General features: G+C 37.2%; 2 protein-coding genes across 13 annotated transcripts in view; one reads left to right on the plus strand and one right to left on the minus strand.

Annotated features, from left to right (window-relative positions):
• Nucleotides 1-1134: 1134 nt before the first annotated feature.
• CDK6 (cyclin dependent kinase 6) lies at nt 1135-117720 on the plus strand. Of its 12 annotated transcripts, none has more exons than XR_015734055.1 (10): nt 1135-2128; nt 9098-9570; nt 40549-40684; nt 49457-49624; nt 76990-77099; nt 101098-101148; nt 111050-111185; nt 113212-113416; nt 115326-115363; nt 116128-117720. XR_015734055.1 is itself a non-coding variant. In XM_087892775.1 (8 exons), exons 2-8 carry the CDS (start codon nt 9338-9340, stop codon nt 113356-113358), a joined length of 981 nt encoding a protein of 326 aa, XP_087748901.1. In that variant the 5' UTR covers nt 1135-2128; nt 9098-9337; the 3' UTR covers nt 113359-113998. The 12 variants fall into 12 exon arrangements, 5 of the variants coding, with proteins under 5 accessions (XP_087748901.1, XP_034258044.1, XP_087748903.1 ...); XR_015734056.1 differs by having other exon boundaries at nt 1520-2419; XR_015734057.1 differs by lacking the exon at nt 1135-2128 and adding an exon at nt 2886-3235.
• A 13584-nt stretch (nt 117721-131304) lies between these two features.
• LOC148114350 (uncharacterized) overlaps nt 131305-144179 on the minus strand; it is a 20028-nt gene continuing 7153 nt past the window's right edge. Inside the window, exons 4-9 of the mRNA XM_087892778.1 lie at nt 144126-144179; nt 139944-140084; nt 135061-135198; nt 132614-134651; nt 132115-132155; nt 131305-131511 (exon numbers count right to left, since the gene is read on the minus strand). The exon at nt 144126-144179 is cut by the window's right edge and continues 29 nt beyond it. Of these exons, the coding sequence (XP_087748904.1) occupies nt 131385-131511; nt 132115-132155; nt 132614-134651; nt 135061-135198; nt 139944-140084; nt 144126-144179 (2539 nt within the window). The 3' untranslated portion in view covers nt 131305-131384. The remainder of the gene's footprint in view (nt 131512-132114; nt 132156-132613; nt 134652-135060; nt 135199-139943; nt 140085-144125) is intronic.

A 144179-nucleotide genomic window follows, 5' to 3' on the forward strand; every position in this document is an offset into this window, starting at 1 on the left:
AATAAGATTTAAGTTGTGTGAGGGTGCACATGCATAAACACACATTCATTTGCTTTAGAAGTACACAACTACAAAAAACACAGATTGTAGTTGGGCTAGAACAGCATTCATTTTGAAAATTGCCTATTGTGGAGAAAATTAAATAATGATATATAAGATGTCAGAAAAAAGAGAAAGCTAAAAATGTAAGACACCTGTTACCTGGTGAAATACCAGATTTAATACAATCAACTATAATTTCACAAAAAGTAAATTATTGGAAAACCAAGGTTAAGGATACATACCCACCATGCTACACTCCAATATGGTATTAATAGTACCGTACCCCTACTTGCATTAATGTTCCTAGAACAGATTAAACCGATAATTGATCAACTATCAGTAAATACAGTACTGCAAAGCAGAATAGAAACAGAACAAAACTAATACTGTAAAAATACTTTCTGGGGAGAGTTCTTGGGTCCAACGTGGTTTATTCTAAGTATGGCAATATAATTTGATTTTAATCTCAATAGGAATATGAGCGTTCCACAGTTTGCAATTGTAGAATTATTTTCAATTGGATTTATAGGATATAGTCTAGGAGAGATTTCATCCTCTTAGACTACATTAATGCATACCTTAATGCCATATGGTATCATTTCAAATATTATAAAGAATGTTAATTTTTTAAAAGGCGTATTATTTTTTAAATAATGTTTTCCTACTATGTTTTTCCTATCCTCCATTCTGCATCCTAGCAACTTTGCTGATAGAGGCTATTTATGGATGTTTTTCTTTAATCAGCCTCATGGATATGTTATTTAGCCGGTCTCAATTGCAATATGCAAGAGAGCCCTGGAGGCTCATTTGTGGGGTAGATTATGTGTTTTGTTAAAACAAATTAAATACCATTCCTAAATCTAATGCGGATGAAAGGACTGAAAAACTCCTGCCTAAGGCTACCCAACGCGGGATGAGATTTGCACAAGAAAGTCGGATTAAAGCTATCCCGCGACTATATTATTCTTATTCATAGGCGTCATGATCAAGACGTTCGTTTCCATCATTACAGTTTTTGCTTGAAATTTATACAGCGCCGAGCACGGAAGCCTCGCAGGAGAGCGCTGTGATGCAGGCGGCGCTCCTCCCCACGTTGGGTTGTCCTTCCCGCGCCTCGCCGAGCACCCTGCGTTGCTCCTCCGGCCTCCGGGCGCCTGTTCCTTGCGCTGTGCTCGCCGATGCGACCCTTGCGGTATGCGGCTGCTTTTGGCAGAGAGCTCATGAAGGATTTCATTGAGTGTGAAGACAGAGAGCAGAGACAGAAAAGAGAAGAAGGCGGCCGCTGCCTTTGTAGTCTGGCTGGAATGCGGAAATGTTGAAGCACTATGTCAAACTTTTTTGAAACGGGGTCAAATCACATTCAGCCAGCGTGGGAAACCAAGGGGAGAAAAAAGTAGAAGCGAGGTGGGGGGAAACTCTTTTGCTCCTGCTGCTGGTCTCAAACCGAGCTCAGGAACCGAGGAGAGAGAGAGAAACTGGGACTGCGCGGAGAGGCGGCGGCGGCGGCGGCGTGCAGAGCTAACGCGGAGCCTTGCATTCGGGAGACTGTTCGTTGCAAGGCTTTGATCAGCCCCAGAAAATTTAGCAGCGCCTCTTTCACTTTTTCCTCAAAGAGGGGGAGGGGATCCTCAGCGCTTTAAGGTGTAGTCTGCCCTCCCGGCTGGCAGGAAGATGCGAATGCGGGGCAGCGATAGAGCTTCGGAGTTGCTGCTGCCACTACCTGTGTGGCCCCAGTCGCGGCTGCTGGGCTCCGCTCGTGGAAGCTCACCCTCCCCTGTCATCATGTGAACGCTTCGAATCCGGATCGATTCTGCTGAGTGTCTCATTGTCACGGGAAGCGGAATTTTTAAAAATATCTATCTATCTATCTATCTATCTATCTATCTATCTATCTATCTATCTATCTCTATCTATCTTAGAAAAGACGCTCTCCATTGTTTTTCCTGCCTCACCAGGTCTTTGCTTTTCATCTTTCTCTCTCTCTCTTTTTTTTTAAAAAAACTATTTTTTAACTCCTGTCTTGCTGGAGACCACTTAAGTGGTAACTTCCTCGGAAGAAGCCGAAGCTGCGCCTGAGCAATTCCAGGTACTTCTGAAAGTGCCCATGTGCTCTTAACAGATCAGTAGCTTAACGCTTCATTAATTTCCAGAGGTGGGTGGCTGGAATGGGGCTTTCGAGATAAAAAGTGGGGGGGGGGGACTGAAAAGTATTGTTCTAGTTTCCCACCCTCCCTCCTCTCCACGTTACTTGCATGCTGCATAGGGGAGCGCTTTGGGGTGGTCCTTGTGCGATCGGCGCAGCTTCTACAGAGAACCACGTTCCGTGTCCGCGTGGGATTTTCATGGACATGCTTGAGCCGTCTCAGCCGTGGCCAAAGTAAGAAACGGTGGGGAAGTGTTGCTGCGCAAAACGCTTACTTCATTTATTTTCTATTTTAGGAGGCTGCAGAAGGATATTAAGAGAAAAGGGAAGGGGTTCATCCGTCCTAGCCTTGCTGTTACCGACAGTCTAGTAGCACATGTAGTGCATCAAGTTGATGCATGATTTATTCACGTAACTTCTGCATGGCAAACAGTTGAACGTAATTTCTTGGAGTGGGAATTCTAACCCTAATCCTTGATAAACACCCCCCCCCTTTTCGCCCCCTAGGATGTATATTTTTATTGAAACGATAATTGCCCGTCGCCAGCAGCCACGAGCGCTCCGCATGGAGCTCCCGCATACAATCATTCCCGGGCTGCGTGCGTGGCCGTCTCCGACAGTAAAAAACGTTGCCTGAGCCCCCGCCCCTTGACGACCTCCCACATGGAGCCCAGATTCCCATCTTCCAACCTCGCACATCAGAGGCCGCCTGGACAGTGGGGGGCGACTTCCATCCCAGAGGCACTCGGCGCCTCCGCCGTCTCGTTGGTCATTCTTATTTTCTATTGGCTACTGAACCTTTAGGGAAGGGTCTATTTCTTGGGGGGGGGGTGCTTGGAATGTTCTTTTCCTGCAGTTGCAACTTGTAGTTAACTTTGGGTGGTTGTCTTTCATTTCTAACAGGAGGTTGTAGAATTGTCAAGTTTCTTTTCAAGCAGATTTTAATAATAGAGTAGCCTTGTAGAAATTATATTGGGCTAGTCAATTAGGTTTGGGGACATCTTCTGAAACACCTACAGAAGCAACTTTGAATGTTATGGTGGGAGAAAGGTGGGATCAAAATATTTTTTATAAAAGTAATTATAATGTTATGGCCAAAAGGATAACAACTTTTTAGCATGTAACAGTGCCTGCCCCTCATTCCAAAAACTATCCTTGAGCTTCAAAGCTGCTTTTCCCACTTTGGGGCCCTCTGTTTTAGCAGCACAATCTGCAGAATTTGTACTCAAAATTCCTTTAGGCATGCTAAAGTTCCCATCTTTAATTTCTGGTTTGTCCAGTTAGGACTGGCAACAATGCCTTCCAAAAGCCACAGAGAATCACTGCTGCTCTTTGTAGATTAGCTTTCTCCTATTTGGTACCAGGACAGAATTGCTAACTGAGTAAGAGAAATTGTGAAAATTAGAAGAGGAACTCATATTTATGCTTTAAATAGTTAAAATAAATGATCATATTAAACAGGTAAAGTAAATATCACATTTATTGCATAGTTAGCTATTATTTCTGGATTTGAAGAAAATTATCAGTTGTGGGTGATTTGTTTTTTGTTGAAATTGAAACTGAGGAAGGAAAAGTTACACTTATTTGCCTTCTTGCCCTCCTCGTGTTAACTTTTTTTTAAAATCCAACCTAGAATTGTTGTCTGGTTGACTCTAAGAAGTAAAATACTGTTCATATAAAATGATAAAGTATCTGTATCTTTACATGTGTTGGCTGGAAATGATGGATCCTGTAATCCAGTATATTTGGAAAATGTGAAGTGGCTGAATGGTGATGTGATTTTGTATTATGCACAAGTTGGATGGATTTTATATAAAGTGAAGGGTTCAAATGCTGCTGTCTGTCATGCCTATGGAAATTCTTTATCATCCAGGTCATGGTTGTCCCAGAGGTGCTTTTCCAAAAGGCAACTGGACTGGTACCTTGCCCTGTTACCTTTTGGAAAAGCACCTTTGGGTGCCATCTTTCATGTTCTTCTGTGTAACAGGCAGAAATAGAAACCAGAATGCAGTGCAACTCTAGATTTGTTTTATTGTATGTAAATTTAGAATTGGTTTAAAGCAAATGCTTATTTGTTAACAAATCAGGGTTAGAACTTTGTGAAAATTCTGAATGTTTATATCTGGTGCAGAAAAAATGGCTATTTTGGACAGTTATGGACTTTATTTCTTCCCAATTCCACTATTGTTAGTGGGATTCAAATTTCATACATCCTTTGATTTAGTATATTTATGGATATTATACATAATTAAGAATTATATAGCTAAGAAAGTAAGGGTATAACTTTTCCTGAACAACTGTGTTGAGAGAAAGCATTTTAATTGAAACACAAAATCTTCAGGCACTAACACCCAGACACTTTGCTGGCAATAGCAAGAAAAGTCTTTATAAAATTATATCCGAGTTCCTTATTTGGGAACTTTCCCTTACCCAACAATTTGCACATTCTAAAACATCACAGGTAGCAAATTTAAGGGGATAAACCCCAAAACATTTAAAACCATTTGAAAGACCAGTGAAGCAAAATATTTTTGAATAACCTTCCCAAAAGTAAATGAAGAACAGGCTACTCTAGAACCTAGGAAAGAAAATGTGGCAGTTTACAATTGCTGCTGCAGAAAATCCCTATATTGTGTTTCTATCAATGTGAACTTTCTAGTGATAGGAAATATAGAACTTCTTGAAACTGATCTTTAAGCAGATTCACTTTGGGGGACGTGATCTTTCAAATATGGCCCCAATTCATTTAGGAATGTGTAGGTACAGATCAGCATCTTGAATTATGTCCAGAAACAAATTGACGCCAGTTACGGTTTATGCAGCTGATTGTTAGGGCAGCTCTAGATAAAGCTATATCTAGCTATATTGATATAACCTATATATAGGTTATATCAACCTATATGAAAGGGGTTAATTCATGAAACACTATGGCCAACATTACAGTAAATCTTCTGAACCATTTGCAGATATTTTAGTTGTAACCAGGTTTCTTGCTTATTCGGTTTTTTATTCATATTTTCTTTTATTGTATGAGCAGAAAAAACTTGATAGTTGCCTTTTATCTGTGGTATTTCATGTATTACTCAAGCCATTGTCTTTCTTGCCAATGAATTGTTGCAACATTGGGCATAACACTATCAGACGTTGAGACTACTGGTCTTATCATACTATAAAATAGTGCAAAGACATGATGTAGCTTTTTTTCTGGAGATAGTAGTTATCCTTACCACAAATCAAAATGATTGCAAGATGAAAATGTGTGAATTGCCAACAGGCAACTATTATGCTGATAGCTCATAGTTTATGTATTTCTAATTTTCTTGTGCATTTATATTATTTTTCCAATTCTTAAGGTATTTCCCAGTTCCTTATTTTGAAACTTTTTGCAATACTATAATGAATCAATAACTATTGGATCATGAAAGACTGCTGCATACCATAAAAAATGAACAAAAGGTTGCTGCAGATTTATTAAAAGAAGATACGGGGCTTTTACTGATCCTATAAACATAGAATATTGTTTTACACATATGACTCCCTTCAAGTTCATTGATGCACACTACTGTAGGTGTATACTCAGAAATAAGTTGCACCATGTTAACCTGCTGAAGAGAAGGGGCGCAATGGCTCAGAGGTTAAAGAAGCTGATCTTTTCAGCTGAAAGTCTGACAGCCAGAGTACTATCTGACCAGGTGAAGTCCCAGCTCCTGCCCACCTACCAGTTTGAAAGCATGTAAATACAAGTAGATAAATAGGTACCACTTTGGTGGGATGGCAACAGTGTTCTGTGCACCTTGGCATACAGTCAAGCTGGATACATGACCAGAGAAATGTCTTTGGGCAACACTGGCTCCCTCAGATAAGAAATGGACCACTGCCCCCTAGACTAGATAGGGAAAACCTTTACCTTTTACCTGCTTAAGACAATTTTTTTTGCCAGTAAATGCAGAAGGGAAACCAGTTTTTCTGATAGTACTACTGAAAGTAGTAAGATTTCTTGCCATTTTATAAGCAAGAAACACAAAACTTCAAAAATTCTGCAAATGTGGGAATCCTGCAAGATGGAGTTTTGCTTATTTTGGGTGACATTACCTGCCCGCTATTGTTCTTGGATAGCATCTTCTTTCTTCAGTGGTCATTTAGAGAATAGTATTATTCATACTCTTCAATTGCTCAATAAATTTTCACTAGTGGAGTTCTGACAAACAGAGGTGCCTAAGTATTATGAGTACTAAAAACTCATATTGCAGTGTAGGAAAACAGACACAAAGCCTGAAAAAAAGAGAAAACTTCATAATTATTGAGTAAAATATTAGAGGTCTTTAATGTTGAAAAAGGAAGGAAAGCTTAGGAAAATGCATGGACAGGAGGGAAAATTCAATGGAAGGCTGTGAAAAGTATGGAAAGCGACAGGAAAACTACGCTATAGCAGAAATAACAAGGTTGGGATAATTAGGGAAATAAGAAAGAGAATATAGTGGGAAAAGATCTTTTAAGAAAAATCATAGTATAGTAATCACCAAAAGGCCAGCCTTGTACAATTTAGCATATTCTAGTGTATTGAACTAATGATGTCTTCCTAGCCAATCATCTTCATTGATTAGAAATTCTGAGATTAATTCACAGGTACAGACAATAGAGCTTCATGAAAAATTTGTAGTAAGTTAGCACAAATAGAGCATCTTTCTTAAGGCATTATACCATCCACACCTTTTAAAAAGCTTGTATGGCTACTTTGAGATCAGTCTTCTCCTTGAATACATATGCATGCCCAGTTTCTTTTCTTCACCATTAATCCCAGGAAATGTATTTTCAGATGGAGAGGATTTTTAACCATCTGCACAAACTTTGTAAAGAACATGAGTGCTTTAATAAAATGTACTTAGTCCACAGCGACCCACATTGCAAATAAGTTTTTGGTTTACACAGCCACAATGGCAGAAGCAGAGAATTAAGTAGGATGATGAGAAAAGGAGATGCAATAATAGAAAATATCTTTGAGATAGCTAAGCAGAATTCTAAAGTTTGGAGTACAAATTCAATTATTCTGTTGTTAATAAACTCAGCTACACCACACTCATATGAAATATAGACCTGGTTCATGCTCAAACATATGTTTGATTTAATACTTTGTTTGAGGCAGGCATAGTTTTTTCTTCAAGAAATGTGTAGTTTAAAAATTGTGGTTTACTGTTATATGAATGTACCCATTGTCTTTTCTATAGTTTACTGAATTTGTTTCCATCTTTTATCTGTAAAATACTAGCAATTACCTTAATAATCTTGAAGTTATGTTAAAGGAATCTGTTTTTTTCACAATTACTGATTTTTGGCATTTACTTACAGCAAAGTTAAAAGAGTTTTTGATTCTTAGTGATGCTTTGGTTGCTCATTAGGGATAATACAGAGAAGTTGGTGATCTGTATATAGACAGGTTTTGTAGCCCTTGTCACTCCTTATTACTTGAAGGTTGAATTTGCTGTAGCCAGTCATAATTTATCACTGATTGTAGATGACAACTATGGATATAAAGCTTACTTCTCTCAACCATGCATTGATTTTTCATTGTTGAATCATTCCCACATTGTCTTGTGAATTCTTCACATACTGGATCTTTTACGTGTCTATCTAGGAAAAGATTAGACTTATAAATATTATGGAGTTTGGATTTGATAAATTATAACATTTGTGCTTTGATTAAAAATTAACTATTATTTTTACCTATTTTACTGGTATTTACTAGATGTGAAAAAAGCACTTTTATGCTTGGTAATGTCAGTGGGACACATCTTACACATAGAAAGCATTCAACATCATTGTGCTTAGTGAGATTAACCTTGCCTTAAGATGTGGGAATCTTCTATCACCCTTTGGATGAATCCATATCTGTGTCTCTCTGTTTTTCTAAAGTAGCAGATGTCTCTTTGGACATATAAAAGAATCAGGACACTTTAAAATCCAAATATGATCAATTTTAGAAGTAATGAAAAATGCATTTCATCTACATCTTGGCTTTGTCTTGCACATTGCTAACTGTGCAGATCGAAACTGAAAAGTCTTCAGCTTTTATCCAAGTCCATTTTTTTCCTTATTTTCCCTGGCTTCAGTTTTGCTTATCTGGCTGTTGCTGTCAATTCCATAGCAGCTCTCCATTTATATTACTGATTTTCTCCCAGTTGAACTCCCTCTAGATACTCGAACTTGATTCCCAGAATTCTCAGCAACAGCAAAATTCTCAGAAAAGCAGTTCTTTGGTGAGAAATTTTAGAAGTTGAAGTTTGTAAATCTGAAGGGCATCTCAATGGATTATATTCTGACCTTGAAGATGGCTTGGAAATTTTAGCTAATAGAAATAGAATCTTTCAATTGTAAAAGATTGATTACTAGTATATTTTTGAGACTCAACTCAGTAACTGTAGTCTTGACCTACAGAGTTCAGGATGTATAGATTGTCACCTGTTCAGTGAAGAAGTTCATATAAAGAGTTGTGTTGTATTGGAACTTGTTTGGGTTAATTGTGTATCCGGTTACAACTTGATAATGTAAACATAACTGGTCAAAACTATCCTTGGTTTAGTGTAGTAGGTAATTCCAACCATTATCTCTTAGACCAACTTTTGTTGAGAAAATAAAATGAGCACTCTGAAGGAAGACAAAATTAGTAATATAGGGATTGGGATATTAATGCTAATAATGGGGATGTAGTCTGGTAATGCATTCTAAGTAGTGATATTAATGCTGTTATATTATTAAGTAAATGAACAGTTGAAAAATAAATGAAAAGATATTCTGTGATGGAGAAATAATATATTCTCTCTCTCTTTCTCTCTCACTCTCTCTTTCTCTCTCTCTCTCTCTCTCTCTCTCTCTCTCTCTCTCTCTCTCTTTCTCACACACACTTTGGTTTTATAGATTGAATTGGGTTTACACAGACATTTATTCCAAAGACCATTGACCATCTAAGTAATAGGGCAACCACGGTTTATTACTACAGTTCTTGAATGTTACGTCCTGTTGACTGGCCCATCTGTAATTGTTCTGGATACTTGTTGAAGTAGCAGAAAGCGCATTTTGGCAGCTGGAATCCAGGTCAACAGATTCAACAGTTGGAACATCAGGCAACAATTTGTGAAGAAGGAAAGCCGTGAAGTCATGGATAAGGACAACATGAGCCTAGCTGACCAGCAGTATGAATGTGTGGCGGAAATTGGTGAAGGAGCCTATGGGAAAGTGTTCAAGGCTCGAGACTTGAAGAATGGAGGGCGCTTTGTAGCACTGAAGAGGGTGCGGGTGCAGACCAGCGAGGAAGGGATGCCACTTTCCACTATACGCGAGGTGGCAGTCTTGAAGCATCTGGAAACATTTGAGCATCCCAACGTGGTCAGGTGAGGAAGTGGGGCAGAGAATGTAATCAACTATGTTTGAGATTAGTTTTGTAGATTGAATGAGAATTTTAAGCAAAGGCATTTGGATAATCTGAGCATTAGAGCAGATATATTGGAATAGTTTGTTTAAGAGAATATATTGCCAGCCTAACCCATCTGTGCTTGAGATTTGCCTCCTACGCATTCAAACATCCATCTCCAGAGGCATAGGTGTGTGACTTAAGTATTTGAGTGGATGGGCATGGTGCCACATGTATGCATTGATTTCTGGAACACAAAAAGGAAAAACAAAAAGAGTGTATTTTGTACTGGGAATTAGTTGTGCCTAAGTCAATATATATATATATATATATATATATATATATATATATATATATATATATATAAATAATTATTAAATATTGCCATTAAGGTAATGCTCATTCCATATGGTATCCAAGTTAATTTTGAAATTAGAACTTAGTTTAGAATATGTAGTCCTTTTAAACAATTCAAGAATATATTACAGAATATATTAAAATTGCATGTAAAATAGAAATTCAAAATGGGTAAATGTCTGTGGAGATTCTCAGCAATCCAGGTCATGGTTGTCTCAAATGTGCTTTTTCCAAAGGCAACTGGACTGTTTTTCCCTGAGGAAGAAGCTGTTTTGCTTCTCATCCAAGATCTATTCTAACTGAATGATGGGAGGGATGGAAAGATTGGTTATGGCAGGATGGTTGGGAGTGGGGTGGAAAGATCATATTCCTTTACAGTCATCTGGTCAATAACATTCTCTCTGAGATTTGTTGAGGCCACTTGGGAATTTATCTGTGCCCTCAGGGTCACCTGAATCGGAATGCAAGTGGTGTGGAATCTTCTTGGAGCTGCTGAAAGGACTGTCTTGTCCTTGGTGGTGTTGTATTCCTCCCCCTCTGTTGAGGGAGGGCTGTTCAGTTCTAACATATATGTCCTCTTTTACCCCTCTTTCAAACCAATGGTCTATCCAAAATGTGGATTTTACTCTCTTTAAAAGAATGACCTTTGTCTTTCAAATGCAGATGGATCCTCAATCTTGTCCTAATTGGTTTGTTCTCCTATGTTGTGCCATGTGTCTGTGAAGTGGTTGTTTTGTTTCTCCAATGTACAGATCTGCACTTATCTCATTACATTGTACAGGTAGTCCTCAACTTAACAACAGTTCATTTAGTGACCATTCAGAATAACAATAGCACTGAAAAAAATGACTTACAGTAATTTTTCACACTTATGACTGTTGCAGGTGATCAAAATTCAGGTGCTTGACAACTAACTCATATTTATGACGGATGCACTTATTTGGAGTCATGCAATCATCTTTTGCGACTTTTGTGACAAGCAAAGTGAATGGGGAAGCCAGATTCATTTAACAACCAAGTTGCTAACTTAACAACTGCAGTGATTCATTTAACAACAGTGGCAAGTAAGGTCATAAAATGGGGCAAAATTCACTTAATAAACATCTCAGCAATAGAAATTTTGGGGTCAATTATGGTCATAAGTCAAAGACTACCTGTATTGCATATGTCATACTGCTCAGTTTGTATCTGGGTGTTTTATGCATGGCATAACATCAGAGAACAAGAATAAACTAAGGCAGAAGCTTATCTACTCCAAGGATTAAATACTTTGCCTACTTGGTTAGAAGTAAGCCATTCTGAATTCAACAAAATGTAATTTCCGTTGAAGATTGTAGCCTTGGTTACATTTATATATATTACATCTCAGGTCACATGGATGCTTAATTTTTTGACAGCAATTCCTGACCTAATTTTTTATAGGTTTGAAAATATGATTTGGAATATAATTTAAAAAATAGAGGAAAGAGTTGGTATTCCCATCTATGATGGTTTTTCTTTTTGTAAGTTTTATATTTTATAAATAGTCCAGAAATAATACAAGGCCGTTCATCAGTAACAGAATATTCCTTTCGGTTCATGTCTATGATTTATGTGATGTTCTGGCTGATAATGATAGTCGTAGGGGAAGATTCATTTGCAATTTTCATGGGTGGAATCCCACTAATTCTAATCATACTGTTTCTTTAGATGAGTAATATGTCTGATATGTAATAATATGAGGTTCAAATGTACATGGTGACTAATTATTAAAAAATGCTTATTCATAACAGGTATTATGATGGAATTTGAAAGAAGCTAGATTAGAACTTTCAGTGAAATTTTCCAAAGAATTTTTGCAAGTTTATAAACAAGTAATAAATCTTCATATTTGGAACCTACTAAAATAAATTTTTTGCAATGCTATATCAACCTATTTTAGATATCTTGTTTATGCATTAATATAGTATTTCTATACCTTTCAACATAATGTGTTTAGAGAGCCTTATGTTTTGCTTTTCTAGATGTAACAGTGAATCTATCTTATGTGTAAACAGTAGGTTTTATAAAATTGTGTATTGAGCATTTATAATATATCTGAAAGATAATTAACTTAGTCTATTAGATGGGGCTGCTGATTGAAGTCTGTTTCAATAGAATTCAAGGCTAGTTAGGATCTGTTAATTTTTACTCATTGAGTGCACTTTCTGAAAGAATTTGTAAGCTTTGTCAACCTTCCCCAAACTGGTGACCTTGAGGGGTATTGTACTGCAACTTCCATTATCCCCAGACAATGTGACCAATAGCTGTGCTGATACAGATGATGAGAATCGTGCTTTCCCATTTGGAGGGTACCAGGGTGGAGAAAAGTGATCTACGTAGAAAAACCATATAGTTTAAGCCAACTACAATCTCCTTACTATGCTGGTTATTTATGTAGGTAGCTGTTTTGTTCTAAAATCCATGGAATTTGTAATAGTTTCTCATCTGGAAACTGTAACATTCATACCTTTAAATGCCTTGCATAGTGATTGCTTTGGGGTGCATTGATTGTTATTGCCTTAAGCATTTTATTTTTCTGAAATTCAATTATTGAAGGGAAAAACTGAATGAACAATAAAGTCATCTGAAAATAAACTGATTGCAAAAGGACTATGAGAAAGCAACTGGAGTCTGTAGTAAAAATCTTAGAAAATTATAGCACAAAGAAAGGAGTACAGGTCAATTCCCCACCACAATCACGCCCAAAATTTCTGTTGCTAAGTGAGACATTTGTTAAGTGAAGTTTGCCCCATTTTACTTTCTTGCCACTGTTGTTAAGTGAATTACTTCAATTGTTAGGTTAGTAACATGGTTGTTAAGTGAATTAGGTTTCCCCATTGACTTGCTTGTCAGAAGGTGGCAAAAGGTGATCACTACAAGTGTCATAAATAAAGAGTCAGTTGCCAAGTGTTTGAATTTTGATTATGTGACTATGGGGATGCTGCAATGATCTTAAGTGTGAAAAATAATCATAAGTCACTTTTTTCACTGCCATTGTAACTTCAAACTGTCACTAAACAAACTGTTGTAAATCGAGGACTACCTGTACATAGTGCTACAGTTTGAGTCATTTTCTGATAATTTTTAAGAAAAAGAAACCTATAATCTATTTTGGAATCTCTTTTTAATATATTTATAATATTTTATTTCATGTGAAAATATCTATTTGTTTATTGTGGTATGCAGTAATACGTGAATTACTGTAATTCTGTACAGTACTGTACTGTACTGTAAAAAGTAATACTTTTTCTCAAACATAGAATGGAATAATACAGTATTTTGGATTTTTCAGTTAAAGAAATAAGGACAAAAGATGATGAGGTTATAGTATTTTCTTATATTAGAAATAGTTGATGATAGAACAGATACCACAATCAGTAACAGTAACAGAGTTGGAAGGGACCTTGGAGGTCATATAGTCCAACTCTTGCTCACGCAGGAGACCTATACTAGGGATTCGAACTGCCAACCTTTCTGATCGACAAGCTCAGCATCTTAGCCACTAGTAGAATTTATTATACTAGATATAATATTTAAAACTTGATGTTGGGTGTTGACTCTTTTGCAATACTTTAAAGCACGCAATTTGTTAGTCGATAATTACCTTAAGAAGAATCCTATAAGTTCAAACCTATTTAGTCTAGAATATGTTTCCACCAAGATTTGAATATTATAGCACAACTTACGTGAGGTGCTCAATAATTGATGTTAAGTAAAATGCCCCTCCTTCTAACACTGGACATTATATATAGGCATCATAATTTAACAGCCTTATTCTCTATGGATCATTTCATTTTGGAATGAGGAACTGCGACCATAAAGGATAGAGACTTGATTCAAAAGGAATTAATTGGGTGTGGAATCAAGTCTTTGCATGCAGCTGCTTTCCATGCAATGCTACATTAAACTATACATCTAGATTTCACATAGAGTGATCTACAGTAATCTTTACTTGGCTTACATGAATATAGACCTGGTTTGATCAATAATACTGAATCCACATCTCTCACTTTTCAATTTTGCATATCAGAATAAATTATTCATAATATGAAAGAGGCCCATACTTGCTTTCTGTAAGATAATTAGTGCAAAAGTTGCCTGAGATGTTCTTTAAAATGTGTTTTAATTTTATCCTAACCTCTAAAATCACTATGTTTGAGAAGGCAAGAAGATCTATCCTCCTCTATTAAATGTTTAGGTAAACTACCATAGAAAAGAACAGTTAAAGAAAAATAAACATTCAGCTTCCTTCCTTTTTTGTTGAAATGCAGTCTTTCAAAATTCAGTGAAAAATATTTATGTAAAATAGTTTTGTTTTATTATAATATTAATCTTCTCAGCAAACCTTTTGTAATTTTGCTTCAGGGGACTACACTAATCTTCTGAATAGCCAAATAGTAACCATTGTCCATACTTGTTTTCCTTGGTCAGTGCTAGTTGATTCAATAATTATTCTGTGTAGATCTAGTATAATTTGATGGAACAAACTGATATAAAATTCTTTTAGTCAAAAGTCATTGTTGACTGATTGATAATGCTTTAACTTCTTACTTGGAAGTAGTACTATATAACGACAGCAGAACTGAGATTGAATAAAAGAACTAAGAGTTGAGATTTGCACATTCTGCTAAGCATGATTTGTTTTAACATGAATTGTACACTAAGCTTTAATTAATTGGGTTCATCCAACACACCATGGTATAGGTGATGGTGTTATAAAACAGTTTGCCTGGTTCAGAGAACATGCTAAGCCATCTTCTAACCACATTATGGTTTGATGAGAAATGCCTTGCAATCATTTGTTTCAAGTAACATCATCAGAACTTTTTTATATCACCTACAATTGAAACTAAAGAAAGAACTCTGAAATGTTACCTTTTGTATTCTATTTTATAGTCCATGTTAAGGGGCTTCAGAAGCTAATACTTACTTATTTGTAAGAGAATCTAGAATTTTAAAATGTTTGAAACTCCTTGGAAATACTTCTCTTTCACCTTTCCCCTACTAAAAAAAAAAAAAAGCCAAGGCTTATATATAAATATCTGAGCATACCATGTGCATAAGCATACTGGCATTCCAATTGCGTTTGGCAAGATAAATTCAGCGTACCCAGAGTTCAGGTTGGAAGATTAAATGTTTAATTAGTCGTTATTGTCCAGAATATATAAATTTGGCACAAATATATCTCCCGGTTATGTAAGATAACATTCACTGCTTGCAGAAAACATGAAGTATATGCAGACAAAGGATAAAGTTTGCCAGGAACAAATGACATATTGAATCCAGGAAATTCCTGTGTGTAAAATTAGGAATATTTCCTGCTGTAATGCATCTGTAAATATTCTTCTGATTCTGATTATATTTGTTGCATCCAGCACCATCTAACAGCTTGAATGTATTGGAATATGCATTTATAGAATATGAATCAGAAGTTGAGCATTTCAAGCAAAAGTATCCCATATCAAATGGATACTGGTGCGTTCATGAGTGTGTGTGTTAAAACAAAACCAAACTTTGCTTTTCATTTAATAGATATTCAGCTTTAAGTCTGCCCTTAAGCAGCTGCCCAAAACCCTGGTAGATTTAATTATTTCTACTATTGTAGAAAAGATATTGCTAATATCAACTATGGCTAATGGCAGCAATGGTTTCTAAATTCATAAAGATGCTAAGTGTGCAACATTTGAAGAAAAAGTTCTTTGTCATGCTCTTTCTATCGCCCTGTTAACTTCCAAGATACTGACTTTAGAAAACTAGTTTCAGCTCCAAAACCATAAATCAGCTGGTGCAAGATGTCATGTTGAGCTGATAAAATAATGCATTTATTTTATGTAAAACTCCTTTTCAGAACTGCATATACCTCTTTTCTATGTAAATATGCTTAGAACGGTGTGTCTCAACCTTTAAGATGTGTAGACTTTAACATGCTGACTTGTTGAAGGCCACACATCTTAAAGTTACCCAGATTGAGAAAGACAGGCTTAGATTGTAGAAAGAACATTGTTACGGTAACCTGCTGTGCGTTCTGCCTGTATGTTTTGTAGTTTGTGCACCTGAAGGTAAGTATTTATCAGTTCCATTATTGTATTATCAGGTGATTTTAAGAAATATGTACTCTATTTATATGTCAGTGAAATTCTATTTGTAGCAGCATTATAATATATTTAAGACATTTCAAAGATTTCCAATGTACTAAAACCAGAATCAAACTTGTCTGGAAGGTTATATGGAAATTGTATGGACTAAATAGTTCTTAAATTTAAGGGCAAAAAGGATGCAGGTAGAAGAAACAGACTCCCTATATATCAGGGGTGTAAAACTGGCGACCGGCGGCCCAGATACGTCACATATAGGTCACGCCCACCCCAGCTCTGCAAATGGGAAAAACGTCATGAAATATCATGTGATGGCAATGTGACGTGGCAAGTTTGACACCTGTGGTGTGTATCATTCTTTCTTCCCTACCCCTTCTCTTAGTATATTCGGGGTGGGGGGAGTTATATTTAAATATTTTATTTATTTATTTACTTGTCAAGAATGTACTAGGTAATAAGTATGGATTGGATACATAAAATAGATACAAATAGAGGGAACATTAGGACAGGGACAGTAGGCACGCTGGTGCTCTTATGTATGCCCCTTACAGACCTCTTAGGAATGGGGTGAGGTCAACAGTAGACAGTCTTAGGTTAAAATTTTGGGGGTATTGGGATGAAACCACAGAGTCAGGTAGGCATTGACCACTCTGTTGCTGAAGTCATATTTTCTGCAGTCAAGTTTGGAGCGGTTCACTTTAAGTTTGTATCTATTGTGTGGTCGTGTATTATTGTGGTTGAAGCTGAAGTAGTCATTGACACGTAGGACATTGTAGCAAATGATTTTATGAGTTATGCTTAGGTCATACAGAAGGCAGCGTAGTTCTAAATTTTCTAAGCCCAGAATTTCAGGTCTGGGGGCATAAGGTATTTTGTTGGGAGCAGAGGAGAGGGGAACTCTTCTTGTGAAATATTTCTGGACATGTTCAATTGTATTAATGTCTGATATGTAGTGCGGGTTCCAGACAGATAAACATATAAACATACAAATAAACAAATAAACATAGGTATCATTTTCAAGTGTTATTTTTTTTACCAGTAGCTATGAGGAAATGTTTTGTCATGTTTCCCTGGAATACATGCCATGTGGCTTTGTGTTTTCTTATTGTGAAAAATATCCTTTGAGCAGAAATCTTTGTACAGTTAAAACTCAGAAGCCTTTCTCCTAGTGGTCATTGCTCACAATGGCTGGCATGTTTTTCACAAAACTGCTAAAGAAGTGTATTTGACAAACTACCGCCATATAAATGCATTGTTTATAAGTGGTATTTATTGCAAAATTGGTCCTAGTAAACAATTTGCTAAAACTAAAGCGATATAATGAATTTGTGAATGTACTTACCTATACTCTATTTAAAAGCATGGCCCTTAGTGTTGGACTTGCTTTCTTTCACAGAAATAAAGGGTTGGTAGATAGCTAACTTTATAGCTATGTATTGAGAAATAAGGCAGCTTGCTTAGGATTCTTCTCCCAAGCAATCCTATGATAACTGCATGATAGCTTACCTTGAAACAAGTCGGTTTCATGGCTGAAAAGGAGTTTTAATCAGTATATCTTCTAGTATTAATCTATTCATTTGACTGCAAATTATCTATGTATCATGTTTTCACTATGCCTCTCTATATCATTTTTGGAAATGTCTGGAGTTATTTGTAAACTGAATTCTAGGTTTGGATATGCATTAACTCATTGCCGTAGGTTGGAAACCACACTTTGCTCTCTAGTGGAAATAGACTTAGTTGGAAAAGGCCCAAATCAGCAATAAAACATGCCAGAATTCCCAAATCAATTCAATCAATTAAATTCTGTTTAAAAGGATGAGATAATGAGGGAAAAACATTTGCCAGAAACCATTGGAAGATACCATCAAATGTACTGGCTTGTAATGAAACAACTTCTCAAGTTGTCTCTAATTTATTTCTTCATTCAATTTATATGGCCACCTATTTCAATAAATAATTCTCCCAGGAAGAAAGCTGCAGTGGATTTCTTATAAGCATCTGGGCATATGATAGCCACATTAATATCTTTGTATTTTTGAAATAGCATTATATGCAAGATAAGTCATCTACAAGTCAGTATAGAGTCCGGCTCCGAAAACATAGCAAATTAATCATGCATATTCACTATTAAGCAGCTTTCAGGTTATAATCAATATCTAAAAATGGTGTTTGTGGGGATATAATTTCCTAGGTATTAGGATTGTCTCAGCTAATTTGATCACTTGTGTTCTTCTCCATATGTTCTCCAATAGTTGCTATTATTCTAACAAAATTGCTATAGTGTACAGATAGTCTTTGACTTACAACCATTCATTTAGTGAGTCAACGGGGAAGACAGATTCATTTAAAAACCGTATTATCCGTGTTTTCCCAAAAATAAGACCCTGTCTTATATTTTTATGAACCCTGAAATAAGCGCTTGGCCTTATTGCCATGTGCTCAAAAGCCCAATTGGATTTAATATCAGGGCATGTCTTATTTTGGGAGAAACAGGGTCCTAATTTAATAACTGTGTCAAGAAAGGTCCTAAAATGGGGCAAAGCACATTTAACAAGTGTCTCACGTAATAACATAAATTGTATGGTTTGAGTCGAGCACTACCTGTATTGAGTTCACATAGAATCTGTCAATTAATTTGGGAAGAAGCATGACTGATGTGCAGATTATGCATGAGAATGTAATCTCAAAGTCATGCGTCTTTAAAAGGCCATTTTTCATCTTCAAAATGCAATTTGAAGTCACTGGCAGTCATTGAAGTGAGCTGAAAAATCATTTTTTTTGCAACAACAAGAAATGCAGTTGGAACATATGGTGATGTTGTTTAACAAATGTCCTATGTTTGGATATGTGTTATTAAAGAAATCTAACTTTAATTAAACCTTGTTGCAAAAGTACTGCTAAGTGAGATGTTTGGAAGACAGAAGTAGTATGTAGCAGAATGAAAAGATGCATAAGGGGATTTTGTTTTTTCTTACCACAAAGTATAGGGGCAGCCCTGATTTCTCACATATGTAGATGAAACTCTGTAAATGAAACTCAGGTAAAAATGCGAAGTATCTGTTGCTGTTTAAGGTTTCTTAGGAATTTCCCCTTTCAAAATTATCATGTCATATCCTGGAGGTGTCTGATTACTGTTTATCCACTCAGCATACTTCTCAACCATATTATGAAAGCAGTTGCTTTCCTTTCTTTCCATCTTTCAAGCCAAACCAGTAATGTTTGGGCTGGGTGTGGGAGAACATGGAGAAGGATTCTGAATCCTTCACCCCCCAGAAGCGCATGCGCACACGCACACACACACACACATACGCACCACATTTAATCTGGTAGTTTGCATACAGCTGCTGAATAGCAGTTACCTTTGAAAGGAACATTTGCTCCAATTTGAGTAGAGCAAGCCACCTCAATCATTTCTTAACTAAGAGGGCTTTCATTTTTGCTTAGCAGTGGGAGTTGGAAAGTACTGGCTGATAACGATACTGAGAGAAACAGCAAAAAGGAGCATCATTTACTGAATGGTTTGCTCTGGATTTTTTTTAAAAAAAAAACTCATAACCTAGGGTTTGAGACGGAATATTTTAACAATATGTCAAAATTAATGGAACTGATTTATGTTAGCAGATGTAATCTCTGTGGTAAACCTCACCAATTGAAATTTTGATAAACTCTGGAACATTTTTTTTTCAGATACTTCGGGATACTTTATTCCAGATTACACAGTGAAAGAAATGGAGAAAGATACAAAATTGTCCATTTATTTTATTTTTGATTAGATGACCATGTCTGTGTATCACATCCATGTCTGTAATCAATTAAGTCAAAGTTACCAGCAAGAAATTCTCTGTTTTCTATTAAAACTTTAAAGTTATGCTATATTTGTTTCATTTGGTTAAAAGATTAACAAAATAAAAAGAAGTGCAGAAATGAAAAAAAAGCCATTTTAGCTTCTACTACTTAGTATTACAAATCAAGCTATCTTGACTTTCCTTAAGCAGTAGTTTATAGCTTTTCCAATCTTCTGCAGGTATCTTTTTAATCGCATCTACCCACGTTATTTATTTTATTCTCTTTCTGCTTCCCTCAACTAAGTGACTTAATGAAGTTGCTGCCAATCTTGGAAGTTAAGTGACTTAATGAAGTTGCTGCCAATCTTGGAAGACTGTTTCAGCATGGTCTTGTCACCATAGAATCAATTCAGTTTGAGAATATAAACTTTGTCTTTTGCACTGAGAGGGCTTTAAGTAAATTGCTCACCTGCCATATACAGCCTTCCTTGATAAGTAGATACAAAACCCATCGCTTTTGGCATATTTTGACCAGAATGCAGGGGTGAAATGCTCCCAGTTTGGACCGGATTGCCTGATCCGGTAGCGATGGCAGCGGGTGATTCAAAGAACCAGTAGCAAAAATCCCTTTCCCCTCCCAGGCCCATCTGAGCTGCGGGATCATCAGAGGCTTTTTTTTTTTAACTTAAAAGCATTTTTTCGCCTGAAGAAAAAATGCTTTTAAAAGTAAAAAAAAAAAGCTTCTGATGATCCCTTCGGCTCAGCTGGGATCGTCAGAGTCTTTTAAAAGCATTTTTTTACAACCTCTTCAGCCGAAGAGGTTGTAGAAAAAATGCTTTTAAAGGAAAAAAAAAGTTGGCCACGGCCACCCAGTCACATTACCCCACCACCAAGCCACGCCCACAGAAACGGTAGTAACAAATTTTACATTTCACCATTGTCAGAATGCTACAAGTGCAGTTTTGGCTCATTTGTGCTCATGCTATTTTGTGCTGTCTAGGATCTCTAAAGACTGCTTTATAAGCCAACGTACCCTTCTTGCATCCCAGCATGTGACATAGTAACACAGATTAAATGACATTTTCTATGTCAGTATTTTAATTAAAAAAATAAAATAAAATGGAGGCACCCTTCATTCCTATTGCATTATCCAAAATATTGCTGGTGATTGGAACAATCTTCCTGAAAGTTGTATTTTAATAAAATAATGAAAACTTTTCATAGAACTTATTTTTCTAGTGAACTAATGCTGCTTTTAAATAGTTCAAACAGTTTCCTTTGCAACCAAAGTTTAATCAGAAGTTACAGTTTCAACAACCAAAATGTAATTTATGTTCTTGCACTATTTTCTTTTTTACAATAACAATGGCTACTTGAAAACTACATGGGATATAATATTCATTGATTTCAATACTTTACTGAGCCACCTGTTACATAGCTGAGTCATCCTAATAGGTATTCCAACAGCAGGCATCATTTCTAGATCTGACCTGTCATTTTTCTGCTTCATTTCAAAAGTAGTTTTATCCAGAGTACTTTTCTATTCTTTGGTACTCAAGGACTCCAATCCATTTAGACGAGAACACTTCAGTTTCCTGCAAACTAACATCAACAGCTTATTGGCTGCTTTGTAGAGAAAGAACTTCATTGTGGCAGTGTTTATCATCCACTCTAATAAAGTATATCTCTCTCTTCTTAACCAGTATTAAAGAAACAGTTATAGTGGCTAAGATCTTCAAGCAGACCACTTATAAAAAAAGACTAGGATGATGATGATGATGATGGTGGTGATTCATTGCACAGTCAGCCAGATGTTCAGATTGAGTTTGGCATTTTTGTCTACCTATTGAATCCTTACCAAGGACCTGGGCTAGGCAAATCTGGATGTTTGATGGTGTTACAGAATATCGTCGCAGGATGGAAGCTGTTCCAAGGAAAACTGCCTTTTGCAATTGATTGATGGCAAATTTGTCAATGATATTATTATTATCATCATCATCATTTTGAATAGGTAATTTACTCCTGTGATTTTTTTTTAAAGAGCCCAGGATTTTACTGTTTTTCCAGACATCTAAACTAGATTATCATAGAAGTCTTACGTCTATATTTATGGCAAACTGAGCAAACGTTTGAATAATTTTGCCAGTAGTTATATTCTGTAAAAGGGAAAGTGGAATCCTTTTTTAAAATAAGTTTTTATTTTATAACATACAAAAATTCCAATTTCAATTGAACAGTGTGTTGTCTGGGTACAAATCATTTAGGAAATAATAGTCAAAGTGTTTACAATAATATTCATTGCATTAGTATCAATAATAATAATAATAATAATAATAATAATAATAATAATAATAATAATAGTTTAATCAATTTAACATACCTTCCTTATATCACTGGTCCTTCCATATATTTCCCTGATTCTAGTTCCTGTTTTTGTCAGCTAACCATTGATAAAATAAGTCCCGTCAAAAAATATTCAGTTTTTTTCTTATCCTTAATTATAAGTGTTCTTAGCCTATCCATTTCTGCACATTCTAATATTTTTTTAAATCACCTTTTCATCTGTCAGGATATTTTCACTTTTCCATTGTTGTGCAAATACTATTCTACATGTAAAATCAAATATACATTCACTTTATTAAATTTGTCCGGTAAAATACCCAACAAAAATGTCTCTGGTTTCAAATCAACATGTTTTTGTCATTTTTCCCAGCCATATATGTATTTTGTCCAATATTTTTTTGTTTTTTGATATGTCCACCACATATGATAGTATGAACCAGGTATCTGCTGGCATTTCCAACATTTTATAGATTTGTCCTTAAACATCTTTGCTAACCTTGAGGGATGAAAGTGCCATCTATAAAACATTTTATAAAGATTTCCTTTGTATGCAGTAGACGTTTTTAATTTATAATTTCTACCGCATAGTTTCTGCTATTTATCTAACTCATTCGCCAAAAATTTTAGCCCATATTATCATTGTCTCTTTTACTTGTTCATCTTCCATCTTAATACTTAACAAGTAGCTATATGTTTTCTTTTTTTAATTTTTCATCTATCTCTGTTAATTCTCTATATAAACCATACATGTTAACATCCTTGTCATATCTAGATTGCATCTGCACATATGACCACCATGTTATCTCAATCCCTTGGTCACTCAGTTCCTGCTTAGTTTTAAATTCTCCCTTTTCATTTAAAATATCTTTATATCTGGTAACATTCTCTATATCAATAACATTTGGATAAATCAGTGCCTCCATTGTGGCTGGTATTTTCAAATAATGTTGTTCTTTAATTTTTTTCAAGACTAATAATAATGCATTCCTAATATAGTGTCTTTGGAAATAACTGTATTTTGTTTTTTTCCATATCATAAAAAAGCATGCCAACCTAGTTCATGATCATGTCCCTCCAAGATCAGTAGTCCTTTGTTCCTCAAGCCAATCCTTGAGCGCCACAAAATGGAATCTCATAAGAAAGGGCGGGGAAGAAAGGGCATATTTTTCTTCCACCCCATCAAAAATGCAATCCGGAAGGTAACCACAGCTGATAATATCAACAACTCAAAAGGAAAATAAATAATTATATTTCTCTCTATATTCTAATATAAGTTATATATTTGGCCAACCAGGGCATTTTCATAAGAAGCCAAATTGGAAAATAATGTTATCTGCTGCAGTAAAGGTTTGTTGACTTTTGGTGCTAATCAAACATTGGCATTAGAAGAGAATAAAAATAGAATATTTCAGATAAGTTTTCTGAACAAGGAGGAGGAAGAACACCCATATTCCCTTCTATATTCAGAGGTTAGCCTGGAAGTTGTGTGGCTACAGAAATAAACTATTAGTAATGCATTGCTATATGCAAAAGCTTTTTGGGTTCAAAGGAAATAGAAAGGATCAAGAGAAATGGGGAGGAAAGCAAGGGATGTAATCAGAAATGTATTAAGAATCTGGCAGTGATAATGTATTCACTGATGATGAATTTTGTATTGCTTTCATTTCTATAGTCCTCGAATCTATCTAAAAATACATTTAATATATGAACCAGATATTCAGACACTGGGGTTTTTTTTTTAGTTCTTTGAAAAGGTAGAAAGTAGCTTTTTGGATTTTCTGAATGCTTGCAAATCTGATATTTAGTCACTGAATATTACAATGTCATCTACATTATACTGATACACAGTAAGGGAGTTGAACAAATGACAGGGCTTGTTGTCACTGACTTCATAAAGTCATTCAACATGCTGTACGCTAATGTGAAATAGTAATTATGCCCATCTACCTGGTCAGTTCAAATAAGGACATGCCTAGGGCCAGTAGTACGAGAAACTGATTTAATCATGAGTTTCAAATTTCATTAGTTTATCAAAATATACAAAGGAAAATAAAAATAATGAGAAACCAGGGGAAGGAAAAAGGAAGCGGGAAAGAAAATGTAAGGGAAAAAGAAAAAAAAAAGGCATTGACTTCCAACTTTTTTTTTAGCATAGGAGAAGTTAGCAATATTACAACCTCAACCTTTTACTTTTACACATTAATATATTCTAGCCATTTCTATAACAAAAAAATCTATATAATTGGCAAAATGTACTAGATTCAAAATCCAGAAACGATTTCCAAATAAAAAACATAATTAAATATATTCTTTTTTGAATAAAGCAATCAATTTAACCATCTCTGCTTTTTCTTCTTCGCAGAAATAATATATATTTCTGTTTGCACTTAATAGTGTTTATAAACTATCACCATTTATATTAACAAAATTCACTATATTCTTTCAGATTCTTTAACGTTAAACACATTTTCCATATATTTTAAAACACTAAACTTTTCTTTAAAAGCATTTCTAAAATCAGTAAGTTTCAACACGTCTTTTTACTTCCTTTTAATATACATACATTAAAATTCATTTTCAATAATATTTTACAAGCTTTCCAAAATTGCAATTTTCATTGTTAGATACTTGTGAAATTGCCTTAGTGGTTTGGTAGCTTTCCGCGCATAATTGCATATATGAAGAGTTTGAGTAGTTTTTTTTAAACATCTCTGGAACATAGCTCACCTATAAACTAGTAAGTTTTATTTAAATTTTTTTAAAATACATATGTAATAATTTGTTCCTCCCATCTTCTTAACTCTCTTTAGCTAAAGAGTATTTTTTTTTGCAGATCACTTAAAAATTACTGTTCAATCAGGATTCATATAAATCAGAGAGTTTTAACTACCTACAGACCAAGTTACAAATTACTTAAGAATAGTAAACTAAAACCACAACTTTCTATCTTATATTTCTCCATCAAAGTTGAAAAAAAATGCCATACTTCCTTATTTTAGCTTACCTTCAACAACCCTCTTCCTTGTTTAACAATAAAGAAATCCCCAAAATGGCACAGATCTTCAAAAAGGAATAACAAGCTGTGGCTAAAGAGAGCTTCTCTTAGTTTAATAAAGATTAATAGTTCTTAAAAGTGATTAAGAAATGAAAGCAACAACTTATTGTCTGTTTGAAAAATAAATTCGAAAACAGCTGTTTTTTCCAACAACAAAGTGATTGAAGTCCCGACCCCTGCCAGCTTATCACTCACTCCGAAGCACAGTTCCTGAAGTTACTTGCAGATCTTTGCTGTGTGGAGGATTTTGTGTGATGATTCTAGGACTCTCCATATCCAAGAGAGTCGTATAAACTAAAGAAATGCTGGCTCCTTCTGTTACTAAGTTGAAAAAGCGACAGTCTGGAGAAAAACATTTCAGATCTCTCCATAGTCACGTCATAAGTTGACCATTTTCACCGGAAACCGCTGATTTGACAATCCGAGTGGACTGTTACAAACTTTGCCTGTCTTCATTACAGTGAAGCAGTTACCACCAGTTTTTAGATATTTGTTTTACCCTGAAGCCTTTAAAAATAATTTTTGATGCTTAACTATATTGAAAATATTACAGCACAAAATTATTTCTCAAACATTTCCAGTGATCCCCAAGGACATACTCCTTAAATAAAAAAGATCAGGAATATTAGTGAATGTTCTCAAGACTGACTGACTTTACAAAATCACTACACCAATTCAAGGATCTTCCAGCCTCTTTTTGCTAAAGTCAATGTTTTGACTTACCATCAAAAATATAGTAGGCATTCTGTAAAATAATGTACCAGTGATAACTACTAGCCATTTCTATAGCATTAGATAAACCTTCAAAGACGTATAAGAGTGTTTCAAATATTTGTTAGAAATGCAAGTGTACTTTTTATCATATATGGTGGACATACGATAAGGTAGCGGATACAGATCCATGATTTAATTTAGAAAATTTTGAAATTTTATGATAGAGATCAGAAAATTTATGTTAGGACTATACTATTAGAAAAAGAAATAGGTGGGGGGGAGGGAGAATGGAATTCTGTATACCCAGAAATTGAAAGAAGCATTAACTTCTACAATGGAGGAATGGGTTGAAAAGATAATAGAACTGATGGAGATGATGAAGTTGACTGCACTAATTAAGAAACAAGAATGTAAATTATTTTATAATTACTTGGAAACTGCTTTTGGACTTTCCAGAAAGAGAGGAAAAGGGGCGTTGGTCCTACCATGAATGCCGTTTCTCCAAAGCTGCAGAGTGGATCAGGAATGGGTTGATACAGTGGATCTGCCTGGAGAGTGAGTCATAATTTTGATGGCCACGCCTCCATATGTCTCCATCAACTCCAGTTTGTTTGACGAAGATAGGCCTGAAAGAGAAGCTCTGCCATAACATTAGTAAGGAGTCAGTTCCAGACCACCAAGGTAGGTGGGGCTGACCCACTCTGCAGCCTTGGAGAAATGGCGTTCATGGTAGGACCAACGCCCCTTTTCCCAATAGGCTGCAGAGTGGGTCAGAAATGGGACATACCAAAGCTTGGCAGTCCTAAGGGTGGGCAGCCCATGGATCTGGAACCGTTGAAGCCAGGTGCACCTGCTATAAGACTCTCCTGCCAAAGGACGCCTCTGTGGAAGCGAATACATCCAGCCTATAATGCCTGATGAAAGGTGAAGGAGTAGTCCAGGTAACTGCCCTGCAAATTTCCTTGAGGGAGGCTTGTGCGGCCCAAGCAGCGGTGGTAGCTGCACTGCGTGTCGAGTGCACTGTAATGTGCCTCGGTACTGGCAATGTCCAGGCTATACACGCCCGGATCCAACGGCCAACAGTAGCAGAAGAGAATTTTGGAGCCTAACAAGGTTGGTTGAAAGGACATAAAGAGAGCCTCAGATTTTCTGGAGGGCGCAGTTTGAGAAATGTAAATTTTGAGGGCTCTACGGACATCCAAGATATGCCAGTTGCGTTCCATGTCATGGGAAGGCCGTGGGCAGAAGTTAGGAAAAATAACCTCCTGAGTCCTATGGAAACAGGAGTTGACCTAAGGAATGAAAGAGGGGTCTAACCTGAGGACCACTCTGTCTGGATGGATAATGCAGAGATCAGCCCTGATCAATAGAGCTGCAAGGTCCTATATGCGCTGTGCTGATGTAACAGCTACCAGAAAGGCCACTTTAAGAGTGAGGTATCTGAGGCTCGTGGTCCATAAAGGTTCAAAGGGGGGTTCAGTGAGCGCCCGCAGGACATGGGGCAAATCCCAAGTGGGATAACGATGGAAAAGTGGGACGGAGGTTACGTGCGCCACTCAGAAATCTGCAGATGACGTGGTGACGAGCCAGCGGTTCCCTGTCCCTGGGCGACAAGACGGTAGAAAGGACTGCAACATGGCACTTAATGTGTTGTGGGCCAGTCCCTTGTCGAGTCCAGCCTGTAGGAAGTCAAGGACCTGCGGAACAGAAGCTGAGACAGGGTTAATGCCATGCATATTGCATCAGGATATAAATACCTTCCAGGTAGAGTTGTAAAGCCGGATGGTAGACTGCTTCCTGTCCGCCTGTATGGTGTGAATGACCTTCTCGGAATAGCACCCTTCTCTCAGGAGGAGCCCCTCAAGTGCCAAGCAGTCAGGTGGAGCACTGGGGCTCCGGATGGCTGATGACTCCCTGGCTGAGGGATATCCTCCCTGGAGGGATTCTCCAAGGACATGATGTGGAAAGAGTGATCAGGTCCGAAAACCATGGTCTTCGCGCCCAATGAGGGGCGATCAGAATGACTTCTGCACCCTCTGAGACAATCTTGCGAGTCACCCCCAGAGTCAAGGGAAGAGGGGGGAACGCATATAGAAGGCCGGGAGGCCAGTCGCAGCAGAGGCCATTCGTCCCTTCCGCTCTCTGCGTCAGGTATCGTGTGAAGAATCGAGAGAGGTGCGCATTCTGATGAGATGCAAACAGGTCTACCAGTGGTTGTCCGAAGTGGTTGCATATGTTGCGAAATAGGTCAGGGTGGAGGCGCCACTCGGAAGCGTCCAATGTGGTCCTGCTCATGAAGTCCGCCTGTGTTCGACGTGCCGGAAATGTGCTCGCCTTGAGGGAGAGATGTTCATTTCCACCCACCTCCCCAGGCAAACGGCTTCCTGCATTAGACGTTTGGACCATGTCCTGCCCTGTTGGTTCACATGGGCTTTTGCCGCAACGTTGTCTGTGAGTATAAGGACATGATGTCCCTGTACTGCAAGATGGAAATGTCAGACGGCTAGATGGAATACTCGTAATTCCAAGAAGTTGATGTTGTTGCAGGCTTCCGCCAGAGACCAACGACCTTGTGCCACTTGGGAGTCGAGGTGGGTTCCCCAGCTCCCCAGCTGGCATCTTTCGTGATCGTGACCTTTTGGGTGTCTGCAAAGACATACCCCTTGTCTAGGGCCGGAGATGTCCACCAGTGTAGGGAACGGCAAACGGGCAGGGAAGTCCTGATTTTGGTGAGGTAATTGGAAGTCCTAGCCCACTGATACGGCAAGAGGAACCATTAGAGTCCCCGGAGGCAGGCCCAAGGCACTATGTTTATGCATGATGCCATTTTCCTGAGCACCCTCAACAAGGTGACCAGGGGTACCTTTGGCTCCCGGAGGATTTGGTGGATCAGGAGTCTGATATTTTCCCTTCTCGCCTGGGAGAGGAACACTTTTCCCAATCTGGTGTCGATAATGGCACCCAGGTAGGTTAGCCTAGTTTCGGGAGTCAGCTGGATTTTTGGGAAGTTGACTAGAAACCCGTGGGCTTGCAAGGTTTGCAGCAAGTCACCTCATGACTTCTGGAGGGAGGGAGCCTGGATCAAGATGTTGCCCAGGTAAGCTTGCAGCCTTACCGAGATGGACCGTAGGTGGGTGATGAGAGCTGCTAGAATTTTTGTGAAGCTGTGCAGGGCCGATGCCAGCCCGAATGGCAAGGCACGGTATTGAAAATGGCGACCCAGGTAGCTGAACCAGAGGTACTTCCGATGGGCCGGCCAAATGGGAATGTGAAGATAGGCCTCGGAGAGGTCTATGGAGTCCAGAAAGTCCCCGGGACGAATTCCCTTCAAGATGGATCTAGGAGAATTCATCTTGAACCTCCTGTAGACCAGGTGGGCATTGAGGACTTTGAAATCTAGGATCGCCTTCCAGCCCCCAGAGCACTCGGAGAGCCTGTTTCCATTGGTCCAGAGGAATCTCCTCTATGGCCCTGATTTCCAAGAGGTGCTGGATAGCATGCTCCATGAGACTCCGCTTGCAGTAAGCTTTGGAGACAAGGCATGGGACTAAGTGTGTCGGAGGGCTGGAGAGGAACTCCAGGGAGAGCCCAAATTCGATAGTGTGAAGAATCCAACTGTCGGTCGTTATGAGAGCCCACCCATCTACAAAGAGGCTCAATCGGCCTCCTATGGGAGAATTCTGGGGTGAGTCATTTCTGATGATGGAACTGGGGATTGCCCGTTACGCGAAATGGCTGATTTTGGGGTCCAAATGGTTTGGGTCTGTCCCGAAAGGAACTCCTATCTTGCGGACGAAATTGACCTTGCGGGTAAGGGCATTGGTGAGAAGTGCCGTCCTGTGCATTGAAGCAGGGGTCTGCCTACAGGGCCCTTCTATCAACCCTCCTAGCCGAGGAAGGTAAGACCTTCCTCCGTTTTTTATCCTCAATAAGCAGTGGTTCGAAAGAGTCACCAAACAACTTCATTCCTGTATATGGGGCTACAGCTAGTCGCCACTTAGCTCGAAGATCAGCGGGCCACTGACGTAGCCACAACAGTCGCCGTGAGGTGACCGATGAGGCCAGGGCCCTGGAGGCATATTTGGCAGCATTGAGTGTTACAACCACCGAGAACTGGGCCTCGGCTATAATCTTCTTGAGGTCCTGGTGTAAACAGATCTCATGGGATGGCAGCCGTGCCTGAAGTTGTTGTAGCCACAATAAGGAGGAGCGGTTGAAGAATGAGGCTGCAGTTGCAGCCTGAATAGCCCAGGCGGAGGCCTGGTGAGCCTTCTTAAAGGACAGATCAAATTTCCTGTCCTCTGGCCGTAGACCTTCGGAGGAGTCCCCTGGGAGGTATGGTGAAGGGGATGAGAGGGCAGCCACAGGACTGTCAACCATATGTAACTGCAGGAGTTGTGCTAGCGTCAGATCCAAATTGTAGTTCTGTTGATCTGTCCCGCTGGGAGTGGGAAAAGGAGCCGGGTTGGCCCACTGCTTCCGGACGATGTCTATGAAAAGCTTGGGATCTGGGATGAATAGTTGCTCCATCACCGTTTTTGAAAAGAGACCGTGGCTGGTCCCCTGCACTGGAATCGAAGTGTCCTGAACCGGTCCGGGTTCTTGTAGGGCCTCAGTGATCGTGGCCTTATACAATAAGGACTTGAAAAGCCTGTGAGGAAAAAGCCCCATGAAAGCCGAGGTATCAGAAAGAATGCCTTCGTCATCAGAGAAGTCGGGTTCTTTCCAGGCCTCTTCCTTCAGAAATAATTCAGCCCTGTCCTTTGAATGGGAGGGTGAATGCTGTGGGGATCCCATCAAACTGGCAGATGGTGACACATTTCGCTGCCATGAAAGACGATCCGAGGCCAGGGAAGCTGAGCGGTGTTCCTGGATACCAATAGCAATGCCTTTGGTAATCGTCCTGGTGATCAGGGATTGGATTGCCTCAGGTAACTCACTCAGCTCTAGATCAGCTGGGTCTTGAACGGGTTGAGGATGAGGATCCCGAGTAGTACTGGAGCAAGCAAAGGGATCCTTCCTTGGACGAAGTTCCTAGCAGTGGTGGGTTGCCCCCAGTTCTATAGAACTGGTAGTAAAACCAGCGGGAGACCAGCCCACTGATCCTGATGTCATGAAAATGCTTCTGCGCATGCGTGCGTGGCCCCATTGCGAACCGTAGTAAAGGTAAGTAGAACCCACCCCTGGTCCCTAGCTGTTGAAGGCATAACATTCAGGGAGAGCTGGCCAGTACTCTCGGGTGACAATGCCCTGGGCAGGCATCGGGGAGCAGACTGTTTCCGGCAGATGGGACATGGACCTATTGCTGGTCAAGGATTGAGCATCAAGGAGGGCCTGCTTTTTCTCCACCTGGGAGACCTGCCATTCTAAGGCTTTCTGCCTCCTTTCCAGGTCTTTGAGCTCCGCTTTGGAGGGCTGCTGGGCCTTGCGGCCTTTTGCAAATTTGAAGGAAGCCTTCCTGTCTTGATCAGCCATCTTAGACCTGGATGGAAAGGTTGGCGTGATGGTGGCGGCTGTACCGGAGTTCAGGCTAGCCAGCGCACGAGGCAAGAAGCAAGCAAAAGGGCGGCTTAGCCAGGGCAAACCTGGGAATTGCCAGCTCCCGGAGACCCCTCCCCCCGGCACTGAACTGTAGTGAACTCAAAGGCCTCACAGGACACTGGGCTGTCTCAAATGGTCATTAAGCCGCTGCCTCAAATGGCCGTTATGTCACTGCAAATGGCTGATGGAAATGCGGCTATTGTACTCCTTTAATGGTAGCCCATGCGGCTCTTGAATGAGCGCAGTGAAGGCACTCCACTCGTGTGGCTAGGAAAGAGGGTGGTGCTGGCGCTGGTCCATGTGGCTCCACCTGACGGCCCAGGCGACAGCTGCAGTTGATTAAGGGAGCCACAGGTGATGACAGCGGCCCACGCAGCCCGATTAGTTCGCAATGGTTGCGGTTGGTGTCGCAGGTAATGGCAGCGGCTAGCAGTGGCCCACGCTGCTCACTTATTCAGCAATGGCCGTGATGAAGGGCGGCAGCTGACTCTGCAGAGCGGCACACAACACGGTGGTTTAAAACCACTTCCCAGCTGATAAGCGCCATTTTAAACTGTGCGTGGGGGGTGAGCGTTTCCAGCCGAAGCTGAAGTGGCCAGCATGCAATGACAAGCAACCAAATAGAAAGAAAACCTGAATTCCAGATTCCAGATGGTCAGGGATGAGTTGAAGAGAAAAACTGCCAATATGTCTCATCAGATCGATTGAATCAAAAAAAGTGGAGTCGATGGAGGCATATGGAGGCGTGACCATCAAAATTATGACTCAGTCTCCAGGCAGATCCACTGTATCAACCCATTCCTGACCCGCTCTGCAGCCTATTGGAAGAAAAATGAAGTTTTGACTTTGGGTTTTGACAACTAGAAATGGCTAGTTGTTACTATTTCGTATAATTAAATAATTGATATTTCATTTATTTTATTTTTATTTTTATATAGCTGCCTATTCACTATATAGCTGCCTACTCGCTCACAGCAACTCAAGGTGGATTACAGATAATAAAAAAACAATGTAAAAAAAATAAAAAGAATAAAAAATGAAATAATAATAAAATAACAACTCCGCCACCCCCTCGGTGACAACACACATTTAAATCAATCATTTATAGGGCTCCATTCCACTCTAGGTTCCCCAGGCCTGCTGGCAAAACTACATCTTCAGGGCCTTATGAAAGAATGTCAGAAAGGGGGCCAGTCTAATTTCTGGAGGGATAATGTTCCAGAGGAAGGGAGCCACTATGGAGAAGGCTCCTCTTCTGGGTCCCACTAAATGTATCTCCTTAGGGGTTGGGACCCACAACATTCCTTGCCTCCTCACTCTAGTGAGTCAGGTGGATGTGACCAGCAAGAGATAGTCCCTCAGATAACCTGGTCCCAAGCCATGAAGGGATTTAAATGTGACAACCAACACCTTGAATTGCATCTGGAAGAAAATTGGCAACCAATGCAGCTCCCTCAGGAGAGGTGACATATTATAATTTCATTGTGTATCTTAACTGAACTGAAAAAAGTCGTAAGCCACTGACATTTTAAAATATTTCTTCCCCCTTCTATCTCCTCTATACCCTTTTTTTCCATGGTCTTTATATCTATATGTATTTTATATTTTTTAAAAAAAACTTCTAATAAAAATATATTAAAAAAAAGAAAAGTAGGAAAATGTAATTAATGGAGTCTAGCAAGGAAGAAGCCATCGCTCTTTAAGAAAAGTATTATCAATCTTTGTCCAGGTTGACTAAAAGGTAGCAGGATAACGTTCCAGATTTCTTGAGGAATGTTCTATGGGGAGATGAGTGAAAAATAGAAGGAATCTGCAACATAGTTATCAAGTGGTTTTTCCGTTTTATTTCCTTCTATGCCTTGTAATTGTTAGGAGTTTGGGCCTTGCTGGTTAACATAGAAGAAGGTGAACTTTGTCTTTATTCAGCCATCTTAGGGGAGGAAGCAGAGTCTTCTTAAGGTAGCAGACATGTTCTTAAACTAAGGGAGTACTTACAACTCTGTGAGACTCCCACTACCAGCTTCTCTGTCATAAAAGTGAATCCTCAGCTCTGCAGTTTCCCTCTCCCCCTTTTTCCTTCCTTTTCTTATCCCTTCCTCCAAGAAGTGGACCAAGAGAACTTCCTTGACAGCTTCATACAAGCAAATTAAGTGGTGAAACTATAAAGAAAATTTAAAAAAACAAGTCATGTGAGGTCCTCACTTAATGACCCACAGTGATTCAGTTACTGGTAATCAGGGATTGTCAAAACTATTATTGTTAAGTAGCTGACATTGCACTTATGATCACATTGCTTAGTGAAAGAAATTCTGGTTCCAATTATTACCATTAAGCTAGGACTACATTTATAGAAACCTTAATTTGCCTATCTTTCAACTTTACTAATAAGATATACAGAAAACAGCCCCACTACCATTCTCAGTAGCTGCTCACAACCACTTCCATCTGTTCATCTGTTTCACTTAATATGTTTTCAAAACCTTGGGAATAATGTTGCTGGGAACATAGAAAAAATTGATCAGGGCAGGCTTTTTGTGTATCATTCAGCTAATAAAAAGCTATGAAGAGATAGATAGCCACAAACTAATTTTATAAACATATTTTTCTAATAGGTCTTATCATATTTAAAAAGGAAAAACAAAAAATAAAGAAGCAAAAAATTAATTGATGTAGAAATGTATTATTTTTAAGCAGACAAAAAAATTACCAAGACTAATACTCATTGTATCATTGATTGGAAATTAACTATAGAAAACATGAAGTTACATTTAAGTACATTAAATTGTTTTAACAATGTAAGTAAGAATTAAATATCTGAGCTTCCAAAATTCCAAAATTTTCACTATTTGGTGTTTAAAAATACAAAAATGAAAAAGAGGAAAAAAACCCGCTAAACATTATATATAAATATTGTTCTAATTTCTTCTTTATTGTTCTCCAACTCATGCACAATACTTCTAAATTTCCCTAGAACACTTACAAAATTGTGTGTTTTTTATTTTAATTAGTCATTCCCCCCCTCCATTTTAAAAACTTGTCCATGTGTTTTAATGGCAGCCACTCTGGAGTACATGCTAACAAAAGCTAATGTATTTTACAAGTTGTAAAATTAGTTGTGTTATATTTTCAACAGAAACAACCAACTCCCCAATCCTGCATCCTAGATTTTAATTGCTTTAATGCAGCAAAAACAAAAGAATAAAATATAAAAGGAAAAACCATGCTCATGAATTAGAACAGTTATATGCATATATAAAGAAATACAGCTCAATTCTTTAACAGCAAATTAAACTTGGCTATATTACATATTATATAAGGGACGCGATGGCTCAGTGGCTAAGAGGCTGAACTTGTCAATTGAAAGGTCAGCAGTTTGAATCCCTGGTGCCGTGTAATGGGGTGAGCTCCTGTTACTTAACCCAGCTTCTGCCAACCTAGCAGTTCGAAAGCATGTAAAAAATACAAGTAGAAAAATAGGGACCACCTTTGGTGGGACAGTAATAGTGTTCCGTGTGCCTTTGGCTTTTAGTCATGTTGGCCACATGAGCACAGAGACATTCTGCTGGCTCTTCGGCCTTGAAATGGAGATGAGCACCGCCCCCTAGAGTCGGGAACGACTAAGACATATGTGCGAGGGGAACCTTTACCTTTACCTTTACATTACTATATTACCCAGTATTTCTATTCTGCTGATAAAGAACTAAATCAGAGACTGAGAAGGGTTATTTCATCTAGCGGTCAGTCTTTTGTATCTATATGTAACTGGTATTTTTCTGTTGAAATCTGTAAGATGAACAAATCAATCTACATTGATACATGAGATATATTTTCAAGGAAGTATACGTGGAATTGTACCTTAAATCTTGTAAAAACAAGCATTTGATTTTTGACAGTTATAGAATTGTCTGTGGCCTACTTGAGGGTCTTTTGGATGTCTTTCTTAGGAATAGTTAGGGTTAAATTTCTCTTGTTATGCATTCTTGAGCCCTGGAGAGAAGAACACTTCAGGATTATGAATTACATTTGTTATGTAGGCCCAGTTTAGACTTGCTGCTTTAGTTTTCCTTCCTTTTAACACTGTAGTCACTATTGAAAATGCTTTCTTGTGTACATATTACATGCATATGCATATACATAATTTGGTCCGTGCTTTTTTAAAGTTCATAGTTTATAAAAAACTTCAGCTGTAACCCCTGGTCCCTGGAACAACATAGCCCCTGAATAATTTAGGTCAGGTCAGCCCCCACCCTAAACATCATTTATTTAGTAAATAGGGTTCTTTTCTAGCAAATGTTTGGTTAAGAAAATTGTAATTTAAGAGCAATAAATGTCATATTTTCCCTTGATCTTTTTATTATTATTTGATATTTAATGTGTTTATTGCATGCTGCTAGAGTTGCTTGAGTAGGTGGCATATACATTTTCTGTAGATAATGATTGCCAGAATATGGTGACTTGAAAATGAATATAGATAGTTCTTAACTTGCAACCGATTACTTAAAGATTGTTTGAAGTTATGACAGACCCCGAAAATAGGCTTATGACCTGGATTTCAACTTCTGATGTCCAGGCCTTCCCTGTGGTCACATGTGGTCACCATTTGAGTGCTTGGCAACCAACATTTATAACCGTTTGCAGTATCTCACAGTCATGTTACTATGATTTATGATGCTTTTGCTGGAAACCAGCATTTACTATCAGTTTCTATACCATTGAGAACAATGGGCTTGCTTAACAACTGCAGTGTTTCCTTTATGACTGCCATTTTTTTGTGACTATCACATTTATAACAACTGCCACAAAAAAGAAATGGTAAAATCATGACTGTCATGATTTATGAGTGACATTGTGGGCTCAATTACAGTCATAAGTCTAGGATTACCAGTAGTTTATATTTATTAACCTAATTCCTGAGTCAAAAGTTCTATATTCTTTGTGATCTTAAACAATAAAAAAACAAATATCCAAATGCAAGCTTGATTTTGGAACATAAATTACCTCAGTTGGTCTTTGAGATGACCTGAAGTACAATCTTTCTCTTGTAGAGAAACAAATGAAGTAAAATTCTTTAGGTTTTCTGGATCTCACCAGTTTCTTCTAGATCAGGAGTGTCAAACTCTATTTCATTGAGGGCCGCATCAGGGTTGTGTTTGACATCGGAGGGCTGGGGGTGGGCGTGGTGGGCATGACATGGGACATGGCCATGGTGGGCATGACATGGGACTCATCTCGGGGGGATGCACCTGTGGTGGCTAAGTGCTAAGGCAGGATTTCTCTGAGACCCTCCCTCACTCTCATTATACAGGTAATCCTCGAATTACAAATGTAATAGAGTCTGCCAATTACATTCATATCGAAAGGATTCATTTGATTGAATCATGTTAAATGAACGTGATCACTCCCTGCTTTCCCCAATGCATTTGTTAATCGAATGTGCAATTAATTAAATTATTAATTGCATTAAACAAACATAAGGTATCTCAGAGTGGGGAAGAACATGCGGAGCCTAGTGCTGGAACAGGCAATCCAAGGCCTCCCCCAATCCACTGAGATACCTCATGCTCCCCTGGGGTCCCCACAATTGCTTTTCCTCCATCCTGCCCCGCCAGGTCTCCACAGACTGGGCCTGCTTTGCTAGCATCCCAGATTTCACTTACTCCTCCCAACTCCATTTCCCATGGATTACTTACTTTTTGAAGCTCTCCAGAGCTCCAGAAGAGGCTGACCCACTGGCAGAGAAGTCAAAGTGATGATGATGATGATGATGATGATGATGATGATGATGATGATGGCGGCAAAGCTGTAACAATGTGAAATCTAAGGAAAACTTTTTCGCCAGGGGCCTCTGGTAGAAAAGGCCCCCAGCTTCAGGGATTGAGGCAGCAGCAGCAGCCAATCAACAAGGAGCTTGCTTCCTTTGTTTCATCGGGCTGAACTATAAGCCCCTCGTTGTTTGGCTGCCATGCTCCAATCCCTGAAGCTTCTTATTCGAATTAGCCAGTCAGCAGCAAGCAGGAGGCTGCTCCTCTCTGGCCAGTGTTGTGACCCCGACTCCCAAGCCTGTCCTAACAGAGGAAGAGGACTCCGAAGGTGATGGGGAGGAATTGATAAGGCCTCCCTCTCCAGGACCCTCCTCTCTGGTAATGCCTCAGGTTCCATCTGAAGGCCAAGAAGAACAGCCTGGGATATGCCAGGAGGAAAGCATATTGGAACAACAACAGATAGGGAGCGAGGATGATGAATCCTGGCTTGATCCCAGGCAGCATCGGAGGGAGAAGCGTGCGCAGCAACGAAAGAGGCGTGAGAAGGACAAAGATTGAGCTGAATCACTGAGCCACACCCCACAAGGAATAAAAGTGGGTGTGATTGCTCTTCAGGCTTTGTGACAGTCAAAGTTAAAAACCTGAGAGTCACATTGTGTTACCTGAAATCTGGCTTGTGCATATTTGGATTGGATCTTGCGAACTATTGCTTCGTGGATTACTTTTTGCTACTGAATCAGACTGAGGATAAACTCTCTCTTGCTTACTGTGAGTGAAAACTGACTTGGAAAGCATTTCGCAGTTTACTGCCAAAACTCTTATCTGCAAGGGTTTCTAGTCTGATTGCTTCATAAAATCTTGGCAGGTGTGCCTGGTTGTGTGTTTGCCTGTGTGGGGAAGGGGGACAGAACATCCAGACAGGGCCCAAACTAAGTCTCCAGACCCTCATAACAGAGAAACCAGTCTTTTATGCAGATGGGGAAAGCTGTTTTCCTTACATCTCACATTCTTACAGTTTCATGGGCTTCTGAATAAAAGACTGCGGCTTCTCTGCCACATGGGTCAGCCTGTTCTGGAGCTACAGTAAAGCCCACGGAGGCTCCATTTGGCCTGTAACAGGCTAGGGAAAGCCCGTGGAGAGCCGAATGGAGTCTCAGAGGGCCGGATTTGGCCCACTGACGCTCCATTTCAGCTAGTGACGGGTCGGGGGAGGCCTCTGGAGGCCCAAACACACAGGCCCACACGCACCCCATTTTCACTAGTAGAGGCACCCCAGGTCAGTTCTTTGCTATTTCCATGCCAGTCCATGGGCCTTGAGTTTGACACCCCTGTTCTAGATAAATTTAATTGGATGGTAGTGATTTCTCCTGGATGGCCATTTCCAGAAGGTTCTAAAGGGGATTATTGTTATGCTGAGGCTGTTTATATTATGAGGTGATTCAGTGCTCCTGCTTTTCAATATATTTTTATAAAAGTACTGCCCAATTAGGTGCACCCAGGAAGCCATCTATGGAACACCAGTCATATTTTCCAAAAGACAATGTTTTTGAGTTGTATTATTATTTCTACTAGAAGTCATGATCCTCATGACTAACCTTACTTAAAAGATACCATTAAATTAGTGTATTAACATTTTAAGAAAGAAATTCAAGAACACAATCCTCACTTTGAAGAAAATGTCAGAACAAGTTGTAATCTAGAGTTAAAAAGTAAAAACCTTTCTGTTAAAAGCTTGTTATAAGCTTGTCATTGCTGTTTAAGAACATGAAGAATGTTGATAGTATTTATGTCCTTCACGGTGGATTCTTTCTAAGAATCTTGCATGAGCCAAAAGAATATCTTTGACACTTTATTAATACTTGGTTTAAAAAAGGTGTTTAAAAATTAAATAAGCATTGTTAAACAGAAACATTCATCTGGAAATATTTTCCAATGTTTATATTGGGTTTCTTATCTTCCTATCTCTCTATGTTTCTGTGTACTGAAGAAAATGACCTCCATAAAAACATTGCAAATGATTAAACTCCTTTAAGATGTCAGATATTTAACTTTAATTAGAGACTTTAATGTAAAGTGGTCTGGCTATGCAGAACCTATACACCTTTAAATTCCTTCTCCCAAAAAGTTAAGAATGTTGAATTTTTACAATGTATTCTTACAATGAACAGAAAGTTGGATCCTTATCTTTTGGCCTGCAAAAGGCTTCCACTGCTTGAAAGTCTATAAATGATTCAGAAGATGTGAGAGAGAAAATTGTTTCAAAACTGTCAATATTCTATGGAAATTGAATTGTACAGTTTAGGATATAGATTTGTATAATATCAAATGGCATAATTGTTAATCTTTCAATTGGTAAGTTTCATCTTTATATTGGTCATCACCAGTGTGTTTCTAAGGGATGTTTAAGACATTGGAGAATTAAAACACACACATGAAATTGCAATAATCTGCTTTATTCCTTTATATCATCTGTAATGACAGATCTACTTTCACAGTTTTTATGGAGGTCATAGTTTCTAGGGTCAGATAATTTGTAATTCAGACTTTATATGAACAGATGATCTAATGATTTAGGACTAATTTAAATGAGCAGTTTGGTTCATCTAAATCATAGATCAGAGGTGCTCAATTTTGGCAACTTTAAAACTTGTGCACTTCAGCTCCCAGAAATCCCCAGGCAACATGGCTGGCTGAGTTATTCTGCAAGTTGAAGTCCATGGGCTTAAAGTTACCAAGGTTAGACACTCCTGTCATAGATTATTTTTTCTTTTCTATGATTCTTCCCCTTCCCCCTTTAACAGAGTACTATATCCAAAAGCTTGTATTTTAACTAAAAGTATAATAGTCCAGTTACTCTAATATTCAGACAAGTCAATATAATTTCTCTTTGCTATAAATTCTTGTTTAAAAATATATACCTTGGTATGTTGGTACTGAACTGCTTTGAAATTCATCAAATTAGGTACTCAACATATTTTGACATGAAAATTCTGTCCTAGTATTCATTGTTTGTTTGATACTCAACTCAGAAGCTAGAACAATTCATTGTTGGCTGCCTTTATTCCTTGTGTGGAAAAATGTACAATAAAAATACAATACAATAAAAATTCAGTTATGATCTAGAGAAGTTTGGCTATATGGATCCCTTGTTATATGTTCTGTTTTGTATTGAATTCAATACAGTTTCTTTTTCTTTATAAGTTTCATTTTTAGTAAAAAGATATATTGTTCTACTAATGATTTCTACCCATTTTACTTAGCATTTTTGTTTTTCATCATTAGGTTATTTGATGTATGCACAGTATCCCGAACTGAACGAGAGACGAAATTAACACTGGTGTTTGAACATGTTGATCAAGACTTGACCACTTACTTGAATAAAGTTCCAGAGCCTGGTGTTCCTAGTGAAACTATAAAGGTATAAAAAGGGGAGGGGGGAAGAAGAATTTGTACAATTTGTACATTTTTATTAAATGTATAAAATTGTTGAAACATACGTTTAATAAAAAACATTTTTGAGGAAATATGTATCAAGTTAAATGTATCTATAGTTTCATAGATTGTCTAAGAAGAAATTTAATCAAACTACAATTCATGTTGTTGACAGGTTGGGATTTCTCACCAAGCACGGTTGGTAGTGCATAGATTTTATCCATCAGTTATGAAAGACAAGGAACCAGAGGAGAAGATTGCCATAACATTTGTGCTTACGCTTAAAAAACAGTTCTTTTTATAATTGAAAGGCCAGAGTGTTTATTATTAGCTGTTAAAAGGAAGGAACTACAGCTCAATGGTAAAGATCATGTTTTGCATGAAGATTCCAGGTTTTGAAGGCATTTCCTTCTATAGCTTAAAACGCTTGCTGCTACTTGTAGTAAAATGAAAATGCTGAGTCAGATGAAGCAGTGGAGACAGTAAAAGTAACTGCCACATGATTTTGATATGATGATCTATAATTTTGTTATCTCTTACTTGATATATTTTTTCCTACATTAGTTATACTTCTAGGTAAGGATGATAAAATCACAACTGTCTGCAAAATATTCTGGACTTGTCAAGTAACAGAGTCCCCTGGGATTGTATTGATAAATGTTAGAGACAAAGTTATGATTTTTATTTTTATTTTTGTGGCATGACTTTTCCCAACTTATCCTGATTCAAAAAGGAAATGGTGATTTGGAGCACACATTGATGTACACATCATGTTTGTCAGCAACTTCTTAAAGGAAGCTTTGTCTTTTTCGTCCAGACCATTGCTTCTTTGAGTAGTTGGCTGCAGGCATGATGTGCACATCAGTATGTGCTCCAAATAATCTTTTCCCTTTTGAATCCAGATGTTATAGAGCCCTAATAAGCCCTTGTATATTAAGAGTGTATTTAAAGGCAAGAATATTTAGCAGCTCTATGGCTTAGATGTTATCTTAGAGACTTGTTATAATTTTATGTTATTTAACCTAGTTTCCATGCTGTACATTGTTTTAGTAGATGTTCAAGAATCATATTGCACATGCATGTGAAATTGTGAAATGTGGTGTTCCCAAGGACATATGTATGTATATATTTGGGTATTCAGATATCCATGCAAATTGTTCCAGAAATCTTTGAAAATATGTTAAAAAAAGTGGAAGTTCTTTTCTAAGCATCTACATAGTGATTAATCCTATGACTGACTCCTGAGGATGACCTCAATGGGGGGAAAATCCAAACAAATTCTCTTAGGTTTGTTTCTTCCCAAATTTATGAAAAATGTGTATTTTTCCCTTTTTTTTCTTGCTATGTTCTATAATCACCATGTTATTCCAGTTTCTGGTTCTTTAAGTTTCAAATCTGTTCAGATAGAACTTCCTTCATTTTGAGAATGATTTTATCTTCTAAGGGAAGCCCAGACAAAGGCACACATTATTAGAGTTAAAATATAGCTGACTGCAAACAAAAAATAATGCATGGAAACATAAATGAAATACAGAGCTGTACTGTTTGGGTGATTAATCCTTTAGACATTTCGGCGATTAAAATATTTTCACTTCAATAAAGTGGGCCTAATATTGCAGAACCTAAAAGATCATGCAGTTAAGGAAAAAAAGGCACCCAGTTAAAATTCTTCTAAACTGGCATTTCTTCAGAATGGAAAAATTCTGTCCACTTCTCTCTCTTTCTTTGGGGAGTGGGTGTATTTTTGGTTTTTCCTTTACTTTTTACCCTATCAGTATGTATGCAGAATAAGATCTGAGGGAAAAAAAATCTCATATTATTTTTAATATGGTAAAGCATTCAAAGATTTACTTAACTGCACATGCATACTAAAGACATACAATAATTTCAGCAGAGAAATATCACTCTATTATTTTTAGATATTTATCAGCTTTGAAATTTTTTGGTGTCATATGTTAAACCATATTTTAGTGTTATGTAATCAGATTTTCTGCTTGTCTGTCATTGGTCATGTGAAAGTGTTCATAATATTTCCTTCTGTTTTCAAATAACTTCTGTTTCTTGTTTAAGCAAGCCAACTGCATAACCCACAGTTTTACGTTGGCTTGTTTTCAACAAATAGTGGTGAACATTAACCAGAATTTGATGGTTAAAGTTGTTGGTAAGCAAAATCATCTAAAGTGCTTACAGCTGCATCAGAGAAGAAAAAACAAAGAACAAAAGTTAAAAACAAAATTTTTTTATCATGATGCCTGGACTCAACTAACATATCAAGTACATTTTGTTTTCAAGGGTTTTTGATTGTTGCTGTGACTACAGATAGCTAGGAAACAGTCTTGTACTTGACTTCAGAAATAATATGTCTTGACTGTATAGGAACTTTTGCAAGTCCATAGAAGACTCTAATGTAGAAGAATATAATTGTGGAAGAACAATAGTTAGCATGTTTGAAATACAGGTGTCAAAACTGAAGGCATAGGTCACTTTAAGCTCTAAGTATGAAAAAAGCAACTTTCTGTAGAAGATTGAGGATTGAATAATGGTCAGATACAGAACTAGGTTGCAGAAACAGAACAACATTGTAGAAACAACAATTATAGTAATTAGTAATGATTTGAAAGTACGATTTGATTTTTCAAAAATGACTTATAGCTAGTCCTCCCACTCATGACTATCACAGCATCCTCACAGTCATATGATCATAATCCAAGCAATTGGTCATATTTATAATAATTTCAGTGTCCTGGGATTATGTGATTGCCATTTACAACTTTCCCAGCTGGCTGCCAACAAGCAAAATCAGTGGGAAAACTGGCAGGGAAGGTTGAAAATTGTGGTCTTGCATCTTATTTAACAACCACAGTGATTGTCTTAACAAAAATGGCAAAAAAGAGTGTAAAATTGGGTGCAATCATGTGATGCCACACTTAACATTTTTTTTTAATTTGATTTATATGCCGCCCTTCTCCGGAGACTCAGGGTGGCTTACAATGCGTTAAACAATAGCCTTCATACTTTTGTATATTCATACAAAGTCAGCTTATTGCCCCCACAAACTGGGTCCTCGTTTAACCTACCTTAGAAAGGATGGAAGGCTGAGTCAACCTTGAGCCTGGTAAGATTCGAACCTGCAGTAATTGCAGGCAGCTGTGTTAATAACAGGGTGCTTTAGACCACTGTACTACCAAGGCCCTTTGCACCATTTAATAATGGAGTTTCCGATATCAACTATGGTTGTAAATTAATGGGAAGTGCTTCAGACCATGGTCTATCACTGGTCTATCCAGCTTAGTATTATTGCTACAGCTGTCGGTGGAAAATCAGAGAATGACCCTGGATCTCACACTGTGTGCTCTACCATTGAATTATGTCCCTTTCTGGATGATTAAGCATTAGCAGTTATGCTGACCAAATTGTTAATCTGCCAGTGAAAGTAGAACAGAATATTTACAAGTCAAACAAAATGCTTATAATCTAAGTACGTATCTTCTGTGTCATGATAATATCCATATAACACTAAGCCCGCTATCAGCGATACTGGACTAATACAGCAGAGCATTTCCATACTGTAAACTATAATGAGATCATGATTTGGTAGATATGATTTAATTAAACAAAGCATATAGTCCACTATTTGGTTGAAATGGAATCTCATTTACACTATGTTTCTTCCCCCCCCCCAAATATCTCCCCAAAATAAACATGACTGTGGCCCACATTTTCTACTTATTTGTCCTTCAAATTCTTTTTAAGTACTTTTAATTACATTTTTCTGCACTCTTTCTTGCATCTAAAGCATCCTTGGTGTTCTCTGAGCTTAGTTGTTTTCTTGCAGATGTTTCATTACCCAAACAAGGTAACATCATTTTTGCTACTATCCTCTGGACACTAACACTGATGATGTTAACTAGTTTGGGTAAACATCTGCAAGAAAACAACCAAGCTCAGAGAGCACCAAGCACTTATTTCAATCCTGAGCCACAAATATTCTCTTTTATTGGTTTCTTTTATCTCTTTGACTCTTGACAGGTCTACCTGATTTTTATTCAATTCTCAATCTCCACACAACATTGTTATTCTCATATTTAGGGCTTTTAACTAATTTATACCTTTCAGCAGCTGGACTTCAAGCATTCTAATCATGATTGTTCTCTCTCAATTATAATTCTTACAGATTCCTAGATTAGAGGCTTCTATATGCTATAGGTGCAAAGGTTTTATACTTGTATATAAAATAGGTTATCTTGAAGTTAGCTTTAATAAATATCTCTGTTGGATAAGTGGAACAAGAATGTAAGAGAGAGAGGAGGATGAATTCTGATTGTACTACTCCCAAATCTGTATCCTACAGTTTAACCAAACCAGTTCTAAAAGAATGCATAGGATGTTATACATATGAAAAGACTCTAATGAAAGGGTATACAGATGTCTTTCATGCATTTAAATTGAAAAAACTAATTTTGAAGCTAAAAGGCAAACAACATTGTGCTAGGAGCCAGATGCTTCATATTACCGAAGTATTTCATGCACAGGTCTGTCACTCAATGAGAAACAACACAGACTGAAACAGAGGAGATCTTGAAAAAAATGACTTGTGGGAAATCAATCCATCCCTAAATATGTGTTTTATTATCTTTGGGTGTTCTTTTCTCAGTTACCACCATCATGAATCCAGTTCCCAGCATCCATGAAAAAGGCTCCCCCTCAAAACACATATCAAGATGCAGAGCACTGTGACTACAGACAAGTTGGGCGAGAGGAATGGAAGCAGATGCAAATATTGTTCTGCAGCCAGTAGTCTTGTTTCCATTAAAGGAGCTCGTATTGATGCCTGAACTCATGCTTCTTACAGATGCAAGATTTCCATAAAGCCAGAGTTGGGCACATGGCTATGGAATAAGCAGAAACTGAGTTATAATTCCCCACTAGTTTCCATTCAGTGCTAAACTGAAGAGAGTATCATATAAGAATTGTAAATTAAAAAAATAAAAGATCAAAAGGCAATTGCGAGCCAGCCTAGGATTAGTTCATATGTGACTAGATAAAATGGTTACTCTTGTGCTACTTTGTAGTTTATCTACTGATAAAAGCCCTTGTCATATAGTACATGTTTTCCATATATGAAGTTAACCAGGGAAGATTTTATTCAGCTTTTTGCATTTTCTAGACATTTTTCCCAATGGTCCTCCAAACCTCTATGTCATTCTTATCTCTCTCTTAAATGTTTGATTACAGCTAATCCATATTGATTCATATTACATATTTAATTTGCCTTTGCGTATATAATAAGTAATACTCCCTCTCAGTATGTTTTGATATTTTTATGCTTGTAAGAGATGACTAGAATCCTTGAGGAAATATTTATATATTAAACATTATTGAGCTAGCTGGATCAACACTTAGTTAAAGACATTTTCCTCATTTAAAAATTAATACAAATTTTTAAATATAATGTTCCATAAGTGTCTACTGAATACTGCCTGAATTTTGAAATGTTGACAGATCAATCCTTGTCCATCTTTTATTTTTTTCAGGACTGTATTTTCTAAAATGTAATTGTGTCCAAGCACATGTCCACTCCCCCCATCCTTTCTTTAAAAAAAATGTTATCATAACTTTTCTCTTTGAAAACACCTTGAAATTATACCTGTTTCCTACTTATCTATATGTAGCAGTCATTTGTAGAGATAGTTTAGGTTCGCTCTTCCTCAAGGAACAGAAAATTGCTTCAAAAGAAGAAGAAGAATGCAAAACCAGATTGATGAATCTTACTTGGCAAATTGAACCCTATAACACAGAATGAAAATAGGACTTCTTACAGAAAAATCTATAGAACAGTCTTCAACCAGAGAGTCATAATTGGATTAATTTTCCAGCTGTATATGGTATAACATGTCAGGGATGTATTTAAAAAGCAAAGAAGTCTAGGAAGTGGTTTAGCTTGGGGTTCAAGATATTAATGGATGAAAGGAATACCTTGAGCCTTTCAAATACCTATTTTGCCCTTTAAAATTCCCCAACACTATTCTCACCCAAGAAAGGCTTTAGGGGCAGCAGAAAGAAACTGCATGTGGCCTGTTCTTTTCACTCCTGCCTTAAGTCTTAGGCTTTTTTGTTGTTGTTGTTCATTTTTGCTGTTGCAAATGTGCTGACGATAACCTTAATGTAGTTAGTGAAGTCATACTGCATTGTGAATTGCAAAATCAAAAACAGTTCTCTAGTATAGATAACAAAGACCTACCCTTGAGTGATTGATGAGAACATTATATGAGTGCAATGGGCTGGAAAGTCATCATCTTGTCTTTTCCTTAGCCACAGGAAAGACATACTAGAGAGACCTCTTTTCTTCAGGCTATGCATAAGAAGGGTTTACATGGCATGGAAATGTGTTACACCAAGCAGAAGCTCATGAGTTTGCAGGGCACACAGTAAATCTGTTTAGTATCTGAGGCACAAAAGAGAACAGCACTCTTTTGATAGTGATGCCTGGCCCCTTTCATTTGCTTTTCTAAATATACCATTTGCTTCCAATTCATTGAGTGGCATTTTGCAACAGTGCATACTTTTCATGTGGTAGACTCTCTGATTGGTGGGTGGTGGTTTTTATTCTTAATTGGCATGAGTAAATGAAAGGTTACTTAGGCTCTGATGTAGTAGAGGTACTTCAGTCTGTTTAAAGCTGTTTGCCAAACTACAGCATCTGTTTTAACCTTCCATATTTCCCACTGAGTAATTTGTAGAGGGTTAATACCCTAACCTCTCACCAATTGCAACTATTCCTTGATTTGCTAGTATGTTTTTCATGTTTTAATAACCACGACTGGCTACTGTTAGTCAATGCAAACAAGGAAAACAGAATTCTGGTCTTGTAATTAGATATAGCTATATAGATAAACAAGACTAAGTGTGCGTCCACCACTCTTTGAGAAGGATGGAAGGAGAGTCCTTTTCATTTCTTTCACTGTGATGTCTCTTTTTTTATATTTTCCAAGAAAAAGATCCATGAGAGGGAAAGGGCTTGGTGTTTGTTTCCTAGCTTAATTTATTACCTATTGGTATTAAACAGAGAAAAAGAACAGGCACTTATCCATTTATTAGAAGACATTGGAAGAATATTAGGGCAGAAAAATCCTCACAAAGTATATGTGGATAAAAGGTAACTCCTTGTACTCTGTGAAGGGATGTTTGTCTTGGGCTAAGGAGCTAGGCATAATTTCAAAGTGCAGAGGCTATGCTGCCAGTCAGTATTAGAGTGTCCTATTTAGGCACCCTTGAGACCAAAGTGTTATATTCAATTTCTTTGCAATTTTATTTTCTTAATTCAAAGGTTCTGGTCAATTTTTTGTTTGACTTGTCTTAAGAAATTGAGATTTTTAAGGGTGACAGTTTTTGTTTACCTTGTTACAATTTTATCAGACTGATCTGCTAAGAACTTGTTCCTTTCTGAGATTCAAGTCACCCTTAATCTAGGGGGGTGATGCAAATTCTCTATTTGAGCAAAATTGAGTCCCTCAGCCTGAAGCTGCTTGCAAAAGCATGTTCCCCTTTGGAGCATTATCTCAGCTTCCTAATCACTGACCAGCTGTCTTGTTAGTGAATAGAACTGTGGGCCTCATGCCATGTTTCATGTGAGGTCTTGGCTGGGTGGCCAAGCAGGCAGCCTGCAGCCACCATCAAAGCAATTTGAGAGATATTGGCACAGCATTGCCTCCATTAATATCTGTTGTCACATGCTGTCATGCAACTTAAACCAGAGAGGAAATGACCACTGGAGACAGAGGAAGTGTGCTGGTAGCGTTTAGTGTCTTTAGACATTGTCTTTGAGGTTAAACAAGTAGATGCATTTATGTGATGTCCATAAACAGCTGTTAGGAAGCAAAACCTGATTTTTGGCCCTATCGCCATGTGTTTCTCTTCCAATAGGAAAAATGCTTTCAGCACATGCCATTTCTTAAATGTTAACAATAATTAACAAAACAATTCGACAAATGCATTTTCAGATATAAACTTAACTTCATTTAGTAAACATTATAGCTTGGGGAGATTATCAAGGAATGGATCCTCTTGAGCTGTAACATTAAATCAGCCAATGTTATTTTATGTTAATAAATTACCAATATACAATAGAATGAGATACAATTCCATGTTTCATTCATATAATTTTGCATTTTCTCCATTAATCTTCAGTTAAGGTTCTTCTAATATTTAGAAGACACACCAGCTTCATACATAATGCTAAGTTATTTGTAAAATAACATATATAAGTAAAATAACATATATAAGTAATCGGTAATTTTCTAACCAAATTATGAAAAAAATTTGATGGGTAATCTGGCAACATTAACTAGAAGATACTAGAATATATTATCAATATATTGTAATGCATAAATTTCATATTTATTTTCAACATAGAACGAAAATAATGCAAAATGTCTTTTATCTTGCCAAATGATTAGTAAATGTAATTTAATAAAAGCAACAGAAGAAATAACTATTAAGCATTACATGACCATTATTAAAGAATTTTTCACCAAACCATGAAATAAAATGAAATATGGAAATTGGGCCTGAACATTAATTTATCTTCACACAGGTATATGGATTTGTTAATGGTTAATAGTTCTTTTTCTATGTGAGCCCTTTGAAAAATTAATGTATGGGTGGATATAATATGCCAGTTAATTCCATTGCTTTGAAATAGGCTCACTTTATGATAGGTGGTATCCAAAATCTAACATTTTTGCTTCTTTTCTCCTAGGATATGATGTTTCAGCTGCTGCGAGGCCTTGATTTTCTACATTCACACAGAGTGGTCCACCGTGATTTAAAGCCCCAAAATATTCTAGTTACCAGCAGTGGACAAATAAAATTAGCTGACTTTGGTCTTGCACGAATCTACAGTTTTCAGATGGCTCTTACTTCTGTGGTAAGTTTCAATATATTTTGCTTATTTTAAAATCTAATTCCAAGATTAGGTTTTGTATAGATGCAATTTCATCAGTATGAAAAAATATCTGAGAAAACTGATAAATCAGGATTCCTATCTGTCAGTCTTTCAACATAGTCCAACAAAGTCCAGACAAGAAATCAATACTGTGTGAAACAATATGACCTTTATTGTAAGTTATAGTAACAAAATCTTGCAAATCTGAAAGCATTTCCTTCTTCCCTACCTTTACGTTCCACAGAACTAGGGAAGATTTTTTCACATACATTCTATATTGCCATTCCTTCTGTGGGCTGAAATATAACTTATCTGACCATTGTCCTGGCTGTGGCTTCTCCTTCTGTTCTCAAGGATATTCTCACAGACCATGACACTATCCCAATGCTCTCTAACTATGTTGGGCTTCCTTGATTTCCAGACATGGATAACATGGAGCAAAACTGGGAATTAGTGTCCACTGCATTAGTGATACCTAATGATGGAAACTTGATCCAAATATTAAAAATCGTAATTTGTTCGAAGCAGTTCTATACCTGGGAGGGGAAGAATTACATTTGCCAGTTATTGGGAGTTACAGCAATAGGGGTATCTTACTAAAACCAGCAACATTATATTTCTCCCCTCCCCCAGTCTCACAGGAAACACAGGTAGAATCATTTTGACAAACCAATGCTCTGTGCAAAAGTGGATTATTTTTTTTTGCATATTATCCATTTTCATATTCCCTTTTTTAAAAAAAAGTTTTTCAGTTTTATTTCTTATACACATAATATAAAATGTATGTTTTCTTATACATAATTAATCATACATATACATGTTTTCCTTAAAGAAAGCATTAAAATAAGGCATTTTAATTACATTCGGAGTTGCTCTTCTACCCTTTCTTCCCTCATTTCGCAACAAACCTTCTTCTTCTCCTCCTCTTTCCCTTTCCTCCCTCCTCTCCTCTCCTACTTTCTCCTTCCTCCTCTCCTACCTCATCCTACTTCCCCTTCTTTTCCCCCTTCTCACCTTCTCTCCTACTCCTGTCCCCTACCCTTCCTTCCTCTCCTTTTCCCTTTCTTCCATTCCTCTCCCTCCCTCTCCTCTTTCTACCCTCTACTCCTCTCTCCTGTCTATCTTCTTTGCTGTGGAATAGTCTCCTTATTTGGTATCCGAGCAACTCCTATATTCTAATAGTATATACTTTCTTTCAATTTATTTTCAGATTTATTCTATCTATCAAGATTATCATCATAATTGTACATTTATTCTTATTATCTTCTTTTTTTTCCTCCCTCCCACCCCCCTTTTTCATTTACTCTGGTGTCATCTGGGTTTCTATTTCTTTTTTATCCACTCCTTCATTTAACTTTCTATTTAAATTATTTATCTATCCTCTTATCTTCATATTATCTTATCTTCATATTTCTTTTCTAACCATATGTAAAATCTTCCTCATGTCTTGAAATACAGATTCCCCTTTATCTCTTATTTTATTCATTTCCACACAGTCTAAAATCTTTTTTATTACTTCACCTTCTGATGGTATTTTTTCTTCCAATTTTGTGCAAATACAATTCTTGCTGCTGTTGTTATATATATAGTTAAATACACATCTTTTTCATATTCCCTGATGGAAGCATCTACATGCACCATTGGTAGTTAATATATTTAGCTATGTGTATAGTAATTATTGAGGGGATATTAAATTTTTGGATGAATTCATATAATTTTTTTCTCTTTTGGTTTGTCATACATAGGAGCCCAGTTATAGTTTATGAATTTGATTTATGTGTATCAATCTGACTCATGTAGCTTGTTCAGAAAACATTATTTAAAGAAGAAGTCATGGCTTGAACCCCTAAAGGGATAACATTTAGAAAGAGATCTGCAACTATTTTAAAGCATGTAGCAGTTAAAAAAAAAAACATTAGCACAGAAAATACAGACATAAAATACATGAGTTTATGTATTTATCTGAAGAAAGAAAAATGGAAAAAGAAAAATAGAATGATAAGAAATGGTCTCACAGTAATCTTTAGGTGAGCATACTAATAAGAAATGCATTTTTAAAAGTATAAATGCACTTCAGTGTACTTTCCCAATTGGTGGGCAACTCTCCTCTTGGCATACTTATTGCTGAAGAGTTGTATACCATCAGTTAGATAGTATATATGAAGAATTAGAGAGCTGAGGCAGAATAGTAGTTGGAATAAGTGGTGGAATAGGAACAGGGGACCTAGGTTCTAATCCTCCCTTAGACAAGAAGAAGTTCAAAAACATGAAAATTAGAACATAGTTACATTAATACAAACTATGTATTAAAAGTAAATAAAAATAATTTGTAACAGGGTTCAGAGATAATTGATATGGAATAAAGATTGTTGAAAGACATGAAAGCTTCCAGATGAGGTCTTGCATATTGGTTGTAAATAATGAAAGCATTCCTAATTATAGTTAGGCTTCTTCAGAATCAGATCCAGGAACTGTGTAACATATCACTTGCTGAAATTATCCCAAAATATACTGCAACATTCTGCTACATTAATTTTGCATTTTGGTTCTAAATTGATAAACATTTATAAATATTGCAGAGATTTGGGTCAGTGTAAAGTCTCCTGATTCTGATATTCAGATCTATACCTTGTAACCCATAGAACTGGACAACTAATAATATATCAGATAAATTTATCTACTAAAATTACATATCCTACATACGAACTTTTAAAGTTATGGTTTCTCCATAACCCTTTCCAAATATTTCCTGAAAATTTTAAAAATAGAGATTATCAGTGCTTCCCAAAATAAGTTATTTAATGCTAACTTTAAGAATGAAGACATTCTCCTCCAAAATGTCTATGGAGATGCTCAGTCATCCAGATCATAGTTGTTCCAAAGGTGCTTTTTCAAAGGGCAACTGGATTTTCTTCATTTTCCCTTAAGGGCATTTCACTTCTCATCCAAGAAGCTTCTTCAGTTCTGACTTCTGAAGAAGTTTCTTGGATGAGAAGCAAAATGTCTTCAAGGAAAAACAAAAAAAGTTCACTTGCCTTTTGAAAAAGTACCTTTGGGTTCTCCTCCAAAAATTAACTTAGTCTCATCTCAATTTGAAATAATTGCTTTAACATGGAAGAAGAAATAAAACATTGTGAGTTTCTCAAGATAAATTGTTGTACAAGAATGCATACACAATGATGGTATAAAAAGACTCTTGGGAGGCCTTTTGCTATGACTAAATGAAATGTGAACTCCATGTTATTCCTCGTGGAAAACAGAAATGCAGTTAGAGAAGCTCTAAGAATTATTTACTGATGTATCAGCCAGTTCCCAAGATAATATTCATCCTTATTCTGTTTTAAGAAAAGCATTCCTCTAAGGGAATAAAATGAAAAATTAATATAATCTGATGTAAAAACACTGGCCTAACCCTACTGGGAAGCTTCAAACAAATAATTTCAAGTCATTTAATTTCTAATATTTATTTCCCCAGTAATAAAACATTATTTAGGTAGATAGGCCACTTAGGCATATGGCTGTCATTTGCATTCCCCTGCCCAATAGAATCAGTGCTCAAAATACATAGAGAGATGTTTATGGAAGTAGTAATAGTTATAAAGCACTTCAATAGCAATAGCAAAGTCTTCAATAGCAAAGAAAAAAGACAGAAACATGCCTCATCTCTAAAGGTTTATCGAGATTCTCAGTCATCCAGATCATGGTTGTCTCAAATGTGCTGTTTCAAGAGGCAACTGGACTCCCTGGTTTTTCTTTGAAGACGTTTCACTTCTCATCCAAGTAGCTTCTTCAGCTCAAGAGTTGAAGACCTGAAGAAGTTTTCTGGATGAGAAGCGAAACGTCTTCAAAGAAAAATCAGAAAGTCCAGTTGCCTCTATAAAAAGCACCTTTGGGACTCATCTCTAAAGCCAGAAACAAAAATATTTTGAAGACTTTTTTCTCTTTACATGAACCTGCCCAACTCATTAGACATGTTTTTTTGAGTTGCTCTATTCCTATATTTAAAATGGCCCCAATAGGGTCATTATATTTGATTGCACCCAGCTTTATACATTTGTTCCTTTAGAAGTTACATATTTTGTCATTTAGATGGTTATCAGTTAGATAGCATATGTGAACAATGAGAGCCAGGACAGTGTAGAGGTTGGACTAGATGCTGGAATAGGAACAAGGAGACCTTTTAAACAGACAGTTAAAATCATTTGTAACTGCATGATACAAGGTATCCATATTTTAAATGTTGTCTAGCAAAATAGGAATGTCTTATCCATTTGCACAAACTCTGAAAAAGAGTGAATTCCATATATCTGGCATCACCGCCTAGAAGACTTTGTCTTAACTAGCTATACCTGGACAAAGAAGATGATAGTTGTAATAGTTGGGGTGATCTCCTTAAGAGAAACTGATCTTCAAATAGCTGGCCTTAAATCATTTATGGTTTTATGGATAATCAACTATTTCTTTATTTCTGATTAATATTTAATCAAAAACTGAGGTAGTTTATGCAATACTAAAGTTACATGCTTCGTGAATCAGATTCTTGTAAACATCCTCATTGCCACATTTTGTAATGCTGACCCTGATATTTGTGAACATGATTTTAAAAGTAGCTTGGAGCAAAGGTCTTGCAGAAGACCTGGGGATTTTAAAAAAGTATTTTCATCTGGCATATGGTTTTGTGCTTCATTCAGGGACATTTTTTGTTTCTTTGCTGGTTTCTTTGTTAAACTTGTATGCCACCAAATCTAGGTAAAGACTAGGCTTTGACTATCAGTACTTGGCATCATTCATTTAATAATTCAAAGTTACAATGACTTTGAAAAAAGTGCTCTACTTGCATTTATATCCAATGCATCACCCCTGGGGTCTCATGATTGCAATTTGAGTGCTTGGCAGTTGTGGGGTCCTTGATTGTTTTCTTGCAGATATTTCATTACCCAACTGGGAATCATCAGTGTGTAACATTAATATAAGTATTCATGAAAATGAATACATCTGCCCCAAAATACTAACCATTTTCAAGAGGCACACAAGGCTGGCTAATTTCTTTGGGGATATGGGAGACGCAGGAAAATTAGATGGGAATGCTGCTTGTATATTGCTGTACTTAAAGTGTTTTCGTTTACGGTACTTTTGAACCTTCCTAATTTTTTGTAAGTTTTCTGTTGACTGAGATCAGTGAAGTTCTCGTGGTAGCAATTCCAGAAATTATCTGGAAAAATCAATGCCAAACTTCCTGAAATTTTGACAAATGAAATGGCCTAAGAAGTAATTATGTAAGTCACACTTTCAGTAACTGTATGGCAGTTTGTGAATTATGAATATAACACAAGGACATGATAAATATATTTTCACACTGGATTAGAAATATGATTAGAAAAATATTACATGTTATGTTAATCAATGAACAATATACTAGGTGAGTGGAAAATTTTTAAATTCACATAATAGAATAGAATTCTTTATTGGCCAAGTGTGATTGGACACTCAAGGAATTTGTCTTGGTGCATACGCTCTTAGTGTACATAAAAGAAAAGATACATTCGTCAAGAATCACAAGATACAACACTCAGTGATAGTCATAGGGAACAGATAAGCAATCAAACCTTAACTGAACTAAGGCAGATGTATTGCTACTCTTTGATTCATTATGAGTGACATTATGTTTTCAGTAAGAAGACATTGGATCCCTATCTTCAACTCGCCACTTAGCTTGCAAATTATCCTCAACTAGATCTCAATACCCCAGAATAGTAGGGCTAATCAATATGAGATCCATTTTTTAAAAAAAGACTCAGGATATTCAAAAAATTATAGGACTGTTCTGGACAAATGTGTTCTGGACAAATTAGTAGAAGCGGTAATCAAAGAAAACTTAGCTAGGCACATAAAGAAACACACCTTTCTGAAGAAAAATAAACATGGATTTTGAAAGGGAAATCCTGTTTTAGCAACCTTCTTTTTTTTTTTTTAAAGAATGCTAGCAGGCATGTAGCTAGAAATGACCTCTCAACATGGTCTGTTTGGATTTTCAAACAGCCTTTGACAGAATTCTTCAGCAAAAATTCTTGCATAAACCTAACACTTACAAGATAATTGTACCTGCCCTCATACAGATTGCCAAATCGTAAGCAAAGAGCATGAATTTATAGACAACATTTTTAGTGAAGATGAGGAAGTAGTGGAGACCCTCAAGGATATATGGAAGAAAATATATTCAACTATTGTGAATTCTTGGTGTTCTCTCAGCTTGGTTGTTCACTTACAAACATTTCATTATCCAACTAGATAATATCATGAATGTATTTTGTTATTACATCCTTGAATAGGTATTCTCCTTGAGTAGGTATCCAGATTTCTAGGGATGCATTAACTTGGGTAGGGAAAAAGAGAAATAGGTAAGTAAATAAAGAAGTGTTCATGGCAAGGAGGTTAGTAACATTTTTAATATAATTTAATTTTGCCTTAGGAGAAGAAAAGTAACCAGGTAGGAAAGCAGTACTGTTTCATAAAGTCCAACAGTCTGTTTTCACAATGGCCAAATCACTGCACAAGGAAGCCCAGAAATCGCCCAGCAGAGAGTCTTCAGAGTGACTACATTGCCATCAAAGCTCATAGCTATTCAGTTCATTTTTGAAAGCTGAGTTATTGTTTGCTTTACAATGCCACTTCAAAAGAAATTAATGCGTCTAATTGATATGAGCTCAATATGCAATGCAGTGGCAAAAATACTGGTTTAATAAAAATATATTGCTATAAAATATGTTCAGATTGTTTATGGTAGAGATAATTTAAAGATTGCCTCCTCCTATGGCTGACTTTTTATCCTTGCTTTGGCCTTGCTATGGGCTTCTATCATATAGCATATTTATGTAGACATATTTATTTGGATAAGAATTGGAAAAAAATAAGTGGGAAAAAATAAGTGAATAACTTTTCTTATATTGGTTTACCCATTTACATTAAAACTTTCAAATGCAAAGCACCTTAAACATTGAAAAGGCAGTATAATTAAAATATATCTAACAGAGCATTAGTAGGCAATCTTATATTGCTGAATGGCATACATGCTGCAGTGTGTAAATATGCAGTTTATTTGCATTTTAGTGTTTTCTTTTATTGAAGATACACCATTTGTTGTGTAGGCATTCCATTGCATTCACTAAGGAATACACAATTTCTAAAACTTCATGCAGCAGAGGCATGGATACTTTCAGCTATTTGTGACAATACATGTTTTCTCTACCTTATGCCACTGAAGCAGCAGAAATTTTAAAAGAGTAAAGGCCTCCCTATCGTATCAGTTCTTGTGGGAAAATATGCTTCAGTGACTTACTGGCGCTGCCTGTGGAATGTGGCATTTCAAAGTACCTTTTTACAGTGGGAAAGAATTTGGTCAAGAATAAACAGTCTGACCTTGTTAAATGGACCAAAGTCCGTACATATCCCAGTTCCAGAAAGCTAGTTTTTACTAGACTGTGAAAGAAAGCTCAGTTTTCAATTACTGCTATTTGAATTTGGGATAAGGAGCAGAAACTTTACAGAATCCTTGCATGCATTATAATTTTAAATTTTCTCTTTGAGACAATATGGCATATTAGTATTATATTTAGAACAAGATAATTTTGTCTAAAAATACCTCTATACAGTGCTAATAATAATTAATGTTTAATGTTAACGTAAGTGTTAATGAAAATGAATAATCTCATCCCACGATAATAGCCATTCTCAAGAATCACACCAACTTGGTTAATTTGTTTGGGGACTTTGGAGACCCCAAAAGAGAATTAGATAGGAGAAAGAATAGACCAAGTAATCTCTGTGAACACTAATTAATTTATCCCCGTCTTTCCCCCTCTCCCCATTCTTACTCAGTTTGGAGTGAGGGGAGGTTGCTAAATAGTGATCATAAATAGTTTTCTGTACCCCAGTGTATTCCAAATTTCTGCCTTCTATAATTTGATGTGATCCTGAAATGTTGGGATTTCTTTACAATTTACCAATCTGCAGCCAGCATTGCAGATGTTGTAGTAGGCACTCGGGAAAGTATAGTCCTAACATTTCTGAACAGCAGCAACTGGAAGGAGACTATAATAATTTATTTAAAAATTGTAATTGTTTAAATAATTTTTGATAATGTATTTTTTATAACTTATTTTATAATTTAAAATGTATTTAAATACAGTATAATAGCAATAGCATTAGACATATATATTGCTTCATAGTGCTTTACAGCACTCTCTAAGCGATTTACAATGTTGGCATATTGCCCCCAACAATCTCAATCTTCAATTTACTGATCTTGGAAGGATGGAAGGCTGAGTCAACTTTGAGCCTGTCAGGATTGAGCACCAGCCTCTGGGGCAGAGTTAGCCTTCAATACTGCATTTTAACCACTGCGCCATGACACCTATAATGAGCTAATACATCTAATAAGGAATTTTCCCCATGTATACTAATCACAGTACACATTTAAAATACATTTTAGGTCGCACTAACCGTTGCCAAATAATAAAAGTATTACATGTGTATTTTGAAGGCCCAATTGCATTCCGATATGGAACCCCAAAACATCCCAAGACCACTGAGTATAAGATACTATCCAGAAGCTTGCAGAAATCAGCTGTATTAAATAATTATCCTGAAGGAAATTCCATAAGCTAAGCAATTGGAATGTGAAACATAAGAAAGGTATATTGAGCAGTTTGATAAGTAATTATATATAAAATCCATTTTACATATATTAAAAAATTAGTTAATATCCAACAGAAAAACTGGGCATTGAAATAAAATGGTGAAAGAGAAAAGGTTTAAATAAAGATTTATAAGAATGTAAAGAAGAATTAAAAGATACCTATTATTAATGTATGAACTCCTTCCTAATTTTATAAACAGAGTAAACATCTTTTTTGAGTCTTGTGAATTATCTTTATTTTGTAAACTGCTGCTAACTGGAAATTCTGAGTACCACTTATCTGAAGAGCACCAGATTAAGAGGGCTGTTTTACAAAACAACAGTACATCTCTTGTTGATAAGCTAATTAAAAATATAAAAAGCAAAGTTTTGTGTGCTGAATAGTTTATAGCAGGTTATATAATAATACAAACTTGATAACAATATAGAAGACAAGAAATCTATTGATATGCTTATACTTGATTTCTTTAGTTTCTTCTAAATTAGGTCAGGAATGGTGGAAAACAAAAACAATGGTTTGTGAAGAGGGTGCTTAGACTAAATCCAAGGAACAGACTCTTCCTTCCCAGTTAATTAGTAGTTTGCTTACAATGCAATAGCTTTATACTATGTTCCAGTGTCTGTTGTTGAACTAGAATATTTCAGGTGTATTATTTTCTTGATTAAATTAACTATTATGTAAATATTAGTTTACATTTAAAGTTAAAATTAGTTTACTATTATCAGGCCTGTCCCAGCTTGGGCATTTAGGAAAGAAAGATCTCTACTCCATTTGTAGCAAAAGGTTTGGTTTTACTAAAGCCAGGTGGTTACAGTGTAAGCAAAGCCAGATATGAATATTCCCATGTAAACCCAGTGCTTTCCCCTTCTCCCTCTCCCGACCCTCTTGGTCCTTTCGTAAATGTCCAATAGTATTCAGACTAGGTGTTTTAGTAACAGTCCTAAAATTTGATACCTTTTTGGTGAGGGTTTGCATTCCGTTCTCATGCTTGTGTCCTTGGATCTGCCAGCCTATGTTCTGGACTGGCATCTCCGGCTCCTGTCATCCTGGTATCCCCCCTCTCTATCTCCCCTTACTCCTCCCTGCCATCGAAGCAAACCAGGACTGAAGCAATGTGATGGCAGATCTGATAGTAAAATTCTTTTTCTAATCAGGGAAAGAACTGATGGATTCGCATATAATTATTTAATGATACCATCTTTGGTGCTGGATGAAGTTTTATGATCCAAGATAGCACTGGTGCAGAATCTGGGGGTGCTCCTAGCCTCATGACTTTTATTTAAGAGAGCAGGTGGCCATCATTACTAAGAAGGACTTTACATAGCTTTGTGCTGTGCATGAGTTGCACTCATTCCTGGAATAAGGGACTCTGTACAGTCAGTCTTGGCTTAGTCACCTCGTGTTTGGATTGCTGTAATGCACTGAACATGGGGCTACCCTTGAAGAGTATCGGGAAGTTTCAGTTGGTGAAAATTCAGCAGCATAATTATGTGTGCTTCTATAATATATTATACCTCTGTTCCATGAGATGCATTGGCTGGCAGTCTGTTTCCAGATCCAGTTCAGGATGCTGGTTTCTACCTTTAAGCCCTTCATGGCATGGAACCAAGTTATTTTTAGAGATAATCTCTTCTAAGTCACATCTGCCCATTCCATCCTGTCTGACAAGAGAGACATGCTACAAGTCCCGTTTGTCAGGGAACTACATTGGGCCTTCTCTTCCATGGCGCATGCTTTATGGAATATTCTTCTTCCCTGCCCCGAAATGAGGTGATTTCCATCCCTACTTACTTTCCAGAAATCCCTCAGAACCTGGCCAATTCATCTGACTTAGAGATCTCAAAGGACCGATGAAATCTTTGAGGTGGCTCCCTTGTTGATTTAATCTTAGTATTTTATGCCTTTTTAAATTATTTTTTTAAATTTAAAAATTAGTCTGCTTTTGACATGTTTATTGTTTTTATAGATTTGCTCTACGCCATCCAGAGTCACGTTTTGTGACATGGGCAGCCATATAAATTTGATAAATAATAAGTAATAAATAAAAGAATAATCAATAACTAAATAAACAATGGCAATTAATTAATTAAATCACTAGAATGTGCATTCAGATACTCTCATTGTGAGCTCTGGCAATATAAAAAATTTATTTGAATCAAGCTTGACTCCTGTTTTTTTATTTAATTTTATTTTCTTTCCTAAATTAGTTTTTCAGCCATGTATTTTCCTGGTTTTTGTTCATTCCTTCCATTGCTTAGTTTTTCTGAGATCTGGCAAGATTGACTTGTCACTTTGTTATTATAGTGTCTTCTAAATGTTTTAGGCTAAAATATCTGTTCTTCTCAGGCCAGCGTAACTATAATATTGAGTTGATAAGAAATAATTCAATATTTTGTAGAATGTTGGTGCAACATTTCAGTGTTTGTACATAATATTCCAGTACCACTTTGCAGGGCAAAATTCATTTCTCTTTTGTCTGTTAAGAGTTCACCATCTTGAAAGAAAAGGAAAATTAAAATTCTTGTTAAAACAAAATTGAGTAATAACTGGCATGAGTATTGTTGAGGCATTGTCTTAGCTTAGATATGGGAGATGGGATTTTAAAAAATTATTAATATTCTAAATGTTCATAAAGTTCCCAATTTTTTTAGATCTCTAATGCTTGTTGTTCTGCATAGTTGAAATTCTTTCCAGTGAATATGTGAAATATAATAGCTCAGATTAACAATTAATGACACAGATGATGTACTTTGTTCTAAAAGGTGGGTGTCCAACAAGGAAACTTTCCATTTTAATGAAACATTTTTAAACCCAGTTACAAAACATTCTTAATAGTTAGAAACAAGTGGGAACTTGTGGGGGAGAAAAAAATGGTATGTGTATTTTGTCCATACCTTTTGCTGTTGCATCCCACCCTTTTTCTGCAGTGTGTATGTGTACATGACAAGGGGAGGAATGAAAAGTCTTTCTTTAGATTAATTATTCTAATAATAGAAATTATTCTAATAATACAAATTTGTTCATTTTTTATTTAGAAATTTATATCCACCCAATCTCATAATACCCCTGGGCAGCTTATTAAAAATAACACGATGTAATAGATATGGATTGTAATAAAAAGGAATTTGTTTCAACTCTTGTTTCTGATGTTTTTAAAAGACGTTGAGTTTTTATAGGTTGACACTTAGAATTATCTTCAAAATATGAATTGTTCTATTGTGATTCACTGTTCCCTGTATTCTAAAACAATGTGCTACATGCTCAGGTGGAGCTTTAACGTTTATTAGACAACCCGTGGCCCATTGTGTCAAGTTTAGGAGAGGTTTTCTTACCTAACAAAACTGAATGATCATGGGTGGGCAAAAAAATAGTGACACAGGAGGGGCTTCCAACTTCTGTCCAACTTCTCCATTGAGTTTTCTGTTAGGAAGCTGTCAGGGAGCATCAAAAACCTCCCTTTGGTCTTTCCTCCCTCCCTTCCATACTGTTCCTCCCCCTCCCTCTCTCATCTTCTAGAAATTTTTTTTAGATTTTTTCTAAAATTCTGCCTTTATTATTTTTATAAATAACTCAAGGTATGAGCTAATAATTTCTCTGTCCTATTTTTCCCACAACAATAACCCAGTGATATGATTTGGACTGAGAGAGAATGACTGGCCCAAAGCCTCCTAGCCAGTTTACTAGATTAAAGTAGGACTAGAACTCATAGTCTCCAGATTTGTAACTATTAAACCATTTAACCAGTAAACCAAACTGACTCTTTTTGGCTCTCTCTACTGCTGAAGTAGAGAGTAATTTAGTGAAGGGGATTGGAAGATTTTTTTTTTATTTTTTTTTGCTACATTTTGTAAGTTACTGCCATCATTACAATATCATCTTCCTATTATTAAATGGAAAAACATTTACTTATTGAAAAATAATTAATACTTTTTGGCTATTGCACACATTGAGTAGCAAACTGAGGCAGGAGATCTTCAAAGCCATGTGATTGAATAGATGTTGCAAAACTATAAATTATTATTGTTGTGTTTCTCATATTTTCTAACATATAGATCAGTAAATGTTTGTTTGAACATTTGGGAAAGAGGCCTTGTGACCTTGCAAATTAAGATGAAAAATATAATTTGTGCTCTTCTTTAATGTTGGCCATATTCCATTGCTCAACAGTAGAGACCCTAAAAATGACTTCAGTTGCTCAAGTGCAGAGATTGTCATGCTAACTGATTTAGATATTGGCCAGAGATTGCTTCCAAGAGGGTTAATAGCAAGTCTCTTGCATTTTTGAATCTGAAAGAATAGCTGAATGCAGCTATTGATTCATCAGTTGATTAAGATGAGGAAGTATATTTGTTGTAATGGCATCTTGATGAAAAGAATTTTAATCTCCTATTGCTATTATATTTGAGGCATGACAAAAAGAAGCAAGAGGGACAATCTATTTAAAATACCAGACTAATTAATACATTCAGGTGAATGCCATAGACATAGTTCTAAGGCTTGGAATTCACCCCACTGTTCAGCTCTTTGCACAACCATGTATAATAGTCATCTTGGTAGCTTCCACAACCCCAAGAGCAAGCAAATGGGACAGCAAGAGGGAAGGGAAGAGAGGAGGGGGAGAGCTTTTTTGGGGGGAGTGTCTTTTGCTACTTGGGCTTTTCCTGTGGCTTTTTATATGAGGACCTCCATCATTAAAGGGGTAAAGGTAAATTAATGACATGAATATTAAAAGGTTACTCACCCGTTTTAACATTTGGTTACTAGCTGGGTAATGAAAAGGAACCCTGGCCTACCACGCCTCTTTCTTTAGTGGGGCCACACATGCTCCACTGAAGGATTGTGCATGATAGATCCTGCAAACAATGAGTCTGCGCGCAGCTCGTCCAGACCGACTGTGTCTTGATGAATTACACCAATAGCAGGGTGGCCTACAGGCAAACAAAATAGTTAAACAATACATAATAAAGTTTTTATTTGGTATTTCCTGTGAGGCTGTGCCAGTTGCCAGGGAGTGTTCTCTATTTTCTTCACCCTCCTTTGGTTGTATTAATTTTTGATCACAGCTGGCAAAGAACCAAAGAAGCAGCGACAGATAAGGAAAGGGTGAGAAGAGAAGGGGAATGGCATCTGGAGGAGGGGGGAGCTCAAAAATTACAGCATATATCTGGAATTTTCCAGCTAATGATGTGCGGATGTGGTAGTGCGAGAGAAAAAGAGCCAAACTGAGCCTGCTTTGTTCAGTAAGAGAGAGGCCCCCTGTAACATTCCTTTTAGCTGTGTATATTTTGGCTCCAGTTATACAATGTTAACTATATGGAGAGGATGAGGATCAGTATGTGTACATATGTGTGTGTGTGTTGATTTTGTTGTAATATATAAAATGGTACAATGCATGCAAAATTGGGTAAAGTGATATTTGATGTTGCTTTTGCTGCTTTATAGTTGCATAATATTAAGGAAGAAAAATGCAAAAAATGCAAGACTTCCCAGCAACAGCTGCCTTTAGGGGATTCTCAGATGAAATGAATGCTGCTTTTTAAAAAAAAACCTCATCAATGAAGCAAAATAATTTAGAGTTTGCTGATGTAATGAAAAGGCTGTGATGGTGATATGGTTGCTTGGGGTATAAATAGGAAATACTATAATCGAGAAGCTCTGATACAGTTCTGCTGTTCTGTCCATTCTTAATGCTTAAGCAATTGAAGCTTCGTTAAATGAAAGTTTTATAGTATGCTGAGTGATTGTTAACACATGTGCACGTACAAGAACACAATCATGCACCCTGTAGCAAACACAAAAATCAAGGCTAATATCATTTCCTAATGTGGAAGGACAGGCTCATAAAGCATCACAGAACAAATCTGAAATACTGCATAGTTATTAAACTGCAAACTTAGATGAAGAAGAACAAAACTGATAGTTCAATCTGGATTGGATTACCACTAAAATGGTGAAGATTTAACAAGCCCTTGCTTGAAGTACATGTAAGATTGCCAACTTCAAGCATCCAGGAATATATGGCTTCTTAATAATAAGATGACCCTAGGAGTAAAGAGATACATTAGACTAGTTGTTATGAACTCAACAAATTTATGATATATGGACTTCAGCTTCCAGAATTTCCCAGCAAGTGTGGGAGTTAAAATTAAGACATTTTAAAAGTTGCTAAGTTTGAGAAACACTGTTCTAAATCAATGTTGATCGTAAAAAGAGAATTAAAGATCATATCTCAGTGAATCAGTAGCTACTCAGCTGTGGGGAAAGTTTGAATGTTCCAGTTTTAATCCTCAATACTTTCAGAAGACCTGAGAAGATTGTGTTTGACTCACTAGAGCAGCCATTCTCATTTTTTTAATGCCTTTAAGTTAGATTTGATTTCTGGCAACTGCCTGGGCAAGTTCCTACTGTTTTCTTGGCAAATCTTTTTGGACATGGTTTACCACTGCCTGCTTCCTACCCTGTTTTTCCCCAAAATAAGACATCCCCTGATAATAAGTCCAGTCGGGCTTTTGAGCACATGGCAATAAGGCCAAGCGCTTATTTCAAAGTTCAAGAAAATATAAGACAGGGTCTTATTTTCGGGGAAACATAGTAGTGCTGAGAAGAGGAACTAACCCAATGTCACCCAGCTGGCTTTCATGCCTAAAGTGGGACTAGAACTCACAACCTTAAAACATTACACACACTCTCCCTCCTCTCCCTCTCTCCCTCCCTCCCCCCCCTCTCTCTCTCCCTCTCCCTCCCTCCCTCCCTCCCTCCCTCTCTCTCTCTCTCTCTCTCTCTCTCTCTCTCTCTCTCTTTTTACCCTGGAGGTAATTTTCAGATTTCTTTCAGAAAACCCATCCCTACTTAATTTCTAATTTACACAATCTGTGTTTTACAATTTTTACAGTAACAGCAAAGCCAAAAGCTCAACTGCAGTATATAAAACATCCCATCACTGCTAGTGCTTACATCATATAATGTGCAAAATTTGACAACAATACCTTTTCAGTCAGAATATGTCAAAAATTCCCTTGGAATGTTAGAATCCTGTGAGACCTCATTTCAGAAAGGTAACTTTGGAGAGTTGTTCCCATTCTCTAGAATAGGAGAGAGAACCTGCAAAATAGGAAAAAAGATCATGTAAATTTAAGGGAATATGCAATTCCTGCAACCCTTCCAAAATTTGCAGTCAGATGTAATTTTCAATGAGACAGAAGCAGAAACGTTGCTTTAGATGACCAGTTAAACACCTGTATTTAAGTAGTTTAAAGCAAACTACTTAATTTGATTTAAATTAAATCTAATTAAATGTATCGACTCTTCGGAATAACTCTCTGCTTATACTTCTAGAGACCAACTGTTGTCCATAATGGTGACACTGCCCTAATGTAAGTAGTGTTGCATTTGATAGAACAGTTTAATTATGGTGATCAAAGGTAGAAATTAACATTTTGTATGATATTTGTCAATAGTATTTGCTTGATTCAGTGGAATTTGAGGTACCTAATCCCAGAGGTTCAGAACAATGCACTGTCTTATATGGAGATGCAGATTTGCAAATGCTGAAATGTAGGCCTCTCTGTATACCTCATTTATTTATAATATTTCTGTGTTATCTTGATCAAAAACAAAATCATGTGACTAGCAAAAAAAAAAAAGATTAGCTTTGAAATACGATAAGTATTGTTGAAATTTTGTAGAGAAAGCATGGTAGAAGAAGGAACCAGGCAGGTTGACAACATTTTCTGATACAAGTCCATTTATCTTTAACAGCAGTGCATTTCATAAGTGTAGTTTCAGCTGGCATAATTAAATAATGAATTATTCATTAAAAGATAATGTGGCAGGTAGCTTTTAAGGTACAAGAATTTCATGGAGATGAGTGGAGCTGGGTGGAGACCAAAGTAGCATGTAGGAATTAAATTAATGTGGAAGAACTTTCCTTTTGGAAAAGCCATGGAAAACATGACAAATCTATTTTTGAATACACATTTCTTGAAATTTGGAAAAGATATCGAAAACTAACAAAGTAACAGTTCTCTGAAAAGAAAAGAAACTGAAAATCTTCGAGGTATAGCTAAGTTTACTGGGCACTGAACATATCCTCTTGATGCCAGCCAGTCTGATTCTTTTGATGAGAATATACCAGGAGGAGAAATCATAGCTCTCAACTCAAAACAATGCTGATTGGGTAGCCAGGAGAAAAAAAATGTTTTCTTCCTATATGAAGTGAGTTTTTTTTTTTGTCTGCAGACTCAGTTTACCACTTCGTAGTCCTTGCAAATTAAAGTCCATTGTTACTTTAGTACTTTGCAGCATATCTAGTGAGATGCTGACTTCTAGATAAATGAGCTTTTGGGGACAAGAGAGAGCTCTTTGCAGTGACCTTGCAGAGGATTTAACAGTGTATTCTAAGCTCAGCATTCGCTCTCTGTCACAATCTCACAGGTTGTGCCTGGAAAGGGACAACTAGGTTTCCAAAGAAAAGTATTTCCTCCTTCAGTTCCTTGTGCCAATACTTTCGAAGGGGTTAACTGGAGAATTGCTTTGAAACTGAGGTAGAAGGTCGCTGGCGGCAACAGCAAAGGCTTGCAGGGCCTCCATTAAGAGCCTTTTACCCTGCATTTCCCACCAAGGGGATTGTAAACATTGGCTCCCAGCCATAGTCTTCTACAAAACTTCTCTGTCCTGCCAAAATACAAGGATACATGTTTTAACGTAAACAGCTATAAGCCCACAAGTTACTTTCTGGATTCCTAAGATCATTTCTGTTATAGTAAAAGAGGTGGAGGGAGAAAAATTGTCATCCCAATGAAGGAATTTGAAAATACAAATTTGTTTGTATTTGTTTCATGGAAATTCATATGTAGCTACTTTTTTCAGCCAAAACTTCCTTGACTTTGAAAAATATATAGAATGTTGTCACTTAATTGATAGCATAAAAGTTATTTTATCTGATACTTATTAGTAAGTTTGCATTCATCTTTGACTTTCAACTTTAAAATGAAGGAAGTTTTCAGAAATCAGTTATAATCAGTCTCAATCAGACATTAATGGACTCTTGTTTATTTCAGAAGCAGCAGCTGAACTCTTAAAAGTTCTAGAGCAACAAAACAAGAATTGCCGTATTTTTCAGTGTATAAGACGCATCGGAGTATAAGACACACCTTAATTTTGGGGGAGGAAAACAAGGAAAAAAGTATTTTACCTCTACCTATCAGCATTTAAGGTGGCACCGCCCTCCTGTTCCTCCTGCAAGCAAGAGGTGCAGGGACTACTCGCTTTCCCCCAAAGAGACTCCTAGCATGCTCTGGGGGGAGGGACAGAGCACAACCTGAGGAACAACCCTCCCTCTTCGGGGCAGTGGGGGGGAGAGAATCTGCCCAGCAGCTTTGGGGAACAAGGCGGGTGCCACGATTTGTGGTCTGCCGCCCGAACCAGCGATCCCCTTCCTGATTCCAAACATGGGTGTGTGCAGAGACAAAAAAAAGTGTACCGTGTTTCAGGCAGCGGATCTGGCCTGGAGGAAAGAGAAGAGTCTGCTGAGAAGGAGGACGGGGGCACGCGGCTCTGCAATGTGCAGAAAAACACTTTTAGGCGTCAGCGCTACAATCTCCTCCCTGAATCCAAAGCACTTCCCAGTTCCCCGCTGCACATTGCAGGGGAACTGGCTGCCACCTGAAGCGTGACTCTTGAGGTTTGCATTTTGGAATCCGGGCAGCAATGGCTGGAAAGGAGGAACATTTCCCTTTAGGGGCTCCTATTCAGCTCAGCTTGGCTCCTGGGCGCAGAGAGGGTTAGGCAGCGGCGGCGGCGGCTCCTCACATTGCTGGAGAGTGAAGTCAGCACGGCCAGAGGGGTGACCAGCTGCAAATCGTGGCACCCGCCTTGTTCCCCAAAGCTGCTGGGCAGATTCCCTCCTCCCACTGACCCGAAGAGGGAGGATTGTTCCTCAGGCTGTGCCCCGACCCAGATCCTTGCCGCCTGGAACTGGCCGAAAATAGCCGAAGGGTGGGGGCCAGCGGGTGGGCGGGGCTACATTCAGCATATAAGACGCACCCAGATTTTCACCCCCTTTTTGGGGGTAAAAAGACGTGTCTTATACACCGAAAAATACGGTATATAGAAGGTGTTTCAGAAAAGCTATTTCCTTGGATTTGAGTTATAATAAAGTTTGCTGCATCCTGTTTCATGCAACATGTTAAAATCAAATAAACCATATTATGATTTAGTCATAGTATGAATCTTAATTACCTTATATGGGAGAATCATAATTTGGCTAAAACCAAGGTTTGAGGTAGGATTGTAACCTATCTTTAATTTGAGACATTCTTGTATAAATGTGCCTTCTTTTGCAAAGTATAATGTTATAAGAGCAATTTCATACATAATTCTTAACATACTGAACATACCATATTCAGAAACAATTTCAAGAAATATAAATTTTGAAATAATTAATCTTTCCTTTTTATCAAGATCTCTCGTTTCTCCAATGTAACTGAATTTATTTGTTTAACCTGCTCCGTCTCTGACCTGGTTCACCCCTCCTTAGGCAACCTGGTGGCCCTCAGCTCCCTGGAGATCACCATATTGATGCCAAACTTTAGTGCGGACACCCGATCGGCATAATCCACTGCAGCCCAGAACTCCTGAGCTCAAGCGATCCGCAAGCCTCAGCCTCCGGAGTAGCTTGATTACAGGCTCGACCACTGTGCCCGGCTATTTGTTTAATGTAAAAATAACTCTTACTTTGTGGCATTAAGTCTATTGTTAATAGCCATACTGCAGTTGATCTGATAACAAGTCTAAGCTAGTGAATTATTTGCATTAACTAAAACCAGTATGAATATTAAGGCCTACAGCAAAATATTAACATCTTCTAACAACTGTTTTGAAAAACCGCTAGCATATTTTTTTTGCCATCTTAAGGTGGGAGAGAAATGCTCCAAATTATCTGAAATAATCTAGAGAGAGGCATCCAGATTTCCTGAAAACTAAATAAAGTACAAAACAAAAACAAAAAATTCAAATCCTGAATAGATGGTTCTGCCATTGGAAAGAGTGAGTCTACCCACTGATTGTATGATTGAATCTCTCTTGAAATGTTAACTGGAATCAACTAAAAGGATACCCCATTATTAATTTAGAAGACATGCTAACATTGCTTGATTAATTAAGACCAGGGTCTGGTCCTGGCAGGTTTCAGCTTGCCAGTATCCTAATACATCAGGAGGATGTAAAGGTCTATACTGTGGATTGCCCAGTTCATCTTTTGATTTGATTAGAAACTGTAGAGCTCCTGCACTGTCAAATAATAGCTGCATACACATGTTCAGTGCATGAGACTTTATTAAAAAACAACTATGTATGTGTGTGTGGAAAGAAAAAGCTAGAACGGATATATCTATAAATACTCTGAACTACACTAGCGTTCTAAGAAAGTTAGATTTCCTAGAAGTATAACACAGGATTCTGATTAGTGTTTTGGTTTGCCCATCAAAGGAAATGAATAGGTTTCTGTTTTAACTCTTTTATATAATCTTTTTTTTCAAGGCACATATGTTTTTGGAAGAATGAAGAATGAAACTAAGCCTTAATGGATATGTTATGGAGACTCTATATGTAGAGAAACTTGAAGTAGTCTTAAACAGCTTTGAAATTCCCCTTGGAAGCCTAAATGAGCTTAAGTTATTCATGTGGTTATTTGTTGTTTCCTATTCTTTTTTTAATGCTTTCTGTGTGTTGTGAGTCATCCAGAGTTATTTGGAGTTAGGTGACAACATTCAGATAAATATTTATGCCACATTGAATATTTGGCACATAGTTGGACAGCTATAGTATTTTAGTTTCAGATACTGGTTAGAAGAAAGGGTTTCAGAATTCAGTTCCTTTTAGAGATCAATCTAAAAAGTTTTTGTTGTTGTTGTTTTTGTCCACAAAAAATTGTCTAAAATATTAAAATTCTGTTTATTCAGTAAGGTGCCTTATTATAATAATTTGAATCAATTAAATTTTAATGAAATTTAAAATGTTATTTAATTTAAAAATGAATTTGATGTAAGCCACTATGCACTCTGGTGATTTATTAACTTAAGCCATTAGGTGTTTTGACTAAGATATTAACTACTATTCCACATATAAGAGAGATTTTTTAGGAATTACTAAGTTTCTCTGCTAATATATTTTCTTCTTATTTAAAGGTATTGGAAAATAATCAATATTGGACTTTTTTAAAAGACTAATACAATATGAATTTGAATGTCTTCTTGTAAAATTAATAGGAAATTGTTTTCAGCATCTCAGTCTTCTTTGATCTTGAAGTAAAGCTAATACACCAGCTATATTTGTTTTTTATTGTTCACAGAAAAGAATGTTTAGTAAATGTTGGCTGTAAATGCCTTCCAACACAGGAGTTGGAATATTGATTGACATTGCCTGGCTTGTTCTATAATCGCCAAATTTAGGAATGACAACAGGATTGTTCATATTACTTAAAACTTTTCATTGCATTTCAAAGACGCATATCTTGGCTATATCCCTTGGGGTTGGAATATCAAGAGATCAGGAATTGAAAACACTTCATACCTAAGGGATAGGCATAAAAAATTAAAACACTGGAAGGATAAATCTGCATCTGATTTATAGCAATGTTAATATGTATTGGTATTAAGTATTTGAGTTTTTAGAAAAACACATGAAAAAGAACTTTCAAGCAATACGGTCACACTTTTATGCAATCATGTGCAGACAAACCCTTTTTATTTTTTGTTATTTAGTTTGACATACTAAGATACTTGGTTTTAAAATTTTAAAAGTATCATGAAGTACTTTGTGTATTTCATATATTCATATATTGCTATCGCATAAAAAATATTGAGCAAAAAGATCCAGTATATTAAATCTGACCTTATTTGTGAAAATTCAAAGGATTTCAGAAAAAAAACATAAACATAAATAAAATTAAATTAAATTTGTTTTCCACGGACAACCTAAGGTTGGATTGTTTTAGTATAAATAATAAAGATGAAATGTTTAAGAATATTGCTTAAAAGTTAATAAGTTCAAAAACAGGTTTTGATCAATTTAAACAATGTATTAATAGTTTTAACTTATTTCAGGATTACAGTTAATAACTATTGGTAAGAGCTATACTTAAGACTTTTGAATAATAAAATAAGTCAATAAAATAAGATGGTTTTCAGTATGGAAAGTAACAATCCAATTTGTTTAAAATAACAAAATTGTGGTGGATAAATGAAATCTTACAGAGCAAGTCAGTGATACTTCTTCCTAGTAAGCACTTGTTTCAGATTGCTCACATTTTACAGTGAAGGCAAACATTACCAGCTTTGCCTGGAGAAAAGGGAAAGAAAGGGATGAGACTTTCGTAGCCATGTTAAAATTATCTCCAGACTCTATGGACAGCTAGTTTTCCTGGCAGGTGGATAAGGAGTGGAGGTACGGATGGGTTGGGTAAAAGACCTTAGTTCTAATTGTATTGAAAATACTGGAATTTAAATGTATTTAAATCCATTTTTAATTTTATTTTATTTTGGTATTTAAATTAAATTTAAATACAAAGAATTAGCTTTAATTGATTTCTTTTTAATAAAAATGTGTCTTTTATGTATCAAAATGTATGCCAATACATTATATACGTATCTATTTAATTTGGTAGGAGTCTGGGCACAAAATTGTACAGGTAGTCCTCAATGTACAACCACAATTGACCCCAAAATTTATGTTGCTAAGTGAGAAATTTTTAAAGTGAACTTTCTCCCATTTTACAACTTTTCTTCCCACATTTGTTAAGTGAACCACTGCAGTTGTTAAATTAGTAACATGGCTGTTACGTGAATCTGGTTTCCCAATTGATTTTGCTTGTCAGACAGTCACAAAAGATGGTCACATGAATCCATGCAACTGTCATAAATATGAGTCAGTTGTCAAACATCTGAATATAAATCACATGGGGATGCTGCCATTGTAACTTTGAACAGTCACTAAGTGAACTGTTATAATTCAAGGACTACATGTATTATAGTAACACATTTTCAAGCAGTAAGTATGGGCATTAAGTTTAGGACGTAGTAACTCTTTAACTGTAGTAAAGTAAAGTAAATTGTTTTAGCATATCAGCAATATTAAAAAAGATGGTACAAGAGTAAGCATTTTATTGAATATATGTTGTCCTCAACTTACAACAGTTTAGTGACCGTTCAAAGTTACTGTGGCACTGAAAAATGTGACTTATGACTGTTTTTAACACCTTTGCAGCATCTTCATGATCATGTAAACAAAATTCATATGCTTGGCATCTGGTTTATATTTATGACCATTGCTATGGTCATAAATGCAAAACGTTATGTGATCATCTTTTGTGACCTTCTCACAAGCAAAATCAGTGGGGAAGCTAGATTCACTTAACAGTCAGACTACTAATTTATCAATTGTAGTGGTTCACTTAACAATGGCAAGGTCATAAAATGAGGCAAAATTCACTTAACATATGTCTCACTTAACAGCATAATTTTTGGGCTCAATTGTGGTCATAAGTTGAGGACTACCTGTAATTGCCATATCAAAACACTATAAAAACAATACAGAAAGAACAGTGGGACATATTCATAATAAATTGTCATCCCTGCAGTTAACTCCAACCTGTTCTAATTAACCTAGAGTCAGCAAAATGATATTTGATATAAAAATTATATCTTGCTAGTAATACTCAGGTTGTTCCCTGCAAGAAGTTCCCTCTTGAAATGTGAGAACCAGGAACCTGTTTCTGTATAAGCAGTTTGTACTTTGGCATTAACCTGAAAAAACACACACGGTTGCCAGGTTTTGCATGGTGGCATGCAAAATCAGGCAAAGAATAATTAAGAACAATTGAATTTTCCTGAGTATGGATAGCCAAAAAGGGCTCAGGCTCACTATTAACCTTTGCTTTTAGAGGAACATTCTATGCCAGCTATTGTACTACATTTTTCTCAGGTTTGACAAGCTTCTGTAAGAGAAGTATATAATTCTTAAATTCCTTTTGATTAATTTTATTGCTTTATTTATGTATATCTGTGTGTTTGGAGGTGCTTATATCTATGTGTCTATGTACAGTATTTACATAGTATTTTTATTATATTATCCAGATTGGTAATTTTAATTTTTTTCTTGTTGTATATGTATAGCCTGAGCAAGCCTTTTAGGATATTTTGATGGGTCTTGTAATAAGGAGATTACCTGATCTGATGTAATCTCGTTATCACAAGACCCACTGATGACTCACAGCTGACCCATCACAAGATCTTCACTTGACACACCCACACCTGAAGCCCCATAAACAGAAGAACACTGACATTGACATTCCCTAAACTCCACTGAAGATGTTACCTAGCCTGATAACGAAATTTTCAGAAACCAACCCACAAGCTTGGAGAATGAACTTTCACCTCATAGTCTGCATTCAACAGGAGTTTATCTCTTTGCAAACCTTCATAAAAAATACCATCACCAGCTTGCCCCTTTCAGTCCAAATTGTATCCTTAATTTAATTTAATTAATTGTCCTTAATCAGATATCTCGTTGCTCAGCTTATCCCTGTGTTATTTGGGGGGTGGGTAGAAATTGAGCCTTTCCTTTATCAAAAAGTACTTTCATTTAAGTAAAATATGTAATCAAAATCATTCAGAAGAGGAAGTTCTATGGTAACTGTTGAATTCACCATATCCTGCCTTATGCATCATTTTCATTTCTGCTTCTCTGTAACTGAATGGAATATCCATAAATTTTTGTTTGGTTTGGGGATGAGACAGAGGGAAATGTTCTTAATGAATCACGCATATTCATTGCATAACTGTGGGGAGGGGGGATTTCCCCCCAAGAGAACATTCTTAGTAGCAAGAACATTTATCTGTGGTTATTCTTTGCAATCAAGTTCCTTGAATTTAAGCAGGCAATTTTGCTCATCTTGAACATCAAAAGTATTTATATATACTGAGATAATTGCATTCATTAAAAATGATCAGCTTTCCTCAGTTTGGTGCCCTCTGAATACACCTAGCCACTCTAGACAGAAGGTTAATTAATTAATGCAGTTTCATTTAAATCAATCTTTATAAAATAAAATTTTGCTGAGACCTATCTTTCAATCAACACTTTCTTCAATCAATTTTTTTGGGAATACAGTTCTTTTTTTTATTTTAAGAAATAACACATTTTGGGGAAAATATTTTCTCAGCATTTAAAATGCACATTTTGTGCTGTGAAATTGTTCATTTTCTTCCCTGCTAAGATAGCATTTGCAGTAGAAATTGTTCTCCTCAACACTGATCTTGCATCTATGGAAAGCATTAGGTGAAAGATACCGCAGAATATGTAAATGTAAAAAGCCTGCTGATATCATAGGATACAAATGTACAAATTTATTTCCATTTTATATCACTTTGTAAATTGTTGAAATGTTCCGTACATGTTGCCATATGTACAGACACATATTGTTAAAGAGATTGAAAAAAACAAAAGTTGTGAATGATGTTAGCTATTCTATGAAGCAAGTCATGAAAGGAAATACTTTATGTGAATGGATATAGAACATCGAATGGTTTAGTATGAATTTTATTGTGGCAAATGTATATCTAGAACATGGGTGTCCCAATGTTTTGGCTTGCCTGGGCTGCATTGAGTGAATTGTCTTAGGCCACATATAAAATATACAATATACAGTATAATATAGTTAACATATATAAATAACAACTTTCCTTTATTTTTTATAATTTTTTATTATATTTTGTGAGCAGCATGACTGCCCAGGGTCTTCAGGCCACGGGTTGGACACATCTGCTCTAGATTATTATCTATCTATCTATCTATCTATCTATCTATCTATCTATCTATCTATCTATCTAATTTATTGTTGTCGTCGTCCCCCATTTTACTTCAGGAAGCAAAAACTGAAAAGTATCTTTTCCTAAATGTCTAAAAAGAAATTCGTTTTCATTAAACCAGGAAAAAAACTTAAAATGTAATTGTCCATTTGAACATCTTTCAAGAGGAAGAGAAATTTTCAACATTTCACTTAGTAAAATATTCTGTAACGGTTTCCAGAATGTGTTTGACCTTGATAAATTTAGGCACTTCAGAAATCATTTTCTCTCCTGTTTATTTGTTGTATTCACTCCTTTCTTTTGAGATTTTGATTATTCCGAGCAACTGTAACTGTAGATGCAATGGTCATAAATTGTTACATGGGGAACGAAGAAAACAGTGACTGAAAACTGTGAAGTGTCTTTTGCGGCTTTCTGTGCAATAGTTCTATGGAATGCAATCTCAGACATGTTGTGAGCTTGTATTGTTCAGAAACTGTTCCAAATCACATGACTTCAGCTAGCTTGGTGAACCGAGTCAACCTATTTCTCATTCTGTGCTAGTTTATTTAAAACTAGAACATAGCTTTTTCTCTTTTTGCAAGCAGCACCGCAACAACCCTTATTTGATGGCCATTTTGTTTTTCCTCAGAAAGACACCTTTTGAGTGCCATTGTAACTTCTGATCGTTGCCAAACAAATGGTTGTAAATTGAAGACACTTCCAAACCTGTAGTGGTATGGAAGTGCCTTCTCTGTTTAAGAATGTTCTTAAGAAGACTGTTTTTCAGCAGAGGCTTAAAACCTGCTTGTTATTCATTTTAAATAAATTCCATTTTCCTATTTCCTTTTCTTCATCATTTGAAACACATGACTGAAAAAAGCTAAATTTATTCATGTTTAGCTACAGTAAATTATACTGTTCGTGTTTCAGTAACGGTTTGCAGTTCCTCACATGAATACATTTAGAAGCATCTGTTTTCTTCTGTTTTAAAATTAATGATTGTTTTTAAAACAGGTTTGATGAGACTAACATGCTAAAAGTTTTTTAGGCAACTTAACCATTTGTCTAAATAATACCCTTGCATTTCCCATAATTATTACTTCATAATGTCTACTTTGTATATGTTTTGCATGTTTTAGTCTAATTTCAGATGACCTCTAAATTGAGAAATATTTTTTTCTAGGACATTGATACTATTGCTTTAATTAAAAGTAACATCTTCAAGAAAAAAAATCTATAAATTCAACAGTATAAGTTTTAAGACTGCAATTATATTTTTCCCTTCTCATTTGTAACTTCTTCAAACTTTTATCTATTTGTGCATCTCAGAAAATCTGTTGCAGACTGTATTTCCTGTGGTGCTTCCAGATCAAAGGTTTATTGTGCAGTCCTTTAAAATTAAATTTTACTATTTCCTCTATTTCCTAATGTAAAAAATACATGAAAAAATATGAAATAGAACAATTGCTGTCCAATAATTTTTATTTAATAGCCTTTAAATCTTTTACCTGGAAGCATTCCTAAAGTTTTTCATTTATAACTCTATAGAAGGACATTTGTTCATTCTGAGTAGTAAAATGTTTCCTTTTTATTTGCAGTATAGAATGAAATATATATTAAAAAACCCAAACAATTGATTAATAATATAATTAATATATAGATACTTTCTACAAAGATCTTCCCTCAAAATTTGCAATTTAGAAATACAGGAAGATATGTTAAAAAAACAAAGAGATATTTTCCTGCTCCTTTGGAATGTCTTTAATTAAACTATATTCCTAATAGTTTACCTTTTATTTTTCAGGTTGTTACTTTGTGGTATAGAGCTCCTGAAGTTCTGCTTCAATCCAGTTATGCAACACCAGTTGATCTTTGGAGTGTAGGTTGCATATTTGCAGAAATGTTCCGTCGCAAGTAAGCACTAATTTAAATCCTTTATATATGGAGAGAAAAAATAGCTTAATTTATAGTATATCTATACTATGTAATCTATATTATAACATAATACTAGTATTATATGAACTGTTATTTTGTTTAATATATTGATTGATTGATTGATTGATTTTCTTAAGAATGTCTTCATTAGACCAGATTTTAAGATGGTGTAATAATATAGTAGTAACATATTATTTAAAACAATATACTTCAGAGATTCATGATGCAACAGCAAGTAAAAATGTCAAGGCAGTCTGGAATATATGCACCTTGGGGAAGTTTGGAAAATAAAAATGTTAGAACCTGGCATTGAACAATTGTAAAGTAGAAGCCATGGGAAGTCCATAAGAAAGATATTCCAAAATAATATTCAGTTATTATTCCAAAATATTGAAATTATCAGAAGATTTAACAGTAAACTAAAGAAATATTGGCTACCTGCAGTACCTATTCCTCTGCTCTCTGCTATCCTCTGTTTTCATCCATTTCTTTGTAACATTCAGATGATCACTAGAAATCCATCAGTTCTGAAACTTGAGTCTCTGACAGTTGTTTTATGTTTTCTTTATGTTCCAAACAGTGCTTCTGTTGATATTTGTATAAATCTTTTTATTGTTTTGTATCACATATTCAATTTCGGTGTTAAACAGTGTGTTTAACAGATATTTACTTGTCAGTTTTTCTTTCTCATGTAGTCCATATTTCACGTAAATCCAGCCCTCTAACCTCAGTACCTGTCAATTAACCATTTGTATAACCATGTTATAAAATATTCCTTTTCTTTTGATATTTGGAGTTAACCTATCCATTTCTGCACATTCCAGAATTTTTTTGATTATATTATCATCTGTAGGGGTTTCTAGATTTTTCCAGTATTGTGCATATACAATCCTGGCTAGAATATGTAAAATTAAATATGTGTTAGCCTTATTATAGTTTCCTGGAAGCATGCCCAACAGAAATGTCTCAGGTTTCAAATCTATGTGTTGTTTTGTCATAGTTTCCAGCCATATGTGTATTTTCTTCCAGTATTTTTTTGCTTTGGGACATGTCCACCATATATGAGCCTGGTATATGGTTGCATATCCAACATTTAACAGATTTATTTTTATATATATTTGCTAATCTTGCAGGTGAATTTATAAAACATTTTATAGAGATTTTCTGTATACGCTGTTGACATTGTGAGTTTATGATTTCTATTCCATAATTTCTTCCACCTGTCCAAATCTATTGTATAGCCAAATCTTTTGCATAGTTTCTTTTACTTGTTCTTCCTCCAATTTGAAAGTTAATAAATAATTGCATACCCTCTTGATTAATTTTTCTAATATTTATAAATCTGGTTTATTGAAATGTTCATAATGAGGCTTTTGGATATGATTTCTGAAATATATTATCTTGGAGAGACATATTTTTGAGTTCATAGTATGGGATTCTCAAATTGTTTCCTATTGAAATCTATGATGGATTTCTTTTACATAATAAGATTAGTATATTGCATTGTAACTTAAGCATTTTAGTATTCGTGAATTTAATTTAAAAACAATTTTATTTCCAAATATTAAAATTAAAATATTGGTCTGTGATATTATAATTGAATGAAGTTTCTGAAATACACAGATCCTAAATTTATGAAACATTAAATTTGATAAGCTAGAATTGGAAGCAGTTGAAATAATAAAAATATAAATGATTACCAACTATTTCCATACATTAGCAATAGCAATAGCACTTAGACTTATATACTGCTTCACAGTGCGTTATAGCCTTCTCTAAGCAGTTTACAGAGTCGGCATATCGCCCCCCACCCCCAAACAATCTGGCCCTCATTTTACCCACCTCGAAAGGATGGAAGGCTGAGTCAACTTTGAGCCTGGTGAGATTCGATCTGCCAAACTGCTGGCAGCTGGTGATCAGCAGAAGTAGGCTGTAGTACTGCACTCTAACAACTGCACCACCGCGGCTCCATTACCATTCTACAACTATTTGCTATATTGCTTTGAAAGCAAAATAATGTGCATTAAATATTTTTATTTGGAATTTTTAGCTTAGTTTAATCTTCATGACATCTTACTCTTAATATTGCTTTGTCCTTAGAATAGAATTGGACTTTTAGCTAATTATGGTTATGTCACTAGAGGAAGAGGGACTTGCAATTTAGGAGAGATTAGAGGATAAGAGAATTGTCTCCAGGTCTAGATAGATAATATCACATTGAAAGAACTAATATTGAAAGAACTAATAAAGATTATTGCAGCACAACTCTGAGTAATTTCTGAGAATTCAGGATATGTAAGATTCTAGATTCTAATTCCTACATATTGGAGGAAGACAAATGTCATTACCATCTTCAAAAGGGAGAAAAGGTGGAACTTCAGTAGCATATTTGTAAATATTTGGATAGGAACGCTACAGTTCACAGTAGCCCACACAAGTTTGTTGTTAGCAAACTGAACAAGAATAATGTGACATTATCACAGGACATTTTATCACTTGGGTTATGTTGCATTTTTATGTTGTCTGATACTACTGTAAGATACTACTTTATCTTCTTTGATCGAGTTGCTAGCAGAGTAGATTTTCAGAATAATGTAGACATAGTTTACTTGGATTTCAGCAAAGGTTTTGACAGATGGAGAATGTTAATAAATCTCAAACAGTCTGTTCCCAAAAGGAAAGTCTAGGAGGAAAGATGGGAATTAAGCAAAGGGAATCTTAATATGTATCAAGATTAGAAGGAAAAGGTTCAGAATCAGTGAAGAGTGGAACATTGTCAAACCAGATTCCAAATTGGTAACTGAGAAAATAATTTCAGTGAGTTAATTAAGTACTGATTCTGTTGACATTGTGTTCATTAAATGAGTCAGTTGATATTTATGCCAGAATCTTATTCTAAATGTCTTCTCCTACCTGTCTGTGAAATGTTTCAATGCTTAAAACTTAAAACTAAGCCTGAATGAGCATTTCTGGCTTAAGGATCTGTACCTATCAATTATTTACTATTCTAGATATTTTCTTTAGTTTCTAAATTCCTAGGTTCTGAGCCAGTACAATTTTTGGGGTATTTTCACACAGAATTCTAAGGCATAGGTCAATAGATCACTATTCAAGATCTGATGGTTGAAATTGCAGTATGGCTATTTTTGTTTCTTTAAATCTTGGTTAGCTAATTTTGTTACTTGTCAGGGTTTGGATTTGTGACAAAATGATGGTAGTGCAGATGGGAAGAATAAAGGAATGGCAGGAGGCACAGAGTCTTACAGGTAGTGCAGTTGTGACTGCTAGAGTATAAAGAGGAGAACTCTCTATAGTAGTTGAGTGGACTACTTGAAGGAGACTTGTCCTCTGTGAAAAAGGGAATGGCTTCTGCAAGCGGAATGTAGCCCTGACACCCAAGGCTCACTTATCAGACTTCAGGCACGTTTGCTGACAACAAAGTAATAAGGGAAAGAGATAAAGAACTTAGAGGCAGCATGCATGCATATTTATTTCGGATTCTCTTACAGACAATTCATCATTTTGAATATTCAGAGGTGGTAACATCAAACCAGGGAGACCCAGATTTGGGTCTAAGGTGCCTTCAGATTTATTGACAGATGAAATGCATAATCACATAGCAAAGTTTTGCCTTTGATGCTCTCCCTCAAAATTGACTAATTCAGAAATTGGATGAGCATATTATATGAACAAAAAAAAAATCTAATCATTCTCAAATATGGGCAAAATGTTTTCCCCACAAAATATACTGAATGCTGATTTTCTTTCACATTCATATTACATTTCTGAATCTAAAAGTTTCTTTTCCAGCTCTGTTTGTGCACCCTGGGGGCAAAGACTTAAGACTCTGCCAAAAATATTGCTTTTCTGCAAATTAGTATGCCTTGCTGCCTTTTTGTCTGGCAATCAAATATGATTCAAGCTGTCATTGTTATCCTGTTACATAGAGAGGTTGTTGTGTTAAATTAGAGGCCTGCATTTATTCAGACTTATGGTAGAAATTCAGAACTTGGAATCAGAATGAAAAAAGATAATCTAATAGACTGGCCACCTGTCTAGGGATGAATTAAAACCTTGTTTAGGATTAGCTCATCAGTTTCTAATATATCTTTATACCCATAAAACAGAAAGGCTTAAAGGGAAGATAAAGTGCTATCTAGATGTTTTCTACTAGGATGAGAAGAAGACAATCTCTTCATATAAAATGTTTAGAAATTAATAGGGCAAAGTTTAACATAGCTGCAGATGTGCTTGGATTGGGAGCAACAAAAATGATACATAGCCATGAATATATTTACGCTGATTTAAAACATTAAAATTCCCACAATTGATTTTAAATTAATATAAAAAAGAGTGGATACCCAATTATTTCTACACTTTTATTATATGTAAGTTTTCATTAAAAATACAGACGAACTGGGACCATATATTATATTAGAATATTAGAAATCCTTATCTTTAATGCTTTATTACATATAACTTATAAGTTAAGCCTGAGCTGATTTGATTTGGAATCTAAAGCAAAAAACCTACTAGGACAAAAAAGAACCTAGCTTCAGAAGTCTTACATGATGATTTCATCATTCCATAATGGGATGGAGATGGCAGATTTTTGTCTTTTTCATGCAGATATTTTGGCATACCACATGTTGGATTGTAACTCACTATGTTAGGAAATATGGAACCAGTAGATAGTAAACAATAATCTTGTCATATGGTTAGGATCAACCCTCTTAAAATAAATAATCTCATAGAGATTTTACTCATCTATTTGTTTGAAGCCACCTCTATTTTCCTGTATAACCATTTTTAAGACTAAGTTATAATTGCAGATTTTACTGTTTTTCTTTCCTTTTCCTTTTTTCCTTTATTATTTTAATTTTGCATTTTTATTTCATTGAATGAAATGATTCAAAAAGTAACATTAACAATAATTTTGTTATTGTAAAGTATATTACAATTTTTCTGCAGGCAATATTATCTATGTTTCCTCTCAGCACCTTTGTTATTTGTTAGTCTAATACTTCAGATAGATTTCTAAAAATGAATGTATGTAGATTATTAAAGACACATGTTCACATTATGCGTGTTACTTATTTCACACCTGGTTGGGGAAATATTACTGTATCATAAAGAATCAAAATGAATGGAACTTCTCTGGGTGACAAATTTAAAGCTGAAAATAATTAAATAAAAAAACACTTTAAAAGCTCAAGGAGGCTAACAAGCTCATTTCATTACATACATTTTTAATGGTTCATATTAACTTGCTTCTTCCTTCTGTTTTTCTGACTGGTTATCTTCCCAAGGGCTTACAGTTCAGCTGATTGATAACCGTTAGTCAAACCCAGTAACTGTATCTGTCTGTGGTTGGAGAGGGGTGTGGAAGTGAATGGCATGCCATTCTGTTGTGGTTTTCCTTCAAGCTTCCAATCATGCCAGACATTGTCACAATTGTAGATATGATGGGCAAAGGAAACGGTTGGTCAACCATAAACCAAAAACTGTTATTTAGCGCCTAACAAAGAGAGGAGGGGGAATGCCTGCTTAGCAGGCAGATATCCCTTGATCAGTCACATAATGTAATAGGGCTGTTAAAGCAAGACTGAGTGTTAAATGCATCAGCTATAACAAGGTGCTAAACTAAGAAGTTTGTCCTGGCAAATGAATATTTTATTTTGATGGCTGTATTTGGAGGAGGAGGTGCCTTGTGTAGTCTTCATTAGGATGAGTGAAGGAGTATATACATAAGGAAGTGACAAATGATATGTTCTATTAATGGTGCGGGGGGCAGGAGAGCACCTTGGTTAATGATGCCCATGATATTTTGGTGTATAATACAATGGGTGATAAGGGACATGGTGGTTCAGTGGCAAAGATGCTGAGCTTGTTGATCGAAAGGTCGGCAGTTCAGCAGTTCGAATCCCTAGTGCTGCATAATGGGGTGAGCTCCCATTACTTGTTCCACCTTCTGCCAACCTAACAGTTTGAAAGCACGTAAAAAATGCAAGTAGAAAAATAGGGACCACCTTTGGTGGGAAGGTAACAGCGTTCCATGCACTTTTGGCGTTTAGTCATGCCGGCCACATGACCACGGAGACTTCTTCGGACAGCACTGGCTCTTCGGCTTTGAAACAGACATGAGCACTGCCCCCTAGAGTTGGGAACAACTAGCACATACGTGCAAGGGGAACCTTTACCTTTACCTTACAATGGGTGATATGCAAGTTTAGGGTATCCAGAAGTCAATCTTGAGGCACAGGATTAAGATGATCCATTTTAATAACCTAAACTGGGAGTGCCTCCTACGCAGCATTCAACTAGAAATGTTTTTGAGAAGACATTTAAAAGACTGATTCTCTTAAGGTGTTTTGAAAAAGAGTACTCTATGAGGTTAGATGGAGAGAAAAACTGTCATTTACATATGGGATAATTGCTTTATGATGAAATATTGTCCTGCAAACAATTTTAGCCTATTGTCAGCAGCATATGGAGTGGAATCCTTCTGATTTTTTTTTTTTTTTTGCTCTCCAAATGTGATTCAGAGATTTGGCCATTCCCCCCTCCCCCCAGGTTGGTATGAATATAGTGTCAGGTGAGACAAGGAGGGAGGATCAAGACAGGAAGCTGACTTGACTAAGTGGAGCTTGGTTTACAAGTAGATTGTGATTAGGGCAAGTCTAAAAAATGTGATATCCAATTTAGTGTAAATTTTAAGTGCATCTCAAAATTCAGTTAATGTGAGGCTAGCACATGTGTGATTAACACTAATACAGTTGCAGTTGGGGTTTTAAATGTTACTAATCTGTGTGGATGCAAAATGGACAAAAGGAAGATTCCATCAGAGAAAAACAATACAAAAAATGAAGAAGCTCTATATTATTAAATAAGAGCAAAAATTGATGTAATTGACTGACCTAAAAGTGGTCATAACAATGCTAAAATAGGACCTTATGTTGGAATGCTTGAATCTACAGTATGGTACAGTATTGTACTATACTGTACAATCTACAGTATTGTTTTTAATTTCCTTTATAACTATAATTACTTATAAATTATACAGTTTTTATGCTTTACTGTAATGTTATATTGATATACTGTAGCTCTTGACTTACAATCATTCGTTTAGTGACCGTTCAGAGTTGAAATGGCACTGAAAAAAAATGACTAATGACCTGTTTTCATACATATGTCCATTGCAGCATCCCCATGATCATGTGATCTCAATTTTGGCATTTGGCAACTGGCATGTATTTATGATAATTTAAGTGTTCCGAGGTCATGTAATCACTGTTTATAATCTTCCCATCAGCTTTTGAAAAGCAAAGTCAATGGCGGAAGCCAGGTTCGCTTAATGTTTGTATGATTGATTTAACAACTGCAGTGATTCGCTTAATTACTGCAGTGATTCGCTTAACAACTGTGGCAGAAAAGGTTATAAAATGGGGCAAAACTCATTTAACAAATGCCTTGCATAGTAATGGAAATTTTGGCTATAAATTTTGGCTATAAATTGAAGACTACTTGTAATTGATATGTACTTGTATATTTTCTATTTCTATACTGTTTGCAGAGATTACCTGAATTTAAGTTATACAAGTTAAAATTACAATTACATCCTTAAAGTGAAGTACATAATTTCCAAATTATCTTTTAATATTCCATAGTTTCAATTACATAAGAAACCCTCTTTTAACTGTGCACTAACAATTAATCAAAATGTCCCTTCATGTTTTCACATTTCAGGTAGGAATCCTATTTTGAGATAAGGCTATTTTATATAACCTGGAAATATTTCTGAATATGTTCTGGATTAAACCTTTCTAATTTGCATTCATACAAAATGTACATGATTTTTAGTCCTGTCAATGGAGTTTTTTGTACTGAATATATAGAACATATATTTATGTACTTCTGTTTCCTTCAGTTTTATAATTTTGCTTTGGCAGTGCTGTCTGTTCCATCAAAGCATTTACCGTATTTTCCGGCGTATAAGACGACTTTTTAACACATGAAAATCTTCTCAAAAGTCGGGGGTTGTCTTATACGCCCGGTGTAGTTCTCCTGTAACCAGGCAGACCAGCCCGAAAGGCTCTGACGAGCCTTAAATGGCTCTGACAATCCCAGCTGAGTTCCCTGCAACTTAGCTGGGATCGCCAGAAACCACGTAAAAGGAAAAAAGTTTTTTACCTTTTACTCTGAGGATCCCAGCTCTGACGATCCCAGCTGAGTTCCCTGCAACTCAGCTGGGATGGCCAGAGCCATGTAAAAGGGAAAAAGTTTTCCCCCTCCAGCTTGCTTACCTCAGCTGCTAGTCGCAAAGCTTGCCTTGCTTTGCTTGCCTGAATCTATTCAGGCAAGCAAGCAACTCCCTGCTTGCAATCAAGCAAGGAGTTAGTTGTGGACTTCAACTCCCAGAATTCCTCAGCCAGCAAAGCAAAGCTGGCTGAGGAATTCTGGGAGTTGAAGTCTACAAGTCTTAAAGTTGCTAAGGTTAGAGACCCCTGTTCTATTGGGTAAGTTTTTTTCCCCTTTGGGAGCTTTAAAAGAAATAGTCAATTGGGGTTTTTTTAGTTGTTCTTTTTTAGACCTAGCCATTTAAAGTTTAGGAAGTTTTAAATGTAGCTTTCATATAAAAATAAAAATAAAATAAAATAAGACAATATTTGTGCAGCTTTCTGAGATTTAGTGTGTTTCTGTATTGTTTCACTCCAACTACACAAACACACAAAATCTCACAAAGCTGTATGTGGAATTTTGTGTGTGTAAAGTGTGAAAGTTGGTTTTTTGGACTTTTTGTGGCTGTGTGAGGTTCCTGCTTGTTGCAGGGGCCATTTTGGGTCTAGCACAGCTGCTTTTACATTGTGGGTGAGCCAGTTGTGTTGTGTTGTGTGTGTTTAGAGTGTGAAAGTTTTTTGGGGGGGCTTTTTGTGGTTGTGTGAGGTTCCTGCTTGTTACAGGGGCCATTTTGGGTCTAGCACAGCTGCTTTTACATTGTAGGTGAGCCAGTTGATGTTTTTTAATTTTTATTTGGTGCATTGGAAGAGGGGCAGTCTTATATGGCGAGTATAGCCCAAACCCTATATTTTAACAGGAAAAGTTGGGGGTTGTCTTATACGCCCAGTCGTCTTATACGCCGGAAAATACGGTAAAAATATATTCAGGGGGTGTTTGATTTTTAAAATCAGGTTTATATGCAGGCTGGGAAGCAGAAAATCATATAGAAATCTGTAAAAGGATGGGACAGCAGGATACTGACAGCATTGGAGTCCAACCAAAGGAAAAGTCGTAAAACAATCCTGAAATACTTCGCCATCTTGTTTTGAGTAAATATCTTGTGCCAGATTTTCTCAAAGGAAAAGATGGAGAACACAGTATGGATCTGATGATTTTTGGACAATTGGAGAAATAGATTTGTTTTCCAAGCCATCACTGCTGCTTTTTTTTTTTCATAGAATCATAGGGCTGGAAGGACCTTGGTGATCTTTTAATCCAGGCCCTGTCCAAGGCAGGAGTCTTACACCATTCCAGTCAAATGGTTGTCTAGTCTATTTTTGAAAACCTTTTTATTATTATTAAACACCTTTGTTATAGATACCACTCTTTAGACAATATATGTTTAAGTTGTAAGCATTTTGTTTGACATTCCATTAAAATAAGATTTTAACCTAATTTTAAAAGTTAAACATGTTACTGTTAGTTAGCTGTTTCTCTGATATAACACTTGCAGTAGAAGAACGTTTTCACCATGGCAACTTTCAGATGCGTGGATTTTAACTTCCAGAATTCCCCAGCTAATACTTTTATATATAGAAATTACTTCCAATCTTCATCTCAATAAATATGAACAAATTAAATAATTCCTCACCTCTATAAAGTTAAACGCATATCTGTTCATCCCATATCCCATCCCTTATCTATAAGCAAATCATAATACATCAATTTCTTAATTCTAGTGTCAGTAAAAAGTCTATAAAGTGTTTGCCAGAACGTTGTAAAAAACAAAATATCTTAACCTTAATCAAATCAACCAGTTTTATATTCCTTTCTTCTACTTCTAACAGTCAGTCTTAATCAAATATTGTCATAAGATTTGATTTCTCTAAAATTCTTCACACATATCTTCAACAAGCCTCTTTTGTAAATCAAATAAGAAAACATTTTCCAGTTCATTCTCTTGGTTTATCACTGACAATCCCCTTTTGATTTTTAAGACTTCAGGGAGTTTCTTTTATATATCTAATAAAGTATCTTTTTTTCCAAATCATTCTCTTGGTCATTTGTAGTTGTGCTTTCAGAACTTTTTCTGTCTTGTCAAATAAAATTTGTTCCACATCTGTCATTCCTTCATTACCATCTTTTAGACATAATCTGTTCATGGAAGTAGACATCATTACTGACAATGTTGATACTGAAGTATCAACACCATTTTTCAAAGATCTTTAATATATCCAGTGTTATATTTTTGTGACATTTTGTAAGTCCTAGTATGAACTGAAATCAAGAGCAAGCTTGTGGAGGTTTTCTTTTTCTGCTTAAAATCTTTAATCCTAGTGTCCATTTTTACTATATTTTCTTATCTTTCTTTTTATAATCAGAATGGCCAAAATAAATCTATTTCCTATGAGAAGCTGTTTATTTTTTCTATTAATTCCAAAATTTTATAGTAAAAGTTAATATTCCAAATTTATTTGGATCCTTAATCCATTTATAACTTTCTTAGATCAAAATCATATTTAGCTTTTTATTTATTTATTTATTGAATTTAAATTGCCACCTATTCGCCCATGGTGACTCAAGGCATTTTACAGAATATAAAACCACATTTAAAACAATAAAAACTAACAAAAAGAATCAAATAAATTAATATAGTACAATATAACAAAATCACCCCCCGCCCACCACCCAGCGACAGCAGATCACAAAATATCACAAAAAATATAACACTGGATATATTAAAGAAGATCTTTGAAAAATGGTGTTGATACTTCAGTATCAACATTGTCAGTAATGATGTCTGCTTCTAAGAATAGATTGTGTCTAAAAGATGGGTTCCCCAGGCCCACTGGCAGAACCAAGTCTTCAGTGCCTTCCAGAAGAGTATTAGAGAGGGGGCCATTCTAATCTCTGGGGGAATGATGTTCCAGAGACAGGAAGCCACCACGGAGAAGGCCCTTCTTCTGGGTCCCACCAGGTGTATCTCCCTTGGGGATGTGACCAGTGGTGGGTTTCTACCGGTTCGGGCGAACTGATAGTGGTGGCGGCGGGAGGCTCCACCCACCCACCCGGACATCATCATGGATGCTCTGCGCAGAAGCACCGGGCACAAGCTAAGCAAGCGCACACACACACATGCTCCCGATTCTGAACCAGTAGCAAAGATAAGTGGAACCCAGTACTGGATGGGACCGGTAACATTCCCTGCCTCCCTGCTCTGATGGGTCGGGTAGATGTGACATACATTTTTGCTGTATGTTTCAGTTTTCACACCACCTCAATAGCTGCTGCTTTAGTCATTGCTTTTTATGTTTTCAATTTGAAAATGGTACAGCTCTGGGTTTGTTGCAGAGCATAAAAGTCAGAACCATCAATCCATTCAGTCATTATCGCCTTTTTTTCACCTGGAAAAAGCTCTCCAAGCATCCAAGTTAATGTTTTCTGAGCACTATTCCTAAAATCTCATATCAGATTTGGGATTTTAGGACCCTTTGTATACCAAGTATATAAAGGTAATATAAAATTTATATTTGTATATCATTTGTATACAGAGTATATAAATGCTAGTATTCTTCTCAGGAAAGTACCTATAATGGTTTGAGTGAACAATAAGTTAAATACTTTTGTTTCCATTGGTTTATTTGCTTTGCAATGCTTTTATAAAGGCTTCAAGTAGGTAAGAGTTAACTTCTTTCATGCTTTCATTCATGTGTGCAAAGACTTTAAGCTGATACAAGTAGGAGTATGTTTGGTTAAGCAAAGTTTATTCCATGAGAAACTGACCTACTGGCATTAAACATTTGCTATTCAGAAGTTTCCCATCATAATGTCAGATAGAAATATTTTCAGTTGGAGAGGCCCAAAACAAATATATACCTTATTGCTCAAAATCGGAATTACAAATGCTAGGTGTTTTTAAGTAAAAGGCATTTCAATGTTAAGTAAATTATCTTAATATGCTTTTAATAGTAGTATAATTTTAATCAAGGTTAATTTTATGGATTGTAGTTCTGTTTTAATGCTCTGATATATGATGCCCTGATATGAATTGTGGACATCTTCTATTTTTTTATTATTGCTTGGTCAGCAAATTTCACTTAGTTATTGCAGTATAAGGGAAAAGAACACAAATTAATTTCCACCAGTGAGATCTTGATCCAATCAGCTACACAAAAGCAAGAATGTAATGCAGAAGTAGCCAAACGAAAGCTCCCTATTTCTCCTTTATGGTCAGAGGAATAAAACATTTTGTTTAATTTCTTCACTTTACTCTATATGGACAAGGAATAATGATTAAAAAAAATAACTCAAATCCAATCTTTCAAAAGCTATCTGGTCTCCAGATATATTGAACTTCAGCTCCTACAATTTCATCAGCCCCCTTCCTTCATACATGTTTGCATTACATTTGTATGTACTTATCATTTTCTCTTTTGGCAGATCCCTTTGAATATAAAAACATTATACTACTTAAACGTTAAGAGTTTAACAACGTTACACTTTTTAAGGCTAAAACAACAAAGATTCATATGGTGACTTTAAATCTTAACAAATATATGGAGATAACTATAAGCTGCATGCCTTTAACATGCCACAGAAGCTGTTTTTGTTGCAGTGCCCCAGTGCCTTAGGAATAAAGTATCTGATGTGGTTGTAATATGGAAGAATCATTTCCACAAAGTAAAGAACCACATATGCAAACAGAACTTTATTTTCAGTTTCCCATATTGCATAGGCAATAAACAATAGCAATAAGCGGCAGCCCTAAAAACTACAAAGGAAATTTCAACTGTACATGATTTCTTATCATTCATGTAAATAGTTATTTTGGATAAAGGCCAGAGTGTATAATCTCATTCTTTCTGTATTTTTTTTTAATTTTCTTCGAATAAAAACAGAACCCGAGCAAATCTGTCTCTAATCTTCATGGATTTCTTATCTTGTTTCAAGGTACATTACCAATCAGAAGGGTTGACATAAAGATACACTGTGTGCTTTGTGAGAACACATCCAATCTTCATTCTTAGTTTTTTCCGACACAATCTACATGATATTCTTGAGATGGTCAAACAAATGTGAGACAATCTCTGTTATATTTGGATGTTCCATTTTTTGTAGAGAAGTCCAAATGTGTATTTGATCCTTGTATTTGCTTACATTTCTATGACATTTGAACTCATTTTTTTTTTCAGAAAGAAGTCAAAGTGGGGGTTTAGAAGATTATTAGGAAGGAGTAAGACCCTTAACAATCACAGGAGAGACAAATATTATTCATGTGTTTTTTTTCTTTGATTAATTTATAGAGTTGCATTTCCTTTATTGATTAGATAAAGGAACTTTTCTCAGACAATTGCTGATAATGAAAATGCCCTTTCTGACTGAGCCAACATCTGAGCCTTGAAAGATAAAACAGATAAAACAGATTAATTCTAAACCTAAAAGATCTACTGTATTACCTGGTGGGAATACCAGAAGGGCACTCCTTGCAGTATTTGCTGTACTGTTTATACCAATCAATAGATAATTTATCTAATACAGCTTTTGTCATGCATAGCTTAGTTAAATAGTCAGGAACGTACAGTTTAACTTCATAGTATAAGGCAAAATTGATAATCCCTAGGTTTTACTACATCTTGAGAACAACTGTATTAGTTGTACATACTCTTTATGGGTAGTTCTAAGACTGAATCAGGCTTCCTTTGATCCCCCCACCATTCCTTATGAACAGTACTCTTTCTAGTCTTCTAGTAATTTCTCTTCTTAAACTACTTTGTTGGCTTCTTTGACTAAAAAAATTCTCTGGTAAAGCGTCATTCAGTCCAAATGCATGATTTTTTTATGTGGCTTGGTTTCAACTGCCAAGCATTTTAGTGCCTGGTAGGAAGCAACATCCTACATAAGTTGCTAGTTTGAGGCCTATGGTTGCAGTGGTCAAGATAAGAATTTAGAGTATTCAGGAAATGCTATCTAAGATCTCAAGCCAAGTGCAACCATTCATCATCTTTAATTAAATCTATTTTTATATAATTATTGTGGCTCCAAGATCCCTAATAACAGTAAAGCCTCCATTCAAGCTTCCCATGATCACTTCCAGAACCTGTTGTACAAGAGTCAAATTGCATATATATTCATGTTAGTTCTTTCTGTACAACATTGTTCTCTAGAGTGCCCAAACAGGCTTGACGATTTATGTTATAAAAACTTACTCTTTATTTCCTGTTTCCATTTTCACCAACATTTGAGTTTTCTGTTGACCTGCAGCAGTTTATGTCTGGCATTTCTATCATGTTTCTACTGCTTAGTTGATGAATGCTCACTTACCCATCATAATATCCAAACTCTTAGAAAAACACAATGTTGAAGGATTAAATTGGATACCTTTACAGTACGTGGACTTCGAACTGATTATTCCCCACTTTTAAAGTGTTTTTCCCCTCTCTTTGCTGAAAGATAGTTTCTAAATCATGTAAATAAATACATGACATTGTATGAAAAAAAAATATTTGCTGTTACATTCTATATAAATATATACATGAATAGTGGATGTACACCACCATACATAGAAATTAAATAAATAGGCAATGGCACATTATAAAGCCATCATTTGAATCCATATCTCTTTGTTAGTGTTCTTTCTTCCTTGCTTGATATCTGAATTATTAGCCAACAGCAGTTCTTCTGGTCATAAACTCTTTCACATGGGTATTTATAAATAGGAAAGGGGGGAAAAAAACCAAACATAAATCAAAAATGTTTTGAATTATCATGTTAACATTAGAGTGAATGTCCAAAATAAGGATACTAGGTCAACCACAACAGAAGGCTAATAACTGCTCATATATCTGTTGTGTGTCCAAATACAGATCTATATTATGACATGTGGTATCCATAATTTCAGATATTCTCCAGATGCACATGTGATCATAGATAGTTTTGCAGTTTGAACATTCATTGTAACAAATGTATGTCTTTCTTGGAGGCTATGACAGTGTTCCATAGTTTGAAGAATCCTGCCAAAAGCCAAAGACTAAGAATAGGAAGGATTATGGAGGAGGACTATATGGTTGGTTTTTCCTTTAATGCAATATGGCCAGAGTGGTTAACGGTTAAGCCAGTCTTGTTCAACCTGTTTATCTTGGAGGAATCGTTGAAACAATATTCAGGTCTCAGTGAATCCCTGCATTAAAATAGCAAAAAAAAATCAAACTCTTCACAATATACATCACTTGTAACCTGTACAGTCTTTACACAACAACAAAGCCACGGGTTTGCAGTGAATTGTTTTATGTTTTATGTTTTATTTAATTTGTATACCGCCCTACTCCCGAAGGACTCAGGGCGGTGAACAGCCAAACAATAAAATAACATAGATACAAAAAATTTAAAAACCAGATAAAATCAGATTAAATCATTTTGGCCCAGACAAATTTAAAACACCCCAATAATTTAAAAACAGATTAAAATTTACATGTTTAAAAAGGGAAGAGATTAGGCCAAGCCCACCTGATGGAATAAAAAGGTCTTCACAGCGCGGCGGAAGGTGCGCAGATCTGGGATCCTCCGTATCTCTGGGGGGAGCTCATTCCAGATGGTAGGTGCCCCCACAGAGAAGGCTCTCCCCCTAGGGGTCGCCAGCCGACATTGTTTGGCTGACGGCACCCGGAGGAGTCCCTCTCTATGAGAGCGTACTGGCCGGTGGGAGGCTATTGGTGGTAGTAGGCGGTCCCGTAGATAACCAGGTCCTAAGCCATGGAGCGCTTTAAAGGTGGTAACCAAAACCTTGAAGCGCACCCGGAAGACCACCGGGAGCCAGTGCAGCTCGCGCAGGAGAGGTATCACATGGGAGCGCCATGTCGCTCCCATTACCACCCGCGCGGCCACACTCTGCGCCAGTTGGAGCCTCCGGGTGCTCCTCAAGGGGAGCCCCATGTAGGGAGCATTACAATAGTCCAGGCGGGAGGTGACGAGGGCATGAGTGACCGTGCGTAACGAGTCCCGATCCAGAAAGGGACGCAACTGGCGAATCAGGCGAACCTGATGAAAAATCCTCCTGGTCACGGCCGTCAAGTGCTCTTCTAAAGACAGCCGTGAATCCAGGAGGACGCCCAAGTTGCGAGCCCTCTCCGTGGGGGCCAATGATTCGCCCCCAATAGTCAGTGATGGCATCAACTGACTATATCGGGACGTCGGAAACCACAGCCACTCGGTCTTGGATAGGTTGAGCCTGAGCCTGTTCCTCCCCATCCAGATCCGTACGGCCTCCAGGCACCGGGACATCACTTCAAGGGCATCGTTGGGGTGATCCGGGGTGGAGATGTACAGCTGGGTGTCGTCAGCGTACTGATGGTACTCCACCCCGAAACCACGGATGATCTCGCCCAGCGGCTTCACATAAATGTTGAACAGGAGAGGCGAGAGGACCGACCCTTGCGGCACCCCACATATGAGGGGCCTCGGGGTTGACCTCTGTCCTCCTGTCAACACAGACTGCGACCGGTCAGAGAGAAAGGAGGAGAACCACTGCAACACAGTGCCTCCCACCCCTAACTCTTCCAACCGGTGCAGCATGATACCATGGTCGATGGTATCAAAAGCCGCTGAGAGATCTAACAGGACCAGGACAGAGGAGCACCCCCTGTCCCGAGCCCTCCAGAGATCATCAACCAACGCGACCAATGCCGTTTCCGTGCTGTACCCGGGCCTGAAGCCCGACTGGAACGGATCCAGATACGTCGTTTCATCCAGGTGCTGGGGGAGCTGTTGCGCAACCACACTCTCAACAACCTTCAACCTCAACAACCTCACAACCACACTCTCAACAACCTTCGCCAATTGGAGCTTGTAATATAGGTAGTCCTCAATTTATGACCACAAGTGAGCCCAAACCTTTTGTTGCTAAGTGAGACAGTTAAGTGAATTTTGCCCCAATTTACAATCTTTCTTGCCACAGTTGTTAAGTGAGTCACTACAGTTGATAAATTAGTAATCTGGTGGTTAAGTGAATCTGGCTTTCCCATTCACTTTGCTTGTCAAAAGATCACAAAATGTGATCACACGATCCCAGGACACTGCAACTGTCATAAATATGATGCAGTTGCTAAGCATCCAAATTTTGATCCTGTGACCATGGGGATGCTGGAATGCTCATAACTGTGAACATCGATTATAATTCACTTTTTTCAGTGACATTGTAACTTTGAACGGTCAGTAAGTAACCGTTCACTTAGCATTGCCAGTCTGCAATTTACCTATTTCAATTACAATATCTTAAAGCAAATCTAGGGTTCTGCAGGACTTGTTGAGAAAGGATGAATTAAGCCCTTTTATGGATATTTACTGAATTCTGAAGTTAACATCTGAGTATCTACATATACAATACTTATAATGATACAACTTACTTATTCTATAAGAGAGGGAGCTTTTTTGTAGCCAAGACTTGCAAGGAGCAGAGCAGTCATATGGTATGGTCACAAGGAGAGGTATATGAAGCCTGAGGTTGTTTTTCTTTCATTATGAGAAGGGACATTTAAGAGGTACTCTATTAATAAGAGTAATAAGTAACTTCTTTAGAGGTTATCTTTACCTGTAAATATCTTTACCACTAATTTTTTTAAATTGTCCTGAGAAAAGCAGCAGAACATTAATGTGTCAGATATTGATGTGTGCTCAAGGAGACTTCAGAGGTCTCCTATTCCTTTTTTAAATGAACAGTTTCTGAGATGCTTGATAGTTCTGGAGATTTTTCTGCTGAGATGCCAAAAGGGTAGAATTTTGAAAACTCCAGAAGAGGGGAAACTCACCTTGTTTCTTCATGGTTCATTTTAGGCAGTAGGCCAAGCATAGCCCATTTAGGAGTGTCTTTGATCTCTTCTGGTACTTAGTTTTCATTACTGTTTTTGTGTAATGAAAATGTTTGTATTGGCTCTAATTCATCTATAAACTATTTTGGAGACTTTTTTCAATTTCTGCCCTGCCCACTAGTGGCTAACTTTAAAAACTGTCGTAGGTAGTAGTCTTGCCATCTGAAAGAAAAAAAGCTATCGAACCATTATTTGAAAAAAGAAAAATACTGTATATACAGTTGGCAAAATGGGTAAATTTACATATGGGTAAATCAGGAAAGAACAGCAAAACTATGCAGTCATTTTGCCACTTTATTTTTTAAATAAAAATCTGGAAGCAGAATTGGATGAACAAAAGCAGACAAACCGAAACAGTTATCAACAAATTTATTTACTTGAACGTCTGTTTTTTTCCCAACCAATGAAGCCGTTTTATATTTTGAATCCTCAATATTTATATGAATTCAGTTGCTACCACTTTAACGAAAGCAAAATTCCATCATATTCCACATGCCTTTCCCCCATTTCATAATACACAGCTGGCTGTACTTTTTAAGGTGATGATACATCTATCCTTTCTTCAACTCGGGTTGGCCTTTTAAGAAGCCTGTGCATCTTATGGCATTGTTGTAACAGGGATATGGCTTTGCAATAAATTATTCTAAATAGTTAAAATTAAATCCATTTCTGACAGGATCAACATTAAAAACCATCTTGAACTTGTAAGAAAGTAAAAAACACATACGCTGCCTTAAAAATCTAAATATTCAAGATATTATATACATGGCTCTCTATATATGTATAATAATTAAAACTGGCAAATATATTTGCCAGTCTAGATTTCTAAGAATGCTGTTTAATGACTATCTAGTGTATTCTCCCATGATGGCGAACCTATGGCACGCATGCCTGAAGTGGCACATGGAGCCATGTTGCCTGGCACGCCAGCTGTCACCCCAGCCCAGCTCCACCGCACATGCGTGTGTGCCTCCCATTGGCCAGCTGGTCTTCGGGTTTCTGCCACACATGCGCAGGGGTGGGGCGCATATGGCGATGCGCACATGAATGCACGGGGTGCTGCATGCATGGGGGCGTGCACATTGCATTTTGGGGTTATGCATGTGCGCAAGCTGCCCTGTGCCCCGTTTTGGGCCTGGAAGGCCTCATGCACCAACCTGGAAGCCAAAACAGGGCATGGGGAGCCCTGGGGTGCATGCGTGGAGGACGCACATGTGCTTTTGGCACTCTGCACCAAAAAGGTTAACCATCACTGGTATACTCCATTTAAAATCTGAAATGATCCCTCTGGAATCTTGAATCTGCATGGGCTCATTCTAATTTTGGCTCAAGTATCACTTTTTCAATTATTCCCTAGTTCTGGATCTTTTTAAATACTTTTTCTTCTTTCTGGAAAACTAGAAATCACAATTAACTATGTCAGTATTACTTCTCACAATGTTCTCCTAACCCACAAGTGTCAAATTCACATTGTCACATTGCCGTCACGCGATATTAATGATATTTTTTTGGCTGAGCTGAGGTGGGCGTGGCCTGCGCATGACACATCCAGCCCTCGGACCGCCAGTTTGACACTCCTGTCCTAACCAAAGGAGTGGGGAGGAGGTATCAACAGTTACATCCACAATCCAGCAGTGAGTATTTAGTGGAGCTCTTAAGATAAGATGATTTACATAGCCAACACTGGCAGAAATAATCATGAAACTCTTCACACCAGCAGGTTACCTATTCAGTATTATCTCCCTACATACTATAGAGCTCTTTCTTTGGCCTATTTTACTTTGTTTTCCTTTCCTTCAAATATTAGAGGAAAGGTATAACAATACAAAGGTATAACAATGTTTGCAGAGCAAATCTGCTCTTTTGCCATGGACCTAAGATTCCAGCCCACATCGCTTGGACCATGGACCATAAACCTAAGATTCCAGCCTACATCGCTTAGAGTATTCTTTCTGCAGCAATACAGATAGTCCTTTCCTTTTTAACAACCATTCATTTGGCAACCATTCAGTTTTTATAGCGCTGAACGAGTGATGGTTACAACTGGTTGTCAATGTTGTGGCTGTTTAATACTCATATAGTCACACAATCAAATCCAGGCATTTGTCAACCACCTTAAACTTATGACAGTTGCAGAATCCCATGATCATGAATTCCATTTGCAACTTTCCTTGCTGGCTTCCCCTAAGCAAAGTAAAAAAAAAGCTGGCAGGGAAGGTTGCAAGTCACTCCTGTAACTCACTGTTACTCCTACCATCTTTTCTTCTGAGCCCAGCTACAGAGTTCAAGATTCTGGGGATTTCATATTCCGTAGCGCCCATATGCAGTTATTCCCCAGCCCCCAGTACTTCTACCTAGCTGGCTTTACTCACACCATGGCGGCCATGTGGTGGCGTGCCCTCACACCTCTGCAACAGGCATCAGCACTTGGCAGCACTTACACCACACTGCAACAGCCACACCTTGAATTGGCCCCACTGCACAGCACTTACCCACCACTGGCCTTCTTGCAAACTGCCCAGAAATTGCAACTTCCTGCCAGCTTTCTTGTTGATTTTGCTTCTTGGAAGCCAGCAAGTATTGCCAGGAGATCCTTGCTTAATGACTTGTGATTCTGGTTTAACGAGGGACTGTTGGGATTGCTATTGCTAGGAGATATAGGCACACAAAACATACAGGTAGTCCTTGATTTACAACAGTTCATTTAGTGACCATTTGAAGTTACAGCGGCACTAAAAAAATGACTTATAATTGTTTTTCACACTTATGACCATTGCTGCATCCCCATGATCATGTGATCAAAATTCAAACACTTGTCAACTGACAGTCACAATGTCCTAGGGTCATGTGATTACCTTTTGGAACCTTCTGACAAGCAAAGTCAATGGGGAAGCCAGATTCACTTTACAACCATGTTACTAACTTAAAAACTGCAATGATTCTCTTAACAACTGTAGCAAGAAAGTTCATAAAATGGGGCAAAACTCACTTAACAAATGTCTCACTTAGCAACATAAATTTTGGGCTTAATTGTGGTCGTAAAATGAGGCCTACCTGTAGTGTTTTACAACGGCATTGCTAAGCAATGAAAATTCTGGCCCAATTATTGTTGGTAAGTGAAGTTTAGTATGCATCCTATTCTTAAAGATTTGTTTGTTAAAAGCCTGTGAATGATTTTATTTGCTTTTTACTGTATGATTATGACTGTATGACTATAACCATAACATCTTTAAAAGAATTGTATAATATTTTCAGCTGCCATTTATTTACACACAAAAAACTTTGTCCTACTTTTAGGATTATATAAATATACAATATTTTCTTAATCTTGTTTGGTTTTTTGTCTCGTTATGTTACATTGACACCAAGAAAATATCTATTTGTATGTGCACGTGTGTATTAAATATATTGCCACAAAATGACATAGCTACCCATATACTCATTTAGTAGTTCTGTAATTTGGAATTAAAATAGGCTTTCCTCTCTTATCTGTTCCTGGTAATTTGTAAAGAAATTCTATTTCCTTACCAATTGAAATTAATTCACATTAAAATTAATTACTGGGACCAGTATTTTTTATCACTTTAATTGGCACATCTTTACTGTTTGGCATTAATAATAAAAATTGGTCAAAGTGATCCTATTGGTCAATGTTAATCCTTAATTACAAAGGTAGAAAACAGAAATGACAAAAGACAGCTGCTGAATCATTCTATTATTTCCCCCGTTAAAAAAAAAAAGAAAAGAGGGATTAGATTTTGACCAGATTTCAACTCAAGTTATTTTTAGTTTGGTTTTTTTCCCCTCTTGTTTTTATTTTGATCTTTATGCTTAAAGCCTAAAGATCTTTTAAAGATCTTTTTAAACCCTGTCTGGAGTTCAGTTTGGCAGTTCAGTAGAGACCACATGTTTTGTTTACTGAAAGTTTCAGGTTCATTCCTTTATGTTATACCCTGCTTATAGAATGGAAGGGAAGGGAAGAATAGAATAAGAAAAGAATAGGAAATGAACAGAACAGAACAGAATAGAATAGAATAGAATAGAATAGAAGCTGGAAGGGACCTTGGAGGTCTTCTAATCCAACCCCCTGTTCAAGCAGGAAACCTTATATCATTTCAGACAAATAGCTATCTAGTCTCTTCTTGAAAACCTCTAGTTATGAAGCACCCACAACTTCTGAAGACAAACTGTTCCACTGAACAGAAAACACTGATTTTCTCACTGTTAGCATGTTTCTCCTTAATTCCAGGTTGCTTTCCTTGATTAGTTTCCATCCATTGTTTCCTTCTAAGACTTTGCAGAGTTACAGTATACCTGATGTGTGTGTGTGTGTGTGTGTACCTGTATATGTGTATATGGTGTGTGTGTGTTTGTGTGTGTGTGTGGACTAGAAGACTTCCAAAGTCCCTTCCATATTCTATTCTATTCTATTCTATTCTATTCTATTCTATTCTATTCTATTCTATTCTATTCTATTCTATTCTATTCTACTCTACTCTACTCTACTCTACTCTACTCTACTCTACTCTACTCTACTCTACTCTACTCTACACTCTATTCTTCTATCTCTCTCTATATGTCTCAGCTTGGCTTCTACATTCCTTCTGACTTCCATCAACTCATGAATGATATTATGTCTTTTCTTAACATAGTCACTTCCTTCTTTCTCCCCCACCCCCACATTTTTTCTAATTGGGGTGGGATGGTAGTGGAATAAACCTGCTTGTTTGACCTTGCTGCTTAGCAGCATGCTTCTTCTATTCTAAGGCAAATGAGAACTGTTATTTCTCAGTAAAAGACTACTTTTATAAACTTTTGAATTACAAATTTTTATAGAGAAGTGTTTTCTTAGCCTTTGGATTCTGAGTTATTCTATATATACCAAATAATATAGGTTCTGGCATTCTTTGAAAGAAATAAAAACAAAATTCCAGAGCTATATATCACAAGCATATGTTTAATCAAGGTATCTAAGTAAGCTGGTGATATTTTATTTTCCCCAAACGTCCTCTCATTCAGAATTTTGGAATGACACATAGCTACCCGACATTTGACTTTGGAGGTTAATTTCTTTTGGTTTCCATATCTGCCTTTCAGAGCAGAATTTGAAGCTGCTGTATTGGCAGTTCTAGAGTTGCTTTTGTGGCTCTGTAGAGTTGTTTGGATTAGAAATGTTTCTTTGCTAAACATGAATTTCCCTTTCCTATGTAACATATTTGCTAGATTTTGTCATGCTGTGAGGTGGTTTCCAGTGAGTTAATCTGTTGAAAATGCTTTGTTATTCATGCCTGGCTCAGGATTAATAATTCTTCAAGAACTGGTATGAGTCTTGCAAAATTGCCAATTTAATACAAGGGCTTTTTTAACTGCAGAACTTAGGGAGTTTCCTCAAATTAACCCCAAGTTTTGTGCCTATGGTTTCAGTAACCAACATCCATCAATTAAAAAAAAAATAAAAGGATGGTTTAATATCTACTAATATCAAATTGTCAATGTCTGCAATTAGCATTGCGTATTAACCCAAAGTATTTGTATTGTCACAGAGAAATTTATAAAGTAGATGACTTTAACAAAAAACCATCCTTCAAAACATTTTCTTTAGAGGGGTTATAATAAACAAGGATTTTTTTTCTGCCTCAGTGAACATACTGTTTTTTTTTTCTATCACCAGGTGGTAGAAGTTGACTGAAAAGCAGCTGTCTAAAAGTTCAGTACTGAACTCTAGGAACAGGGTGCATTGGATGAGGTTCAATTTCTCACTGCTTTGGGGCAGTGAGAAATTGAAGAAACTAAAATAACTAGTATTGGAAAAACATGGGAGAAAGCTGGATGGGTAATCTTAAAGTATATTTTAATTACTGTGCTAAAAATGTGTATGCTTTCTTTTTTTTTTTTTTTAGGCCGCTTTTCCGTGGTAACTCTGATGTTGATCAGCTAGGAAAAATCTTTGAGTAAGTACTAGCTTCTTGCATTTTCTGTCAAGGTCATTTGTCAATTAATTGTTTTTTGTTTGTTTGTTTAATAAGTGTACAGTATTCACTCGTTACACAGGAATCCAGATTATTGCTTCTAAACTTATTTACACTCTAGGTATTCCAAGATGATTGGATCTGGAATAAGATGCATGTAAATCCCACTGATAGCAGTGAAATATGATTAGGCAGAAATAATTTCCATTGTTTTCAATAGGAACTGCATACAATTAACTTACCCGGGATCAAACCAAGTGCATCCTTCAGTGGAGAAAATTAGATGTTTCTTACTCAATCTTTCTTCAGCAAGACTTTGTATTAAAGTCTGAGTAGAGGCCACCAAACTTTACCGCTTTGTTTAACTTTTTAATAAGTTTTAATTTTTAAAGTGCATTCTCTGCCAGCATTGCTGAAGTATGAATCCTACAAATATTAAAAGTTATGCTTATTTTTAGAGATTCTTCATAATTTCAAAAATGTTTAATGATAATCTTATTGCTTCTACTTTTTCAGTTCTAAATTAATCAATCATTTAGTTACGTTTCTATGCTGGACTGCCTAGGTAGTTGATGACATTTATTTGTTCTATCTGGGCCAAGTAGGAAATCAAGTATTTCTCCTTCTCCCAGTTCTCTATTAGCTCCATCTTTCCTAGGGGTTTTGGGAAATGGAGGGGGAGAAGGCTAAAGTACCACCATTTTCTTATCAAAGATCTAATGAAGACTGAACTCTACAGTCTGAGCATTTGCAGTAGAAAGAAAATCACTACTGTTGAGCTAGCAGTATTAAGAGAAAATCTGACAACACTCCTGTATTCAGACTTTGCTTGCCTTACACCATTATCATAAGGATAATTGATGTCTTAGCAAACTCACTGGATAGTGAAATAAGTGGCATATAAATTTAATAAATAAAATAAAACAAAACACCTAGTCTGATAAAGCTAAGTATCCCATTGCAGATTGGTTCATTTATACCATTTGTTGTATCAAGAAACTCAAATTCAAATCAATTCTATACTGCATTCAGGTTTTCATCTGTGTATCAATATACATGAAACAATGCTGTGAATGTGGTCGTATATTCAATTAAGTATTCTGGTTTCTGGTCAAGTAAACAATATGTATGCAGTGGTTCACTTTTACATATGGATTCCCTTATAGGATTAGAGCAAGGTGGCATCTGGGAAGATGGCATAAAAAAAAAAGGAGTGTAAGAAAGAAAAATTCCACCTTTATAGTCTTCCTAACTTTGCTTTGCTTTTTGCTGTTCCACATTAGAATACATTAAATTCTCAATGTTTTCTAGACAAAAAGTATAATTATTTTAGTTTTATTTGGCATATTTATAATTAAATTGAGTAACATATTGGATAAAATATGTCTGTCTCTTTATAAACATCATTCGTTCTGAGTCAAGACTAGATTGATTCATTTGGAAAGCTTTCTAATTTTTATAAAGCAGCAAAAAGGAAACAGTATTTTCTTTGGGCTAGTGGCTAGAAAGGCACTAAGCTAGAAAGCATGAGACCATTGAGTTCTCCTTAGCCATGAGAGCCAGCTGGGAGATTTTGGGCCAGTCACTTCCTTGCAACCCAAACCACTTCACTGAGTTGTTGTGGGGAAAACAGGAAGAGGAAAGTGTCTTGGATATTTTTGCTTGGATATATTTGTACAAATAACTCAAGCTGTCTTGAATTATTTGTACAAATAATAAAGGTGGTGTGTGTGTATGTATACATGTGTGTGTATGTGCGCGAACACACACACACACACACACACACACACCTACCTATTTCCTAGATATTTTTATTTTGAATTAAATGTTTTCAATTGTTGGCTTTGGCTTCCATTTCCTGTACTTTACACCATAGTATGTGAATCATCAATATGGTTAATTTGTCATGCACGAAATAGTTTTTCTGTGCAATTTTTAAAAACTCAGGTTCAAGTGGTTTCCTTTTTCAGAATCTGGCAGTTATCCTGTAGTTCATTTATGTCTAGCTTTATTGCATTTACTCTATTCTTATAATACAACAAGAATGGCAGTTTTGCTCATTTGTTTTGTTTTTTATTAATAAGATGGCACATTATGGTATTTCTGGTCAGTAAATGTCAAGGGCAAGAATAGTAGGAGGAATATATCCTGTTTTGTGTGTTTCTACTCGATGCAACTACCTGCATAGAAAAGAATTTATTCATTAATCAGGAAAAGCAAATACCAATTTGAGTATTTCTTGCAGGAAAAAAAATCCAATGTTTCTAGCTTTCTAAAGCTTGTAGTGATTTTTCTTACTGTTCAAATGTTTCCACAGTCCCCTATACAAATTTATTGAATAAAAATGCTACATATATTTTACGATGGACTTCATCACAATTTCTATATATTGGAATATACTAATCAAAGGAATAATGATTAATGTTCTTGGATCTAAGGATATTCAGTGTATATAAATTATAAACACACTGTGTAAAAATCTAGCAGCAGTACCTCTGCTGTGTTGTACACAGTGGTCGTTTGAGCTTAAGATCTAAAATTTTATAAGTGAAATTTTGTAAAGTATTCAATCTTAGATTTATTTCATTGACATAAATTTCTTACAATAAAGCTAACTATAAAAATGAAAGTAGATGGCAATGCCATCTATTATTTCCAGAGAGCTTTCTAGAAAAAGTATTAAGGGGTACAAAGAAATTTTAGTTTTACAATACTAGTACAGTAATTCCACGGATCTCCTGGTTTTCCTGCAGTCTGCCTTCAACACCGGCAAGGATCAGTGAAACCTCATGTGGCTCTTCGATAGTCAAGATTGGCATATTGTCTGCCAAAGGACAAATCTTCCACTAGTGTCATTAGTATATCTTTCAGCTCAAAAAAAAAAAAAAAATCATTAAAACCTGAGGGATGCTGCACCCTAGTGGCATAGGTTTTTAATTCCAAATCATCTGACATACTGTAACTTGTATCTTGTACTATACTAACTGCCATTATAAAGTCTATCTGTTGCATTTAAGAAGAAGTGAAATGAGAACTAAATAGCCAACTCTCCATCTGTTAGATGCCATGTTTCTTTTTCATTTTTTCAGAGCCTTTTATAAAGCTTTTGAGTTCTTTAAATTCTCAATTGCAACTTAAAGCAAAATTTTAATTGTATGAATAATCACATATATTTCACTTTCTTTTTTTCCAGTATTATTTTACCATTCCCAATTTTAGACTGTCTATTATTTGGAAATCAGCATTTCCCTGTTTATATTTTAAGGTGCAGTGTACACTGAATTTTGTTTAATATTAATAGTGTTAACCACATTAATGTTTCTGTGTAGTTATGAGAAACGATATACGTTCTTATTCCAAATTGATTTTCTAATAAAAAATAATTGGACATTTCAGGGAAGCATATAGGTAATTTGGACATGAGACAAATATTTCTTCTTAAACTATTTAAAGGGCATCAGCTCAACTCCAAACCATCTATGCTATGAGATCATCTTTTGAGAATGTACTAACTCAGCATTAACATCAGAATTTGGGAGGCATTTAAGACAAGACTCTCTTATTGGTAACTCCAGTCCCATATTTGCAAAATGTGTAATGGTGATAACATTTGTGATACTTTTAAAAATACTCTAAAACATTGGTCCCCAAATTTTCTGGTTCCATCGACAGGCAGTGGTGGCTGCAGGGGGAGAGGGGATGGTTTCGTGTGTCCGTGAAGTCACTTGCGCAAATGGAGCTTCTCATACTCACCTGTGCTTGTGTGACTTGGTTGCCAACTGGCTGCAGAATAGTAGCGGTCTGCAGATCGGGGATTGGAGACCTGTGCTCTAAAACCAACTATTTTGTTTGCTTTTTAATTGAGATTTTATTGTTTCAGTTGTCATTTTAAAATAAAGCATTTAATGTAAGGTATTTCTACAATTTTATATTGAAAGTTCTTAAATAAATGAATGAAAATTCACAATTGAGAACCATCATCAGATACTGAAACGAATATGGTAAGAACTAATGATTTCCTTGATCAGGGGTGACATCGTCCAGACATGGATTGTTTCAGTCGGGTCTGTTGCTGGCTGAATCATAGTTTTTTGACCACGCCACTTGCTCCTCCCTTTCAGGTTCAGTTTCGACTCAGTCGGCCTGAGAGAAACATCTCCTGCAGATCTGGCTCTACAGCCCAGGTCTGTTCGATCACACACTATTTGTGAGTTTTTTGACCTTTTACTTTTCTTTACTTTTCTTTTTCTTTTAATTTTGAATTTTTATTTCCAATTTTTCAAAGGTACCGGTTTACCAGGCTATTTATTTTCTTGTAGCCTGCCGGTCTATTATTTACTAGAGCGACCTGGTCTACCAGGCTTTGCTTCACTCCTGGTGGCGGCCATTTTGGAAGCCCCATATTAAAGGGAAATTTTTCTTTTTCTTCCCTTTTCGTTTTGGTGGGGTTTTTTCAGCACTATACCACCAACAATTATAAAGGGGGCTCAAACCACTGTACTACTAACGAATTAAAGCGATTACCTGGCAACAGCTCCAGGATCGCTAAATACGGCCGCTGCCGCAGCCCTCAGCTCCCGACACTAATGATCAGCTATACGGCGGCCCTTTGAAGTGCCGCGGCAGTTTTAAACCCAGTTTTGCCGCTTTTGCCACCAACGAGTTTAAAGCAGAGGTTTTGGAAGCATTTTTCCTTCCTCTCTTACCACCAATGAGATTTAAGGAGAGTTGCAACGTTCCCCCTTGTTCTCTCCCTGTGGCATTTCCAGCCATTGGTTCTTGGAATCGTGACTGTGGAGGCGCTTAAGAGGTCTGTTTCTAGGGCTTCCTAGACAGTCACCTCTAGAGCAGTGTTGATCCTGCTCACATGTGACCTGGCAGCCATCAAGCTTAATGCCAGAGTCGTCGCCATCTTTGTTTATCAATCCATGTGGCGAAAGTGAAACTAACTCTTCTCCAGTCGACATCATAGTCGCAGTGAGTATACTAAAGATGGCGGATCGTTCTTCCCAAGGGGAGGTAGATACTATGCCCACAGAAAGGAAAGCAACTTGCAAATGCAAGCACCTTTCTAAAGCAGAGGAAAGGGATTTGGAAAGGAAGCACAAATCCTTAGAGAAGCAAATTAGCAAGGCTGTTGCAACTGTACCCGGTAAGGAGGTTTCTCCTCCTCCATATACCCCCCCTCCCTATTCCTGCAGTTAGCCAGGCTTGATCATCGGAGGGAGAGGGAGCAGCCCTTCTTCAGCAAGAACAAGGCACTTTCCAAAATCCCTTTGCAAGTCAATTAATTACCCCTGCAACTCCTGATTCTGGTGGGCATATGGCAGCAGCCTCTGCAAGAGAAACCCCTTTGCCTGTGCAAACACCTGAAGATCCTTTTAAAAATCTGCCAGAAGGATTGAAGATTCTAATTGATCAGGCCATCGCTTCTCGAGTGGCAGCTACCATTCAAGGTCATCACTCTGGCTCTATAATTTCCGAGGACTCTGTTCAAATTAGAGGTTCCCCTGCAGTTTGTCTTACTGGTTCTCACTCTTCTGCAGCTTCCAAAGCTAGTGAAGCCTTTGTGTTTGAGGAAGACTGGCACTCTGATTTATCAGATGATGAAGGGGTGATTCAAGATCAACCTGCCTTTACAGGCTTATTTCCCCCTAATAAATTCAAGTCTTTACTGCATAAGACATGCATCACTGCGGCCTTGAAGGAAGATGACTATTTTAAGGAATTGCAGGAAGCTCAGCAGGGATGGTCACAGGGACTTTTTTCTGAGCCCCCCCTGAGCAGTGTTATGTTCCAACACCACAACTGTTCATAGATATGGTAAAGAAGCAATGGTCTGGGCCTGCAACCATGGCTTCTGCACATGGTTCAGACAAGAAATATTATGCTGTAGCTCCCAAGTTTGCTCAGCTATCACAAGTTCCCCCGGTAGACAGTCCTGTAGCAGCCCTTTCCTCTTCATCTTCATATGTGGCAGGGGATACCTCTGAAGGTCTACGACCAGAGGATAAAAAATTGGAATTTCTTTTTAAAAAGAATCATCAAGCTGCAGCATGGGCAGTTCAATCAGCTTCATCGGCCTCTTTTTTTAACAGAACTACCATCCTTTGGCTTCAACAGTTACAAGCAAGGGTGCCACCCAGTGAGGTTCACCTCCATCAGGATATTAATAAAATCATTGCTGCCATTCAATTCTCAGCTGATGCGACTTTAAATATCAGCCCGCAGGATGCTCTGGCTTCGCCAGTGGCCTGCAGATCTTAAGGCCAAATGGTGTTTAGCTGCAGCTCCATATTCAGCAGAAAAGTTATTTGGTGAGTCGCTTGATCCTCTTCTCATTGAGATCCGGGACAAGCGAAAGGTTCTGTCTTCAACATCTAAATGGTCTGACAGAAGGTCCTCTCCCTATTACAGGAGAGTTTCCTTTCGTTCCTACTCCCAAGGGAGCCCCTCGGGTCAAGGTTACCTTCAGGGATCAAATCGGCCTTCGGACTGTCAATCCTTTCAGAATAGGAACAGGCAATTCCAGCAGTCCAAGCGGCCCTTTTGTGGCTCTGGCTACCGCCAGCCCCGCAGTCATAAGTGACTCACTGCCAAATCCTCCCATCGGAGGTTGCCTGGCCCTCTTCGCAGACAGGTGGAAAAGATCAACACCAGACCTCTGGGTCCTCTCAGTAGTGAAATTCGGCCTCCCCCTGGAATTCCTCTCCAAGCCTCCGACCCGCTTCATTCAATGTCCACCTTCCAACAGCGAGTCCAAGGGTCCAACTGATGGACCAAGCTGTTCAGCACCTCCTGCAGATACACGCCATAGAGGAGGTTTCCCACGAACAGTGGAAACAGGGATATTACTCCATCCTGTTTGTAATTCCGAAGCGGTCTTGGGGTGTGTGTGTGGAGAGCAGTTCTGGACTTAAAGTCTCTCAACTCTTACACTGTGTATTGCAGATTCAAAATGTGTTCACTAACCTCTATTCTTCAGAGGATTCGTCCCAACGATTTTCTAGTTTCCATAGACCTCATGGAACCTTCACATTCCCATCCTGCCAAAGCATCGACAGTATCTCCGCTTCAATTATGTAGGAAAGCACATGAAGTACCGGGCTCTTCCCTTCGGGCTGGCATCTGCCCCAAGGGTCTTCACAAAGGTCTTGGCGGTCGTGGCAGCCCACCTAAGACAAAAGCCAGTAAGGCTCCAGGCTTACCTGGACGATATTCTGATTCAGGTTCACTCTCAAGACCAAGCCTTGCACTATCTGAACCTCACGATTCGAACCTTGAACTATCACAGGTTCCTGGCCAACTACAAAAAGATCCAGTTAGTGCCAGTCAACAGGATCGTCCATCTTGGCGCCATCATCGATACCTGGCAGGGAACCGTCTATCCTTGGAACGCTGGTCAGACATAAGGGACCTAGTGACTCATATTCACAAAAGCCCGTCAGTTCCCTTGGCCACCTTGTCCAAGCTCCTTGGCAAGATGATCTCTTGCGTTCAGATTGTTCCCTGGGCACGCCTCCACGCCCACCACTTGCAATCACTACATTGGTGGACATCGCCTTCTCTAGACAAAAGATGCCTCTTCATGGATCACAACAAGCTCGTACTCACTACAGACGCCAGCCTACATGGCTGGGGAGCTCATCTCGCCTCGCACGTAGCTCAGGGCCATTGGTCTGTTTCCAACCTAACCAACCCTATCAATTGGTTAGAGCTGAAGGCGATTCGCCTCGCCCTCACGCAATTTCAACGGTACGTACAAAACCACCATGTTCTGGTGTTGACGGACAACATGGCGGCGAAGGCACATGTCAGTCGTCAGGGAGAAACCCACTCGAAGCGTCTCATGGAGGAATCATTTCGCCTAGGCACGTGGGCTGAGCAACATCTCCTCTCCATCAGAGCGGACCACATAGCGGGGACGGAAAACACACAAGCAGATTTCCTCAGCAGGACCCAGGTGGACAGTGCCGAGTGGCAGATCCATCCTGACATATTCCACCAGATATGCAGCAGGTTCAGCATTCCAGCCATAGATCTCTTCGCAATGAACCTGAACACCCAGCTTCCTCGCTTCTTCTCAAGGTTCCCAACACCGGGGGCAGAGGGGGTCAACGCTCTTCGTCTCACCTGGCCACCCAGTCTTCACTATGCCTTCCCACCGTTGCCACTGATCCAGGCTCTGATTTGGAAGGTCATCACCAACAGGGCAGAAATTATCCTTGTGGCTCCACACTGGCCACATCGCCCGTGGTTCGCAGACCTGGTCAGTCTCTCCACATCTCACCCTTGGAGGATTCCACCAGACCAGATTATGCTGTGCCAGGGGACCCTGCTCCATCCGGAACCTCAGTGGCTCCAACTGACTGCCTGGCACTTGAAAGGGTCCTTCTAAGGTGGGACAATTATTTGGATAGGGTGACCCACACTGTTCAAGCCAGTAGACGTAGGTCCACAGTTAGGCTCTACAATATCACCTGGCTAGCCTTTTATAGATGGTGTAGATCCCAGCAGATCGACCCTCTCTCAGCCTCACCTTCCCAGATCTTAGAATTCCTACAAGATGGCTTTGACTGTGATCTGGCCCATAGCACCCTTCGGAGACATGTGGCGGCTCTGTCTACGGCCTTGTCCAGTCCCTCTGGACAGCCACTCACTCAACACCCTGTGATAAAAAAGTTCCTGCAAGGAGCCAGGTTTTTACAGCCCTCCTCAATTCATAGATATCCTATTTGGGATTTGCCCAAAGTCCTTAATGCATTAACTGAGGCTCCCTTCGAGCTCCTTCCACCTTTGTTTGCTCGCCCTTAAAGTAGCATTTCTTCTAGCCATAATACCAGCTCATCACATATTGGAGCTGGCAGCCCTTTCTATTAGAGAAGATCTCTGTATCTTCCGGCCAGACACTGTTGTTCTGAGATTGGCCCCCTCCTTTATCCCTAAAGTTAATTCCCTCTTTCACAGGGCTCAGGAGGTCATTCTGCCTAATTTCTGCCCACAGCCTTCTCATACCTTGGAGCGAAGGTGGCACACCTTAGATGTGCGCAGGGCTCTGAAAATTTACATTAAAAGAACTGCCTCTTTCAGAAGATCTAAGGCCTTATTTGTTTCTTTCTTACCAAGTTCCCTAGGGTATAAGGTCTCTTCTGCAACTATTGGTCGCTGGATCAGGGCTTGCATCGCCTCGGCATATCAGGCCCAGGCGATCCCTGTTCCCAGTCGCATTACTGATCACTTAGAGTGCTACTACCTCAGCAGCTTGGGCAACTCAGGCCTCCCTTGAGGTCTGCAGGGCGGCCACCTGGTCTACCCCCTTGCCATTCATACGTCATTACAAGTTAGATGTTTTTGCTTCCGCTGAAGTGTCATTTGGCAGGAGGGTTTTATAGCAAGTGCACCTCGCAGGGGTCTCCCCAGGCCCTTCGACATTCCGCCCTTGAGACTGCCAAAACTTTGGTATGTCCCATGTCTGGACGATGTCACACCCTGATCAAGGAAATTGGGCATTGGTCTTACCTTAAATGCCAGATTTCTTGATGGGGGTGACATCATCCAGCCCCTCACTCTGTCTCAGTGCCTGTACAGTTGTTTGTTCTTGTTCAAGAAATTTATTTTCCAGTTGTCCCGTTGGACCAGTTTTTTATATCTGACGGTGGTGGCTCCTGTTGGAGATCCTTCTTGTGGCCCTTCTTCACCGAAACTGAGCTTGAAAGGGAGGAGCAAGGGGTGTGGTCAAAAAACTATGACTCGGCCAGCAGCAGACCCGACTGAAACAACCCATGTCTGGATGATGTCACCCCCCATCAAGAAATCTGGCATTTAAGGTAAGACCAATGCCCATTTTGCCTGGAATAAGTGCTTGTTCTTATCTTCTATACAGAGTAATTGGTCTTCCTGAAGAAGAAGATTGGCCTATTGATGTTGCCCTCCCAAGAAATGCTTTTGCTTCTCAATCCCCACAGCCCATTGAACTTCTTGTAACAGATATTGATGAACTGGGCAAAGACTTGCTACTTGTAAGTATCTGTCATAGTAAAATAAATAGAAATAAACAGCCTAACACAGAACAAAAAAAGTCAGCAATATATATAATTATCTGTGCTGAGCTGAGAAAAAATGTGGAAGAGTCTTCTCCAGCATCAAATAAAAACCAAAAGTGCTTGGGAAATATCAAGAAATATCCTCAAATATAAATTTTGGGAGGAGATAAGAATCTCAAATCTAAAGCCACAATTTCATCTTCACTACACAGAATAAACCAAGAATACCCAGCAATCACAAAATGCTTTTCAACAGAAAAAAGGAGACTCTGAATAAATTACTTATTTTTTTGTTTTTATTATTAAACTTTCTGCCCCTGTCTCGCCAAGGTAACTTTAGGCTGTGTTATCCCAAAGGAGTGGATCTTTAGTCAAGGGTGCAGAATAACTGCATTCACCTGCTAGAACCTCCTATTGAGGGGAAAGAAAATTTTTCTTTCCCCTCAATAAAAGCCCATAGTATTAGAGTTTGGAGAATATGAGACCAAATAAAAGATGGTGTTAAAAAGATCAGATTATGGTGTCCTTTGAGCCTTTCTTGAATTAAAAGGCTTAGTTATATTAAAAAATTCATATGAATAACTGAATGTATTCTCTTTGCATTCTTAAATAATTTGCATCATGATTGACTATAAACAGACCCCTGATGTACCATATCAATGCCATACCTTGGGCTGCTATTACCATTGGTTTCTGTTAATATAAATGAAGGAATTCTTTGATGATGTCTGCTTTTTCGTAAGAAATATTTTAAAAGAGGACATGCTCTATTGAAATAATTTAACAGGATTTAGATACTTTATTAGTGGCACCATGATTTTACCACTGTAATTCATTCAATAAGTCTTGCAGCAAAATAGTTTTCTTTTTCATAGGTCAAATTTTACACATTAACCAAAAAAAAATCTGAGATAGGATAATTGCAGTACTTATAATGAGAAATGTGATCATATCAATCAACATAAACTATCAAATTGTGCATTCAAGATGTATTGTAATTTAATAACCTGTGTAATAACTGTAGAGCATTACAATAATGCATGAAACTAAATATTACTCATACAGTACATGCATATTAATCATCTAAGAACCTGGTGAGCAAATGAAATATATCGCATAGAATTGCAGATATATATCTTTTTCTTGGTAGTATAACACTTAATACTTCAAAACTGATGTGAACTGATCTTGTTGAGGATTTTACTTAATACATTTATTAATAGTGTTAATGATGAAGTATAGTTATCTTCAAGCTGAATTTCATTCTTAATGGGTCTCTACTTTTCCTGATAATAATATAGACAGTCTTTGACTTGCCATCACAATTGGGATTGAAACTTTCATCGCTAAGTGATGATTGTTAAATGAGTTGTGCCCAATTTTGTGATTTTATTGCTCCAGTCATTAAGCGAATCTCACAGTTGTTAAGTGAATCTTGCTTTCCCTACTGACTTGTCAGAAGCCTCCAAGGAAAATCATAAATGACAATCATGTGAACCCAAGACACTTCCACTGTTGTAAATGCATGCCAGTAAGTATGCCAAGCACCTGGATTTTGGTCGTGTGATGGTTGTAAGTGTGAGGACTGATTGTCACTGTTCTCAGCACCATTGTAACTTCAAACAGTTGTTAAATAAATGATTGTAAATTAAGAACTACTTGTATTCAAACAGTTTACTACTGATTTTTCTCACTGTTTATTTATTTTTCCAATCTAATCTAAGATTCTGTGATTTTCTGTTGATCTCTCTTTCAAGTATTACCTGGATTTGATTCTGCATAGCTTTTTTTTTCAATAAGTCAAGGCTAATTACATGCTGCTCCTCTTAAAGCAGTGCTGATGACAGTATAGACAAAAGCTTTGACTATATCTTTAAAAAGATCATTATCTAATAAATCTGTGTCTTTTCTTGTTAAGTCATTGGGTCAGCAGTAGAAAAAGTGAGTTGCTAGATCCATCAGAGTGTTGCCCGCTACTAATTGTTTCCTCTATCTTACACAGAAATGTCTGACATTCAATCCTATGAAGAGAATATCAGCTTATGATGCCTTAACCCATCCTTATTTTCATGACTTGGAGAAATGCAAAGAGAATACAGATTCTGATGTGTCCTCCAGTCAAAACTCCACAGAGATGAATTCACTGTAAGGCTTTATCAGGCTAACCTAAGGAGGAACAAACTAGCTTGATAAGATCACTGTTAAAGGTAAAAAGCATCATTGTATGTTTGAAAACTTTCTTGAAGACTTCACATAATTATGTAGTTCTTCAAAATGATGCTCTGCCTCTCCAAGGGAAAAAAAGTAGTTAGGCATGTCAATACAATGCAAGATACAAAAACTTTAAATAGATTCCACTATAGCTTGGTGTTTGTTAGTCTATCTGGAAACCTACAGGATGAAGAAGCTGTTGATCAGTTTTGCTGCCTTTTTCTTCTAGCATTGAACGATGCCACCATGGATTAGAAGAATTCAGAGTCTCTGCCAAAATGTGACTTGATTTCTGTTTCTGGGTGCTGAAGTTTGACGTGTCCCTCCTCTGGGAGTTATGGTGGTAGTTTGTTTTGCTGTTTATCTGCTTGATCATGAATTCAGAAATATTATTGAAGTAATATTTAAAAGAGTGACATGGAGCTATTGAATCTCTCTACCCTAAAGTTAAGGGGAAAATGTAAAAAATACATCTGGCTATTATAATCCACAGGTTCCTTCCTTCATAAGAGGGAGATGATAACTTTTATTGTGTCTGTGACTTAATCTTCAAATATTAATAATATACATATGGTAAAGGGAACAGGTGGTTTTAAAGAAATTAATTTGTAGCAATCATTCCTATCATCTACTAAATTTATGTCAATGACTGCACAACATTTCATCTTTATCTTTTCTGATAGTACACTTCTATGACTTTGGAAATTATGAATTTCAGATTTATCATTTTCAAATTCAAAGATGAAATAAGAACAAAAATAAGTGTTCGTATATATGAACACCTAATTTTGCCTACTCGCACATGCACATATGTGTACATAAGCTAAGATAGCAACCTGGAAATATCTCCAAAATAAGCCCTGTTAGATTTAGTGAGGCGCAACTGTGCATAGAATTTATTCTTCGATAAATTACAAACTATTCCCACTTATTTGAGACTGAACTCCCATTAAATCCCAAGTGAATTTCTGCACAGCACATATAAAAACAAAAATCTGCAGTCCTGTGTGTTTTTCTCTTGTGGGTAAATTATTTTGAACAAAATGTGCTTTTATTCAACTGCAGATATATTTAAAGCTGGTCCTTTGAAATCTCTGGGACAATAGAGTACAATCCACAGGGATTATAATGGAAGTACTATACTGAAATACTGTATGGTGGTGTAAACAAGGATCTAGTTTACTGAGACTTACTTCTGAATAAACATGCAGTGGATTATGCTGTGAGAAACGAGGTGGTCATAGCTGACATTCAAGCCTGTATGTCATGCTTGCAATTAACTCAGGCATCAACCATATAGCCTTCACATTTGTTTCAAGTTTGCTTCCAATCTGACATTTAATATAATTCAATAGATTTTATTTTTCTATATGAAAATATTGGAAAACCATATTGCTCTACTTTGCTTTGAATTTCACATTTGCTTTATTTGAAAGCCAATGTTAATAAGTCACATGGATATGTTAGCACAAATATTTTAAATCTTGCATTATATGTCTGTATGTTTTAGAGCTTTTGTAAAAAAAAATAGAATTTTAAAAAGAAATTTTATTTTTGTAGCATGATTTGATGAAATATTCTTAATCCACGTCTCACTTGGTTGCCTTTAATATAGCTCCAGTGCCAATATATTAATGGTTGTAACAAATCAGAAGATACAGGTGCTATTGGAACTAATTGATGGATTGTACTCTTATCTATTATAATTGTTGCTCTGCTATCTAATAATCTTTTCCTGTTTACTAAGTTGTATGAACTATTTTTTCATACTTTGAATATTAATTCCTGGAATAAGTCCCCAATATTTTCCTGTATAATACTCATTTGTTTTATTTGTAGCCATATAAGGTGTGAAAAGGTGCATGAATCCAAAAATTCAGCATTGCATTTGGTTTGTTTTCCTAGGTGGTGTATCTCAATAATTTGTTCTCAGTGGAATATAGGTAGGCTCATGTGAATATCCCTTTGTTATATCCTTTTGTTATATAATGTCCTCTGTCAAGACTACAGTTGTCCAAATTACTAAACAAAACGCACTGTTATAGAAATTTCTCACAGTTTGGAAAACATTTTCCAGAAACTGAAACTCTGCTATGCTGACATTTTGCATTTATCTTGAACTTCTGTAGAGTAACACCATGACAATTATTGATTTTTAGTTAGTACTATTGTAATCCAGAATGAATTTAAGAGAGTTTAGTGTTTTATGGGAATATCAATGAAATTATTTCTGACTAAGCAACAGTAGGTATGTCATACTTCACAAATATGAGCAAGTAGCCTGTTATATTTCCAATTTTTACATTGTGGAGATGCAGTGAAGCTGACCCAAAGAATTCTACTGAGGAACAACTTGTTAAAAGGCATAGCTCCAAATGCTGAAAATCTAATATTGTATTCCTAATATTTAGTTAGAAAGGACAAACCTACCTTGAACCTTGGATAGTTGGTTTAATACAAATAGTATGGACTAGATAAATTAATAGTTGAATATGGTTAATTGTAGTATCCTGTGTTCTTTACGTTTCTACCCTCCCTGATGAATCCTAGTTATTACATTTATCATATAGTTCTAAGATGAACATCTAATTGCTTCTCTTAGTTTCAAGATACATTTTTAGAAATATAAGAATGTTTGTTCTGCTATTCATGCTACCAACTATGTGCAATAGAAATTATTCAACTTTATGTATATTTATTCATTTAGGTTTGGCATAGACTTAGCTCAGGGAATACCTGCAGAAGAATCTCTCCTGCCACCAGTTCAGTTCCTTGGCTCTGACCCAAAGGACTTGCCCTAAAACTCAACGGGCTTGCAGTTTCCAGCAGAATTTTTCACTTCTCATTTCTGACCATAATTCCTTAGGATGTGACAGAAGACCCTCTGAGGAGTTTTGAGGTGGAAGTGACTCAAAACCTTGCTGCACATTTGGAGCCCATCATTTACAGTACAGCTCTTTGGGCTAAAGAACAATAGATCGAATGCTGAGAAAAAGTAGTCCAGCAAAATTTTCTTGCAGCATGATAGGAGTCTTTCATGTGTTATGTGTGCATTGTAACCTGCACCAGCTATACTATTCACCAGCATACCATAAAATATTTGTTTTGTTTATGAGAATTGTTTCAGTTAGCTAGTCTCATTTTTAACAGGATTCTTCTTTCTTGGCCTGAATATATGCTTACACAGCAATTCAAAGTTTGCAGTCTAAGATAACATGTAATGAGTTCTAGCGTCTTTGATTCTATTGCAAGGTATTACATTGAAATTTATATTTAGTACCTTTTATTTTAACCTATTAGAGAGCAATATATTTCAAGCTGGTTCTGCTTGCTGTCAGCCATTTTCACGCCTATTCCTCTTACTAAAAGTTATCTGCTCATGTATGTATTTTGTTACTTGTTTATATAAAATATGCATACATTATTCACAGGTTACATTGTTCAGATTTCTTGGCTGCTAGAAATTACAATTACTTTAAAATGTAGGATAATCCAGAAAGATACAATCTCAGGTATCTTTGCAGTTAACAGTATCTTCTTTATGGCTTTTATATTTTATCGTTTTGCATATAAATTCATCCAATAATCCAGTACACACCACGTTGAGTTTAAAAAGGTTAAGTATTGTTGTTTTGAAAGCTTTTAGCTAGTGATTTAGAAATTTTCTATCCTTCATGATGTCAGGATAAATTAACCACATATATTTTATTAAATCATCATAAACTATTTTATATTCATTTCACTTCAGCATATTTCACTTAATTAATATGTATAGATATAATTTTAGTTCCACACATGGGAATGACAAACTAAATGTAACAAGTAAGAGTCAGGATTTCAGAAAACAGTGTATGTTAGTATGGAGAAATTTCAGATATACTTAAGGAGACCTTAGCATACCCTTACATTTAACCATCCATCTGATTATAAAGAACAGGAAATAGCATGTAGGTGAGAGAACTGCAAGTAGGGAAGAGAATAGCAGTAGTTGCTGGAAGGCACTCAAAGCTTAAATCTCCTCTGCCAGCTCACCAAAAGCTAATAAACTTCTTTTTTGCAGGTTACTAATCTCTAAAACCTTATTTTGAAGAGTGTTTTGATAACATAAATATTGACTTTCATCCAACAATTGGCTTCCTTCTCGGGATATTCAGCATATTGTGTTCATAATATTGTTAGTTATATTGTCAAAAATTAATATAGTCAGCCAGTTGTATATTTAGCAAATAAAAGCTTTTGAATAGTTTCAATATACATTCTAAAGGATTGCAGGGAAAATATTATTTTATTGTTTTTTCAAGTGTGCAGTCTGTTTGGTTTTTTTCATATTTATCTAATTACAAACTAGTGGAATTTTAGAATATAAAAATTAGAATTGCAAATTTCTAGGAGCATGCTTATTTAAAGTTATGCTGCCTGCTTACATTTTGATGAACATGTCTAAATCATTCCAATAGTTGCAAATATCAGAGTAAAAAAATCAGAGTAATAAGTAATAAAATAGGTATTTTGCCTTCAGTCAATATAATTTGCACTTTTGTTCAGAACTGGTCATTCATTATTTATGCTGTTGCATTCATATAAATATTGTGGTCCTCCACTTGCCAAGTGGACATTTCACCTACTGAAATCAATGAACCTTTCAAGTACTAAGTTCAAGATTGGAATGTTTGATAACGTACATACTCACATATTATTCACATTTATACTTTTTTCATTATGCACTGTGCAGAAAATTCAAGAAGAATTTGCAGTGGATTATCTACTTATTTGTGTAGTTTCTTTTCCTTTTATATGTAAGGAGCATGTTTTCAATTAAAAGCATATAGAAAAATGAAAGTACAAGTCACATCACAATTAGACTAAAATTGTGGTGAAGTGCTGGGAGACTCAAGATAGAAAGATCTGAATCGGGGTGGGAAGGGGGGAACAGTATTAGAGATGGGTAACACAGAACAAATAGGTTTGATGAAATACCAGGACTCAAACTGAAAAATCTTGAAGAAATATAGGCAGATGAAGCTAACTGGCAGTCTGGAAGAACTAATTTACCATCAGAACATAGGAGAAACAAAAAATGATACAAAGCTATAGACACAAAATCAACATTTAGTTTCATTTCAGAGATGTAAGCCTGAGTAGAAGCAATTAGCAATAATTGAAAAACCAGTAGCTACCAGCAGGGTATGATGTTCTACTTTTCAGTCTAAATTAACTGAAAGCTGACTACCCTAGACTAAATAAAGCCTTTTCTCTCAACTCTCATACTGATTACAAATCCTCTGACTGCTGATGCCATGGACAACATATTCTTCATAACCCCAATGTTGGTGGGTTTAACTTGACCATTTCCAGTCAGTGACTTCCATTTTTGAAGGGTATGCATTGTGCATCACAAACTTTGATTTATTAGGATCTATTGTTTCTCCTATCCATTGGTAATGTCTTCCAGTTGCAGACGTATCTGTGGAGAGATTGTTGAGGGGAAAATGACAATTGTATTATGTCATCGAAGAATGTGAATATTTGTGTGAGTTATGATGAAAGTACACATTGTAACATTTCCATAATAGTGCATTTACAATATTGATCTCGTTATGGCTTATTATGGTGCCTATGTCTGATTTGTGAATATAAGAAATCAGCATCCCCTTTTTACAAAATATGTACTATTACTTTTCAAACTGCTTACAGTGCCAGTGACTAGATCCTCATGTTATGCTAATCCATAAAATGGTTTGTTGGGTTTTGTTGTAGCATATTATATGAGCTCAGTCGTTTGTTTGTTGTTGTTTTTTGGTAAATCATACTTGTGTGAGCTAAGTCAAGAAATATGTGAATCCTATTTGTGTATTTGTTTTAATGATCACTCTGATGTAAGATATCAGTGGAGTAGGACCACCTAAAACATCAAATTATATTGTTACACTTTTACTATTTGCTGTATAGTATTCTTTGCATGTTGAAATGCACCTCTAAAATTATTTCTTTTTAGGTGCCTACAGTCCAGAGAGACTATTTGCCCTCTTCTGCTAAAACAATTCAAGTTGTGTGCATCTGCTGTATATGCTCACCGTATGAGCAAAGAAGTTGGTTTCTGGGGCTGAGTTTGCCCTCCTAAGAATATGACCATGCATTGATTAAATACATTAGTCAGTAAAATTCTATAGGTTCAACATTATAACTTGAAATTCATTTTTTGAAGGTGATAAAAAATGTTTATATATTCTGTTATATCAAAATATGTTTTTGTCAGTACATACATCATTTAATTTTATTTTGTTACATAATCATATTTTTATGTTCTTAATATTTTGGAAATGCAAATATACATGATCAGTAGTTTTTTGTCTGAAGTTAAATTATATTTACTTTTATTTGAACTACAGAAGTTGTTAGTTTTAGATCATATCAATAGGAATTTTATAAAGCGGCTTGATCGTTAAGTTTCTGAGCCCATGTGGAACTCTATATTCATAGGCCTCTTGTTTCTCTTTTTCTGAGCAAGGCATTAATGTTCACATAGTGAGGAATCTGCTGCCTTCCTCAGGCAAGAGAATGAGAAAGTTCTGCACATAATTCCAGGCCATGGGTGCTTCAGTGATTATATCTATATTCTATTTCCTCATTCACTTGAGTAAGTGATTTCAGAATTCTTGAGAAATCACATTCTAGTGAATTGCAATTGCAGTTATGAATAAAGAACAATTCTATGTGTATCAGGTTTTCTGCACTCCACAGAGGTGATTCCAAAATGATAGAATGTGCTAGTGTCTAACAGAGCTGGCTGACTCACTTAACGGTGTAAATGTTGATAGAATTATCCTAATGATGCTATTTCTCTAGCTCAAGGGTGTCAAACTCATGGCCCGCGGCCCAGATGTGTCATGTGCTGGCCACACCCACCCCTGGTTTAGTGAAGGGGAAAAAAGTCGTGAAACATCACATGATGATGTGATGATGCGAGTTTGACACCCCTGCTCTAGCTCAACTGCCTTGAGTTTTCAAGACCTAGAATTAAACCTGAGGATTTTCAATCATCTGGCTTTTCTACAGGATTACAATGCAATTTATTAGATGGTTACAGTTTGAGGATTGCGTCCCTAAGCAGAATTTCTCTTGAAACCCTTCCCATCTAAACCAGTGAGATTTACTGGGGAGTAAATGTGTTTAAAGTTACAAAAAAATTGCAGTCTCAGGTTCTTGCTTAGTAACTGGCTGATTTAATGAAGACACATGGTTAGTAACTGCACTCAAACCCAGTTGATAGGGTCATCATTTATTTCCACCTTATTGTATGTCTGCATTGCTATTTTAATGATATATGTTATTGAAATGGATCTCCGTTACTTGGAGCTAAAATAAAATGTAGTATGTAGTCTTAAAATTGTAAGTATAGGAGATCTGGACTCTTGCATTATTGTTTTCATTTTTTAAAAATGTTCATTATAGATTGTGAGCTGCTAATCTTATTAGGCTAAAAGGTAGACAGGATTTTAAACAAATCACCTGAACGAGCTGCATAATATAATATTTGTATTTTGCCACTAAAGAGACAAAGCTTGTTGGATGTAGTATCTTTTAGATCTTGTCTTTGAAAAGAACATAGGTGAACTTGAAAAGTTTAAATAGAGTAAAATTTATAGAACAGTACAATATAAAAGATGTGGGAAATTAGTTAGATTTAATTAGCTTTATTGTTTTCTTTTTTCCTTTTTCTTTTATGTAGTTCTTAGAAATGAGTCCATGATAACTGATAAATTTTAGCTTTTATAACTCTGAATATAAAAATAAAATTGTGACAATGATTAAATAATTCTACATTTGTTGAATGGGGGTGCCAAGGAAAAAAACATCTTTTGTGTTTTTAGACAAACTATTGAGCAAAAGACATTTGATTGAGGATAATCACTATCTGTTAACACTGATGTTGTTAGCACAGCAGAAGAGGCGGTATAAAAGAATAGCCTAATTGTTGAACTACAAATTAAACAGCACATTCCATATACTGAGCTGACATTCAAAAGCATCAGTCCGTGAATGATCCATGCTTTAATTTCAATAACAAATCATACTACAATAAATGCTAGACCACTGCTTGTATATAAAGTTTTAGAGAAAAATTGGGGATTAAGGTAAGAATTGTTATTGTCACGTCTTAGTTTCTTTTTGTTCTCTTATTATAAATTAAAAGAAGGGTGAGAAGTGAAAGTGGAATATTGATGAAGCCTATTATGTGTTAATTATTAGAAACTGGAGCCATTGATGATTTTAAAAAATATGAATTGGATGTCTCTAGTTCAGCAAGGACTCAACATGTTCAGAGATTCCTTCTAAGAGCACATACTGATTAAACCTGAGGTACATCGATGTTTATAAAACTCTTGGTGTACAGTAATATAATATTAAAAATATTGGCATTGACCGGTTTTTAAAATTATTTTATTCTGGTCATTAGCTGTCTTATCTCTGCTTCCATGCCATCAGTCCAAATTGAAAGCAATGTAATATAATTGTAGCCTTCCACAAAGTTTGATGAATCAGAAAATTATTCTCACAGTTGAAAAAAAAAGTTGTTAGAATTTGGCCTGAAAATAACATGGATTACCACTGCTATAAAAATCAATAAGTGAAACTTTGCCTATGAAATCAAACAACCTACAAAAAAGTGTGATTATGTATCACAGACCCAGCCAAAGATTCACTTGCCTTTGATTGAAAAGATGTTCCATCCCAAATATTGCTACTACTGAGTGTGCTGTGAATGGGAGAAAGTCATGCGTACCTTTCTGAGACTATCTTCCAAGACTAAGAATGGATCTGAACTCTCCAGTGTGATGTAAGGAAGAATCGTAGCATCTAATACATTCAGAGCTTGGTGTCTGTGCTTAATGGGCCTTATATATTATGCTGTTTAACCTAGAATTGTTCTCTCTGTTCTGTTAAATGCAACTCTTAGAATTAAACCATTAGAACTCTTAATATGAGATGGCAGCATATTAAATAAATGAATAATATCAGAATGGTTCTGTCCTAATTAAGTAACTTTTATATCAAAATCCATTTATGATTTTTGGCTAATTGCAATAAAAGTTCCCTTAAACTGAAAATGGCACTTTCAGTGGAGCGCTACGTGAGATAAAAGATTGTACTTTGTTCTTCAGTCATGTCCTGCTTTTTGAATAAGAACATCATCCATCTAAAACTGCTTCAACTACTGTTTCTTTTCAAAGCTGCATAAATTGATGGAACATGGTTACTGCTGTTTAAAAACTCTGTTTCTCATTCAACTAAGAGAGGCTAGATCAGTTTGCAACGAAACATCATGGATTAAACTACATATGTTCTGCTCTTCCAATATTTCTTACATCAACATGTTATTTTAGAGTGTGCTTGCTATATTATATCTACATTCTGCAATCATGACAATGCTGAAATTCTGTGAACATTTATTACAAATAGTTTTGTTAAAGAAGTGTAGAAATGTACTGTATGAAACAATAACATTTATGCCTAGATATGAACTTGTTTTATATTATCACTTTTGAAATATTGTATATTACAAAATTATTGATGAGCTGCTTGGATAATTATATACATATCTCTACATTACTTAGGTGTCTTTTATTAGTAGATGTCATCAAATCTGCTAATTATAAAGATTTTAGGAAAGTTTGATGAAAGATTTGAACGTTTAAGAAAAGATGTTCAGAAATGTGATAATACAGACCTGTGTGGCTTGTCATACTTCTTTGTGTCATGGAAATAGTCTATTGACAGGCAAAAGGTTGAAGAAGACATGCAAATGTGTTCACCTTCCTGTCAATTTTAAAGCAGGATTCCTTGGTGTAACAAATGGACATCATCGGGAAGCAAGGGGAAAGTGATATCACACACATCATAACAACAAACAAATTATTCAAATTATGTAATTCATGATAATGAATTGATGTTATACATTTGATATCATGGTTTCTGTCAGTTATGTGGGGTATTAAAACATTGCAGTTTATTTTCATGCTCACAGAAATGCAGATACTTAGAGCACAATCCTTTAAATGATTGTTGAAAACAAACCTTCCTTAGTTGAGTTTAACACCAGATGTGTGTAAAGGATTAGTATTGCTTGTTAAATAGATTTTATATTTAAGTACTACAATGTAGATGAATTGTTGATTAAAAAATGAGATGTTTAGATTTGATTTTTGAGACACAGATATGGAACTGGATATTTTTCTGTTTGTAAGGTCAAAAACCATGTATATAATATAGTTGAAGATAAGTATCAGTATGAAAAACTACTATCAAAACATTTCAAATTCAGGAATATTTTTTTTATTATTTTAATTAGATGAAAAGCATTTTGAAAGAAAATATGCCTTCATATATTTTAGGCACCGTTCTCGGCTTTACTTTTATAAACTTTTTAACATTGAAATGTAAAAATAAATGCAAAATCTTCAAGTAAAGTATATTAAATTGACAACACAAAGTTTTCTTGTCTGTTTTTTTGACTATTCTTTGAATTGTAGTCAGTATTATACCAACACAAGTAGAAACATATTCTAACTCATGTTATAATACATATTTTCTTTTTGGTTTGTTTAGTGTGTGCAAATACGTAAAGGCCAAGAGGTCATGGACTTCTTGTTTGCTGAATGTGTAACATCCAAAGTGTAAACCATTGAATTTCCAACTGAATATATTTTGCCACATATTTCCCAAATCATACAGCAATGATTCGTATATATACAACTAATTATTGCCTTTCCTTCAAAACATAGTTAACCATAGTCATCAATCCCAATAGAATTATTTTGTTGTTTGTGGAAATGAAATTCACAGTTTATTTTTCATGAAAAGCTTAGCTTTTGCTTCTCATTAATTTCCACTTTTCAGTTTTATTAGATAATCTCAGATATTACGTATTTATTTTCTTCAGGCATAACATTTATCCTCTTTGGCTTTTTTCTAAGTTGAAAATTCCTTGTCTTGTAACCTTTTTGTGTATTTTGCGTGGATACAACTCCCTGCCTATTTTCTCCCTCACTCCTTTACAAATTTAAGCCTGCATGTAGATAATCACCATTGTTGATGGCAAGTGTTCATTGGTTATAAAGCACATGTTTCAATATCATATTCCATTAGGAGAGCAGTATATCATTCTTTCACAACTGGCAGAAGTTCTGAAAAGTACCGTATTTTTCAGAGTATAAGACACTCCGGAGTATAAGACACACTTTAGTTTTTGGGGAAGAAAATAGGGGGAAAAAATTCTGCCTCTGCCTACCAGGTATTCATCTAGCTAGTGTCCTTAGCCTGGTCAGCTTCAGCACATTAGTTTGCTGGTTGTTAGCGTGTGAGTCCTCGACTTATGACCATTCATTTAACAATTCAATTATAATGATAGCCTCAGAAAGGTTACTTTATGGCAAGTAAGGCACTTTCTACCATGGCAGATGTTACATGCAAACACACACAGACACACACACACACACACACGTCCTTGACCTATGACCATAATGGAGTTTGCATTACAAGTTGTGACAATCATTAAGTGAGAGGATCAATTGCTTTGCTCAATGATCCCAATCCCTGCTCTCCCTGATCCAATTGTTAAATGACCATACAGGTTGTTAAGAAGAGCATATCTTCTAATATAAATTAGAAGTGGTCAAAGAAAACATGATAATTTGGGCGAAAAATTTCAGATATAATATTGAATTAGAAAAATGGGAAAAATTATGGAATACAAATTATAAACTAACAATGTCTGTACCCTATAAAGAAAACATGTACAAAATGTTTTATAGGTGGCACCTTCCTCCTGCCAGACTAGCAAAGATGTTCCCGAACACCTCCCCAACATGCTGGAAATGCAAACACCAAAAAGGAACCTATTACCACATGTGGTGGTCCTGCCAGAAAGCAAAACAATTTTGGCAAACAATTAGAATACATATAGAAGAAATTATAAAACAAAAAATAGAAATGAGGCCAGAAATCTTCTTATTAGGAATAATTACCGGACAATATGAAAAAGAAATAAAATATTTAATCATCCACATATTGACATCTGCACAAATAGTCTTCACCCAAAATTGGAAAAATAGTGATATACCAACAGAAGATAAAGTGATTAGTAAAATTATGGAATGTGCGGAAATGGACAAGCTTACAAAGGAGATACAAGAAAAGGAGGAAATGGATTATTATCTAGTATGGGAGAAATTGTATGATTGGTTGGAGGAGAAAAAGGAAAAAAGATATGGAAATAAATGAGAAGATATAAATTATACAGAGGAGATTAAGTACCAATTTAGGTTAATAGTAAATTAAACATGTAGATGAAGAGATCACATAGAGACGAGGTATTAGGAATATAGGCATAAGAGATATGTTAGAATAAGAAAGAGAACATGTATAATTTTGAATATACAGGTGAAACAAAAAAATTAGAATATCGTGCAAAAGTTCATTTATTTCAGCAATACAATTTAAAAGGTAAAACTAATATATGAGATAGACTCATTACATGGAAAGCAAGATAGTTCAAGCCTTGATTTGTCATAAGTTTGATGATTGGCTTACAGCTCATGAAAACCCCAAATTCACAATCTCAGAAAATTAGAATATTACATGAAATCAATAAAACAAGGATTGTTTTGGATCTTCCCAAATTTCCAGATTCAGTCAAGGACCTGTTGAGTAAGGAGATTACGGAAGGAGAGATAGAGATTGCGATCAAGAGGCAGAAGGCCGGTAAAACCCCTGGTACTGATGGCCTGCCTGCAGAGATTTATAAAACCTTTACAGATCTATACATAAAATATACGAAAGAAATTTTTAATATGGTATTGATGGAGTCTAAGGCTCCCAAATCATGGCTAGAGGCCTATATTTCTTTAATATTGAAGGAAGGGGGGGACCACACTGATACATAACTATAGGCCCATCTCATTTTTAAACGCCGACTATAAAATTTTTGCAGCTGTAATGGCAGCTAGATTTAAGAGATACCTTAGCGAATTCATCCATATAGATCAAAATGGTTTTCTACCGGCCAGACAGTTGAAAGATAATGTACAGATCATAATGGGTGTCCTGGAATATTACGAGGCTCACCCTGAGAAGCAGGCGGCGTTCCTCTTTTTGGATGCCCAGAAAGCCTTCGATAGGGTCAATTGGAATTATCTTATATCACAATAGAAATATATGGAGGCTGGTGATCACTTCATAAATGCAATCCAGGCAATTTATAGTCAACGGAAGGCCAAGATTTTAGTTAATGGAGAAGAGTTGGAGGAGGTGATGATAGCGAAGGGAACGAGACAAGGCTGTCAACTCTCCCATTGCTGTTTATATTCATGCTAGAACCTTTACTTAGATCAATAAGACAAAAGGTGAGTATAAGAGGATTGAAGATCAGAGAACAAAAATACAAGGTCCAGGTGTTTGCGGACAACCTGGTATTTGTTCTGGAAGAGCCATTAATCTCTGGAGGGCGACTTATTGACATAATACAGAAATTTGGTGAGGTGGCTGGATTACAAATAAATAGGAAAAAAACAAATAGTTAAAAACATGATGGAAATAAAAAAAATAGAATTACAAAACACTTTGGGCCTCCAGGTAGTTCGTAAAGTCAAATATTTAGGGATTTGGCTGTCTGATAGATGCTCCTCAATAAAGGCAGATAACTATCTAAAATTAACTGAGCAACTAGACAAAGATTTGGAGAAATGGGGCAAGATACAATTGTCATTAATGGGATGGATAGCCTTAATTAAGACCCATGTACTGCCCAGAATGGTATTTCTCTTTCAAACGGCCCCAGTTAGACTAGATAAAACCTTTTTTAGGAACCTGGACAGGGCTACAAATAGATTTATTTGGCAGGGCAAGAAGCCTCGAATTAAGTTGAAAACAATGCAGAAACCAAAAGAACAAGGTGGGTTGGGGGTCCCAAATTGGAAGTATTACTATAATTGGGTGGTTTTGGTTTGGATCTGTGAGTGGATTACACTACAAAGGAGACGTCTGTTAGCAATCGAAGGTCATGATCTCCAACAGGGATGGCATGCCCACTTATGGTGGGAGAGAGGCAAACCCCCAGCATATTTTACAAAATATCATGTGCGAGGAGTCCTGATTGAGAGTTGGATGGAAATTAGGAAAACATATTATAATAAGGTACCATTCTGGGTTTCACCTATGGAAGTTGTGATCTATCCGAGTCTGTATAATCCAGAGAAAAAATTGACTTACAAAGAAATATTAGATATGAATGAGAAATTAAAAACTAAATTGTTACTTCAGGAACAAGGAGTGGACCTAGACTGGTGGAGGTACATGCAAATTAGCAGTAAGTATTTGAGAGATAGTAAGAGATTTAGGATTAGCCGAGAGGTGCAGATTTTGGATAGAATATTATTGGGGGTGGAGGAAAAAGTGTTATCTAAATGTTATAAATTCTTTATGGCTATGGAGGTAGGTGAGGAAGGTGCGAAGAATTCGGTTCATGCCTGGGAGAAGAATTTAGGTTATTCAATAGAGCCTGAGAGGTGGAGCGAAATTTGGACTAAGAATATGAAATTAACCCGGTCAATAGGATATAAAGAAAATATATATAAAATGGCATATTGATGGCATTTACCGCCGGCCAGACTCGCAAAATTGTTCCCTGGAACACCCTCAGTCTGTTGGAAATGTGGCATTAAAGAAAGCACATATTTCCACAAATGGTGGACCTGGCGAGAGGCAATGAAATTTTGGAAGAATATTCTGAAGTTGCTCAATGAAATGTTGGGGCAACATATACAATTGCATCCTGAGGTATTTTTATTAGGGATAAGACCCGAAAATCTTAATAGAACAGCATGGTACCTGCTGCTGCATATAACAACAACTGCAATATTGGCATGGGCCCAATCCTGGAAGATGGATGTTAGCCTACCCAAACAAGTAGTAATTCAGAAAATAATGAATTGTGCGGAATCAGATCGACTTACTATGTTACTGAAAGGACGGGGGGACACAGATTATTATATATCTTGGAATCAATGGTATAATTGGATGTCAAATTGAGCTATAAATAGAGATATTGAATAAGTATATCAATTGGTATATGTAATAGACTTTTGTACATTATCCTATGGGACAAGTTTATTTCTTTCTCGCGTTGTGATGTAGACCGGTAGAGATTTAATGTTTGTTGGATGTATAAGATAAAATAAAATATAAAATAAAATAAAATAAATAATAATAATAAAACAAGGATTGTACATAGAACAATATCGGACCTCTGAAAAGTATAAGCATGCATATGTACTCAGTACTTGGTTTGGGCCCCTTTTGCATCAATTACTGCTTGAATGCGACGTGGTATGGATGCTATCAGCCTGTGGCACTGCTGTGGTGTTATGGAAGACCAGGATGCTTCAGTAGCGGCCTTCAGCGTTTCTGCTGTTCTGTCCCCGACTCACACACGCATACAAACAGTCAGCCAGGAGTTAATAAAACCAGCAGTCAGGAATTTCTTTGAGATAACAGCATTGGCAGCAACCCAGTAGCTGCTTGCCAAAAACTTTACTCACAAAGGGAGGTTTTCCTCCTCCGTCGGATAAATCAAAATAAGTTCACAAAGCCAAAGAATTGTCAAGTCCAGTCCATAATAAATCCAAGGAAGGCATATAACGAAGTTCCAGAAATGCAGTATGACTTGCTAGCTTTTCAGTTTTGTCCATCACAAAGCCTGAATGGCCACCACACCCCCTTTTATCCCCTATGGGGTGTGGTCCAGTGACTCAGCTTAATCTCTGGCACACCTCCTTCTCTGCTGTGCGCACTTGTCTTTCCGACACTGTTGGGGATCCAGCCAAGACTTATCTCTGTCTCTGTCTAACTGCGGCTGTTCGGAAGTTCCTGGCTCTTGGCCTCTCTCTTCTCCTTTGGAAGACACCTGAGGCATTGCCAGAGAGGACAGTCCTGGAAAGGGAGGCCTTGCTAACTCCTCTCCTTCACTTTCGGAGTCTTCTCCCTCCGATAAGACGGGCTCGGGGGTCGGAGTCACAACATCTGCATTGTTCGGTCTCATGTCTCTCATCTTTCTCTTGGCAATGCCCCATAGATTTTCTATGGGGTTCAGGTCAGGCGAGTTTGCTGGCCAATCAAGCACAGTAATCCCATGGTCATTGAACCAGGTTTTGGTACTTTTGGCAGTGTGGGCAGGTGTCAAGTCCTGCTGGAAAATGAAGTCAGCATCCCCATAAAGCTGCGGAAGGAAGCATGAAGTGCTCCAAAATCTCCTGGTAGACGGCTGTGTTGACCCTGGACTTAATGAAGCACAGTGGACCAACACCAACAGATGACATGGCTCCCAAAATCAACACAGACTGTGGAAACTTCACACTGGACTTCAAGCATCTTGCAGTGTGTGCCTCTCCATTCTTCCTCCAGACTCTGGGTCCTTGGTTTCCAAATGAAATGCAAAAGTTGCTCTCATCAGAAAAGAGGACTTTGGACCACTGAGCAACAGACCAGTCCTTTTTTTCTTTAGCCCAGGTAAGACGCTTCTGACATTGCTTGTTGTTCAGGAGTGGCTTGACAAAAAGAATATGACATTTGAAGCCCATGTCCAAGATCCGTCTGTGTGTGATGGCTCTTGATACACTGACTTCAGCCTCAGTCCACTCCTTGTGAAAGTCCCCAACACTTTTGAATGGCCTTTTCCTGACAATCCTCTCCAGGCTGCGGTCATCCCTGCTGCTTATGCACCTTTTTCTTCCACACTTTTTCCTTCTACATAACTTTCTATTAATGTGCTTTGATACAGCACTTTGGGAACATCCAATTTCTTTTGCAATTACCTTTTGAGGCTTTCCCTCCTTATGGGGGGTGTCAATGATGGTTTTCTGCACAACTGTCAGGTCAGCAGTCTTTCCCATGATTGTGATTCCTACTGAACCAGACTGAGAGACCATTTAAAGGCTCAGGAACCCTTTGCAGGTGTTATGGCGTACTTAGCTGATTAGAATGGGAACTTTGAGCCTAGAATATTGAACCTTTTCACAATATTCTAATTTTCTGAGATTGTGAATTTGAGGTTTTCATGAGCTGTAAGCCAGAATCATAAAAATTATGACAAATCAAGGCTTGAACTATCTCACTTTGCATGTAATAAGTTTATCTCATATATTAGTTCACCTTTTAAGTTGCATTACTGAAATAAATGAACTTTTCCACGATATTCTAATTTTTCAAGTTTCACCTACAGCTTACTGTTGTGACAAGTTGAAAAGAAGATGTAAAATGGGTTTTTGTTTATTTGTTTGTGTGTTGTGTTGTTGTTTGTATGTTTGTTTGTATTATCCTCTTTTGTTTTAAAAAAATGTTTTATATTTTAGTTTAGTTTGTTTATACTTAATAAATATATATATTTTTTAAAAAAGAAGAGCATAGAGTGCCTCAGCTGTGGGGTAGGCCCTGGGAGGCCTAGCACAACCCTAGGACTACTTGTCCCAAGGCCTTACCACCACCACCACCCCAAGACACTTTGCTCAACAACCTCAATTTTGAGGGGCATAAAACAAACTGCATGATCTGCTTTACATCCCTCAGGATTGAGGTTGTTGAGTAAAGTAGTCATATGACATCTCAATGACAGTTTTATTCAACAAATGAGATTCTGGTACACTTGTTATTTATAAATTGGAGTCTACCTGTAAACCAAGAGACTCAACAGCCCAAGAAGAAAAAAGTCATCTACAGAAAACATAAACTATAAGGACTGTAAAAGCCACTATCTAGAAGAGATGGCCAGACTTTTAGCATCTATTATCAGATTTGGACTATATTAAAAATGAAAACAAGAACAAATTAAACATTTTTACTATTATACATCATATATTCTTTACAATATCAGTATACTGCCAACTAAAGCTTTTTCATCCTGGTACTGCAACGTTAATAAGGTCTGAGGCCCTGCTTACTCACTACGCAGTACAGTCTAACATGCACATAAATAGAAAAAAAAATGAACACTCCCAGGAAGACGAATCCACAAGTCTTCAATATTTGTCCCTGCTTTTTTCTGAAAAGAACAGAAAAGACAAAAGCTCATTAGAAAACCTTTGCTAATTCACCCTGCCTGCTAGCCTTTCATTGGCTGGATATTTTCCAAACTATATCATCTATACTCAACTGAACCATCTTAGGAATTGTAGCCCAAAAGAGCTCTAGGAGTCTCTAGAGGCTGGAGACAGCAAAAAACGTCACTTCCTGTCTAACCAGGAGTTGGGAAATGGGCTGTTTCAGGCCTCCAGAGGACATCAAAGGGGATGGGGAAGGCTGTTTCCACCTTCCCCAGATGCATCGAGAGGATCTGGAGCCAGGTGAGAAAGAAAAACAGGCCTTTCCCACCCCCACCCCCCAGGCCCTCCAGAGGCAGGAAACAGCCTGTTTCCTTACTTCTGGTGGGCCCAGAAGGCCTGAAAATCAGTTGGCCAGCGCGCACATGCGCGCCGGAGCTGAGCTTGCTTGCCCACTGATATGGCTATGCGTGCTACCTGTGGCACATATGCCATAGGTTCGCCATCATAGACTTAGAGGGAACGGAAGGGAAATATACTCAAACCAGATGAATTAAATATCTTTGATTACAGTTAGAATTATGATTAGTTAGAATAAGACATACCTGCAACACAAGCACAGCTTGCCTAGTTTATTCCTTAAAGTCTGGAAGCCATGAGGGACAAAAAATAAAGAAAACCAGTGAATACATTTTCAGGCACATCTATTGCATTAATAATTATATTAAAAGGCATCAGTTTTCATGAGCTGCAGCTCACTTTATCAAGTGCTTTTTATTCTCAGAATCTTCCTTTCTCATTCAAACTCTCCTTTCGTTTGGGTTTTCAAATATTTCCTGGGATTTTTAGTTTTTACTTTTTAGTTTTAATATAATTAAATCCCGATTTTGGATTAAATCAATTTTTTTCTTTGAAATTCATTTTATGCAAACATTTGCTATGACCTCTTTCTTTCCAAGTTCCCCTTGAAGATAGCTTGCTATTCAGAAATAAAAATAAAATAATTTCCCTTTTGGTTCAATATATAAAGAAAAGAGAGAAAAAAAACCCCAGGAATAATTAATCCACCCTTAATATAGCTACTTATGTTGGCTGTTCATATACCTGTTTTTCTTGAGAAGGAATTCCTTTGGAAACTTTTGTCCTCCATATTTTAGGATCTTTCCCTCCTGTCATCTCTTTTAATATTTCCTCCTGCAGACCTTGAATAGATGTTTTAAGCCACTCTTCCACATTTAGATGGGATGTTTCAGGCCCTCCCTCTTGGAAGTGATTTAGGGCTGTATCAAGCCATTCCTTCACATATGGCATGGATTCTTCAGGACATTCCATCCAAATATTTTGAATGGATTCTTGGAGCCATTCTTCCAGGTTGTTTCTGGCTCTTTCTGAAGACTCTCGCTTGAGTCTTTTCAAAGATGTTTGCAGCCATGCTTGAACCTCTGTTCTGGATGCAGTAGAACCATGCTTTCTGGAATTTGCTAAACTTGCTTGCAGCCATCCATTCCTCAAACCTCTTTCGGATAAAGCAGACTCTACCCAAATCACTCTCTCCCTGCTGTATCCCAGGCTGAATTTTGATGCTTTAGAGGATTGCTTTTTGAAATCCTGAATGCCTTTAATCGATGCTTCAAGCCAATCCTGGGGATCTAGATGTGGTACTTCAGGTCCTTCTGGTTCAAGGTTATTTATAGATATTTCAAGCCATTTTTTGATATGTTTAGCTTCCTCAGGACTTTCCTGTTCCAGGTTTTTCAATGATTCTTGAAGCCAATTTTCCAGATCTAGGTGGGGTGCTTTAGAAGATGACAGGCTTTCTAGAGATCTTTGAAGCCACTGTAATATATTTTCCAAAGGTCTTTCACAACATTGTTTCTGGAGGTCCTCTGTTGATTTTCCAAGCCATCCATTATTTATGCTGTCTTTAAATTTTACCTTCGATTTCTTTAGATCCTGAATGCTTTTAATAGATGCTTCAAGCCATTCCTGAGTTCCTAAATGCCGTTCTTCAGGTTCTTTCTCTTCCAGGTTCTTTATAGATAGCTCAAGCCATATTTTAGCATCTTGTTTAAATGCTTCAGGACTTTCCTCTTCCAGATTTTTCAAGGATTCTTCAAGCCATTTGTTCAGAACTGGTTCATGTTCTTCAGAAGCTGAGAGACTTTGTAGGGATCCTTCAAGCCATTGTAATATACTCTCCGCTGGTCCTTCAGAACATTGCTTCTTCAGGTTCTGTACTGATTTTTCAAACCATCCATTTCTTAGGCTATGTTGAAAAGATATCTTAGACTTCTGTAAATCCTGAATGCTTTTAATAGATTCCTTAAGCCATTCCTGAGTATTTAAATGGGGTGCTTCAGGCCCTTCCTCCTCAAGGTTATTTACAGACGTTTCAAGCCATTCTTTGGCATCTTGATTAGATGTTTCAAGACTTTCCTCTTCTAGGTTTTTCAAGGAGTCTCGAAGCCATTTTTCCAGAACTGGTTCAGGTGCTTTAGAAGATGAGAGGCTTTCTAAGGATCCTTCAAGCCACTGTAATGTATTTTCCACAGGTACTTCAGAACCTTGCTTCTTCAGGTTTTCTATTGATTTTTCCAGCCATCCCTTTCTTAAACTACTTCGAGATTCTGCTTCATATTTCTGAAGATCTTGAATACTTTTAATAGATGCTTCAAGCCATTCCTCCACATTAATTGGGGATGTTTCTGGCCCCTTTTTTTGAAGATAACTTATGGATGTATCCAACCATTCCTTTACATCTTCCCTGAACGCTTCTGGACATTCCTTTTCAAGATTTATCACTGAAGTTTTAAGCCATTCTGGCAGGGTGTGTCTTGATACCTTACTGGAATCCTCTTTCAGGTTTTTTAGAGATTCCTGAAGCCATTCCTGTACATTTTGCCTAGATTCTTTAGAATGTTTGGTTTTGAGATTGTCTATGGAAGCTTGAAGCCATTCCTTTTTTAGTTCATTTTCCAGCATTTCATGTTTCATCTTTCCAAGACTTTCTTCTGGTTTTTCAACATCTGCATTTGTTTGCCAGATAGTCACCAAGCATTTTTTGTATTCTTTGCTCACAAGTGATAGTAACTTGTCTCTATACATCAATGATCTACAACAGTCCTTTCTTAGCATTCTCTCTCTAGAAAAATCAGAAGGTTACATATTAATCTCGACCAACAAACATCTAATTTGTCTATTAGACAACTGTTTATTATACTCTGGATCTCAATTTTAGTTTTATTTATTCACTTATGTCTTCAATTATATCCTAATTTTCTCCAATGTAAAAGAAATGGAAGGTGAACTCTCATATTTCAAACTTCTTAAAACCCCTTTTAAAATGATATAGTAATAATCTTAAAAACCCAATAACAGTCTAAGCTAGCAAAAGGAAACCGGATGTGATATATGTTCTTCTCTATTCTCTTTTGCTTACTGTATCTGAAAGTCTCCATATATAATGTTTTATTATGTATTATGGAACTAAGGAGAATTTAATATGAAATTCTGGAAGGGAAAGTCAGGGTTGCTATTTAAAAATGGTTCACCTGTTCAATTTTTCCTCAGACTTTTCACACAACTGCTGTTTCTTCCAACGTAGGCAGCGAATAATATCAGTAAGCTCCTTTTTCCCACAGTGGAGCTCTTCTATGTCCGCCAACAGATGAGAAATTATGGCTTTCTTTCTGTAAAATGTTGATAGTGAAAATAATCCAATTCATTTTTACTTGAACTGATAAGCTTGTTTTTAAATTAAAAAACATGGAACATACCATTATATATGTTGATTGTTATATGTATTTATACATTTTAATTAATTCAGTTTTGCTATTTCTATTATAACAGCTAGGGATCTATCCTATGCTTTATTGATTTATTGGCTACATCACAATAAAAGTGACAAATCAGTAAATCTTCCCAGATCGTAGCTGTATCTCCATTATATTCTTTTAAAGGGTTGGATTAGCTACCTCAGCATTCATCATTATATTTATAGGAGTTGAATTATTTAAGAACAAGTTAATGATCTTTACTTCAATATTTAGCATTACTTAATCTATTAATACAGGCAAGGATTCTTTTATTTATTTTATTTATTTATTAATTTAATTTGTATACCGCCCTTCTCCCAGAAGGGACTCAGGGCGGTGAACAGCCAAAATTAAAAAACATACAAATGCAAAAGTTAAGATAATTAAAAGAATTAAATCATTGGCTACCCAATTTAAAACCCCAAATCCATAAAATTTAAAATCCCAATTAAAAACCATTTAGGCTAGGCCGGCTTGATGAAATAAAAACGTCTTCAGGGCTTTACGGAAGGTCCGGAGGTCCGGGATCAATCGTATTCCAGGAGGCAGCTCATTCCACAGGGTGGGTGCCCCCACAGAGAAGGCTCGCCCCCTGTGGGCCGCCAGCCGACATTGCCTGACTGACGGCACCCCGAGGAGGCCCTCTCTGTGAGAGCGTATTGGCCGGTGGGAGGTTATCGGTAGCAGCAGGCGGTCTCGCAAATACCCTGGCCCTAAGCCATGGAGCGCTTTAAAGATGAGAACCAACACCTTAAAGCGCACCCGGAAGACCACCGGGAGCCAATGCAGCTCGCGCAGGAGAGGTGTTACATGGGAGCGCCACGTCGCTCCCATAATCACCCGCGCGGCCGCATTCTGCACCAGCTGGAGCCTCCGGGTGCTCCTCAGGGGGAGCCCCATGTAGAGAGCATTACAGTAGTCCAGGCGTGACGTAACCAAGGCATGAGTGACTGACTCTTTATATTCCTTTTTTCTTTTACATTTCGCAAAAGATGCAAACCAATTCAAAACACTTTCCAGAAGCAATAAAAAGTTATGGATACAAGGTGTGGGAAAAGTCCTCCCAAATGCCAAAGTATCAAGATATCCCAACAAGTTGCTTTCTGACAGAAAGCCTTTTAGGGAACAAGGCCTAATCTGAGGTCTGAGGCAGGTCAACATGCTTGAAAAGCCAGACTTTTTTCAACAAGTTGAAAGGAAATACCTCCGGGTTTCTATGCATTCCATCAGCCGAGGCCCCAGGGGAGGGGTGAGGGAGTGACGGTTCTGGTAAAGGAAGGTCTCGCCCCAAGGGAGGCCACTGTACCTCATAGCCAGATGTGAGTCCCTCCTTGTGAAGTGGGGACAAGGAAGGCAGATGGGCTTGCTGATTACGTACCTGGCTCCCTGCCACATGTTGGCGGCCCTGCCCAAGCTCTTCAACGTGATTGCCGAGGTGGCGGTGGAGACCCTCAGGCTTATGGTCATGGGGGACTTTAACCGCCGTCTGTCGGCGAAGCATCTGAGGCGGCCCAGGAGTTCATGGCTTCCATGACTGCCATGGACCTGACCCAATTAATTCATGGACCTACTCACACGGGAGGACACACTCTGGACTTGATTTTTGTCTCTGGACAGTGGATGAATGATTTCGAGATAGGGGAGTTAGTGATTGAGCCCTTGTCCTGGTCGGATCATTCCCTTCTTAGGCTTGACTTTCTAACCGCCACACCCCACCACAGGGAGGCGGAACAGACCAGATGGTTCTGCCCCAGGCACCTGATGGATCCTGATAGGTTCCAGATGGCGCTTTGGCTACTTCCTGAGGCTCTGACTCATGGCTCGGCTGAGGAGCTGGTGGCTGCCTGGGATAGGGCGGCTGCTGACACTTTGGACCGAGTCATGCCTGTTCGGCCTCTGACCCGTCGCCGAGTCTACCTGGCTCCTTGGTTCTCCGAAGAGCTAAGTGAGATGAAGTGCCGGAAAAGATGCCTAGAGAGCAGTTGGAGATCTAGTTGCTCCAAATCCAACCGAACACTGGTAAGGTCTCATATTAAGACCTACCTAGTGGCAATAAAAGCGGCAAAATGTAACTATGTTTCCACTCTTATCGCATCGGCAGATAACTGCCTGGCTGCCCTGTTTAGGGTGACCCACTCCCTCCTCCATCTGGGAACGTGGGAGGAACCCTTGCAGGGTCGTGCTGAGGATTTTGTCCAGTATCTGCACAATAAAATCACTCAGATTCGGGAAGGCTTGGTCTCTGACTGGGTAGGTACAGATGGGATGATGGGTGCCAGTCTTGAGACTGCTATTTGGGAAGAGTTCGACCCTGTTGCTCCCGAGGACGTGGACAGGATACTGGGGCGGCTGAATGCGACCACATGTTTATTGGACCCGTGTCTCTCCTGGTTGGTGCTGGCCTCCCGGGAGGTTATGTGAGGCTGGCTCCAGGGGATTATCAATGCTTCCTTGAGTGAGAGTGTCTTGCCATCCGCCTTGAAAGAGACGGTGGTGAGGCCCCTCCTCAAGAAGCCTGCTCTGGATCTGGTTGTTTTGGCTAACTACCGTCTGGTCTCCAACCTTCCCTTCCTGGAGAAGGTTGTTGAGAGTGTGGTGGCATGACAGCTTCCTGGGTACCTGGATGAAGCTGTCTATCTGGGTCTGCTCCAGTCCGGCTTCAGACCTGGGCACAGCACGGAAATAGCATTGGTCGCGTTGGTGGATGATCTCTGGAGGGCTCGGGATAGGGGTTGCTCCTCTATCCTGGTCCTGTTAGATCTCTCAGCGGCTTTTGATACTATCGACCATGGTATCCTGCTGCGCCGGTTGGAGGGGTTGGGAGTGGGGGGACCATTTTGCGGTGGTTCTCCTCCTATCTCTCCGACTGGTCGCAGTCGGTGTTGACGGCGGCAGAGGTTGACTCCGAGGCATCTTGTTTGTGGGGTGCTGCAGGGGTCAGTCCTCTCGCCCCTTCTGTTCAACATTTATGTGAAGCTGCTGGGTGAGATCATCGGTGGCTTTGGGGTGGAGTTCCATCAGTATGCTGATGATACTCAGCTGTACATGTCCACCCCAGGCCATCCCAACGATGCCCTTGAAGTGATGTCCCGGTGCCTGGAGGCCGTGCGGATCTGGATGGGGAGTAACAGGCTTCAACTCAACCCTTCCAAGACTGAGTGGCTGTGGCTTCCGGCATCCCGATATAGCCAGCTGGTGCCATCGCTGGCTATTGGGGGTGAGTTATTGGCCACCACGGACAGGGCTCGCAACTTGGGCGTCCTCCTGGATGCACGGCTGTCTTTAGAAGAGCATATGACAGGGGGGCTTTTTATCAGGTTCACCTGATTCGCCAGTTGTGTCCCTTTCTGGATCGGGACTCCTTACGCACAGTCACTCAGGCACTCGTCACTTCCCGCCTGGACTACTGCAATGCTCTCTACATGGGGCTCCCCTTGAGGAGCACCCCGAGGCTCCAACTGGTGCAGAATGCGGCCGCATGGGGGATTATGGGAGCGAGGGGGCGCTTCCATGTGACACGTCTCCTGCGTGAGCTGCATTGGCTTCCTGTGGTCTTCTGGATGCGCTTCAAGGTGTTGGTCACCACCTTTAAAGCGCTCCATGGCATAGGACCTGGGTATTTGCGGGACCGCCTTCTGCCGCCGATAGCCTCCCACCGACCAGTACGCTCCCACAGAGAGGGACTCCTCAGGGTGCCGTCAGCCAGGTAATGTCAGCTGGCGACCCCCCCCCGGGGGAGGGCCTTCTCTGTGGCAGCTCCTGCCCTCTGGAACGATTTGCCCCCGGAGATACGAAGGATATGGATCTCTGGGTCTTTCGCCGTGCCCTAAAAACTTTTCTTTTCCATCAAGCAGGGCTGTCGTGAACCCCCCCTCCTTTTTTAGCTTTTTTAGCTTTTTAAATTGTCAATGGGTTTTTATTTATTTATTTATTAAATTTGTATACCGCCCTACTCCCGAAGGACTCAGGGCGGTGAACAGCCAAATAAAATACATATAATACAAATGTTAAAAACCGTTAAAATACAATTAAATAATTGGCTCAGAGAACGAAATTTAAAACCCCCAAATTCATAAGACAAAATTTAAAATTTAGAAATTTAAAAAATTTAAAAGAGTTTAAAAGAGAGGTTAGGCCAGGCCGGCCTATTGGAAAAGAAATGTTTTGATGGCACGGCGGAAAGTGCGCAGGTCCAGGATCCTCCGTATCTCCGGGGGGAGCTCGTTCCAGATGGCGGGTGCCCCCACAGAGAAGGCTCTCCCCCTGGGGGCCGCCAGCACTGTTTGGCCAACGGCACCCTGAGGAGCCCCTCAGGGTGCCGGGTTTTAGTTTGAATGTTTTAAATTTTGGGCCAAAGTCATATAATTCTTTTAAAAATTTTAAATTTTGTATTGGTACGTGTTTTAGTTCTGGCTGTGCACCGCCCTGAGTCCACTTGGAGAAGGGCGGGATATAAATTGAATAAATAATAATAATAATAATTTTCCCCCAATGTTGTTCAGGGCGCTGTAGTCAAATACAGAATATTGCATAATATATGTCTAGGGGAAAGATCTAAAAAGAATTTAATATGACATTCTGGAAGAGTAAGTCAGGATTGCCCTCTAGAAATTTCTCACCTGTTAAGTTCTTCTTTAAGATATTTATTGTCTTTCAAGATTTCCTCCTTCTCTCCACCTAGTTTTTCAACCTTGCATCTGAGAGACAAATTCTCTCTTTTCAGTTTGTACACCTGCACTGCTTCATCTGACATATTCCTTCTGTAAAATATCAAGGCCAAAGTGAAATTACTTGCACCATCAAACTTGTTTAAAATTAAAAAAAAATATTGTCTTTTGCTATACATATCCTTACATTTTAATTAATTCAGGGTTAGTATTAGGGTTGCTATTTCTATTACATTAGTAATTGCTTCTTATAGTTAATTATGCTTTAATGATTTATTGGATATTTTAGAATTGCTCAGTAAAGTGACAAATGAGTAAATCATTCCGGACTGGAGCTATAACTCTGTTATATTCTTAAAGAATTTGATTAGCTACTTCAGAATCTTTTTTACATTGTGGTGACCACAAATGGATGCACTATTCCAAGTGTGGCCTCACTAAGGCCTTATAAAGTGGTATTAACACTTTACATGATCTTGATTCTATCCCTCTGTTTATGCAGCCTACTGTGTTGGCTTTTTTGGCAGCTGTAGCACACTGCTGACTCATATTTAAATGATTGTCCACAAGGACACCAAGATCCCTCTCACAGTTACTACTATTGAACAAGCTACCACATATACTGTACTTGGGCATTTTGTTTTTCTTGCCTAAATGTAGAACCTTACTTTTTTCACCATTGAATTTCATTTTGTTACATAGCACCAAAAGTTCAAGTCTGCCAAGATCCTTCTGTATTTTAGGCCTATCTTCTGGAATGTTGGCTATTCCTACTAGCTTGGTGTTGTCTGCAAATTTGATGAGTTCCCCATCTGTCCCCTCTTCCAAATCATTGATGAAGATGTTGAAAAGTACTGGGCCTAAAACAGAGCCTTGGGGTACTCCACTGCATACTTCCCTCCATGTAGATGCAGTTCCATTGAGGACTACACATTGAGTGCGGTTGGTCAGCCAGTTACGAATCCATCTGGTGGTGATAATGTCTAACCCACATTTTTCTATTTTATCAAGTATTTTATCGTATAAAATATTTTATCAAGTTTTGCAATCAATTATTTTGTCCTTTATATCAAGCTTTACATTTTCTAACAAGTTCCTTCTCTTTTTTTCGAGAGAAAATATATTTTATTTATTTATTTATTTATTTATTTATTCAACTTATATGCCGCCCCTCTCCGAAGACCCAGGGCGGCTCATAATACACTCAAAAAATCACTATAAAAACCCTTAAAAATTAAAAACATTAAAACCCATTCACACCATTCATGGCCAGATCTCATCAGATCGCAAAGCGAGATCAACGGCCCCAGGCCTGCCGGAAAAGCAGGTCTTCACCGCTTTTCGGAAGGCCAATAGGGTGGGGATGGTCCGGACCTCAGGAGGTAACTGGTTCCAGAGAGCTGGGGCAGCCACAGAGAAGGCCCTCCCCCGCAGGCCCACCAGCTGGCATTGTTCAGAATATAATATTCTGAGACTAAAATATTTTAATATAACTGCATGGGTATATTTTTCACTATTTTTAGTTTGATATATTCATTTGGAACTGTATATTAAGTTTTATTAATCAACTACAAGATGAGAATCTACCAAACACTTTGAAACTCCAGCAGTTTTGCTTATATGGTTGTTAATAATTCCTAAGGATTGTAGTATTCTAGCATTGAAGTTCTTTAATAACTGTAGGAATATATATTTGCTAATTTTTTACTGTCTAATACATTGGTTATTAGATCTAATTACCTTCTATGTGTCTGTTAAAAAGGATACGCTGAGTTTTCAAAATCCGAATTATATTCTCAGGATCTGGACCATTAACAATTTTAGAGGATTTTGTGCAGAGAAACTCATATCCTTTATTGACCTTTTCAAACATATCCCGACCTTCTGGTTATGTACTAAAACTCATTAGTACAAGCTAATGAGTTTTATTTCAGTATTACTTCAGCATTACTTTACCTAATAATACCACTAAGAAGTCTTTAGATGAAAGCACATTTTCTCACTTACATTCTACAAAAGGTGCAAACCAATTCAAAACAAGTTCAAAAAGCAAAGAGAAGCCATAGGTGCAGAATACATCTCCCAAATGCCAAGCTGTCAATTTATCCCAACATCTTGCTTTCTCATCAGTTAATGCACTACCTTGTTTGGCCATGAATCAAATTTGAAATCATGTGAGAGGCTACATTTTTTTTAAAAGTCAACTATTGCTATTCCCAGATTTTTCTTTCAAAGCTTAACAGAACTGTATGGTTTTCACCACCACTCTTCTGATGTTAACAGGAAGATGGATGAGACTGAATTTCTCAGAGCTGAAATAGGGGAAAGCTGATTGCTGTGCTCAATGAACTGCAGAGTAGAAATTAGGAAATACAATCACAGATCTCTTGAATTATAGATGATTTGGCAGAGGTGGGTTCCACTTACCTTTTCTACTGGTTTGCAGCGGGAGCACACACACACGCTTCTGCGCATGCACAGAAGCTTCTGCGCATGTGCAGACACCATGATGATGTTGTGGCGGGTGGGTGGAGCCTCCCACAGGTTTTACTACCAGTTCTTTAGAACCGGACAGAACCGGGAGCAACCCACCACTGGATTTGGCCATGAAGATGCCCTGTGAAGAGATTCATGATGACTGATACCCATCTGAGACGAGCCCTCCTTTTTTATTACTGCTTTAATCAAACACAAAGTTTCTGGAAATGAAAGCTTTTTAGGGAACAAGCGGAACTGAGTTGTTTCTGGAGATAAAGGAAACTTTAGATGCTTGGAGAGCAGAATTTTTTCAACAAATTGAAATGAGTTACTTCTTATTTTCAACAATATTGGTCCAAGCAATGTAGTTAAACCTAGAGCATTGCATAATGTATGTTTAGGAGGAGGTGCTAAATTGAATTTAATATAAAATTTTGGAAGAGAAAGTCAGGATTGCTCTCTGAGTTTCTCACCGGTTAAATTACTCTTTAAGATGTTTGTTTCTCTTCAGAGTTCCTCCTTCTCACCATCTAGTTTTTCAACCCTGAAACTCATTTTTAGCTTTTTTCAAAAATTTTAATCATTTCTATTTTGATGTGAACAGAAAGACTTTGTCAAATTTACGCTTCTGGTCTTCCAAATTCAAAGGACTATAGCCAAGTCCATTTCATTATTCCAGAATTGGCTTGATTAACCATACACATTAATCTGCAACTAGCACAAAACCCTGCCAATTATTTTTAGTTGTGGGAAATTAATAATTACCTCTTTATCTTTAGCAGAGATAAGTTCATTCTTATCTCTGCTTAAAAATTTCAACACTTCAGAGTTACAATTCCATTGAATGTGAAGATATTCTTCATACTCAACTACCAAATTGAATTATAATGCCAAACTCTCTGAAGTTCTATTGCTCATTTTTTTAAATACAGTGGCCAATTCCATTGTCAACGTAGAAAATATGAATATTGTGTTCAAATTCTACTTACTTAATAGGATTATACAAAGATTTAAAGGAATGCTTCCATGAGGAAGTTTTGATTACCTCATAATAACAACTTCCTTGATGAAGTTTTGATTACCATATGATAACATATTCACAAAATAAACTAGAGATCACTAAGAGTCAACACTGACTTGGTGGCAGCTCATCAGTCAAGATAATAAACTACTTTTCAAAAATCACTGCAGAGGATATATAAAAGTTTGAAGGGGATGTATAATATTTTTACATTTGGAATATTTATGTCCTACATTTTAATATATAATTATTGGCCATTATTACATATTATTTTATAATATTATCTCAATTGGAATAAGTTATATAATTTAGAGTGTCCTCTACTCAGATATACAAATAACGATGAATAGAGTATTAAAAATGAGTAAAATTTCTTTTTAATCTAATTTATTTCAGGATGACTTATTTGGGAAATTAAATATCTTCCTTCACAACTCCTGGGACATTAAATAATTCTGTTTCACTTGGATTTAATCTCGTTATCACACTATAAATGACTGCCATAAGGTAAACTTTGGGGTTGATAGATGTAAAGCAACACAACACAAAATCCAAGAACTCTGGGCAACTGAAAGTATGTTTTTCCAAAACAAAAGGGCACCACATAAAGCATTTTCAACTATGACAAAACTTACCTAAAGTCCTCCAGCTGAGCATATTTCAAGTGTTCTTCTGGTTTTATTTCCATC

This window comes from Pantherophis guttatus, chromosome 4 (assembly GCF_059756535.1).
Source record: "Pantherophis guttatus breed Tessera chromosome 4, ASM5975653v1, whole genome shotgun sequence".
NCBI classification, from domain to species: domain Eukaryota; kingdom Metazoa; phylum Chordata; class Lepidosauria; order Squamata; family Colubridae; genus Pantherophis; species Pantherophis guttatus.

What these genes read in the sequence shown, in the direction of transcription:
- CDK6 (XM_087892775.1), top strand. Translation starts at nt 9,338, where the DNA reads ATGGATAAGGACAACATGAGCCTAGCTGACCAGCAGTATGAATGTGTG. An exon ending in GAGCATCCCAACGTGGTCAG is followed by an intron (nt 9,571 to 40,548) that starts GTGAGGAAGTGG and finishes TTTCATCATTAG; the next exon opens with GTTATTTGATGTATGCACAG. An exon ending in TGGGCAAAGACTTGCTACTT is followed by an intron (nt 111,186 to 113,211) that starts GTAAGTATCTGT and finishes TATCTTACACAG; the next exon opens with AAATGTCTGACATTCAATCC.